At 38.8% G+C, this 144,179-nt stretch overlaps 4 protein-coding genes across 4 annotated transcripts in view; 3 read left to right on the top strand and 1 right to left on the bottom strand.

Annotated features, from left to right (window-relative positions):
* Positions 1 to 19,309, top strand: part of LOC139721222 (thrombospondin type-1 domain-containing protein 4-like) — a 32,659-nt gene extending 13,350 nt beyond the window's left edge. Inside the window, exons 4-5 of the mRNA XM_071632546.1 lie at positions 10,947 to 11,100; positions 18,682 to 19,309. Of these exons, the coding sequence (XP_071488647.1) occupies positions 10,947 to 11,100; positions 18,682 to 18,797 (270 nt within the window). The 3' untranslated portion in view covers positions 18,798 to 19,309. The remainder of the gene's footprint in view (positions 1 to 10,946; positions 11,101 to 18,681) is intronic.
* Positions 19,310 to 26,252: 6,943 nt separating this feature from the next.
* On the bottom strand, positions 26,253 to 74,527 carry LOC139721212 (laminin subunit alpha-1-like). Its single transcript, XM_071632538.1, has 49 exons — positions 73,772 to 74,527; positions 72,756 to 72,986; positions 72,050 to 72,163; positions 71,102 to 71,318; positions 70,752 to 70,883; positions 69,971 to 70,149; positions 69,446 to 69,551; positions 68,397 to 68,658; positions 67,257 to 67,386; positions 66,169 to 66,471; positions 64,599 to 64,708; positions 63,857 to 64,077; positions 63,213 to 63,349; positions 62,429 to 62,644; positions 61,738 to 61,878; positions 60,436 to 60,726; positions 59,339 to 59,544; positions 58,284 to 58,410; positions 57,528 to 57,669; positions 56,961 to 57,141; positions 56,393 to 56,586; positions 55,347 to 55,634; positions 53,706 to 53,858; positions 52,915 to 53,171; positions 52,361 to 52,681; positions 51,625 to 51,774; positions 50,532 to 50,628; positions 49,131 to 49,371; positions 48,418 to 48,662; positions 47,583 to 47,708; positions 46,853 to 47,041; positions 45,806 to 46,238; positions 44,785 to 44,935; positions 40,909 to 41,100; positions 38,972 to 39,089; positions 38,539 to 38,645; positions 37,581 to 37,759; positions 36,535 to 36,679; positions 35,380 to 35,523; positions 34,798 to 34,946; positions 34,113 to 34,301; positions 33,291 to 33,557; positions 31,726 to 31,924; positions 30,815 to 30,992; positions 30,120 to 30,192; positions 29,460 to 29,554; positions 28,638 to 28,768; positions 27,413 to 27,641; positions 26,253 to 26,618 (listed from the first exon to the last, which is right to left on the bottom strand). Exons 1-49 carry the CDS (start codon positions 74,171 to 74,173, stop codon positions 26,467 to 26,469), a joined length of 9,240 nt encoding a protein of 3,079 aa, XP_071488639.1. The 5' UTR covers positions 74,174 to 74,527; the 3' UTR covers positions 26,253 to 26,466.
* Positions 74,528 to 91,209: 16,682 nt separating this feature from the next.
* On the top strand, positions 91,210 to 99,820 carry LOC139721241 (protein AF-9-like). The gene is made up of 4 exons (XM_071632562.1): positions 91,210 to 91,221; positions 97,188 to 97,374; positions 98,828 to 99,054; positions 99,785 to 99,820. The coding sequence occupies exons 1-4, from the start codon at positions 91,210 to 91,212 to the stop codon at positions 99,818 to 99,820; spliced, it is 462 nt and encodes a 153-aa protein (XP_071488663.1).
* Positions 99,821 to 117,531: 17,711 nt separating this feature from the next.
* On the top strand, positions 117,532 to 137,436 carry LOC139721211 (uncharacterized). The gene is made up of 5 exons (XM_071632537.1): positions 117,532 to 117,626; positions 122,673 to 122,850; positions 133,335 to 133,561; positions 133,853 to 134,068; positions 135,453 to 137,436. Exons 1-5 carry the CDS (start codon positions 117,615 to 117,617, stop codon positions 136,761 to 136,763), a joined length of 1,944 nt encoding a protein of 647 aa, XP_071488638.1. The 5' UTR covers positions 117,532 to 117,614; the 3' UTR covers positions 136,764 to 137,436.
* The last annotated feature ends 6,743 nt before the right edge of the window (positions 137,437 to 144,179 follow it).

The raw sequence follows: 144,179 nt of genomic DNA, 5'->3' as shown, positions 1-144,179 counted from the left end.
TGCAAAAATCAAGTAAACAAACAGAAAAAGATAAAGAAATAAAGGAAACAAAAAACTGCTTCTTTGCTCATAGCATGACAATAATTGAAAAATCTGTCAAACTGTCTCCATGTTTTGTAACGAGAAATACAATTTTCCCTGTATGTTAGTCTTCATTTTTTTTTTATCCAGCTAAAAATGAATCTCTATTTCAAAATTGTTGCTTATAAAACCAAACAATGCTTCCTTTGATTCTTGGAAGTAACAGGAGTAGGGGGAAATAATATCAAAAAATGTAGAAGTATCGACAAGAGATTTGGCCCCTCGTGGCAAGAGTAGCTCCAGCGTGCCATGACATCCATGCCACCGTAGCAGAGGCAGTGATGCGTCGCCAATAGCGATGAAACCAGCCATGTCCTCCAGTCTCCCAGGAGTGGTGAGAAAATCAGAACCACTTGAAGATCTATGGTCTAACTACTTGCTACGTCCCCGCCCCCATCCAACTTCTTCACTCTGGAATTCTTCATCCAAACTGCAAGTGATTAAAAGACTCGCCGAAGTTCAGCTTTTTGACCGAACCAGTCTGAAGCATGTTCAGAATGACTGGTTGTGCGGTTGACATTAATCCCCTTAGTTGCAGAATGTAGTAAATCAGCCATGGTAGATAAACAAATCTTCTGACGCATTCTGCAAACTCAGGGCAACTTTTTGGGTTGGGTCTTACAAAACTGTTGAAGGGACAAGAACATCTCTGTCTCCATACCTGACAGTTTGGTGGGGGGGGGGGGGGGGGGGAGGGGAAAGGTGAGATGAGGGACAGGAATGTATCATCATCAGAAGTTAATTAGGGAAGGGTTATTCTTTTTTGTGTGATATATAACATTTCTCTTCCCTCCAGCTTTTTGCCCAACTCATGATAATATGCAAAGCTTGTAGGTATGAGATATGCACCAACATGCACTCCTTAAGATAAAATTCCCCACCATGTTCAAATCGGCTTTGATGAATGGAGTGAAATCTAATAGAAAAGAATGGTAGCACTTTCATTGGAATCAGACTTGTGAAATTGAGGATTGGGAGAGAGCTAGAGGGAGAGAGAGAGGGGGGAGGAATAAAAGGAAGACTTGGACTTATACATTTAACCCTTTTTGTGTTATCAGTGCCAATTGGCACAAAAAATGCCATAGCATTGTAAACACTGTCCAAAGTCCGTGGCATAGAAAGGGTTCAGGAGGCACAACCTTGATGGAAGGCTCCCAGAGTGCAGGGCATATCATGACCAGAAATCTCCTGGCAGCCCGAGACCATGCAACGTCCATTACAAGTATCTGCTAATTTCCCCATGGATGAAAGCTGTGTGTGGCAACCGTGTTGTTTTGTGGGGCAACTTTCAAACTCAATCTGGCGACACGGCTTAATATGATTCCTGTTCAGAACTTCAGCTAAGACCGGGAGAGGGGAAGAAGAACAACTTCTAGTTGGTTTCTTGATTAGGGGAAGCATTGAGGGTGATTTTTTTATTCCAAGATCAATTTCATTTGTTGTCATCAGAGCAAAGTAAGTCTTCCGGGGCAGCCTTGTTAGGGGGGAAAAAAGTAATGAAATATTAAGTATGGACATGCAATGTGATTTTGAGAAGAGGTATGTGTTTGATACCCAATTTCCCATCAAATTGCAAAACATATTTGCATTATTCCTCTTAGTAATAGTTTGCTTTACCTCTGTGGCCACATCCTGACAAACCAGGAGAATTAAGGGGAAAAAGGGAAAATCAGTTTAGTATATATTCCCTGTTTGATTTTGAGACTTTGATATGATGTGCATTATGATGTGATGCTATACTAACTTGTTGTAGCACTTTCCACTCATGGAACTTAATCCCATCTACTTCATCCAACTAGTACATGATACCAAGGAGGCGTGTGATACCTCCTTGACCACTGACCGCTGACCCCTCGTGATTCACCCTGAGGTAGTCATTAATGGTCAGCCAACGCCAACAGAATGCATCTCTCAGGCACATCGTATACTGTCTTACGTCAGTATACGTTCCCTTACAAAACCTCTGCCAACTAAAAGGATCTCAGTATCTAGAATCAAGCAGAGATTGTTGCCAAGAAAGATGAATGTGTTCAATATGTGGAAGAGTATCTGTGACTCTTTAAAAGGATTTTTTTTTAAATCTTAAAATCCAAACAAGACCAAAAAAAATGCCTGTAAGATTTTGACGAATAAGTGTCATAATCCCGTAATAGCAAAACAAAAACATGATAGCCATTAGGAATTTCACTTCAAAAAAAAAAAGGCAACGCTACTAAAACAATGCAAAACTTTCAAAGTACTCTTGGTTGGAGGATAATTTTGTTCGACGATGCAGTCATCGGACGTGATCGGTGCTTGATGTTGAAACCTCTTCCGCTTCCAGGAATGAGGATGCACTTGAGGGATAGGAATCTAGCACTCTGTCATTGCTGTCAAATTTGATTCCAAATCAAATGATCATCCAATCACTCTCCCCCATGGCAGGGCCCAGACCAGAAATTGACCTCAGCGCATTTTAGTTTATATCTTTGCCTCCTGATGGCATGTGCAGATCCACGTGGGCTTGCTCTCCACAGCAGAGCTCCATTGCTGATGCCCAAAACCTGAGATGAACCCCCCCCCCCTCCCAAGATAATGTTTCAAAGTTTTCATGCTGCGTCACATGTCTCTTAAGTTAAAGTGAACACCATGTGTGACCACTTGCCACGCATTTCCCACAAAGTTAGTCTGATAACATCTCACTTTCTTCCTAAATACCTGAGCTTTATCAACTTAAATAGATGAATACTGTTTGTGGGCTTTATTACATGTTCAGCTTGGAGCTCTCTAGACTGCTTTATCCTTTTGAAGACTAGTCCCGAGTATACTCGGCAGGTATCTGTGGGAAATGCTTGTTATGAATATAGCAAAATCAGTTCGTCTCAATGGGTTAATTATAGAGATTAACTACTCACCTAACAAACTTGACTACTTTGTGTCTGAATTCACTGAGAAGCTTTCTACCATTCTATGTTTTACTTTACTCTGATGTCAAAAATACACGGTGAACATGAACCACTAAAGCTGAGGAAAGATTAAAAGGGATGGACGATAAGCATTAGATTTCTCATCCTTCAATTCCAACTCAGCGCTCTATAACGAGAATGTAACATCCGATTCTGTCTCAACATTCCTCTTTCTGTGAACTGTATTCTCCCTTCCATGCCAAAAGCTGGCCCAGCATTGCCAACTAAGATTGTCTCAATTCAGCATTTATCATCAAAATCACATGGTGTTAGGCAGAAAGCAAAAACAAACAAAACAAAAAACAAACAAACAAGAGCGATGTTGGCATGGACAACATAATCTGCAAGTAGAACAGTTTCCATTTTCTATTAGCTTCATTTTTTTTTTCATTGTTGCTGTTCTTTTTGTTAACAGGAAAAATTAGTAACTTACAGAAAAACAAAATGCAACCAAGCAAAAAAAAAAAAAGCACCACACACTGATCATATTTTTTCTGACTCAATAACATCCTCTGAGACTTTGTAGTTGTTGTTGTTGTGAGCACACACAGTAATGCTTTGTGATATAATGTTTGAAAGCAAGTTTCTGATATTTGGATCTAACAATTATTGATTAATGTACAGAGAGACAAAGAATCTATTGATGTCTTTTTCTCTACTACCCAAATTTGACAACTTGCAAAGTGCAAAGCATTCTGTATCATTAAAGTTTACGAAGTTTTATGCTTGTAGTTGGTAAAAAGCAACCAACCAAACACACACACACATTATACACACTTCCCTGGGGATGTGGTATACAATTTGATATGCTGAATCATTTACAAGAAAGTTCAGGGACTTACATTCAAGTATGCATCATAAGCAAGATATTTGACCTTGACTTGTGCATCAGAGTTTGTTGTCTGTTGTTTGTATAGTTTTGTTGTTATTGTTTTTGTTTTGTTCTTGTTTTTGTTCTTGTTTTTTCTTTGTTTCCACTCTATACTCAGTCCTGCTTAGTCTCCCTGATTCTGTGGAAGGCTTCTTGAAAAATGTCATTTTTCTGCATGATTGTACTGATAAAAGAATATAACAGCCTCCTGGCTTTGGGAATCATCATTGCCTATTAAAATGCATGGAGCACTCCTGTTTCTACAAGATTCCTTCTTTAAATCTATGTGATTTTCATATTGGAATGTGTGCACAGGTATAATAATTTTAGCCTGCATATTTCATTGCTTGCAATTTTTTGTTTGCCATATAAGAGGAGAGACATTCTTGATTCAAAACTGATGTTATGATATTGATTCGAAACTGATGCTACTGATGCTCTGAAATATGCACCTAATACTGCATGAGCTGATATTTTTGCAAGGCTTTGATTTTTACGAATTTTGTGAATCACTTGTGGCACCCAAAAATTTTGCGAATGGACAGGCATAGGGCACTTTGAATATGATAGCGGGGATGTCAGATAGTGAAAACAACATCTCGCAAAAATGTCTGCGGCTTCCAAATTTCTTTATGTGAAAATAACAGCTTTTACAGTGGGCTGGACGGGGCAGACACCAAAAGTGTGGAGAGCTAGACTACAGTGATGTGTCACCCACCAGGGGCAGGAGTTAGACCCCTCCATCTCACCAGAGGGGATCGGCTATTACCCCATTTAAAGGGGGAAGTGTCTCCAGACATGCACCCCTGGAAACGCAGCATGGGGGTTGTCCATGATCCTGACAGGTCATTTTTTACTTCCTTTTGCTTCATCTTCTTCTTCATCTTTTTCTTCGTCTTTGGGTTGTGGTTGGGGTGATTCCATCGGACATGCACTTGGTCATCCTGATCGTCAGAACTACATGAGAGCATGCTGAGTCAACGTCACAGCTGTTTGGGGGGGGGGGAGAGTGTTTGAAATGCTTCCTGTCAATTTCAACACCCAATTACACATCAATATTCCCCCCTAAAGAGGGTCAGTTAGGCGATGAGACCAGGCGAGTGGTTGTCATGACTACCACAGCGGCTTTTCACATTTTGTGTCAGCTGCCTGCTGTCAGCATCAATACTCTGTTGTTTTTGACAGCAGAAATCGAAAAAAAAAGGCTCATCAACACTTCATGTCATACCTGCATAATAAATGCTTAATCTGTGCTTTCTGTAATATGTATATTTTTATAAATGACAGTGCTGCAGTACATGACAGAGGAATTTGTTGTACATAGAACTCTACTCTATGTAATGGGTGAAAACTATTTTATGCAAATTTCAATATAGTTCCAGTTACATTAGCATCAGAGAGTACCTAATCACTCCTCAATTCCTGAACATTCCTGAACTCTTTCTGTACGTAATGTGTGTATGCATACCTTCTATTCAAATCCTCTTACTTATTTACACGGATGTACATCATCTCAAAATCTAGAATGTATCTTGGCAAACAGTTTAGCAGTGTGCAAAATCCAAATCCTTAGACTGAAACAGAACCGTCTCAGAAATTCCCCACTCCCCAGTGAAACCTGTTCTTTCCTCCTACTCTCTGCCCTCTTCCAAGTGCTCATGTCAATAAGACCCCGTTTACAGTGCGGGGCTGGGCCGAGCCACGGCCGAGCCCAGCCTCAATTGCGGGGCCGAGCCTCGCAATATAGTCCATTTACACTGCCGGGCTCAGCTGCGCTTTTAATTCAAACCTTTCGATATTTTGTCGTAGTGGCACTCTGCTTGTAAACAAACGCAATGTGGTATAGTCTGGTTTTCAGACCCTTTGCCAACTGGATTCCGTGGCGACGAAGTCGCCGTTCGGGCAAAGGCCTTTGCCGAAGGAAAAATCCTTTGCAGGACAAAACCACCTTAAACTATACTAGTTTTCGACGTTGAGGGGGTTAATATCCCAAATAGCGAAATAGTACAAGCAGAGGGTTTGGAAGCCAGACTAAATTGGAGGCACATTTGGCCCAGTTTGCATTTACACCGAGAAGAGGCCGGGCCACCTCCAGAGCCTTTTGCGTGTTTCACTGAAATGAAGGCGGGCTTGGCGGCGGTCGAGCCTCGCACTGTAAACGGGGCCCATCTTCCTACCATGATTTACACTTACGATGATATCTGCAAGCACCATTGTTTGTCAATTTCAAATTATGCATGTTGCAATTTCAAATATTTGCAATTAGAAGTAGCACTAACAGATTGTGAAATATGTTGTGGCAAAGGTGGGGGGGGGGATGAATGAAAGATATGTCATTGTATTCAATGACAGATGGCTGATGCATGAGTGAGTAGAAGATGAATTGAGACAGAGCCCAAGTAATAATAAGAGTTTGAATTGCTTGTATGCATACTGATGTAAAGCGCCATCCAGTACTGCCATTTGCCACCTCAAATTGGCAACCCATATTGCCAAATGTTATGCTCATGTGACATTGATTGATGGGTGTTCTCCCACAGAATTTTATCAAAGATGGCACAGATCAAAATGTTCCTCATTTCATCATCCCCCAAACAGAGCAACAAAAAAAAGACAAATCATCTGTACATTTAAAAGTTTGTTGGAAAAAAAGACAATTTTAGCAAAGAAAAGAGAGCTGACGAAAGAAAGGTAGAATGCATTTTAAAAAAGCCATTCCAAATTTCTACATAATTTCAAGAATTTTGTATTGCTCTTCTTACTCATACATGTTAGTGTCAGCAGATGGATTACCCAAATCTCCTAAAATGTGTTAAATATGAACATTTCGATTTCTTATTTAAACAGTAAGGAAACACTTATTTTAGTGATTCCGTCTGTGTGCGTGACTCAAATTCTGCCTGGCTTGTAACAAATTTTCGTTGTACAAAACAAAACAAAACAAAATTTGGTGATGAGTCAAGAAGTCGTCAATATTTCCATCCTCCTGAAATTGAATGTTTCACCAGAGAGAATTTTGGCACAGGCATACTCACTTCTAATTATAAACATAATAAAAAAGAATTAGGAAGTACGAGTGAATGATGTGTTAAACTCTCCAACTCTACGGATGCACCCTGACAAATTCACCTGTGATAGTCAAAGCTGTTAATCCCCTAAATGCACCACACTCAGTATGTGGAGAGAACTGTATTTTGTCTGCATTGTGCATTTCATTTGAATATTTAATCTTTTAACAATGCTTGACAGAATACATAATAACTCCCCCTAAACATGATAAATAGATTTTCATTGAGAGTTCTTTCATGTCAGTGTTGGAGAAGTTAGTGTAGATTTCTGATTTCCTGTGACGTGCACGCAACTCATTCATTGCTACCAGAACATTTCCGTCATGGAAGATATGTCACTGATTGCAATCCTAACATTCCCCCCTCCCGGAGTGATGACATCACAGTTAAGAATCACAGATGTTGCTGGTGATGAACATGCTCAATCTGTATCTAGTAAGGTTCTTGAGTTACGTGCATCTCTTTGATTCTTACCCCTGATTCTTATCTGGAAACAGGATTGGTCCCATGCTGTGCAAAGTCTGTGTGAATTCTGGCAGCTTGCCCCAAATTAATCACTCATGTTCTTAGGTTCTTTAGAGGATATGAGTGGTATTAAAAGGCATATTATCTTCAGGGGTTAAGGAGATATATTTCTTTATGAAGAGCAGGGGTTGTAGTAGAGGAAAATGTCTTACTAGTCTTCTTCTAGTCCTGTCAGACTTTGTATATTATAATGATAATACATACCAAGGTCTCTTTATCCAGGGTAGCCTCGTCAGTGTTGCCACTGCTTTACCAGAGGGCCCTGCCATTTCTATTACCCTAGCATTGCCAGGTACCCATTTATACACCTGGGTCGAGAGGGACGTGGTGGGTAAAACATCTCGTCCAAGGACGTAAGCACTGGACGGGAATTGAACTCAGACCCTCTGGTTGGGAGTCTGGAGTTTTATCCACTATGCCACAGTACCCCCCATAAATGAATATATGTTTTTGAGAAGTGCCACTTTTGTGTGTGGTATGAAGTGATTCTTTGCAGACATGATTTAGCAAAGTAGGCCTATTTATCTTTTTCACCAATATTTCTTTTAATGTAAATATCATTGCACATTCTTTTTCATTGCAATTCAATTAAAAATATTCTGTAAACTTATCTTTTAATATGTATTATGATGTAATTTATGTATTCAATTTCCGTAAGATATTCGTATGTTTCTGTTGAAAATGGAAAAAATAAATGAATGAATGAATGAATGAATGAATGAATTTCATAGATTCTGTAACATTTGCTTCTTTAAAAGTGCATGCAAATCAGATACATAAATACAATCAAACCATTATTTCTATTTGATATAACATAAAGATGGAATCATTTGGTGTGTGAGTGTGTGGTTATGGGGGGGGGGGGTACTCCCAAAGCCATTGAGATATCGATGGGTTGGTTTTTTTTCGGTTATACTACAAATGGCCAAGTCAATTTTGGTTTGATGTGTTTTTATTGTCGTATGTTAAAGTTTTAAAATTAACAATAACTAAGCAATCATCACAGTTAATAAACAAATCAATCATGAAGTATTGTACAGCACAAAGTTTAGGACACTGCTGCACAAAGTTTAGGGGGAACAAATAAGAGAGGGAGAAGAAAGAAAAACAGGGTGGGCCGTATCGGGGGAAAGGATCTCGACCGGCTTTGCGGGTGGCTGCAGAAAATGAGACATGATGTGTCTTACAAGGGAAAACATCTTGATTTCATCTCACAGATTGCCCCAAGATTTGCAACTTCAATTCCTCTCCAAACTTCCCTCCCAACGAAGAAATCAGTTGTCCCCTTTTTCTGTCCGCCTCAACTCCAGCATCACCACCCCCATACAATTTGTGACTGTGCACCTCAAAACGAACATAAAGTCGCACACACTGATTTTGCGTGAGGACTGAAAATAAGTGAAATGGGTCAACCTAGCCGAACTTGACTTTTTCATATTTTCTGAAAGAGCGGGTCTTCTTTTACATTATGCAAAAATTTGGTATCATAAAACGGGCAGGAAAATGTGTTTTTTTAGCAGTTTATCTCGAACATTTTTGGTAGAATAGTGTGATTATGTGTGTCTTTAGAATCCTTTTTTCATTTCTGAAAAACTTTGTCCACACTCTTCACTTTCAACTCTAGTAACCTTTGAAAGGATAGTGCTACTGCTTTGAAAGTTGGCATTGATTATGGACAGAATGTTTTAATGAGGCATGCTTAATTTCAGTTTAATCTGATAATCCCTTCATTGTTGTTACTCTGGTGGTTTACTTCCTGTTTATTGCCCCATTCATCGCACAGCCAGCATGGTTTAGTAAAGATTAAGCGCTTGAATAGACACTGTACTTCAGAGCCTCTTTTCTCAGTTCACACTTTTCCTGAGTTTGTGCTTTCTTTCCAATATTTAGATAGGTTAGGAGAGTCCATTTGATTTGATTTATACATCATTTCAAAGGTTAAAGTCTGCTATTTCAGAACATGGACTTAACTAAAAATTCATGTCTGGCGACTTTTTGTTCGTTTTGAGGTGCACTGTCACATTTTGTCTTGATGTAGATAGCATCTTTTTGAGCCATTTTTATCTTTGCCCTTGTTCTTGTCATTGCTGTTGTTGTTTGCTACTGCTCATGCATTTCTTTGTTACAGTGGGGGCGTTTTTCAGGCAAGCCACTTGCCTGTTCGTAGCGCTCCCAGGATACTCTCTCATCTTCACTTTCCCCGAGAAGCTTTTGTCTTTTTGGAATGGGGTTAAAATGAATCTGTCATCAACAATTGTTGACAGATTGGGCCATTAAGCCCAGTTTCTGCAATAAAGGCCAATGTTTCTTTTGTGTGTGCATTTTTTTCTAAAGCCTGCATCTATTGCATCATTGCAAACTCATTGGTCGTCATGTTGAGTTTTCCTCCCGCATGTCACGAACGCATCCTGTCGTAAATTGATCTTTGTTGCGAGAGTTTAATGGCCTGTTTGTGAATCATGGCTTACCCTCATTCACCCTCGTTGGTATGTTGCTGCTGCTGTGCGCCCGCCCACAGTTGTGCGTGTATTGTGGCAATCAATTTTAACACATTTTGATGGATTAAACCCAGAACCTGTCAGCTCCTGTCAGGCTTGTTTATTTTGTGACATACACTTAAACAAACAATTGTTTCAGCAAAAATACACATGGAATTACATATTGTCCTTTTTCGTAACCTGTTGTAGACGAGTCTCGAGTATACTTGGGCAGGTGTCTATGTGAAATGCGTGTTATAGCAAAATCAGCCCATTCTCAATGGGTTAAGCTTAAAAAGCCTAAAAGTGCCATGAGCATCTCCTTGATGGATTAAGATTGTTGCACAATAGAAGTGTGCACTATCATTATTTTGTTTGCAGAAATTGAGAAACAGCTAAAGTTTTCAGAAGATTCTTGCAGCAATTCAACAAACTGAATTTCAAATCAAGAAAAGAATTATGGTCAAAGAGCGAGAAATATTGCTACAGAGAAGTATGTTACTTTTTGTGTTTTTGTGTTTGCTAACAGTGTAGTTAAATGTAAACCCACACATTAATCAGCTTCCATCATATTTACTCTCCAATGGAATTCCCAGGACAACCACTGATTGACAGTTGTTGCAGCCACACCCCTCCCTTGCACGACCACTCATGCTCCTTGCCAAGTTATTCCTGCCACTAGAGGGCTCACTTGTCACAATTAACCCCACAAGTCTATAAAGTGGAGTGTTGACAGATGAGGTGAAAAAAAAAAATAATCCAACTTTTCCGCTCATCTTATCTTCTTCTAAGCCCAATAGTTTTTTCATGGATTGATACCACAGGGTAAAACCATAAAGTTCCTTCCTATCATGTTACAGGTTTGGTTTGTCAATGTCTGTCCACTTACTCGGACCAGGTAAGATATACGTTATTTGTCTTTGTCTTTGTCCACTTCCATTTCCACTCATCTCCCTCCTTCTCTTTGCATTGCACTCAGTGTTCAAGGAGCTGCGGCGGCGGTCATCGGACGAGGCACGTGAAGTGCTTGGACGGAGCCAGGCGGCCCAGTTCGGACTGCGAGCGGGACTCCAAACCCAGCCACAGGCAGACGTGCAACATACAGCAGTGTGTGACAATACCACAAGAACCAGGTACATTCAGTGTGAACACATCTAACTGCTTATTTTGTTTGGTGGGGGGGGGGGGCGGTATGGGAACTAGAGAAAAGAGAAGATAAATAGCAGAAAGCTCACTTAAATCTGTTTCATTCGTTCATGTGACGTTAAACAGCGACAGCTGGAATACGTGGCTTCCCATTGCAATGAACGTGTTGCCCTACCATTTCTTTGGCAAAAGGAAGCAAGTGACAAGATGGTAGAGTCTGAGATAGTGATGTTTTAGGAATGGACTTTGTATGTGCTCCTCGCATGTCAAGTTTTGAGGGAGAACGCTCTATGGCGAGATTCCACAACATAAAGAAAATTTATCAAAACATGGTACAGAATAAGAGATGATTTGCATAAATGTAATTTGAAGAGAAAAAATGGACTTACAAATGATGTCATATAAATGAATTGACATAAAAAAAAATTAACCATCTTATCTTCAGAAGTCTTTAACATCTTGAAATCAACAGAGGAAATCTCTGTTTAGAACTAGAACAGCATTAATACAGAACGTGGCTCTTGGAGCAGAGAGCCTTTTGGTTCACTTGTGATGAATGTATAGGTATCCTCACTTTTTCACAGTGGGGAGAAGTTGATCTCAGAGTTGGCAAATGCTTTTTGGAGAGGTCAAATGCCATTTAGAATTAAAAATATGCCACTCATGAGCAAAGGCATGCAAAACAAGCCAACTGCAATATGGATATTACAGAAATCCATTCAGGCTTGAAAATAAATTCCCCAAAATGAGAATATAATTTACTGCCCATTTGCTGTATATCAGCAAATGGAATGAGCAAGGTGTGTCATTTTCTCCTAGATATCCTTTTTTTAATGATATTGGGAGAAGTTGGACTACTTATGAACTCCAAGTTGTTTGACTATTCTGTAAATTTTCATTGCCATAGTCTGGATTTGGCTGATACCTAGTTATAAGGTGATCCGTCGGACAACCGGACACGCTCGCTATAGAAACAGGTGACATCCAGTCGTGTTAGGTGCAGGGACATCTTTTTTGGCATTTCATCTCATCGCATTTCATGCAATACTTATTCATCAAGGGCACGGTGTGGCTCACTATGATTCTTGAGTCAGAAATGATGGTTCTTCTTTCGTTAAAGGGATCATACAGTTTTGGTTGAGACCTATTTTCATTTTTCTAACATTTTTTTGTTTAATGAGAAACTTTCTTATGAAATATGAAAGAGCATGTAATTCTATGAGGAATTCAACGTTTATTTGATGAAAATTGGTTTTGAAATGGCTGAGATATCCAAAAAAGAGCGATTCTAATAAAGTGTGGGACCCACACTTTATTACGATCGCTTTGTTTTTCTTTGTTTTTTGATGTTTCAGTCATTCAAAACCTGATTTTCATCAAATAAACTTTCAATTCCTCTTAAAATGGTATGCTCTGTACTATTTCATAAGTGTTTTCTTGGTATCTCGCAAAAAGTTCAAAGCCCAATTCTCATCCCCACCAATACTGTACCATCCCTTTAACCTTTGCAGAATTCGTGCCTTTCTAGTCTTTGAAACTCTCTTGTGCAATGACAGCTCTTGATAACCCTCTTAATTTTGATTTATGGATATTTGCCAGCCCAGCAGCAGTCCCACACCCCCCCCCCCCATAAAAAAGAAAAAATGAGTGAAATTTTCAGAAATGTACCACGCCATGCCGAATTTGGCTCGTAACCTAAAATCCTAAAGAAGTTTGATATATTTCCTAGCTCTCAGATTATGTAATGCCTTAATTTGGGAGACATGAACAGGGCCACTCCTCCCCATTCATTGCCCCTCTAGGACATGCTGTTGCTGGGTGCTTCTGCGAGTTTCTTTATGATGATGACAGACTCTACGTCAATGATTGTGTAAATGAGTCAACCTTAAAGGTTACACTTACCGAACAAAGTGGGGGGGGGGGGGGAACCAAACCTTGGATTCATTGTGTGCGGTGCTGACTCAGTGGAGAACTTCACACCCCTAGCCGGGTGCAAAAAGGGGGTTTCAGATGGCAAGATATACCTCATTTGAAATAACATTTCCTAAGTATGTTTCTAATTATGGTTAGAGTTGGGAGTTGTTCAGGCACCAAAATGGGTCTCCTTTAGGAACTAATTGCAATCTCAGAAGGCAATCCATACAACAGTTGCATCACAAATTCCATTGTCTATCAACTGGACATGCAGATTCAGATGTGCTAACGGAAACCTTATGCATGTATGTTTGTGCACCATCCCAGAAGTTAATACAAGATCAAGCTTAGCTCTCCATTATTCAGTTGTGTTTTTAAATTGCGCTGATCAGATTCAAGCAAAATTTTTATGCCATACACCTCCAGACTTGGGTTTGAATTTGAGAAACATCTTGGAGAACATTCTGCTCTCAGATATGCTTGAAAACTTGACTGGCATGAAACGTGTTTCTAGTGTAAATGCTTTTACCAACAAGTTCTTTTGATAGTCTGAAACAACCCCACAAGGGAAAAGTAGAAGGATGAGTCGGAGGAGGAGGAGTATGGAGGTGATGGGAGGGGTAGTCTGGAATGGGGCAGATTGGGTCATGGTGGCATACGTCAGAAAGGGCCTGTTCCTGTCCCGTCCCTGAATTGAGTTGTCTGTCACACTCCTGCTCCTGGGGAGAAATGAAAGGCTCGTTGACGATGCCCAAGGGGCACTTGAACCTCATTCGACAGACCACACCATCGTCATCATCGTATCTTTCGAGGGATGCCATGGGTGACAACAGACAATATCAATTTGCATTTCAAAGTGACAAAGAGTGTACAAGCTACTTATTCCTCCCCTAGAACCACACAGGAATTGATGGGATTGCTTACAAGCTAGTTTGTATAGGGGGTGGTAGCTGTCATGCAGGCATGCTAAGGAAAAGTCTTTTGAGACCAATGTCATGTTTCCAAAACATTTTACAGGCCTTTAATTGTTTCTTCGAGGTTAAGATAAATTGTGTCATAAGGATTTGTATTCATAAATGAAAGGGAAACATAGCAGTGATGTCACTGTTATAATCATGACATGCACAGCCATTCCAACTCGCCCAATGGGATTTCATATTTAGTGACTCATTAAAATGAAAAAGGTGTAACTTGAGATTGCTCAAAATTTTACTGAAATTCTCATGAATCAGTTACTAGTTGTCGTGTGCCTGGCAGTATGGCACGAACGCACACAATTCAAGGAAGGTGCGCCTGGCAGAACGACACGAGCACATGCGAAGCGTGCGGTCTACTTACGCGCATCGCATAACGTTTGTGTCGTTCTGCCGGGCACACGATGTAGTGTCTGTCTATTCTTTAAGAGATCAAGCTCTCATTGGCATTAGTTTTCCTCTTTAAGAGTTCATCTGCGGTCAATGTGAGGCCGATGTTCCCAGTAGATGGTGGCTTTGTGCCTTTTCCAAAGTGTGACACAATGTTCGCAGTTTAGTCACCGCACCCTTGCCCGTGGCACGATAGGATCTACGGATAATTTATTTGGTTATGACAGTGAATGACAGAAGATGATGACTGATCGCTGTCTGGTGAAATTGGATACGACCCTTTCTCAAACCTTGCCCATGATTTCTTTGATTTTTTGTTTGTCTTCTTTCTTGGAGGGTGGAGTTGGGGGAAATTTCCAAAATGCTCTTTGATGTCCTCTTTCAGGAAAATGCTGCAAAAATGGATATTGAGATGGCAATGTCCTACAGATGTCCTTTACATGTGGGACTGATACCATGAATGTCCCATCTATGTTTGTATAAACTGATCAGGAAGATGAAGTACAAGCTAGATTTTATGGCACATGTCACATTCATAAGTGTTACTCTTGGAGTAGGTCATGCTGTGTAATGGACAGGAATCATATATATCAGATGTCTGTTCATTATAGAAACTAACTCTTCTATCCCTGGCAAATGTCCACTAGGATAGATCTTGTCAAAAGCCGTTAAGAACCAACTGTAAAGTGCTTCCTAGAATTCTGCCTGCAATATTCTCTTCTTTTTTCTTTTTGATGAATTCACCTCATAGAGCTTGAGCCTTGCTGGCCATCACAGATGGCATAAAACTGTCGGAATTTGATCAGTAATTGTTGCTCACTTTGTCTCACCTCGGAACTATATCACCTTAGCCTCCCGGCAATGTCCCAGTTACCCTGCCAACTGTCTGGCAGAATTAGACATGTTGATAAGAAATACTCGGCCAGAGCAGGAAGAGGGCAGATGATAATAGACTTTTTTCCATTGGCTTAAAAAAAAGAAAGAAAAAAGACTTTCTTACAACATATTCTTTGTAAGTTTTAATTGGATATTGAATATTTGACATTAGAGGCTGTAGAAATGAATACTTCTTAAATGTATTTTTCCAGGGTTCTTAGTTTCAGTGAAGATAGCATCCTGACTTTATTTATCATTTCCACTTTTTTGAGATGAAATCCAAAATTTTGATGGGCAATACGCAAAGGTAGTGAAATTACAGCAGAAATTGAACCCTAGAAGGATTTTTTGCTGTTACTCCCTGCAATAAACTTTCCATGGGCCTATTCTTATCATCATCTTAAATCATAACTGGTCCTCACTGTCATAGGAATGATAGGAATAGATGAAGTGATTTAACCCATTGAAGACGAGTCCTGAGTATACTCGGGCTGAGGTATATGTGACCGTGCATCACAAAACGAACAAAAAGTCGCACCCCTTGATTTTACGTGAGGACTCAAAAAAGGTGAAATTGGTCCACGGAGTCAACCTTGAGTTGTTCATAATTTGTGGAAGAGCTATTCTTCTTCTACATTATTCTGTACTTCAGGATCATAACATGAATGGGAAAGTGTGTTTGCAGCATTTTTTCTACAACCCTTTTTTGGAGGAGAGTAGAATGATGAGGTATATCTTAGAGGCGACTTTTCCTTTCTTGAAATCCTTTGCACACTCTTCACTTTCAAGTCTAATAACTTTTGAAGGAATAATGCTACTGCTTTGAAAGTTGGCATTAATCATGGAAAGAATGTGTTGATAGAACATGCTTAATTTCAGCTTAATCTGATAATCTCTTCTTTGTTGTTGCTCTGGTGGTTTACATCCTGTGTTTTGTCCCTTTCATTGCGCAGCTAGCACAGCTTGGTAAAGATTAACAGGGTTCATACAGGCCATGGAAAACCTGGAAAGTCATGGAATTTGGCTTAGTCTTTTTCCAGGCCTTGAAAGTTATGAAAAACTGATATTTCCACCAAAAGGTCATGGAAAGTCATGGGATTGCAAAAATTATAGAAGTTTATCTGTTGTTTGTGTAAGATGTGTATGTATTCCCTTTGCTTTGCTTTGATTTGAGATAAAATTTGAAGTTTATTGTGTTAAAAAAAGAATTGTGTAAAAGTCATGGAAATGTCATGGAATTCTGGCTAAAATGGTCATGGAAAGTCATGGAATTTAATTCATGAGAAAGAGTATGAACCCTGATTAACTGCCTGAATAGACCCTGCACTTCAGAGCCTCTTTTCTCAGTTCACACTTTTCCAGAGTGTGTGCTTTCTTTCCAGTATTTAGGTAGGTTATGGGAGTCCATTTGAATTGAGTTATAATGTCATTTTAAAGCTTAGAGTCTGCTCTTTCAGAATCTGCCCTTAACTAAAAATCCATGTCTGGTGACTTTTTGTTGGTTTTGTGATGCAGGGTCACATATGGGAAATGTGAATTGTACAAAAATCAGCTGATCTTCAATGGGTTAAGATACAAGATATGAAATGAAAAAAATGTAATGCAGTATGTTAGAGTCAACAGAAATAACAAAATATGTGGACTCATGTCCCCAAACTGCAGAGGACAACTCATGTTATGTGAAATCACAAGGTGGGGGGAGGGGGGGGGGGGGGAGACAAAAGAAAAGATTTATGCAACTACAATCTAATTTGCCATACCCAGATATGATATCAAGGCCATTGGGCATATCAGTTACCCGGAGCTTCATGTTGCATCTCATTTAAGATGGGTACTCTGGTTTATATGCAAAGAATTGACATATGATACCATATGGGTTGGGTTCTTTATGATCATATTCATATTTTACTGCAAATAATGCTTCATTTGACTGCTTAATAAATCAGATGTTCAACACAAGAGTAATTCATAAATATCTATTTTTATGATTGATATTTTGATTATGCAAGTAGAGTTATACACTCCTTTGCAAGAATTTGCTGGTGTATTATTCACATTTTGATTTGATTTGATTTGATTTGATTTGATTTGATTTGATTTGATTTGATTTGATTTGATTTCTGCATTTTTCACAAATGCTAATATCCAATTGCTAATTTCTGGGGAAGATATTTTCAAGTAGCGAACATCACCATTGAACAGTCATTACTACTGTAAAACGAGGAATGTTCGCGTACATTTTAATTTCGCGAATTTCGCGAGCGCCAAGATTCGCGAAATTAAAATGCACGCGAAATTTCTTATCTACACTATATGCATTGAACGCAAGTGGCTATTCGCGAAAATTTCTTGTCACAAAAAAAGGCCGTCGGCTCCAATTCGTGAAAATTTCGTGCTGCAAATATATCACGTTTTACAGTTTATCATTCCAGGGTTGCAGGGATAGATTAAGTTATATTTTCAAACCAACCACGAGTGTGTGGGTGATTTATGCTGTTATAAGCCTGCAGTCAAAGGTCACAAGAAACCAATGAGATTGTCTAGCCATCATCATCGGAGAGAATCTAATGCTATGGCCACTTGTACTCTGCATTTCAAATGTCATATATTTGCATATGTACATTGCAGCAGGTGGATTTAGTGTGATGGCGCAAGTAGATACTGGATATTAGATATACTCAGGGGCTCCTTTCAAGTTTGTGATTTTCACCTGTCTCTCTCTGCTGATCTATACCTCCAAGGGGGGGGGGGGGTACCTCCTTGGTATTTCAAACAAGTTTACAGAATGTGCACAAAAAGAAAGCTGAATTAATGGTTTGTGCTTGTGTTCAGATCAGGAGCGCTAGGTTGCTGAGTTAAAAGAGCCTTTACTCTCAACTGATGGGAAGTTTTAAAGAGAAAATTGCTATCTCAACATGGGATCATTTTGAGTATTTGTTCTCACATGTTTTTCTTTTATGTGTCTTCAAACTGTTATTTATGTGATGCTTATGTTCCCAAATATAAACCACCAATTGTAAGCAATGTTGAACAGCCCAGTAGAGGCTTGAGCAATAAAAGAATAGTACAACAGACATCTGACTATAATCAAGACCATAATGATAATCAAGACCAAAATAAAACCAGTAACTCCAAAGACTTCATGTAGAAATGGTTTCCCAATCGTCAGCAGTTAAGGTTGGTATGTTTTGAGTTGCTCTGTCTGTTCAGATAGAGGTTGCACTGACAAAGTACAGATACAGAATAAGTAGAAAATCACCATGCGAATTCTTACTCATATGTAAATGTAATATAAGCACAAGTATGACCACAAGGGCATTCAATTTACATATGCTTTCATTTGTAGTACAATAAGAAGTCAGTTTATTCATTTGATTCATTTATCTTCCTCTTGATTCCTCGTTGCCATTACAGAGGACCCCCTGTGCACGGATAAGTTCTCCTACTGCGACATGATCCTCCAGGCGAGGCTGTGCCTCTACAGCTACTACCGCCAGCGATGCTGCCACTCTTGTCGCTCCCAGCAGTAGAGAGGAGGTGCCTCCCGTCTCTATGGGGTGGCCTCCCCCCTCTATGGGGCGGCCTCCCCCACACACCCTGCAGTGTGATGCCTGCGGTGCAGTGACATATTTTCATCTGCAAGTAGTTTTGTCGGAGTATTCACCTTAATAATGCTTACATTGTTGTGCTTTGTTGTTGTAAGTGTCCGATGAGGGGAAGGGGGGGGGGATGGGAGTGTTTGTTGTTTTTACTTGAGTGAAAACAATCTGGTATTTTTGCCATAGAGATAGGAACAAAAACAGAAGTGGCCCCCATTATTAGGAGAGTGTACTCAGAAAAGTGAGTATGATAGTCCAAGGATGGTGTGTGTGTTTCAGGGTGTATGGTGTCCGGAGAATGGTTGCATTCTGTGGACGGGTATATGACCATCCGTTGGATTACATCATGCTGATGGCATTGTATGTCGTTGGGCATAATGAGTGCTTGCAATGATCTGATGGGGGAAAAAATATGGTTATACCTGAACTTTTGCCATGTCATTTTCAATAAGCATCCATCAACATGTAAAGTTTTGGCATCATTTATGAGCACTGATGAATAAAGATGATACCAAACCACTTTGTGAAATTGCATGAGCAGACATGACTCCGTATCTGATATCATAATCCATGGAACTCCACACTTTTGAAGGTGAAAAGCAGTTGCTCTGTGTCAACGAGGAATTGTAGAAGGCGCAAGTCAGTCCCGTGTGTTAACAGTTTAGAGAGACCAAAATGATTCTTTCTATGCATGATTTTGAAAATATGACACACCCATGCAGCTGTTCCACTTCAAGAGGCATCCTCAGTGTTGAAATACCAGTTCTTGTAATATCACAGGGAAACTTGATTCAAAAATTAATGATTAGTCAAATGTACGAACTAATGTTTTTATTATGATTGCACAAGACAAACTTGTCTTCCACACACATACAAATATGCAAGATGTCTTGTGGCTTGTGTGCGCGTGTTGAGATGGAAGTGTTTTTCATGTTCCAAAGGAATGTTTCTGCACCAAGTAAAGTGGACCTTAACTGTGATTATCCATGAAGGGCCGGATCTATAGTAAGGATGAAATATTTGCCGTCAAGTCAAATGTGAAATTAGTTGGTGAGTGGCGCAGTAAGTTAAGTGCAGAAAATACAAAAACGAAAACAAATTGGTGCTTTTCTTACACGACATATCAGCATTCATGTCAAGTGAATACTAAATAAATTGACTCTATATTTCATGTCATTCTTTTATCATGGTTAGCTATTTATATGTACTCGTTACCTTACCTTGACTACCATTGTATTGATAATGATATTAATGTTATTGTGCTCGAAGAAGATGCAACGTTGTTGGTCCTTATGTGTTAATATCTTCTTATGGTGCTGCTTTTGGTCGCAGCGCTAGACTTTGTGTTCACATTACCGTGACGACCAACTACATTTTGAGCAATTTCATGCTATGAGGAATAATTGGTTTTAGGTCTCTGGGAATCTTCATCTTCAGCCAGTCTACTTTTGCAATGGTATGTTCCGGCTGTAGTGAAGGTTATGAGAGATTTAAAGCACATGTGTATATTTATCTGGCCTTGTAACAAAACATGCATTTGGATATATAGACCGCATGAATGGAGAAACACTTGCTGCCTAGAGCTTCTCTTTCTCTGTGTTTATATAACAAATATTGAACAGATTCTTGCTTCAGGTTGTGACACATTTGATGCATCAATGCTTATTTATTTATTTGACACATATGCAGCTTTCGGGACATGCTTGATTTGTTGTCACTAAAAAATAGTTATTTTCGCATGAAAAGGGACCTTTTTGCGGGCTACATGCTGCATTACAAGAGGCAAGTTGACTATTTCTGTCCCTTTGTTTAATTTCTTTGCTTGTATAAATGATACACTGTACGCCAATGTAAGGTTATACAATATGCTAAGTTCTTAATGACTGATGTATACAATGTACGCACATGCATTTCAACTCAATTCACCCATATGAATGTATATGATACTTTCCCCCAACGAAAATATGATGGATTGAGTTAAAGCTGTACGTGAGTTCATCACAGATCAATTTCCTTCATATTGGATTTTTTTCTTTTTTGTTGTTTTTGTTGGAGAGAAATTTTTCCCCTTGATTTCTCCTTCAGAGGGATTAGCTATAGAACACAGCAAATGGCCATCAACAGAAAAAAAAAAATATTAGATTTTAACTAAAAAGCAACCATTCAAAAGCTTTCGGTGAATAAGGTAAATGTTGCTAGTAGTTAAGAGAAGTTTGCAAACTTTTCATTAAAAAGCAATATTAATAAGGAAGGGTAAGGTTGAAGCATACCTCCAACATTTCATTTATTCACAGTAACATTATTCGGTCAGGACTTACAAAGTCCCAATCCCATATTGCCAGTACCATTCAAACTGTACCGCAGCAACAATATTGATACTCACAACAAGAATATACGTTTGCTCTCACTTAATAGAAAGTGTCTTGCATGTGGCAAGATCATATAGGGAAAACTTTATTAGTATACAATTTTTCAACAATATCATGCATCCAGAGCCTCATCAGTCTATGGAACCCCTAGGTAATTTTGATTCATTTCATTCAATTCACTTTTGTGAAACAAAATGCTGTAGTGGCACAAATTCTTCTGCCGACGTGATAAATTGTGTGTAGCCTTGCAGGATAATAGTGAGGTTGATGTTGGAAGGTTGGAGGTATATCTCATATTTGTCACTTCTCTGAAACATTTTATCAAACATTGCACGAGAATTTGTGGTATTTACTCAGAGATTTTGGTGGACTTTGAGTAAAAATGTGACAGTCATCATCAATGAAACAAAAATTTATTACTTCTTGTGCTATATTTGTATGTTGTCTTCTTCGCAGCCATGTACATGTAAGATTTATGCAACTCCTGTATTTTTTACAAACGTCTTGTTTCTACGTTTTATGCCCAGCAACGTGAACGAGTATTGAATTGTGTGTTTTTAACATTGTATAACATTGTATTAAATTGATCGTATGATTTGATGCTGTACTTTAACCATTTTACTATGTTGCTGCCTAGTTGTGAAATTTTTGTTTTGCATTATTGTAGTGTTTTATGCAATTCCTCGTTTTAAAAATTCTGTCTATTCATGCATGTAGCTCTACAAAAAATAGGAACCATTTCCCTAGTGTGCCACATTTTAGAAGTTAAAAAAAAAATCATGTACATTGTATGCAATATGATGCTTTGATTTGTATTGAGAAATAGTTTATTTATATGTGTGTTTATGGTTCAAATAGATATCATATGCAGCTTTTCTGTCTTTGGTTAGTTAATGCCATTGCAAAACTTTTGACTTTAGATTTTACTGATGGCTCCTGTAGCATGTAGTAATCTTGAAGGGTGATATTCATGTCTACATGTAAATTGCTTCATACGTGTATTTAAAAAGATTGTACAGTAATTGTCTGCGATCTCTAAATCACTTTCATATTCCTCCGGTAAGTAGTTGGAGTGATTAAAAGTGATATACAAATGAGCAGTTCCGGTGCTTGTCATGTGTTACAAGTGATTCTGAATGTTAAGACACATGAATTTTACTGTAGTTATGAATCATTGATGATAGATTACAATGTCTTTTTGATGTATTTTAGTTTGATGCATGATTCGACAGCTTGAACAAAATTGAATGACTGTCCAATTTAAAATCTGTTTCTTGTTTTAAAATCATTGGTACCAACCAGGTTCCCAAATAGGTTAATTGCAACTCAAACATGATTGTTGTAATTTTGTTAAGCTCTTTATACAAATGCAGAGCTGACCTTTTTTTTTTAAATCCTCAAAATATTCCTCCCATCTTTCCTTGGTTCCTTTAAATCTATAACTGTACTAAAAGACATTCTATAAGAAGTCTGTGATAATCTGCTTGTTGATAATGTATAGCCGCGTAATGAGACTTGATGAAGATTTTATGGCAGACAAAAGCATATATGATGGTGATAGTGGTATTTCAGTTTTATGCTGTGTGTATTATTGTATAGCTGGTTACTGTGACCATTAAATTGTATATTACATTGTACAATACCCTGAATTTCAATTGTGTTTAATTTCCAGTCTGAAAATGCAGAAAATGCTAAAAAAAACACTCATTATTTTTAGTTATTTTCTTGGGAATTCAGAAAAATAAAACTTGAGCAGGGCATCAACATTGAAAGGTTATTGATTTGTGCAAGATTTACCAACATTTACCAACATAAAGATGACATTTCCTGCATTCAAATTGACCTGCATTTAAACAAGAAAAATTCTGCAAATCTGTGTAAATTACACATACACAATGTGTGCAGTGGTGCTTAAGCATGACCAACACTGTTCCAATTACTGTGAACACAGAAATCTTTGTGGTACATCAATTTTCACATATTTCGTTCAACTTTTGGCTAGCATGAATTCCTAAACCCATGAAAATATCTTCACAGTTTTATCTGCACATTTTGAAAGGGTTAACAATTGCACAGCCCAAATTCAAGAGCAAAAGCACAAAAAAATCAGTTGTGTGAAAATACCAACATTTACAGTAACCTGTGCTGACATGTATTTAGCACAAAAAATTATTTAAAAACTTGATAAAGATTAATGTATTCATTTGCTGCATGTACCTTCAAAATAAAACTCATGACAGAAAATGAAAATATTTTTTCTTTCTCTCTGATAAAAACAATTTATTGCGCAGAAAATAGAAGATTGACTTTTTTTTCACAGCAGACATTTTCACACTCTACGTGCACATACTGCACAGTCAAATATAACACTTTTCTTCAACTAACAGTTGAAAGACACACAGTTATCAAGGTGAACTGTAATTCATCAAGGTTTTGAAATATCAAGGTGTGGCAAAGGTGGAAGAGACAGATTGACAGAAAGAAAGACAGACAAACAACATACAAACAGACAGACAGATGGGATAGAAATAGGAGGGAAGCATAACATGTATGTAAGCCATGAGAGCAGCTGCACTACACTTGTCTGTATTGCTGAGTTTACCCTACCATGGCCTGTCACTACCTATGCATCAGTCTTAATAGATCTCTATCTTTATTGCCTTAAGACAAACACAATAGGCGTTTTCACATCAGCCTGATGTTTCAAAATAGCGCGCTTTTTTCTGACTTGGGAAATTAACCCGATCACGAAATAATGTGAACACAAATTAGCGTGCTAATTGTATCGCTCTGGTCGAGAAAATTTCTTGAGTCCAACTCGGGAAATTTCTGAAATAGCGGGATAATTGGCGAACTAGCGCGCTATTTGATAATGTGAAAACGCCTCGAGAAATTAGCGCGATGCATCCCATCATGCCTAGCGTGTGTGACCCGATCGATCGAGGCAAACTGCACACAAAGCATGAGAAATTTTTGAAAGTGCACACATTACTGATGCTGTTTGCACATGCTTAGCTGTCGACTTAGCTCAAAATAAATTTCGGGCTAATTCTCTTTGGGCTGACGTGAATAAGAAATGAAATAGCACGCTAGTTCACAATTGCGAAAAATATCTCGAGCTTGGATTTTTATCGGGCTGATGTGAAAACGCCCACTGAGTTCCATTAACAAATTGACAAACATTCGATCAAAGTCTACTGTCATCTCAAAGAGAACAAATGTTTATGAGCCACTATGCACTTGCTACGTTTATATATTCAGTGTACATATGTGGATTTCATCCAAAGGTAACAGTCACTATGTTAATTGATATGAAAAATGTGACATCTTTGCTGATACCTTAACACACCATTACAATGAGACTAAATTTCTAAACATGATTTGCTTGTATTCAGGTCTTGACACAAAGTAATCCTATCCAAAATAATAGCAATGCACTTGTTGAACTCTCAATGAATACACCTTTAACAAGGCGAAAAGAAAGTGCATTAATCCCACCACTTTGCATGATTCTGTAGGATCTTTGACAAAGCGACCTTTGAAGAAACGATCTGTTTGAAAGCACTACACATGGCATGTATTTAGGTCTCTAGGTCAAAATAGCCATATCAAAAAACAATTATTATTTCAGAAGTTCACTTGTTCACTCCCAAATGAATTCATCCAAATGAGGTAAAGAGTACACTAATCACATCACTTTGCATGATTCTGTAGGATGTTTGAAGAAATGACCTGCTTTAAAGTACTAACATGACTGCCATGTATGCAGGTCTGGAAACAAAATAAAGACATAAAAAATAATGATTTCAGAAGTTCATAGGTCGAATACTCAATGACAACACATTTAACAAGGCAAGAAAGAAAGAACATTAATCACATCACTTTGTATGATTCTGTAGGATGGTTTTGAGGAAACAACCTGCCTTAAATTACTAAATGTGATGGGCATGTATGCAGGTATTGAAACAAAATACCATGGTAGTCATTAAAAAAAAAATATGATAACAATTTCACAGGCTTACTTGTCCATTATTGAATGACAATAAAAGGCAAAAAGAGAGGGCATTAATGACATACTTTGTATGATTCTGTAGGATGATTGAGGAAACAACTTGCTTTAGATTTTCAGCCATAAAAGCAATCAGTCATTTTATTTCTCTCTGACAGACTACTCGTTGATAGATAGATCAACTAGACATATTGATACAGAGCCATAAATATAATGTAATGGTATTTTCTGACAAAGACTTAGCATATAGTCATTCATATTTATCTTTGCAGTCTAGCAATAAAAAGAGAGCAGGTAATCTAGTAACCTACTATATTTTTAAAGACATTTTTTTTTCTGGTATTTAATCTCACTGGTCATATTTAGAAAGAATTGTGAAAGACATGTGAACAACATACTCTATATTTCAATGACACTTAAGAGAAATGTCACAGGTTTCTTGAGGCTACATGACATGTGTATATGTGCATTTTGCCCGCATCTCACACGATATGTAGTATCAAACAGGTACAAGGGCTTATAATGAAGTCCTGTGCAAAATTCTGACAGATGTTTGTAGCAAGTCAAAAGCCCAAACAGAGAAATTCAGCCTTTCAAAATCCATTTCAGCCAGATTTGATCAGCAAGCAAAGATAGTGACATTCAGGAATACATGGCAGAGTGAATGAGGTAAAATACAATAATAATGTCATATTAGTAAGCTCACAGCATCAAATGCCAAATGCACAAATGCATTGCAGACATGTTATGGACCAAAATATGTGGGCTATCTGTCTGGTTCATGCATGTTGCAATCCTCAAAGTGGCAACATACCATTCTTGAGTTTAGCAGAGTGAATAATCAACTTGATGTTTACTAGAGATGGAAAGTTATGGTTACTACTACCAAGGACGAAATGGACCATTCAGGGATATGGCAAAAGTGTGCATTTCCTACTTATTCTGAGTGGCATCAGAGCAACATCATGACAGGTCGAACTAAACTAAGACCTCTCTTTAGTGGGACAGGTGTTTTTGATCAAACTTGGCATCAAAGTGGAACAAGCCAAGTCCAATCTGGAATTAATTCACTAAGTCAGAGGTGGATGTGACGCTGTATCACTTTTGCTCCCTTGTGACTGAAAGTACATAATGTAAAAGTAGAACAAAGAACTGACAAAGAGGAGGATGATCAAGGTGATGATGAGCCAGAGGATGATGAGGGAGATGTCTCCCCTCTCTTTTAAGGTATGGGCCTTGGACATCCCAGTATGAAGCCACTGCTGGCCTCTGCGTCGTAGAGGTCATAGCTGGTGTCCCCGATGGTCAGCGACTCCATGCAGCCAAAGAAGGGCGTGGTGATGATTCCCGTTACCAAGGGAACGTTGGCATCACCTGGATGTGGTGGAGGGAGCAGAAAGAGAGAAATACTAGTTGACACAGACATTGTCAGAGTGTTGAGATTCTGATGAATATTCATATCTCAATGCAAGGAATTTATTCATTTCCTGCAGTATTGGCAGCTATGCACAGTCACACATGTCCCAATTCACTTATCAGCATTTCTGAGTACGCTTAGAAACGTCAGTATGAAGCGCCATATAAATGCAATTATTATTATTATTATTTATCATTATTATTTCAGTGGGAGTGGCAGGTATTGTGGTACAACAACTCAACATCTTTATACCACTCTTCTGATCCATCTCTTCATTACGGATTAGAAGTTTTGGGTCAATGTATCTCCTTTCTTGCACTTGACTTCGTCCAGATGATACTATCGCTGATTATAATGTGCCCATCACAATCCTGAAACATTTATATTGTAATTTACACTGCCTCAACCTTCACCAGTGCAAGAAAAGAAAAGAAAAGAAAAAAGTTTATGAAATAGGAATATTATGTCCCCACTTTTCTGTGACAAATTTCAATGGTATATTCAACTAAACTGTCTTTGGAAGAGTACTGGTCTTTAAGTTGCTCTGATCGTTCCAACATTGCTAATCTTTCACGTAAGCTTTGTCGGAGATAACCGCATGGACAAATGTAGATTGTTTAATGATATAATATATAAAGTCCTAAGAGCATGAGATGTGATAGAATGAGTGCTACATATATGTTCTTATCACCGTCAACAATATTGCCATCATCTTTGCTATCAATCATAATCATCACACAGTCAGACTTACTTGGAACACCTCCGATGTAGAGTGGGCTGTTAGAGATAGACACGGATGACTGGCCACTGATCTGCAGCGATTCAGTGCCGGTGTCGTCGACGGTCAATTCAATCAGGCCCGGTTGGATGGACAGGAGTATGGTGTGGGGCTGACCATCGCAGAGGTCGTAGCCAGAGTCCATCTGGCTTGACCGCAGGATGAGGGATGTCGGGGAGCCCACACCGACCACCGTTCTGACCTGGGAACAGAGAGGACCAAATAATAGTGTGCATTAACTTACGCAACCACCGTCTCAGGATATTCTTATTTCCCTTCAATGCACTGACAAGCCATTAGCTCGACGTATTAATTCAAAAGTCAGAATTTCTGTAAAAATATTAAATCACTATGATGTCATTGTCATCTTCATGATCATGATTATCAACACCATCATTATGTATGTCTTTATTGGTAACATCATTATCATCATTATCATATACATTGAAATATATACCTCCCCCTCCCCATAGTTTCTGGAGGCAAAACTAATTGTCTGTTATAGCACTTTTCCATTCTCTTTGGTTCAATGTAGACTGCAGTCATAACGACGTTAACTTGAACTAACAGAAAAGAAGAAAAGTGTCCAGAAATGGATCATGTGGCATGATTGTACGATCCAATAATCACAGTTGCCAAAGCAGCGAAGAGAAATCCCATCCATCCATAAATACTACACTGATCAAAGCCTGAGGGTCGAAGTTAACTTTTCAAGCTTGCTCTCTCGCTCTCTCTCTCTCTCTCATCTCTCCCTTTCTCTGAGATTTCTCCTTCATGATAGAGGGTGCTGATTAAATGTTACAAACATTTGCACCAGAGTGTTTATTTAGTGACTCTTGAAATTTGGTATGACTTTGCTTTCTGGACAACTTACAGAGAAGAAATGTCTGATTTCAGTATGTTGATCTTTGACAGTTTAGTACGGTCTCCTCATATCTTTTCCTATAATCCTTTCAGTTGATATAGACTGATATTTTGAAACATTTTAAACAATGGACTGGAACTCTTCTGTGATGTTATTTACTTCACTCTACTCAGTTTTTTTTTTTAAGTTCGAATTCTTTTTAAAAGCACAGCATAGAAACATCGAAGCTTTTCTCAGAATGTGTATGGGCAGGTCATCTCAGAGCATACAACTTAAGTAACAAAAGGAGCATGTAAAGTTGTGTGTATGTGGGTTTTTGTTTTTTTTTCTCACCGTGCCATCTGCGATTTCGAGTGTGACGAAATTCTGGGTGTCCTCTGGGATGACCAGCAGCAGAGCCTCTCGATCCGTGGTACTGATGGTCATCGACAATGACCACTGGCTGGACACAGAGTACTGGGACTCTGCAAATTGAGAGATAGAGGATTAAACAATCAATACAGAAAGCATAGATTTATTATCACTACGACACAATTTCAGTCAGTAATGTGTCACACCTGTGGAAGACGTACCTTTATGTGTGCCATGAGGTAGACATACCCCTTCAGAACCAAAATCTATTACAATACAGGTGATGTTGACACTCATATCCGAGTACCGTGTATATGGGTGAGGCAAAAACAAGTTCTCCATCATTTGATAATAATAATAATGAAGGATATTAATATTGCAAAGGTACTATGATAATATACTCTACTGCACACAACAGAATAATAGCCATGACATGCATAATTCAAACCTAGGTAGCATTGTCAAAAAGATGAGTTTTTAACCTGAGTTTTTAATCACTGGAGTAAAATTCACCTTTAGGCAAGATTTACGTGTACAAACAGCTGAACACACATTTAGTTTGGTTGTTTGTCGTTTTCCACCACACAGCAATAAAAGTGGCATCTTGATATCAAAGTTACACACTCTTAACAAATTGATTTGTATATAAGAAGTAATCCATGAATGAAACTAAGACCAGTGCTAATATAACGACCATCTTGTTTATTTCTTAACTTCTGTACTTCATATTATAATTGTGTAACTTTGGGAGTAGCTTCCCGCTATAAAAAAAAAAAAAAAAAAAAAAAAATCCCAAGTCCTTACCTAGTAAGAGCCAGCCACTGCCGTCAAAATGGCCGCCAAGGCTGACTGGGTTCTGCCGACATGTTGTGATGTTCTTGGAGTCCTCATTTGCTGGACTAGAGTTTGAGACAAATAGAAATAAGAAAAAGAAAACTTTTATTTCTAATAAATGATGCTGTGTCTTTGGGTGAAGCAATGTATCCTGATTTTGTGGCAAATATTAGTTTGCTGACTTTGTGTTTCGAGTGCTGTTTACACTATGAATTTATCTTTGCAAGCAAAAAAGAAATTGAGGCTTGGGGAAGAAAAAAAAAATGTGTCACTGTATAATTTCAAGCAATACAGATTGAGAGAATGATTTATCCAGATCAGATCACAATTTAAAGTAGTCTCACAGAGAGTTACTCGCAAGGCTTGAATTTATCTTGTCTTGAAGAAAAAAAACACAAGGATCCACTCGTTAAATTTCAATCTGCAACCCAGCCATCACAGTTGGTTTCAAAAACAATACAGTGTACCACAGCTTATAAAATTATGGTATTCTTACAGTCAAAACTTCCCAGATCGTTGTCCAACTTTGCTCAACCTTTTGCCCATCGATCACATTTACTTCACTGACTTTGCTCGCAATCATTTTCTCCATGGGGGCAAAATTCTCCTTGCAAGGGTTCTGCCACTTACTCTAGCGAAATGGGAATGTTGGTCTCCGTCTCCGTGCTTATCGTCATGCTCCTGATGCAGCCGTTGAAAGTATCTCGGCTCTGTGAGGGATTTGAATAGCACAAGGCAACGGTTAATTGGTCATCAACATTTGAAAGGAATGGCACCTAGTGATGCACCTAATTCCAGTCGGATACAACCCATAGCTGATTTGTGAGACAAGCCCCCAATGGACTGGGTTTCTATTTTCTCCCAGCTCAGAGCTCTGAGTGCTGATTTAAGTTTGATGACGCCAAAGAAGTTTTGCACACACTTCAGACCGGTTGGCCCAGACAAGATCTAAAATACCTAACACATCTTTAGATCTTTAACTATCAAGGTAACAAGCTCTCAACATTTTACTCACAATTCCAAGCACATTGTTTGACAATGAAGCCACTAGTATCTGACATAACATGCACACACATACAGATACAAAAATTATGCATCAAAAAATCAAACTGCCTGATTTTAAAGGTGAAGTCCTTCCCACATCAATAGCAATAGTTGCTTTCAAAGCATTGCTTGACAATAAGAATTATGTATAGACATAAAAAATGCATTGCTGCAGCAATCACAGGAATGACATTGTTCTGAATTGTAATCTAACCATCTCTTTTTAAAAAAAAAGAAAAACACTGGTGTAAAAGTCCGCGCCACTATGGTCATTGACTGACTCACATTGACGATGACCTGTCCAGCCAAGACCCGGGGTCCCAGACCTCCCACGTAGAGGTCAGTGTCCACCTCGAGGAAGGCAGACGCATCCCCGATCATGTCGCTGTTCTCCCGCACGTAGTCCTTGGTCTCCGACACCAGGAGAACGACGAAGCCGTTGATCTTCAGAATGGTCAACTGTGGGGTGGGAATATTTGGATACTCAAAAACAGTGCAAGAACTAGCTGTAACCATGCATTCTGCAAGCTGGGGAAACCTATCCTCTGTCCAAAAATTTGCTCAACGCCAGCAGCATGATTGCTAGCGTAGAATGACAGAAGCTATTGAAGCGTGAAAGGAACGTCAGAATATCTGGGCACAAGTAGAGCACTGCAGGAAAACATCTACCTGGCACCAATTTTACTTCGCTATCACAGTACTTCACTTCATTTCATACAGCACGCTGAGCACTCTACTACAACATACCGTACTGTACCATATCGATGCCAGAGAAGCGCTTGAACGCTCAAGTGTACCGTACGGTAACTATACTACGCCAAAAGTACACCACTTCCCGATATGTTCCAAAAGCATACCATAACCATACCAGTGGTTGGCATAGAATGCATGTAATACGCACATACATCATAATGTAAAGAGTCAATTCTCCTTGTTCGGAACATTTGTAAGTACTAAGCGTGCCAGGTGAATGACCCTGTTGCTACAAAAATGTGTGACCCCCCTCTAAAAATAATTTATGAGGTATGCTTTCTCCACTGAGCACTCAAACACTCCAATCCTGGCATGGTATGGTACAGTATGTATTCGATTGGTTTGCTTTGGTTCACGTCTGAGCATTCAAACGTGGCCATAGACACCATTTGTAAATGTATTTTGGGGATGCTGCTGTGTAATGATGATGGACACTCACCGTTCTCCACTGAGCGTCGTTGTACTTGAAGGCCGTCCTGGCCATGGTCAGCTGCCTTGACCCGTCCAGTATGAAGAGGTTGAGAAAGCCCCCCTCCATGATGAGGGACATGAACTGCGTCGGACTCTCGTAGCCGTTGGCTAGGTACAGCATGATGCCGTCGGGCGAGAGTGCACGGAACTCAAAAGAGAGAACAAAGCTGAGAGAGAGATTAGAAAGTGGACAAAAAGAAAATGGTATTCAATTAATCCAGTCTAAAATAAGACTCGGCGATATGAGATAGTATTTGTAGCTCCATGAGCAGTATGGTATGCAACCACTACACTCTAAAACACAATATTTTCACCCGTGAAATTTTCATGAATTGGAGCCGACGGCCTTTTTAGCGGCATGAAATTTTCGCGAGTTGCCTCTTACATTCAATGCGTATAGTGTAGACAAGAACTTTCATGTGCATTTCAATTTCGCGATTCTTGGCTCTTGCGAAATTTGCGAAATTAAAATGCACACAAACATTTCTTGTTTTGCAGCATGCTGTAGTGGTATTTTGTTTTTATCTAAATATAAATATATTATTTAAATTCATGAAATTCTTCCGTCGAGATGCGTTCATTGCAATTGATTGACAAATTGCCCTGCATCATCGATGCAGGACAATTTGTCAATCAATTGCAATGAACGCATCTCGACGGAAGAATTTCATGAATTTAAATAATTACACAGTACCCGCTGCATGCTATAAGGATTAGAACCAACACTTGCTGTCGGGCGAAAGCTCGGTGGTCTAGTGGAGATGACGCCTGTCCAGTGATCAGGAGGTCATGGGTTCGAATCCCGCTCGAGTATGTACGCCCATGATTTTTTATCATGGCTACTACTAAAACACTGATCAATTCAGTGCTTATTTACGTCGATGCAGGGCAATTTGTCAATCAATTGCTATAAATATATTTGTTCTTTTCGTTGCTTTTGATGTTTTTGTCATTTCTTTTTACTGATTTGCCTCTGCATTTGAGATCATTTATGTCATGCCAATTTAGTCTTTCAATCTGGAGGACTGTTGTGGACCACAGACCTTGAGTGGAGTCCTCTGGTGATGGTGCCAACAACAGACAAGGCACTTCTGTTTTCATCACTTAGTCCTTCAGAAGGGACTAAACCTGGAAGTGTTCCAGCGCTTCCATTGTAGCCATACAAAATAAATCTGAACCCAAAATCATACTCAGACTCAATGTGCCTTTCCATGCTTCTGCTTCCTCTACCATTCATATCTCTTCTTCACCCCATTTGTCTGAATTTCGGCAATCAGGGGGGCAGATTTTCTGAACTATTGAGGATGGGGGATTACTTGATTCTTCTCATCTCATATTTTAATCGCACCAGTCTTTTCATTGGTCTGTCACATTTCTCATCCATGAGAGATTCCATTTCTTAATACATTAAGTTTCAACATTTTGGATTTAACTAAATGTTTATGAAATAGCTCAGTAAGCTTAGGCCAAGTATGCCAGCAACACAACAGGTGAACACTACAACCACATTGTGTCCGCTGGACCAAGACTCACGTGGTCGAAAAGTATTTCTTCTCCTGGCTGTTGAGACCGACGGCCAGGTAGCTGTCCCGAGTCAGGCCAAACCTGACCACCCCCTGGTCAGCTGGGTACGGGAATACCTGGACAGGAGCCGCGCAGGACTCTGGGATGCCGGAACCGGTGGGAGGGGGAGGGGTGACAAAGGGAAGGGGAGGAAGGGAAGTGACCGCCGGTGGCACCCCGGTTAAATCGACTCCCTGTGTTCCAACAGCAGTGTTGGGGTCATTCAGCTTGGGTGATCTGCATGACAGAAAAATCAGAGGAAAATTTAACTTAAAATGTTGAACATTAGGAATTCAAAAACATCACTAGATGCCTTTCAACAACTCATAAACCTCACCTGCAATGTCACAAAGCATTATAGGGCATGTAAAACAATTAAACAATAACAGTTCAGAATTGCCAATTTGATGAGAATATAATGATAAAAATCTTCAGCAAAATTATATTCCAGAAGTCAACAGGTTAGAGGTGCAAAACTAGCACAGGAGATATATGTGAGCATCACTTGATATTCAAGCAGAGTACTAATAACAAATCAGCATTACAAAGAATGCACCATTTTGAACACTGGTATATGTCTAATAAGGCATTTATGGGAGGTGGTGGAATTTCATCACTTCATAAATTTACATAAAACACACAAAATGTACAAAGAAAAAAAAAACAAGTTAATAAAAGTGTTACTGTCAAGTTTTTATAAGCTAAGACTGGAAAATGCAAATAATTATCAAAAGTACACATAATCATTGTACGTAACGCTGTCTGATTTTACAAACAGGAGAAACGACTTACATCTGGTTTACAGCAAAGTCGGCAACATCGCCCTCTAGAGACTGTCGGATGGGGTAGTCGCCTCCGATGAGGACCGGTATGGTCGACTGCACCCCGCCTAGGAAGAGTGCCCCCTGGATGGCGATGCCCGTGGAGCTCAGCTGGGATGCACCATAGATCGTGGATTCACTGTTCACCTGCAGGGAGGCCCTGTTAGGGATCACAAAAAGTTTTTGTATCAGTTTTACTTCACCACCAAAATATCAACTATCACAGATTTTTACACTTAAACTACACATGTTGAAAAGAAGATGCCATTGTTACGATTATGAACGCAGAGATTAGAAAGAAAATGGCTTGAATAACACACAATTTTTACTGCTGTACAGGTGTAATAACAGGGAACAAACACCAGTCTAGTTATATTATTTTTCTTCGTATATGCCAAAGAACTATATCGATGTACACCTCATATTCAGAAAGCAACTGCATTATTAGAAGTACGTGATTGTATGAAATTTGAAGGAGTAAAATGAATAAGGATGAATATGTGATGCAAAATGAGATGCAAATGAGACCATGAATAAATATGAATACAAATGAGACATTAAAGATAAGATCTACTGCACGTTGAGGGGGCCATGGCTTTAAGAACTGATTCCAGGTGACGTGGGGACAGCCGTAGCTTTGAAAGAATTTGACCTACGTGAGTCCATTGAAGGCGAGCCTGACCGACTGCCACTGGCCGGTATTGAGTTTCAGCCCTCTGGTCTGAAGCGGGTCGGAGAGACCGTCCCCGAGGTTGTACTGGACGAAGATGTTGCCGTGGTACAGGGTCACATACAGCAGCTTGTTCTGGGAGAATGAGACAGGACCAGTAGAAGGTGGACATTAATTCAATAAATATGGAAATTTGTTTCCTGATGCACTGACTTAATTATTTGTGTCTGAGTAGAATTCTGCAAGAATCCACCTTGTCCCTGTCGCATGGCGATTTCAGACAATTGCAAGATACTGCAGTACTTTCACAGATGTGATTTTGTACATACGTACAAGATTTTAAGTCCATCACAGCAGAAATAGCAGTGACGCTGTTTCACAATCTCCAAGGGACGTCACATTCGATTAAATCAACAACATAAAAATATTTATTGTCATCAGCCTGAATAACTGCGGCTCAAATATTCTCTTTGCTCTTTGAACATCATCCCTTTTCTTTTATCTTTTTTTAGGTGGTACTGATTGCATCATGGGCTGTGCCAAAACGGCAATTGTGGTGGCCACTTACAAATGTTGTGGTGTCGTAGCTGTAGACCAGGATTCCATGGGGTTCTGTGGTCTTGAAGCGGAAATCCACCGTCTCGATGGCGTCGTCACCGATGTTGAGCGATGCGTACGCAAATTCGCCAGAGAAGCCGATGCCTGAAACGACCTGCCAAATGGAAGAACAAACATAGCTTTCCATAGTGGCCCAAGTAAAAAGATACTGCATAGACTTGGGGAACTTGAATGATTATCATGGAGCAGATCCAATTCTTCCTTTCACTACGCAGCAACAAGACACAGGTGAACACATGTATGTATATTTTACTACTGAGTTATGACTGACTTCAAACTTCCATGTGAAAAAGGAAGTTACTATTTAAGACAATCATATACCTGACACATTGAGTCCATTCGACTATGCAGATCAAGAAAATACAAAGCGAACGCAAGTCATGGAGAAATGCACAATCAAATGTTTGCCAAGATGTTGAACTCTTTGTACCCATCACTTCCTGAAAATCTTATAGTGACCCCTATTTTTCGACTGTCTCTGATCTTGTCTCGGATGCAGTCACATCTTTCAAATGAGATTGAGTGCAGTTGCACATCTACTGTAAGCACTGACAATCCTCAGTTCAAATCGCAGCAATGCCTTATCAACGTCACATACTGAATGAAGAGCATGCCTCTCTCATTAAAAAATACAAACAAAAAAAATCAAGTTACTCTTGTTCGTTAGATACGACTCTAAGAGCCCCATGTGCTGAAGAACAAAAGCTCATTGATGTGTTTCAAAATTTCTCTAAGCTTCTAATGAAGAGAATAAAAGCAAAATGAGGGAGCAAAACATTTTAAAAAGCAGCCTCTGCAATGGATATTGTAAAAGTGGAAATTTTCACAGTGTTGAAATTTTTGCGCATTTCGCACAACCAGAAGCTAACCCGAAAATAAAAGCACACAAATATTTTTGCATGCCATAAGTTTCTGTGGTCGATGTCTTGATTCTGCAGAATTAAAAACAAGTGAAACTCATCTTACCCAGCCGAGCGTGAAAAATTACTCACGCAAAAATATTCATTTTTACAGTAGCTGATACAAATTCCCCGCGGAATGATGAGAGCAATTAGTAGTACCTGCCAAAGGTTTAACAGAAGGAGAAGATTGCTGAAATGTTTACCTCTTCCAGGATGGGTGAGAAGGACACACCCTCATACGGGAGACTGGATGTGTTGGTGATCTCTCTTGGGGTGAGGTCCAAAGAGTCGTTTGAGAGGGCCAAGTTTCTTATGCTGCCTGCAAAGCCGAGGTTGGTCGGGCCACGCCTGAAATCACACAGTAAACATAAAATGCCCCAATGTCTCCGATGATGAAACGGCAAAAAAACAAAAACAAACAAACAAACATACAAACAAATAAACAAACATGAAAGCAAACACACAGTCGAATACCTGATGGATTTCCTGTCATTTTCTGACAGAAATGAACTGTGACTCGCTTAAGTGCTACACAAAATGCTGCAAGACTCAGTGCACAGTGTTTTATCTCTGCAGCTTCATATGACAAGAGTGACTTGAAGCTGATAAAAGGAATGCAGGAGAATATATCACCAGATTTAAAGAATGCCATGCCGGTCATTCGCATCCAGCTACAGTACATCTTCTCCAGGTGCCATGTGGCATCCATGCATTCAGTGTTTTAACATCTAGGGCTTTTAAAAGGTGTAGACATATACACGTACTGTGCCATTCAGTAATTCTACTGTTATGTATCTTATATTATAACACGTAATAGCAAAACTGACAAAGAACTTTATGTCATTGGTCAAAATATGAATTCAGTGACTGGCACTGTAAGACTTTTTTAAATGAACATATCACAATGTTCATTCATTGATAGGATGAATATTCCTACAAGAAATTCACATTACTCCATTTTATTTAAAATACATGGAAGATGCTAACCATACAGACACATATGTAATGCCTTGTTGTTGAAGTATCTCATATTCTTTTTAAATAAACATCTCGGCATTTGTACATAAGTAGAATGTAATTGAAGTCGATATGAAATGAACTGAAATGACTTGTATAAAAAAGACTAAAACTGAATTGAATGGAACTAATCACACCAAATTTATTCAACTGAAGCACACTGAACTGAAAAATGGTATGGACTGAGCAGAACATCTGGGCAGCTATGGATGAAATACTCAGGTTTACTCACACCACAGTTCTGGATATGCTGGGGTCGGCTCCCCCGAGGAGAAGCTTGGGGGAGAACTGCAAATTGAAGAAGACGACTGGGGCTAAGGTTCTCCTTGTGGAGGATTCCAGGACGTCGCTGGAGTCGTTGGCAAAGCGTGTCTCCAGACTGTAGTGGGTTCCGTTGAAGCTGGCAGTCACCTACAAACGTTGCGGAAGGTGGGCAGAAAAGATACGTTTGATCACAACATTGTGCATACAAGAATGAATAAACTAATGTAAAGTTTCTGTACATCTTAGGATTTTGTTTTGAAGATTGTTCAAGATCCCATCCAAGACAGTTTCTTTTCAATGATATCTACAAAGAGTGTGTGATGTATTCATTGTGGGTGGTAACAAAAATGACGTTGTATCTTGCCGTCAATAGTCAACTGCTGCTTTTTAATTCTCAATTGTATCCACATTTTCCATTCAGGAGTTCTCTACAGTCACCGCATACACCAGCCACTATCAAGAGTCTTCCTCATTTCTGGAACTGCGGCGCGTGCAAGACAACCAGAAGCGACAATGGCACCAAGGAATCCCACAGTGCATCTGTGACAGGACTCTTTAGGGTGCGCAGAAGTTTTCTGCGCATTGGCGATACCGAGAATTAACAAGTCCACGGGTAACACTTGCCCTCTGAGCACTGGAATACTTTCAGTAAATCAACACCCATGCACAAAAGCTTGGTAAGCATGAAATAGGGGTTATTGTAGCCAATGCATTGCACGTCCTCATATCATCAAGCATACTTTGTTGTTAGCTAAACTATACGTCCTATCATCCATGGTAAGCACTGTGTGAACGTAACTTGTCGCTAGCGGCTAATTTGATAGACATCTGTGATGACAGCATGACTGAGTAAACATAGTTAATGCATGTAGCTGGTCATGACAGAACATAAATCTTTTTGTCACTTTACTACAGCATTTGCTCACCTGATACCAGTGTCCGTCATCGTACGTTCTTAAAGTGGGTACTGAGTACCTCGCATTACCGGCAGTGTTCATCTCAAAGGTCACGCGCCCATCCACCATGAAGATACCTATTCCATGGGTCAGAAAAGTTTTTGCAACATTCAGACATGGAGACATTGAACAGTAAATCTTTTGAATCAGTTGGACTGATGGTTTGCAAGAACAATAAATTTCATACTGGTTAATCCTTGGATACCATTTGTAATTTACTCTTACAGAGCACACATTTCAAATAAATTTTTGCCAAATCTAAAAGAATATAAGCACCAAGATGGCATCAAACACACTGTGTCATAGCACTAGCAAAAAGGGAAATGGATAAAACTTGATTTGCTATACATCATGAATTAAAAAGGGAAGAAGATGTCCAATGAAAAGGGGCAGCCGAACGTACCAATGTATGAGATGAGATCTGGCCGCGTGACGATGAAGAGAACACCGTCCCTCAGCACCGTGCGGAACTCCAGAGAAATCCTGGCTTGATCCCGCACATCAAAGTCACCCTTTGCAACCTGGGAAAATCATGCAAACATGAAGAACAGCATGCATGGCACATTTCATAACAGCATTTGGGGAAGGCTTTGTAATGTGGATATATCATTACATCTTGTATGATGTGAAACTGAATAGAAAGGAAAGACACAAAAGTGTCTTGTTTATTCGATTTTGTTCACATGAATTTACACTACTGCTAAATATATTGACAGTCAGTGAACTCAAAAACACAAAAAATTCATCTTAGATGACCAAGCATAACAGATCAACTGCACAAAAAACCTTTTTTTTCTAGTATACACAATTACATAACACTCTTGTAAAATGGACCAAAACAAAACCCAATAAAACAAGGAAAAGTAGAAATTACGCGGTGCGTAATATATGTCCCCGCCGAAGTAGCATTTAGTAGCAAAATGTACAATATAGGTAAATAGATCAAGGTCAAAGGTCAAAGAAGTCAAAGGTCAAAATTCTATGTAGAAGTTTTGAAGCCCTCACCTAGTGCCATCACATAAAGCAAACGGAATCGAAATCGGGTTAGAAATGGCGAAGGAGTAGCATTTTGTAGCCAATGTACAATAAAGGTAAAAAATCAAGGTCAGAGGTCAAAGAAGTCAAAGGTCAAAATTCTGTGTAGAAGTTTTGAAGCCCTCACCTAGTGCCATCACTTAAAGCAAACGGAATTGAAATCGGGTTACAAATGGCGAAGGAGTAGCATTTTGTAGCAAAATGTACAATATAGGTCAAAAATCAAGGTCAAAGGTCAAAGAAGTCAAAGGTCAAAATTCTGTGTAGAAGTTTTGAAGCCCTCACCTAGTGCCATCACATATAGCAAACGGAATCAAAATCGGGTTAGAAATGGCGAAGGAGTAGCATTTTGAAGCAAAATGTACAATATAGGTCAAAGGTCAAGGTCAAAGGTCACAACTGAAATTCTGTATAGAAGTTTCAAAGCTCCCATGTAGTGCTATCATATAAAGCAAACAGAATCAAAATCGGGTTAGAAATGGCGAAGGAGTAGCATTTTGAACATTTTGATCACACACGGACGCACAGACGGACGGACAGACAGACGGACAGACAGACGGACACACGGACACACACACGTACGGAGCCCGTTTCATAGTCCCCTGCTCGAACTCGTTCGGCGGGGACAAAAAGATGACATGAACATAATAACATAATCTTAGGTTTTACATCCAGCAAAGCATTCATACAACTTCCCCTGTTTTTTTTTTCTTCCATTTATTTTTTTTAGAAAAGAAGCCATTTCAATATCTTTCCTTTAAATATACATAGAGTGAAAATTTAAAAATTCCCGTCTACTCAATTTCTCAACAAGATGGTTGCTATCAGAGTAGTTAGTTGAAAGAACATAGTAACATTTGTTGAGAATACAGACAGATGGATGCCAACAACAAGCGTCAACAGTAAAAGAGTATCACGAAACAGTATTGTAAAGAAAGCAATAAAGGATGGTCTTTACAGAACAAAGGAAGCAGTACAGGTGTATGTGGAAACTATCAAATATGCAATTCTTGACATCCTTAAGTAGCATAATGTATTGTATATGTCACACATTTCACAAATTAATTATTTTGCAAATGGGAAAATTGCCAGACAATCTTTCAAGTGGTTCAATTTGTCATTGCAGACCTCGACGAATGCAAAGAAAGAATTTATCAAGAGAGAAGATAATGTTCTCCAATCTTTGAGACGATATATTTCACTTCTGTTACGGGAGAAAATGTTTCCATAAATAGCCTATCAGTTGACTCACAAAATCTACCCAATATGCAGCAAATTCAATATACTTCATAATCCATAACAAACCTGGTAGTAACCGAACCCATCAAAGCTGACACCAGGAACATAGCTTGGCATTGGCTCCTCGGGAATCACTGGGGTGGGACAACAGGAGGCAGACCCTTCCTGGGCATCAGGCCGCCAGAGGTCCAGCTCTTGACCGTCAAAGGTCACTCCCGAAATGCAACCTTCAAAGTCTCGACTCAAAATCTTATCAGTCTGTGCAAAGATAGATGGAAGGAGATCACTCATAAATGATGTGTATCACGGTAAAGAAATAAAAAGGGGGTAAAGTTTGGAAATATCTGGCAGAATGACAGAGTTTTGAGCTACACATCTGCATTTGCTCCATGCTGGTTGATGGTGATATGCATAATATCACGATACTAAATATGAGTGGAGGAAACAATATGAAGGTGTAAAAGCTTACTGGCAGAATCAAAATCGATACTAATTTGAAGATGTACAAATGGGAGAGCAACCTTGTTTGAATCAAATTTATAAGTGTCTGTCTCATGAATAAAGAAATTAAAAAGATTACTTCAATAACTTTTGCACTTATTTGTATTGAATACATTTTCGAAATATTCTATTGTACATGTATCTGAACCTTTGGTAGCTCACATGCAAATTTAATTGCATAACCATTCATGACTTTGCTGGTAGGCAGTTCTTATCTATCTGCAGATTTTGCTTATGTACTTTAGCTTATGCATGCGATGAATCCATTTTTCGATGATGGAAGGAAATATTTTCATAAGATGTATAAAAGGATAAGGTGTTATTTCATGAATACACGTCACTGTCTATATTTTGTCAGTGATGAAATTTACAATCATGGTCTTTCTTCAAAATAACCACCTAAAATGGGACTCAAAAGGAATTGTCTCATGATGTTCTCAATCAATTGCTTTGATTTCAGTTCCCCCACAGACTGTCAAGAGTTGAACATTGTGGTGAAAGAAACGTCATTTCAAAGTGCACATCAAAAATAAATAAACTAGCTAATTTATAAGGGAAAATCATATTCTTTCTTCATGAGTCACAGGGGATGGGACAGACATTTCAAGGTTGCTACAGCTATGAACTTTATCTTGAATGTCTGCTTCTACATTGACAATAAAAATCATTTACAACCTCACACAGCAACCTCATGAAAATATCTGGTTCTCCTCTAAATGGATTGAAAGTGGGACAAGTAGTCTACGCACAAAATAAAACATGCAGCTAAAACTAATATATGGAAACTATGCCTTCATCAAAATTCTGCAATATAAACTATACATATTTGTTATTACCTGCTGGAATATATAACATATTCTATTGCAAGTTTCTAAATTCTTTACTGGGTTCTTAACATACCAAAAAAAAAATATGTTGCTGAAATATGTGAATTTATAAACAGCTTCTTTAGAAGTGAATTTTGCCAAATTTTCTGTATTCTACCACCGAAATGCAGAGCTGGGATACTTTGAGGGTGAATCTAAATGAGAGTTGAAAGGGGTCAAGTGTGTGGGAGTGGGTTAACAGATTCAAAGGGGAAGTAACTTGAATGATGCAAGAAATGTATGGAAACATTGACAGAATGTCCGCTACTTTAGATACCTCAATTGCTTCAGCATCCTGGCAAACAAAATTTGAATAACAGCAACAAGCATAGAGAGAAACCATAAAAATTAATATGTAAGCAAATAATATTTTAATATCACAGAATATGAAATTAAACACAGGAACAATTTTAAAACTCTGATTACCATATATAGCAACTCAAATAAATCACACAAATTTAAAAGAAGCCTTCGGTGTGAGGCAGTAATAAATTGCATATTCTAAAATACATATTTCTATATTTCTATTTAAGCACACAGTCTCAGTCACTCTTGCGTATTGAGCTCAGTATGATATATGTACATTTAATCATACACAGCTTTACAGGGGATCTATACATTTCACATTCACATACATGTACATTTGCATCATTTTTCAGCAGAACAAATATATAAACTAGAACATCAAATCCAGAGAGAAGGAACTATTGCAATAATTACTAATCCAACTTGTAACTGCATCTGGGAGAAACCGACAATCACAACTTAAGTGCTTCTTTGCAGCTTCAACAAATACTTCACAAGATTTGCACAAGCTAGAAGGCATTTAGATATTGATCACATCGCTGTTGATTCTACAATTTGAAGATTTGAAGAGAATACACACAGAAAATATTTCTTCTTTATTCCAAGCTCTTGCTGCTGTTTTGCAAACAGTGTAACTCAAAAGACAGAATTTCACTATCTACTTTTTTGCAATTGTTTGGAAGAGCGTAAAGACAGTGAGAGAGAGATAGTATCTCGAAAAATTAACTCTATACCATATCATGTCAAATTTGAGGGGCTGGTTGAATTTTTCAATCAGAGGTACAGATTGAAATACAAGAGGGCACTAACAGTTCTGACTGCCATTGCTTTGAAAAATACAACAGCTATCATAAGCTTTGATTGCTTTTGCAGTAGAAAAATGCTATTAAATACAAACAGCTTGGAGTGAATAAGAATACCAACCAGCTTATACAGTCTGCAATACTGTAAAAGTGAATATTTTCGCGCGACTAATTTTTCACGCTCGGCCCGGTAAGAAGAGTTTCGCATGTTTTTAATTCCGCGGAATCAAGACAGTATATACAGGAACATATGGCAAGCAAAACTATTCGCATGCTTTTATTTTCGCGCTAGTTTCTAGTTGCGCAAAATGCACGAAAATTTCAACACTGCGAAAATTTCCACTTTTACAGTACATATAATATATATATATATATATATATATATATATATATATATATATATATATATATTATATATATCTTTTTTTTTCACAAAATAAAGTCATATCTCCTGAAGGGAGTCTGGATGTGCTAAGATTACAATCATAATTTGAATGCAATTACTGTCCAAAAAAAAATCAATCCAAAAATGCCTTTGGTTGAGTAACCTAATGACATTAAAACAATGTAAATAAGAATTTGAATACAACTCAGCCAGAACTGCAAATTGGAGAAGACAATATCTAGGGTGCTATACAAGAATACAGAAACTTTGGTACCTCGCTGAGAAGATCACGGGCAGTGCCAGGCTAGATTAGATGGGACAAAGGTTAAACACACAACATGCAATGAGGATTGTGCATCAGATTTCAAAACTTTGTTGTTATGGAAAGGATTTTGGGAACATAACAATACTGTAGTAAATGAATTAGTCACAAACCTATATACACACAGTTATGATTACTTAAAAGAGTGTCCAGGGTTAAGATGGAATATGGCACATACATCGTAATGTTAAAAGAATGTGATCGCAGTGTGGTACAATGCATGAAAGACATATTAGTATCATAGCCCTTCTTCTCTGCTGTAACATATCAAATGAATAATGTGAGTGTCTGTTTTACTGATAATTACATAGTGGTTACTCATGGGACTGCGTGGTGCATGGATGGATGGTAAAACACTAACACAGACAATAATACACAGCAAAGGGTAGACATTGTAGTTCAGAGTTAGAATCCACCAAAAATAAACTGATGGTCCTTGATAGCTGATGAATATATATCCTGCCAATCAGGGTGTGTTTGGCTTTCTTTCTTTTCTTTTTTGTATTTTACCTTGTCTATTTTACTGGAAATATTTTCAAGTGTAAATTATATGTACATGAAATACAACATTTCCTCAAAATGGGTGCATGCAGACCATTAAAGTGCTTCAACACAAATTAAGATAAAACACAAGCTGTGTAAGAAATGGTGCACTTCCTTAAACTGGACTGATCTACATTCACTTTTCATTTTAAGCTTCATCTTCAATCTTTGTCACCTGAAGAAAAAAAAAAGAAAAAAAATAATTATTTTCTTTACCTCATAGTCACTTGGTATGCCCCCTACATAGAAGGTAGTGTCTGACTGGAACTGCATGAATCTCTCGTAAACTGAGAAGCTTCTTTCATAGTTGCTGGATGAGCCACCGGTGGACAGGAGGGTCACTGTCAGTTCTCCTCCATCTGCGTATCTGTTTCGGAAAATGACAAACATGATGATGCAGTCAGGTAAAAGTGTCGTGATCCAGTGGACTAGGTACTGCCCTTTCAATGAGAAGGTTCACGGTTCAAGTCTTGCCTTTCCATTGTGTCTTAGCATAAGATACTTTTAGCCACCATGGTCATCTCTGTCGTGAAAACTGTAAGGTTAATAAGACATTGGATGTTAAAGGACAAGTCCACCTTCATTTACATAAGGATTGAGAGAATGCAGCAATATTAGTAGAACACATCAGTGAAAGTTTGAGGAAAATTGGACAATCCGTTCAAAAGTTATGAAAATTTTAAGTATCTGCGCAGTCACTGCTGGAAGAGAAGACTACTACAGTGTATGATGTCACATGCGTACAACTATATAAGGAAAATAAAAAGAGAATTTCACAAAACTTTACTTTTTGAATAAAGTGCACAGTTCTTCGACTTGCTACTGACATATGTTAAGGGTAATATTATTCCCCCTGCCTTCTGAAAGAGAGAAGCCGAGTGTTCTTTTGTTATGCGAGAAAAATGGAAATATGTTGAATTTTCTTTATTCTTTCTTTATATCGTTGTACTCATGTGACATCACAAGCCATAGTAGTCTTTTCATCCAGCCGTGACTGAGCAGAAACTTCAAAAATTCATAACTTTTTAACGTATTGTCCGATTTTGCTCAAACTCTCACTGATGTGTTCGACTAATATTGCTGCATTCACTCAACCCACATGTCTATGAAGGTGAACTTGTCCTTTAATATGCATGGATGGGTACACAGTACACAAAGCGACTACATTCATCAGATCATGAGAACGTTGCTGAACAAATTTCCTGGAATAATCAGGGAAATGCACGTGGATACATACCGTGTGGCCAGAACGTGATACCAGTCACCACAGCACACATCAATGGGGCTGGCGACGGTCACCACGTCTTGGCTGACGCTGAACCGAAAGTTGATGCGGCTGGCGATGATCTCGATGCTCATGAAGGACTCTCCAGCCGGATTCTCCATGAAGAAGACGAGACCGTCCCGCTGGTCTGGCCTGACGTCCAGCTCAATGGCATTGTAGAGGGCCAGCGTGTCCACCGACTGGACGATGGACAGCGAGCTCTGGCCGGCAAACCGCACGGGCTGGCTGGAATCGGCAATGGAGTTCTGGGCGAGGCGCAGCTTCTCGCGAAGTCCGGCGATCTTGTCGTTGATGTCCGAGCGGAGGGTAGCGGTCACATTCTGCAACTCGGTCAGCGTATCAACACTCGTGCTCAGAGTTTGGATGTTGGTTTCAACTTGGGTGACTATACAAAAGTGATCACAAGCACATTGAGAGCTTCAAACCCTGAACCATAACTTCACTATCTGATACTGAAAGATTAAATACCAGTAACCTTCACAATACATATTGTACATTCATAAATAAACCAATTTATATTATAACGTCCTCCTTTGGGATATGAAGTAGATGAGCATATCTTTAATGCAGCAAGAAAAGTGCATATACAGTGTATGATGTATGTGAAATTTTTGTTCATTTGTGGCACAAATTGTACTGATTTTATTTGAATATCTTTCTATCAGCCTAAAACTTGCACTCTTATGTTTCTCTAGTGTAGTTGCCTTACACCATTTTCTACTCCAGCAAATGTTATTTTGTAATTGCTTTCATTATCATTTTACTCATGTCTACAAGATCTGAATCTTTCTTCAGCTCATGATTTCTGTTAAATCCAGCAAAGGTTCATACATGCATGTCCTGCACATAAGAACTTTCCTTGGCAAGCAATTACTTCATTATTCCAGAAATGTATATGTGTCGAAATTTATCACAGTTCAAACAAACCAAGCAAAAGATTCAAGCATCACGACTTCAAGTATAAAGAAACATATTTATGGAATTAACCACTAGATTTACCCTGGTCTGGTAGGTTGGCAAGGATTGTGGTTGCATTGTCGACGCTGTCTTGAACAAAGATGATGCCTCTCTCATCCCGGTCAAGACTCTGCTGAAGTAAGGTGGCAGCTGCCAGGATCTCTGCCGCATTCTCTAAGGTTTGGTTAGCCTCCTCCATCCCAGCATCTATGACGGGCTGAATGCCTGGATCTAAAATGAAGGAGAAAATAAAAATATCATAAGCCATCATTCACAAACTTTGCACTTAATACTTTGAAGTCACAAAAACATGTGTAGCAGCCCCAACTGGTGATAAAATGCATATTAAGGGGTTGTTTCACACCAATTGCTTAACCCTACCTAAAATGACAGCTTTACTGGCATAAACGCAGCGAAAATCTAAATGATGCCACCATGTAACATCGATACATAGATAAATTTGACTCCATCAAGCACCCGCAATGGGAGATTTTGTGGAGAAGAAACCACTTCCTGCAGTATATCAGACCAGTAGACAATTGCTTTGCAAAGGTTTTAAGTTGAACAAAAGTATTTGGCCATCCAGTGCCAGTTGACCATAGTTTCTTGACACCATGTATTTTCATGTGTCACAAGGTCACCTTCAATAGGATCAATTTCATCAATATGAACAATATGACAAATTTGACCAATCTAATCTACAAAACTGTGTAACTTTATGATAAAAGTGAGAACATAAGAATATTCACAAGAGGTGAGAGTCTGCTCTGACCTTGAGCTACGGTGTAAAGCGCATTGACCTCTGTGACCAGACTTCTGACCTGGTCGCGGACGCCATCCCACGCTCCGATGGCATCCTGAAGCGTTTCGCTGGATGAATTGAGCTGGCTCAGAAGACCTATACATCCAGGGAATATATAGACGATGGGAACAGAAATTAAAACTTTGTCTCATCTTACTTTTCAGGAACTTGCTGGATTGATATCATATAGAAAAGTCATCAAATTGTATCTCTTTAGCCGTTAAAATATCATTCAGAATACACAAAGGAGCAAAATGATCAAAATCACATTGTACAATGTATGCAATTTGAAGCAATACGACAATCAACTACCCAGACATAGACATACAGAGAACTTGCAAAACTGTAGAATCTCATTTCAATAGGGCCTGTATCTATTAAACATCTATCGTGTCCTATATCTTATTAACCCGAGGGGTGGGGGGGGGGGGAGGGGGGGAGGGGGGGAGTAGGACAGCAAGCTTGCTTTTTTAAACATCTGGCACATGTACTAGTACTTTAGAATACTGAGAAATATTCTATGATGGGTCAATACGAATTTACTTCTTGTCAAATATTTGATTTTAAGATAAACATTGAATCACAGTTTTGTGACTTTTTCCACCTTCTACACTATCAAAGCCATGATGCTTGTTTCATGTTTTCGAATTAAGATATTTTCCAATTTATTATGACTCTATTAGAAGCATTCTAACAGCACCAGGATCATAGTGATTTTGAATACAAATAGGGGGAAAAGACTAGAAGTGAATCAACGTTCTCTAATGTGCATTCGTCATTACGCCTCAGAGTCGCACATATTTACCTTGCGTATCCACCGCACTGCCCTCTATTGTTGCAAGTAGGTCAGTGCTAGCCTGTCTGGATGACTGAGCATCCGCGGTGAGTGCGGCCAGACCGCGGCTGGACAGACTCTCCTGGGCGGCGGTCAGTGTGCTGCTGGCATTCTGGACAGTGGAGCGGGCCTCGTCGACGGTGTCGACAACATCACGATAGTTCTGGACGGCAGCTACGGCCAGGCGGCCGACCGGTTGGGCACTCTCAAAAATACTGGAGGAAGGGTAAAGTGGAGACAACAAGTAGAATTGAATCAAGATGTGCATGAAAATACGGTTGACCTTATGGCCTAGGAATGTACACTAAAAGTTTAAATAATGCTAAGGTATGTTAACATATGTACATAGTACTGCTGAAACTACAGCTTAAGATGCATGCCTCCTGCATTTTTTCTTTAATCAATAGCAATTACTTCAATCCTCTAATTTTTTCACGATTATAAAGGTATATACTTCATTGGTTTATTGATATAAAATGTTATGATTGTACAAGATTACACTCCCCTTCATTCAATTTCTATTTATCAAAGCATATTATCATACATTTTGATGTTTTGTTTGCAGGCAAAATGCAGACATCATATCAGATCGAATAACATCAAACCCAAATCAGTTTTCGCATCATAAGTTGATTTTTACCAATTTCCCATCCAATCAAGAATGACACCATCCTTGATCTTACCTGATCGACTGCTGAGCCTGGTCAGACAGGGCTATCACCCTCAGCTCGGCCGTCGTGACGGTCAGCTCCAAGTTAGCCTGGAGGGCTTGGACATCACCCAGGCGACCCGTGACCCGCAGGCTGCCGGCCACCCAGCCATTCACGCCCCGCTGGTCAATCCCATCGTCCAGTGGGAGGGCTGCATTACCCTGGGAGCTTCCAAGGTAGATCAGGTTGGCTTCCTGAAGGGTTTGGTCAGCATCTGGCACAAGAAAACAAAGCAATGTATTGATCAAGTGAGTTCCACCTGTAAAGTAAACTTCTGAGTGACATAATATAATTTTTTTCAAAAGTTCTGTGTACTGACATTCTTGACATGGCGAGTGGTTCACTGAGCACCCTGTGTCTGTATATCTGACATTTCAAATCGGACTTGAGTTCTCTGTCACATCATTTGATACATTAATGACACATTACAATTATTAACCCATTAAAGACTAGTCCTGAGTATACTCGGGCAGGTGTCTATGTGAAATGCCTGTTGTAGCAAAATCAGCCCGTCCAAAACCATATGTCATACGTATTATGATTATTTTTGACATTGCGACTCTTGATTGAAATATGCATTATGGCATACATTTCAAGGGTTATCCCTGAAATAATACGTCATGCTATGAATATCATCATCTATGATCGAATGTGTTGAAGAGAATCCTTCCTCTTTGAGGGGATAGGGGGGGCAGTTGGTTGTTGTCTTCTTCAGTGATCACTACCACCACACCCAAGCAACACTGAAAACATCTCTTGCCTTGTTATTAAGACCATCCCGGTACCAATATCCATAAGGGGGTTTACAGTGACTAAAAGTGGCCGTAATCACAATTATTGTAGTAATGACTCAAATATTCATATATCTCAATTGACTGCTGCATAGTTGCTTTCACTTGGTCACTGACATTAACATTGAGGCTACTTACAATCAGCATAACAGCTGCTGTCCAGGTCTTAAATGATGCACCATTGAGGCACGAAAGGGTAGACCAGGGGATAATTCACTGGTTGGTCTCAAGAAACATTTTGAAGTCACTTACAGCGGTAAAATGGAAGGAGTTTCTCAAGACCAAATGCATAAAAGTAATCAACCCTTCTTTTCCCTGCAGATTCTCCAGAGTGCATGCACAACATGGCACACATTTTGATCAGTTTCTCATAGTTTGTTTTGACTTATGCTTGTGTTTGCATAATATGATAGTGGCAAATGGTAATGATAATGATGATAATGACAGAGATAACAAAAATTGTGATATAACAAGAGGAATGATAATTAGAATACAGGAATAAGAAGAAGAAGAGAAAGAGCAGTTTTAACAATAAAGATCAAAGTAATCATTTATGATAATGCAAAAATAGCAAGATCCTCACCAGTAATGGCTTGTACACTTTGGGCCAAAGAAAGGACGACTCCATTCAAAAAGGCCTCTGCCTCCGAGAGCAGCCTATTGCTGTATGCTTGGTCAGTCTGGTAGATATCGCATAAAACGAGAAATACAGAGTTATTAATATACAGAGATTATCCAAAACAAATTAAACACCTTTGTGTGCCTTCAAATATTCTAATGTCACAAATTGATAAATGGCTAATGTCACAGATCTGATTTCCAGGTTTATCCACCGCAACTGTGTTGTGTATACCTGCTCATTACTGTCTGCATCTTAAGTCTTCATTTATCAGTTCTTAATTAGCTGGTTTGTTTATCATTATTCACCCTTTTCATTAGCCAAAAAAAAAAAGAGAGAGAAAAAGAAAAAAGAAGTGAATGTGTAATGCTGAAAACAGCTTATAACATGTCAAGCAGCCTATGCTGACAAAAATATGATGCAAGAATTGATATAGCATTCCCCTACAGACATAATAATTGAAAGTAAATTGTCTCCAAATGTGTAATCTGTACCAAAATCTTTGCAATGATCCCCCTCCCCCAAAAAGAAAACTTCCTAATTCATTTTCTCTTCGCATTTGTAATGACAAACAATAATCTAGCTATGAACAGAGACTCCAACCCCAAGAACCTTCTGATCTGGAGATTCTCCCGCCTGAAACCCCTAGCGAACGGGAGACTCTAACTTGACTGTGCGCGAAGCGCAAAGTTGTAGGGTTCTGGATGCTCTCTCGTGCTATCTAAGGCTTATTTTTCAACATACGTTGACACTAAGTAAGAAATCATTTCAAGCGGGAGACACAGAGCCAGGGTGGGAGAAATTAAATCTCAAGCGGGAGAACAGGAAATTTTGCAAAGATGGGCTTTCGGCGGGAGATCTCCCGTCGAAAGCGGGAGAGTTGTAGTCTCTGTATGAACAAATAATTCTGATATAGACAGTTTATCACTACTGTATCATAACCTTGACATTTACATGATTCTAATCTCTGTGTGTTAAAAAAAAAGGAAAACACAAAGCAAAAAGAAAAAATGGGAACATACAAAACGTGGTGAGACAGAAGAACTCTCATACAGACCCTAGAAAGATTCATGAAAGACTCTGCCTCTTCCAAGGTGGCTTCAACTGAGTCTAGTGCATTCTGGGTAAGCGTTACAAGCTGTCTAGTGGACTGGAACTGAGCTTCTGCAGACAGCACAAGGGCAACCAGCCGATTCAATTCCAGAGCCTTACGAAACAAGCAAACAAACAAACAAAGACATTCGGTAAAAAAAAAACATCATTTGCACCATCTCCAAACAGGAAAATTACCCATCAAGCTATGCATGATAGTATTCATATAAACTATGAGTCTTGGCTACCGATGTAAGGTGAAATAAATACATCAGAAGCGGATGTGTGGGTGTAATCTATGAAACTGGAACTGCAAATGTCAATCAGCTTTCCGTGATGGATTAGTCCACATGACTTTCATATTAATTTGAGGTTGACATATACACGTTTTTCTATCTAAATTGTACAGTGAAAGGCAGTTTTTGGTCTCAAGAAGTGAGAAAATGTCAATATCTAATGACCAAAATCTGAGATGAGGTCTCCTCATGAGATGTTACCCTCACTTGACTACAAAAAGGTCATATGAGATTACAACTGGATGCCATTTTACATGACAGAAACCTTTTAGCATGGACACAATTTTCCATCTACTACTAATCTATTTCTAAGCATTCCATTTGATTCATGACTAGTTTTTTTGGGTAAGTTCTCTCTGTAATGTGATAGAATAAGCTCAAGTTGATGAAAGAAGATGGCCTTACTTGAGTCATGACCATAGCGAGGAGTGCATCCGCATCGAGGGAGACATTTCTGATCCGACCCAGCTCCGTCTGAATGACCCTTCTCTGCTCCACCACCGAGAGCTCGGACACGTTCTCCCCGATAGCCACAGCGTCCTCCACTAGCAAGGCCGCCGTGTCGTTCCACGTCCCAAGGGTGTCCACGAACCGCTGGACGGTGGCATTGGCCGACAGGACGTTGTCCCGAGTCTGCTGGGCAGCTGCGTACAGGGCGGTCACCTGGTCCCTCCGGACGGCAGACTGCCCCTCAAGAGCTTCTGCTGTTGCTGAAAGGGTGGTTGCCTGCAAGGACAAATACTCTCTAACGTGAAGGAAACCGATCTTGTTCAGCTCAATCCATTCTTTTTCAGTGTTACAATTTATTCTAGCTGGGAAGTAAATTTAGGTTAAATTCAATCACACGATTTACAAGGAACACGATTATGAGGAATATGAGCAAGACCCCCAGAACACACAAAGGACTATCTATAAAGAGCATCAAGGGCAAAATCTGAGGTCTATACAGTTTTTCTTACCAATTCAGCCAGCAGTGTGACATTCCTCTCATAGGACACGCTGTTAATCGCCGCCACTTCCATCCCAAGACGCGCAAAGTCGTCCCTCAGGACTGTCAGGGCGTCGCTTGTCGTCATGACGATGGGATCCAGGGTGCGCAGCTCAGCATCTTTCTCCTGCAGATTCTGGATGGAGCTTCCCAGGGCCTGGAGACTGGTGTGGAGGGACTCCAGACTCCCGGTAGAGTTGTACAGAGTGTCCACACACTGGTCACACTCTGAGAAATAGGGATTGAGAGGGGGAAATCACTACATTTAACTTTCTTACATGTTGTTGTATGCTTCCTCGCATCCCGGCAAAGACAGAATAACACAAATTTAAAATCAAGCCCTCCAATAGTTTCTCTACACATCTGAATTACTTCATCAATCCACATAACCGGTTGATTGCTTTCACTAATTGGTTTGGTTTGGTTTTATTTCTGCATTTTTTCAGCATTTCAGTACCAAATAGCATCACTGATAATTATTTTTCACCATTACTGAAAACAATACAATGTAAATGAAATTTCCAAACTGTTATCACTGATGACTAATAAACAGCATATAAAAAGGAATATTCAAGAAGGGAAAAATTCAGCAGGCGGCACATATATCATAAACCTTTGCCTCATATAACATTGGTCTGATAATGGGGCATTGAAGAATAAATCCACTTCAGAATAAATCCACTTTAGAAAAAACAAAACAAAACAAAACAAAGAAACAGACAGACTTAGACCAACTTTACCGTAAGTAGGTAGATGACTTACTGGTGCATCCGTTGGAGCTGAAGTTGATGAAACCTGGCAGGCATTCGTCACACACCCTTCCCGTGACACCAACCTTACAGGGGCACTGACCCGTGTAGACATCACACACTGCCTGTGCCCCGCCCTCACTCCCAAGACCATTGCAGCTGCAGGCTGGATTAACACAACAGTAAAATGGTTGTAGATAGCAGCGATTTTCTTGATATTACCTAAAATACTCATTTGAGATGCTTGGTATTAACCCTTTAACTGCACACTGAGTTTTCAGTCTGTGCAAAGATTACATCTGTACAAAGATGCTAATCCTCCAGTACCAGATATATTATTCAAAGGTTTAGAAAATCACCACAATTTTTTCTCTATCTGCAGTGCTAGTTATGAGGAAGCAAGTAAATAAAACTTCCATTGTGTGGGGACTACCTAAACTACTGAATTAGTAATGCATATGTGACCCGCTACAACAAAATGATCCTAAAGTCGGGTGAGGTCGATTATTTGAAAATTGCATGACAAAATTCCCTAATCTTTCTGCTTTAAATTGATATATAACAATAATTATAAAAATAATCGGCTGCGGAGATATCGATGTTTAAAAGAGAGCATGTCGAGACGTATGGGAAATCACTGTTTCGAGAAAAGCGCCCTAAAAGTTTTCCTTGCGACGCAATCGCGATCAAGGGACACGCTAGTCAATTTTCACCTCCGGACAATAGAAGGTAAACCCTAGCAACCCCTGAAATGCTCATTCAAGCACAGCGTCGGCGGTCTCCTCACCGACCAATCAGTGACCAGGATGCCAGGAGAAGCGGTTGGGCATAGCGCACCCCGCCCGCACGCACCAGTCGACTTGGCAGTGTGCGAGCTTCACGCTTCAGTTAGCGGCAAGCAGCAAACTGACCAATGAGATCACTCCGGTCGTTGTTATGGGCGGAGCCTATCTGTGGCGCTCAATCCAAATTTTCGAACCGGTTTCTGCTTCGTTGAAACGCCAAAAACGTGGCCCAGAAAAACGCTATTTTTTGTACTTTCCTTTCATCATTTTGCTTTAAAATTTCGACAGATGATAGAAGACATGTCAGACTCCAATAATATGTCAAAATCAGAAAATCGTAAGTTTTGACAAATTATGATGCACTGACTTCAAACTATATTTTCACGGCTTCGACCGTGCGCGACTTTAGGACCTTTTTGTTGTAGCGGGTCACATATAACACAAGCCACCAAGCTCAAGAGGTATAGACACTGTCTGTATGCCTATATACTGCATAAAAACATGAATGTGGCTTTAATGAACATGAATGAGACATATTATAGTTTCCGGCTCTCTGCCTTCAGAAGGAATACATCTTCCAATAATGCAATACACAACATGAAATTGGATAATTGGAAGTGTGCAGATTTGCAAAATCAACCAAAAATTACATTTTGTTGTACAACGTGAGATTTAATGGTGAGCAACTACATGTATGATAAATGTGCACTTTATATCAATAATCAATCTGGACACGATGAACATTGAGGAATATCATCTCTGATCACAAAAAAAAAAGAAGCAACATTTTCCATTTCTGGCACCATATTGAAAATTGCGGTTTACTAGTACTTCATCAGGTCATTACACTTTATGGCAGGTAGACTCACCAAGGCATGGCTGGTCTGGAAGCCCGTAGCTCCCATCCTCACATCTGTCACACTTGGTCCCTTGCACTCCAGCCAGGCAGCTACAGGTCCCCACGGCGTCACACTGCAGGGCCAGGGATCCAAACTCATTACAGCCGCACTCCCTGCAGCCGACGGACGCGCCGAAGCCGAAGTAGTTCGGCAGGCAGCTGTCGCACCGCCGACCTGTGACCCCCGGCAGACAGGGGCACTGGCCCATCTCGGAATCGCACAGGAGGTCTGTCGACCCCTGAGGGCTACAGTTGCATCCTGAATGAAAAGACAGTTCCAACAAATGTAAGATTACGACAGTCTTGAATTAACTTGGCTGACCAGCATGAAATATCATCAAAAGGGAATACTGTACTGCCAGCTTACATTTTCAGAAGCCACTCAATAATAGAACAATCATTGTCATATACACATCGAAGAATTTGAGATTCGACTCATCTAAATATGTAAGCATACCTTTTCAACAAAATTTGAAAAACACAACATTATTTGCTGCTGAAATACAGATACAATTTAGTACATACCAATATATATTATGTAGGCTAGAGCCCTTGAATATTATACATGGTGTATACTTACTGTATATATATATATAAATATATATATATATAATTTTTTTTAAACAGTCTTATGACTCGTGTACATGTTTGATTTTTAATTCTTGCCTGTATGTTGTGTCAGTATTTGATTGGAAATTTAGATTTTTTTTTTATGACAAGGAGTCTTTAAGGATATGAACCTTGATTACTAATTGTGCTACTTTAAGGTTTCCACTAACTAACTGCATGTAATTCTGAAATAATTGTATGTTATGCTCAATAAGTTTCATAGGATATTTGATTTGTTTTTGATGTATACACAAACTTTTATTGTATTCTCAAGTTAGTGGTCACAGAGCTTGAACTGCTGACAACTTGGAGCTATGAGTGTACAAAGGCCTACATCATACATGTACTTTTGAACCTCTGAATCTCAGGTGCAATACATCCATAGCATTAAACCTGCACCAATCTCACCTTGACAATTTGGCACACTTGCATTGCCATAGGTAAAGTTCTGACACCGCTCGCAGTTGAAGCCCGTGGTGCTAAACCCGCAGTTTAAGCATTCGCCCGTCACACCATCGCAAGAGTTTGTGTTTCCGTTACAATCACACATCTGGCAGAATCCATTGGGGAGTTCGGGCTGCCCGTAGTAAAAGTCAGCACACCTGAGATGCACAAGCAGAATTTTGAACAGATTTCAGTCCTCATAACAATTGATTTATGTCATCAATATTTCATCATTAGTCTAAACACAAAGAAACAGATATGAAACAGCAAACGTACCTAAACTTAAAGTCCATGACTTGGGGAAGATACAGAAACGTTCACTGAGCAAGCAATTCAAACTCATCACTGCCACAGTATGTGAACACTCAAATATCTTATATATATCGACACATATGTTAATACAAAAATTAAAAGAACGAACAAACTGAACAAAATATTTACATATGTTTCTAGACAGGCAGGCTTCACGCAACCTGAAATGCACATAACACAAAGAAGACACAAAGACATAATCCACATTCATATTACTTACATATCACACAGTGGTCCGAGGTGTCCAGGTGCACACTCCAGACAGGTGACCACTTGAGCGAGCTGGACACAGCGGTTTGAGAGGGCAGTGGGGGGTCCACAAGGGCAGGGCTGACAGTCCTCGGATGTCCCACGGGTGGCATCACCATAGTAACCATCCAGACAAACCTCACAGTTAAAACCTGATGGAATTATAAAAAGTTCTTGCGGATTCAAAAAGAGTCTACATGTGAGTTAATATCCATTAAATTGTTGTATCGCATAAACCACAAACATACACAAAGCATGATCTAAACACAGGAAGAATGTATGAGCACTTCAAAATGATACCACAAGTTGGATGTCAAACCCAGTTGAAAGTTTGCTAACTCATGAATTTTACCTTCCTTTAAGCATTTAGAGCTCCACATTCAACCATAATTTTGTCACAGCTTCCTTTTTACAAGATATCCGACATGCCAGTAGCATGTTCCACCATGCAGCTCAGAGTATTCAAACTGAAAACATAATAAACAGACACAAGGATTATAGATTATATCACAATGTTCCTTGACTTAAAAGAACTTGCCTCCAGTGTTGTCTTGGCAGTCCAGACACTGCCCAGTAGTTGGATCACACGCAGAGCTGTGCCCATTACAGTCACATGCCACACACGTTCCGAAGAAGTCATGTGACGTAACATTCTCTCTGCGATAGCCTTCAGCACACTCCTGTACAAGGTAAACCATATGAATGAATTATGGTTACAATGACATAGTGATTTTACCATGGCAACAAATCCACAATAATGATTTGATAACTGATGTACTTAGTATACATAAAAAGGCATCTTTGGAAGTTTTTATGTGAGGACAAGATATCGTCATGGGGAAAAAATTACAATAATCCACAGACCATTATGCAAAATCTTGATCAAAAATAGGAGTGAGAATTTGGGACAAACAAACAAAAAAGGAAAAGGAGAGAAAAAATGGCATGTATCTTATCACAGAAACAGTGAGTCCACTCCTGGCAGACTTATCTTTTTTCTTCACTTCATTCATGCTCTATACATTAGTCTACACATACGATCATGAACACTTCGAGATCTTTGCATTTTGTGATGGGCCATATCATACTACATGACGCTTGAAAGTTCCTTTTCCCACCATTTTAAAGCCTCGTGTTTCAGACTGGTATGTCAGCTTCACTTTTTCCTCAATCTGGGAAGTCTGCCATACTCAAAATAAATTAATGCCCCACGTGTGTGCTGCTCCTTTCACGAGCTGACTTTGATTTCCGTTCATGAGGACTTGCCCTACATGGGCTCTACTTTCTGACCTACCTCACACGAGAGCCCCTGATATTCAGGACCACACTGGCACTCCTCAACGGCCAGAGCTCTGGGGGCAGAGGCATCGTAGTTTGGAGAGTCAGGTGATGTGGCCTTGTAGTAAGAAAAATCGCCGATACTGGAGAGAGAGAAAGAAAGAATGTTGTGCCATGTAAATTAAAAACAGAACTCTCAGAGGAAAAGTTCAATAAATGTATTCAACTCTGTGGATGAGCCATGGAATGAGCCATATAATGTCCCTGCTCCCACCAATACATGTCAATTCTTGAGAATCTAAAGGGTGAATAGTTGTTGTTGTTGTTGCGATGTCATGTGAAAACCTCAGGCAAGCGGTTTGCATGTCTGGGACAACCAATGTTGAACAAAGTGCATAAAATTTCAGTTCATTAGTAACCAGTCCAATTGTGTTGAATCATCTCAGCCATTCATTGCAATGCACTGGGGATATTAATACTCAAATAAAAGCTTTAAGTCATATCAAAGAAAGACAACAAAAAATATTAAATTGACTTTATTATTCAAAGGCTTAGTCACCTTTCCTAAATATGATCATGTTTAAGAGGGATTAAACAACCTGCAGGAGAAGTTATTATTAGTTATTATAAACAGACTTTCCTCCTCCTGCAACCATTCAGGAAACACAAGGTGCATAATTCTGCCACTTGTAAGTAAATGAGACAGTTTAAAACTATTATTGGGGTTTTTTTTTCCCTAAAAATTGATGACCACTTGATTACTAAACAAAACATCATGAGATGAATGCATGAAACAAGCAGCCTGTCAAACCTTGAAATCGTAAACTGAATGCTGTATACCCTATTCATCTTCACCCGTGTAATATTTCACAAAATGGGATGTTTACGAGTGTTAGAAATTGTGATCAAGAACCACAAGTGTTATCACTATTCATGAAAAAACTTAGCAATTCCAACCCAAGATACAATAAACAGTGCACTTGTGTTACAGGAGGAAATAGTTTTGAGATATACAATATATGTTTCAACAGAGTTTGTTTCCAAAGATGGAAGACTGTCAAATGCGCGTACCTTGTGACATGACCCACAGTACTGAGTGAAGCGGTCACAAAGATGCTGGTAACGTCAGTGAGGATGGTCAAGAACTCCGCTCGGGTGGGCGCTAGACCAGTCGTCTGGACAACCCATCCCGATCTCTCACTGACTTCCACAAACTTGGGAGATTGATCACCCGGCTCCAGTGTTCCTAAGGAGTACACTAGAGCTTCACTTCCACTCTAGAAATATAAAGGGGGGGGGGGGTAAATTCAAGTTAATTTAACATTGAACATTTAACATTAAACATACTTTCACAAAAAAAAAACATGCATGAGAGTATATATATGTGCAAATTTTGTTAAACTAACCAAACAATGTCATTCACACTTCAATGGGTGTTAAGCATATTCAGTCACCTCAACTGTTTATGATGCAAGATGACAATTCTGTCGAAGGAAAATTATTGCAAAGAGGGATCACCCTAATAAGCAGAAATCAAAAATTAATATACCATGCAATAGCTTTGACTGTAACTGTAGGTACATAGGCCTACTGAATTTGATTTTACAGAATACTTTAATTCTTAGAAACAAGAAAGACATATAAACTCCATCCATCACATAATTTTCACTAAATAAAAGTAATATTAAAGATTAAACTGTTCAAAAGGTTAACAGTGGTAAAATGCTCTTTTCCACTTTTAAAACAACATGCAATTCCTTGGGTTTGATAACATAAACTCATTTGTGTTTTGTATTATTGTACCATCACAAATAATACTCCATCACTAAAGTAACAGGACCTATACACAGTAAGTTACAAATTAACCCATGGTAAGTTATAGACATGATGACCAAATATATTTCTGCTTGCACAGATTTATAGGTATATCATTTCATAGTTAAAAACTAGTCTGAAGGCAGTGTTTGTCTGTATTTTGTCAGTTTTCAAGAAATGATAAAGAATGATATATCAGATATAATGAAAAGTTAGCCACAGAAGGTAAATGATGCAGCTACCATACGACCAAGCTCTGTAATTTCAATCTCAGGAAAATCAAATTCCTCAGCATAGAACACAGACTTACATTCAAAAGCTATACACTGTAGTCCAAATAGCTGGAAACTAACCTGAATAGTAACCATGGCCTCCAAAGCTACAGCACCAGCCGAGGTCCCAGATGCATCGTAATAATACACAAGGTCAAAGGTCAAGAGCTGGTTGTAGATCCCCAGGAGGTTTCCGACAAAGTCCGAGGGAGGAAGTCTCCACATTCCCTGAATGCCAGCATCCAGGACCACAGACACATACTCCGTATCATCAATGGTGGTTGCCGTGACGTTAGGGAGGGGCTCCAGAGTGCTGGTGGTGATGAACACCTCCCACATATCTACCGCCCCTTCGTTGGTTGGTACCACGTACTGGATACATACACGTGACATAACAGAGTGCAGGAAACCAAAACACATGTACACTGTATTTACTCACTGAAAGGTCAGAGGTTACATATGGCACTTGTCAGCCTAGAAACTACACGATGGAACTCAAATGATAGGTTAGATTTGATACCACTGTTGCTTCAAAGAAAATAAACATCTATATTACTTATAGGGATCATATAGTTTTGGTTGAGATCTAACTTCAGGTTTCTAACATTTGTTGGTGAGATAATGAGAAATCTCCTATGAAATATGAAAGAGCACGTGATTCAAAGATGAATTCAACATTTATTGGATGAAAATTGGTTTTGAAATGGTTATCCCAAACAGAGCATTTGTATATTACGATCACTTTCTTTTACTTTGTTTTTGGATGTCTCAGCCATTCCAAACCTGATTTTCATCTAATAAACTTTGAATTCCTCTTAGAATGGTACGCTCTGTACTATTTCATAACCGGTTTCATGGCATCTCGCGAAAAGTTAAAAGCCCAATCCTCATCTCCAACAATGCTATACCAGCCCTTTAAACCCATATCAAGCAAACAGACTTCCCTCGTAAAATCACTCACAAATGGCAAAATATGGGGATGGGATATGTAGAGATTAATAAATACAAGCATCACACAGTCTCCCAAAAAAATCATAAAAGATTTTTCAGTGGCTTGAGGCAAATTTATACATAGAATGCCACCATTCACACATTGATTTCTCCTCCTACTTTTGTCACATTGATTACAAATGCATCTAGTCCTGGGCTGACGATTAATATCTTAGTTCATTCAGAAAATTAAAGGTAGCCAGTTTGTAATTTCACATCTTGGGACATCTCACATATTGACAATACAATGAAATCACTATTGTTACTGACTTAATCACTATATGTATTCTCCTAAAACAATTGCATTTTGGGTAGTTTTTCCATATGGTCTAAACAAGGGTAAGAATTGATTTGTCCGCTGATAGCATCAAGAGAATCTGTTTGAGCGTTTACCTGCACACTCCTCCACTGTGTGCTGTCACACTGGCTGGTGATTCCCATACATACACAATCCAGGCAGCCCTGGGGGTGCCCCTCGCTGTTGTAAAATGTACCTGCCATACAGGTGTCGCACAGCAGACCCTCTGTGTTGTTCTGCATAGAGGGGAAATAGTAGAGCATTGGAAGATCTAACAACAACAACAACAACAACAACATCAACAACAGTAGCAGCAGCAGCAGCAGCAACAACAACAACAACAACAACAACAAAACCGTCTTATTTACCAAGGGTAGCCTCTTCAGTGTTGCCACTGCTCTCCGAGAGGGCCCTGCTACCAGAGGGCCCTTTCAATCAATAATTGATGTAGTTTTTTTGTTCTTTTGGGGTTTTTTTCAAAATCTGTATAATCTATTTGATGTATGCAGACTTCTCTTCGTGGGGAATTGACACAATTTACACACAATGGATCAAATGTAAATTTGCTAATATTTCACGGAAATGCATGAGTGATGTCCTGTCCAGATCCTAGCTGTCTTACCCCAAAAATGAAGCCACCACGGCATTTCAAAGGAATGGCTCTCCCATTTTTGATATAGTCATTTGGCAGCCATGTCTTTTTGCTCTCCTGAACATGTGACATTTTGTAGATACGAGGTCTTGTCACCCCAGTGATGATGGACCACTGAGTGAGTAGAGGCTCACCTTGCATGGGCATTGACCCGTGATGGGATTGCAAACCGAGCTCAGACTGCCGTCCACATCGCAGTCGCAGCGGGCACAGCCCTCCGTGGTCAGCTCCTTGTAGCCGTCCAGACAGCGGGAGCAGTCACGGCCACCGACGCCCGGCTGGCACTGGCACTGACCGGTGGTCTGGTCGCACTGCAGACTGACCGATCCAGTGGGATTACAGTCACATGGCTGTTTGCATATGACAAAAGCAAAACACAACAATTTGTTTGACATATTCTTGCTACATATTCTTTTTTTTCCATCTTGAAAAAGTAACTCCAGGATGATTTAAATAGGGTTTGACCAGTATTATACCATCATTTCATTTTCAAAGACTGTAATTCTATACATGTTTGCATGACAGGGCCAGTACTATTTGGCTTTCATAAACTGTTTCATAGATTCTGTTCAACTGATTTTGATTTGATTTATTTTGATACGTCTGTATGATCGTACACTGGACTCCCATTATAACAAAGTCCTTGGGACCGGCAGTTTTCTTTCATTATATTGAAATTTTGTTATAACCGAACAAATAAAAAATAAAAAACAAAGAGCAGGTAATGTTGCGGACTCAATTTTTACTTCGTTGTAACTGGAATTTTGTTATAACCGTGTTCGTTATAACGGGAGTGCACTGTAGAGCAGAAACTTGAATGATACAGATTTACTTAACTATGATCTCATTGAAACTAAACATATATATCGATATACAATGGAGTTCCTGCAATCAATTTGATGAGTGATGATGCATTACCTGACAGCCTGTCGTACTGTTCAGCCCCCAGGTGAAGGTCACACATCGGTCACATCGACGTCCAGCGGTGTTGGGTGGACACGTGCACTGACCGGTGGTCACATCGCACACTTTGTCATCACCAAAGCAATCACAAGCTGTAAGAGACAAGGAAAGGTGATTTATACTGAACAAATGCACACTTTCTAAGCGTGTTTCATTCAAGGTCAGTAATTTGGTCTTCCAGCAAAATCACATAGCATCTTTATATATTATTGATTGGTCTACAATTGTTAAGAAGAATTATTTGTTTTACCCTTATAAGTGCACTGAATATCTACATACAATACGACAATCCTTGGAACTGCTACGAACAACTTTTCCCTCTCCCCCTATGTTGGTAGCTATACAGTGTACTCACAAAATCACTACAGTACAGTACACAACTCTGTACAACTTCCAATGCAGATGCTTTCATTACATGTGTATGGAAGACATTGACCGTAGATCATATATCATCTACACATGTATCACCACAGAATGAAAGATGGAGGTCATCAATTATGATCGTTTATCTTTTATCTTATGCTCGAGAAATCTTTATCCTTACCTTAAGAAAACAAAACATGTGAAAGTGTGAGGTCTTGCTAAGGAGATATACTCACAGGTACACCCCGTGGCTCTGAAAGAGAAGTACTCCGGCAGACAAAAGTCACAGGTGCGCCCCCCGACGCCGTTCTTGCAGTCGCACTGGCCCCCGTAGGCATCGCACATCATGCCGACACTTCCCGTGATGTCACAGTCACATGACATGGCTCCGTCAAAGTAGAAGGTGGTCAGTGAGAAGACACTGCCAAGGCACAGGGCTTCATCCGACGTGCCCAGTCTTGAGTATTAAATACAGATACACACTAATGAGAGATTTTCCTTTCTTTATTGACAGTTACCAATGACTAAGTTCTACTACCACTACACAAAATGCAGATGTGTTTGACAGCATAGATGGATTACCAAGTGGTCATGAATATGCACAATTGCAAATATCTTGCAAAGGTACACAATATATGTAGAGCGAGTTGGGTGATATTTTGTTTCCACCCTTTCTGTCTGAACAAGTCATATAAGCTTGCTGAAAATATGAAAGAATTTCAGACATTTTCATTTCAGAAATAACATCTCTACAAAAACAAAATAGTTTTTGACACAAACTTAGCAAATTCTTTTTTCTTTCTTTTTTCTTTTTTTGTGGCAAGGCCCAAAAGTGAAACATTTAATGCCTTTTATCATAGTTACATATAGTTACTAACAAGGTATGTCTAGATAGATTATAGGTAAACTAGAACACTTAGAAAATTGAAGAAAAAAATTGATGAGAAATACAGAATAAAACAAATAATACATACTTACCTCATGTCATTAGTCTGTATATTACATACATCTGTGAAATTTTCAGCCCTCTGTAGCCCTAGTAATGGTGTTGGATCACTGTATTCGGTGGGGATAGCAACTACCTGGTCCTGAAATTACAATGCCAAAATGGAAAACAGCTTTGATCAGACACTCGATCTAATCATATAAAATCATATGAATAGTCCACTGTTTGACAACACTGCATGAGGAAGATCACCAAAAGGGCTGAGACTGATGAAAATAAGAGTGTTAATCCTAATCCTTACAAATTTTCTGACATCTAATTGAGGTATTTAACTCATATCTTTATTTAAATTATCTTCCTTTGGGCTATGATTTAATAAGTGTCCTTTCTTTGGGCGATGCAGTGAACAGAGCAGCACTGCCAACGCAATAATCTCTTTAACAACCTAATATCATAAATCTATGATGAGCCATGATTGATCATGGGTCAGTCATCTAAGGGCTGATTTCTCAAACAAAAATTATTCTTTTGCTGGCTTTGACAGGCATCCTTACATTGTATGTAACATTGATATAACACCTGATGATTTGCTCATTTGAAATGGATGGGGTAGAGCTGTTGGATGTGAAAGGATCCCTAGATTTAATTCCCCATTATTTGAATGCAAGAAGAAGCCATATCTCACAATAATGTACAATTCTACACGGCTGGAGAAAAGGTCTAAAATACTGTAAAGACTCTACAAGACTTGAATGTATAAATACACAAATTCAAATTCATAAATGCATGTAAACACATCACAACTCTTTCAGAACTTTTGTGAAGGAAAAATCAATGGCTTTCTTCACATTTGCTAGGGTGACAGAATGTTGACTCTCTGTGCACAGAAATGGATCACTTTCACTTGTTGCTTACTTTAGATGAGGAGTACATATTGACAAAATCTCCTGTCATACCAGCTGGCATGACACAAGACAGGCACATATAAGAAAACTCTCTCAATTTGCCCACTGCACGCACTGTAAACACTGTCTGCCTCCATACCATTACTGCATTGATTGCAGTTGCCATGGAGACAGCAGTTGGGGGAGGGGATTTGTTTACCTTGTTGCAACAGCTGCAAATGTTGGTCACGCAGACGAATTTGAATGCAAGTTGAATCAATAATGGTAGCAGTGATTTGTATAAAAACCATGCATGCCCTCTTCACCGACTAAGCCTCAGTTCCTGGTGCTATAGATTATCATGGCCTTAAAGATGAGAAATACACTGAGGTACTAAAAGTTTGATTTTTCACTTTTAAAATTGAAATGGCTTTCAAGAAGTTCATTGTTCATTTGTCCTGCTATCTTGTGAGGTTACCAGCTAATATTGAACAGAAAATGCATGCCTACCGGTCGTTGATGTGGCAAATAAGAGTATCCAACATGACTCAGATGGCAGGCCACAGTTTAAGAATTGAAAGATATATAGATCACTGCAACTTTCATGCCAAAATTCATAAATACCAAACACTAATTTTGGATATGTGATATCTTATCAAAGACCATAGGACTATTGAATTCCTTTATTGCATGTGAAAGATGATAAAAAAAAACTTACGAGCAACACTCTGCCACCTCCTTGTGTATTCACACCAACTGTGATTTCCCAGTCTCCTGGGTTCAGCTGAAATCTGTCTTCCAAAAGGGGGTCAACGTTGTCGGCCACTCCATCATAGCACCATTCCTCCAGGCAGATGGGTAAATCAGCAGTGCCCCTCTGCACTGCTGCCTGCTGCTCACCCCCCGCAGGTCTAATGGTGACGCTCACAGTGGTGGCGCCTTCAGTAATTGCCCTGAGCACGATGTGGAACCCACCACTTAGTTGAGAGGGGGGTACAGACAGGATGGTACTTGCATTCATCTGCAGACAGGCAAAATTGGATTGAAATAAAATCAAAGGTTCACAGCTACTCTACAGCCCTATTACAATGGAGGAACTTCAGAAACATTTAAATGATATGCTCAAAACTTGTTATCCCACTGTCAATGCAAGTTTCACTAACAAATTGTGTAAAAGAAAGGTGCAAATGTGACAGCTTGTCTACAGCTTGCATTCTCTTGATTAGTGGAAAATTGATGAAAACAAAGCAGAACAGAAGTTCAGATATTTCCTGGCACAGCTGTCAGTCAGTCACCTAACCAGCCTTCAGTGTGCACTTGAAAATAATGACATCAGTCAATGGCGACCGCGAAGTTAGCTGCGTGGTACCTTTTTCTCCAATCAATGTCATCAGTACATTCTATTTTCTCAAAACAAAACAAACCGCTTTGTAGTTTTACTATTAATGCATTAGATTACTACCGGTGGTCCTTAACAAAACGAAAGGTGATTCCTTCTTACAGAGTTAAAAAAGTACAGTCAAACAGCTTGCTAAACTTCTTCACTCTCTTGGTTTCCATAAATTATCAATTTTTCGGTGAGATGAATACAGCTTCTTTAAGAAAATACTTTGAAATTTTGTCACTGTTACGATTTAATGCATCAAGTCAGAAAGTGCCCGTCCCTACTTCTGCTGCATACACCATGATGATGTAATTTTTAAATATTGACAGTTCATATGACGTGTTGCTGCAGCATGATCTCCAACAAAACAACCTCGAGAGTATCATTCATTTCATAGGGCCTCTTCGCTCTTAATCTCTTACCATGCCAGAGAGTTCCACATAGCCGATGCCGAAGTAGTCATCGACGTCCCGTCTCCAGAAGGGGCTGTCAGAGGTCTCAAACTCAGAGCTGATGGAGTGCAGGGTGGGATAAAATGCATCTTGGGCCACTCTGGAAGACACACGAAATGGAGAGAAAACCAGAGAATGATCGGAATATCAGTGATTTTATCAATTATGTGCATGAGCTTGAAAGACTATGTGAACTTCACTGACCATGTTTGTGTACGACTGAACAGCTCCTTGAGGAAACTGATGGCAGTAGATGACATCTCATACAAGTATCAAACACCAGGGGCAGATCCAGGAATTCCGTAAAGGGGAGGCGCCTTTACAAAATTAAAGGGGGTGCACGCCCCCTCCCATTTTCTCTTTCGCACAACACGCCCCGTGCGCCCCCTCTGGATCCGCCAATGAACACTGTGGTGTGGCAGATGCTGTGTATCTATGACAGAGATAAGACAGCTGCCAAAAACTGTCAAAGTCTCGTCAGAATGGATACTGATGTATGCATAATTTGGAAAGCAATGCTCTTTCTCTCTGCCTTAACATCCTTCCCAAGCATTAAAGAAAAAAGTATTACAAAAATGACCACACACAAAGATAGATAAACTTGTACGCTACTGTAAGTTTCTGAATTAAGATATGAAATATCTCATAACATCATGTATTTACTCTCATCTTAGTTAATTTAGGGCGTTGGGGGCATACTGGTGTTTCTTGGCTTGTTAAGAGCTTGTATTAACCTAGAAACAGCTAAATCTGTCACTTCCCTTAATTGTAACACTGATTCATTTGTTTCTTTGTTCTGTGTCCCCAGCCCTCCCCTGACTGTTCTTCTTGTGTGTAGTCCTTAAATGTGATTGCTTTCCCTGCCTGTTTGTCATTTTGCCTCTGACAAAGATTCTGCTATGCTCAAAAGCTCAGGCCCCTTTTGACTCCATAAAAAATTTAAGATATGTTTTTTTTTTTTTTAAGTACAACGTCACTGCATCTGTTCTGTCAAAAGTGCATTAAACATTCACATGGTGGATCCTCTTTAAAAGGTGACTATGCAAAAAAACAATGGCATGGTCAAGATTGAACTGAAGCAATAGCTTTGAAGAAGTAAGGGTCACTCACCCATCACACTGTTGACCAACGACCAAGGGTCTACAGGAGCATTCCCCGCTGGCTTTGTTGCACACCGGACTCTCCGCCCCACCAACATCACAAGCACAGGCCAAGCAGCCATTTTCGTTTTCTGCGGTCAGGCCATGGTAGCCGTCCTGGCAAACGTCACATCGGCGTCCCCCTACATTGGCCTTGCACGGACACTGACCAGAGGAGTCCTTGCTGCAGATGTTGGAACCATTCATGGTACCATCAAGGAAACAGTCACACCCTGAATGGGGACACAACATCACAAGGAGATAAATTAGATGAAATCAAAAGAGACCAATGAGTAGGGCAAGCACATACACCCGACCTGAAGTATTGTATGTATGAAGATGTTTTCTAATCTATGCAGTCATATACAAGAAAAGACCCCCCCCCCAAAAAAAAAAAAAAAAACACCCAAAATGGATGTCATATGCAAAACAGAGGTTCAAGCACAACTGATGTGGTTTATGAATGTGCTGAATATTTTCACCAGTTATAGGCAGGGTTCAAACTAGAGCTGGAAAAAGAAAATTTAATGATGCCTGAAGTCTGAATTTACGACACATGTCACACACATTAGGTTATTCAAACCATGGCTACAATGTAACACTATGCTAGTGATAGCTCTTTGTTCCTTTTTTCGTTACCCCTAGGATGTCGGCCACATGCACGCAAAGAAAAAAAAAAGAGACAGAGATAATCCTATGGAACACATTTACTTCCCTCTTTCAAGCCTCAATGTACTGCATTTTGAGTTCAGTTCTGGTGCATATCAGTCTTATACAAACAGTTAATCCTAAGAAGTTTGGTAAGAATGGTGTACACTCGTAAAAGACAGCCACTACATTAGAGATTCAATAGCTGTATCATCTACTTTTCATCATTATACATGTAGTTAATGAATGAATCAGTTCAACAGCAATATCAGATTGAACCACACAATATCATAATAGTTTAGCTTATTTCTTCTTCTTCCACCACCTGCTGTGTGAAATGAAAACCTGACTGCCACTTGGACAGAGACTTACCAAGGCATCCGTTGGTATTGGCATCGGTCAGGTCATAGAAGCCGTCTCTGCACTCATTGCACTTTGACCCCTGCACGTTGACCTTACAGTGGCAGTCACCAGGAGCCTGCATAAATCACACATACTTGCACGTTGTTGTAAGTCCTTAGGTTTACAGCCTCACTCTGTAGCACTTCAAATGCTTCAGGTGGAACATTCTCTATGTTCCCCCCTAGTCATCAATATGCATAATGTATCTAAAGGTGCTTTACAAATCACTCAATACTACAGCATCACTGTGAATATACGACATACAACATTGCAGATCAGCATCTAATAAACCTGTCTGGATACTCTAATCTATCACATGCAAATCCCGCATTGATGATCGAAAGAGAAATTGCGGATATAAAATGTTGTAGAACAAACTCCATTTTCATCTTTTTCCATGAACTACTACACAAGCAGAGCATGTACACATACAATACATATCCAAACCAATGTTCGAACTCGGAAAGAGAGATAATAGTTTCTTAGGTGCCATACCATTCCTGCTGGATTTGGTACATCATCGTTCATCACGCATTCTCCTTTAACCAGCCCAGTGAGGGCGTCCTCCCTGGTGCCGGCGAGGAAGCAATTACATGGCTGGCAGGCATCTTCATCAGACTGGGACTTGGTGAGCGGTCGGAAGTAAAACTGCAAGCACAGCTGACAGTTGATACCTATCCAGAGAAATATATTCATGGAAGTGAGAGAAAATGATTAAATATCATTCCTTTGTTCTTTGAAACAAAAAGATGACACCTCATAACAGTATACAAACCATTTATGCCACCCAGATCTAGGCAAAATTATTAGAATTCTAGGAGATACACCTGTAGGAGCAATTTTCACCAACTCTGTAGGACTTCAGTTTCAGAGATGATGATCGTCACAAAATGGGGGCCACTCTGTGTCTAACATAGATACTCGATGAAAGTATAAAAAGAACATATTATGAAATGAAATAATACTATCTAGTATGTCACAACTTTCGACACAAGAATCAGAAGTATACACTACATAACATATATTTATATTTCTTTTATGCTCAATGGCAGTATAAAAAGAACATATCATGAAATGGAATGTCTATAATACTATCTAGTATGTCACAACTTACGACACAAAATAAGAAGCATACATTACATAACATATGTTTCATTCTAATAAATGATCTAATGGTCAGAAAATCACATCACATCCTGAGGATTAGTGTTTCTTCTCACAGTGCAATGCAGTAGACATTTCACTTCTTCATAAGAAAGAACAGACTTGCCGTTACCTGCTGTGAAATTCTGACAATCCTGGCACACGCCCCCACCGACGAAGTTTCCGTTGACGTTCAAGCTGCTGCCAGATGCTGCAACAGCCTCATCATAAACACAGACTTCACTGTGATTGAAGCAGTTACACTCTGCAAATACAAAATGTAGCAAACAAAAAAAAAATCATAATTTACACATATATTGGTATGCTCTGTTCAAATTTACTCCAAATTTACCGTGCCTAAATTTTTCAATGACATTTCCTATATGTATTTGCTATAAATGTATGTCTGATATATGAATAGATTGGAAATTTACATCCATAGCACTCACCACAGAGAAAGGGAAGAAATGAAAAAAATCTTACGTTCACAGACGAAGCCATTAGTGCCTGGTTGGTACGGCAACTGGTTGTAGAACGGAAGGCATTCGTTGCACGTTTGACCCTGCGTGTTGTCCCCACACACACACTGGTAGGTCTCCAGATCCGGGTCAGAGGTCAAAGGTTGCAGGGTGCAGCCTATGTTGTGGTCATTACACTCACAAGGTGCCATCACCTCCAGATTACGCACTGTGTAGTGGTGCTGTGTAGAAGGGTCCAAAACATTCATCAGTTTAAAATCAACCACTCCAAATATATGTAAACATATAAAAATCAAGCAAGCTATACATGTACTTCAAATACTCTCTTTGAAGCTCAGTCTCTTACTCTGTCAACCTTTTAACCTGGTTCTATGCAACTATGATCACTTTGCGCACAAAACTGATTCTATTTCGGGTAGCACACGTATCAATCAAGAGAACCAAAAATGCATCTACAGCAACATAGATGCCTATGCCTCTTTTGAAAACAGTAGCATCAAGGCTTTATATCTCACCTCACAACCATGAACATATTGTACATGCTAAAAGCATTCATCAACGACTAAAAACATCTGGGAACCGTTTCATGAAACTTTTTGTGAGTGATTTACACTGACAACTGTTAAAAGCTACTGAAATCCTTGAGTCTGATTGGCTGATAGCAAATTTGTCGGTGAAAACCTCAGACGAACTCGTTGATGAAACGCCCCCCTGTTCTTAAGCACCAAGAGCATTGATTTTAGATATGGTATAATGAAGGCTTTTCCTAAAAAAGAAAATTGGCTACATGGTCATTCTCTCAATGTAAACTAATTTTTTTGTGGGTAAAAACTGATACTACATGGCACAGAATAAACTAACCTCTACAGACTTTGCAACAATGGAAAGCCAACACACTCTGTAATAAATAACAAACTGTATCAACTATCACTGGGAGAGGAATTGTACTCACATATTCATTCGAGATGAAACCAAAGCTACGCGGCATATTGTAAAAATTGATCTTGATGAAGCGAGCTCGCTGCCAATCCTGATATGCATTCGGAGTGGACCAGCTGAACATGATCTGAGCATGAGGAGACAGATCAAATGCAGTATGTCATCAAAACAATTAAAATTGTGACTATTAGATTACACTTTCATGTTGATGTACTGAAAAAGATGAAAATGAAGCTCTTTACAAATTGAGCAAATTACAGTCTGAAATTGACTTCAGTTTATTCAATGAAGTGAAGTACATTACTGCTACTAAAAATCCAGTGGTCAAAATGGAACATGGGTTGATTTCATCTCACACTAATGAAATTAGAAGGAATTACAGAAGTTTTACAGAATCTTCCCACCATTATACACAGTAAAATATAACTACATTAATTGCCCATGGGAGACAAATTAAGTGGCTGCAAGCCACACAAGACATTTGGCTGCTATATTTAAGGTCTTTGATACATAATGTCTCTCTGAGAGAGACTCCAATGGCCACATGAAACAGACTGCCAAGTACAAACACTTGACCACTATAGAAAGGTGCCTGCTATGATAGGTTTGACTGTATACCCTACAGTACATGTAAGTACAACTAGGATACAGTTCCTTCAAGTTCGGGCCCATCCTCAATTCTTGATGATTCTGCCTCAATTATCTCTTCTTTTTCTCACCATTTCATTGCGTGGCTGCTCGCTGAACAAGAACGTGGTGCACAGGACAGTGTTGGAGTCTATGACAGCTGTCACAGGTGGCACGTTAAAAAGAGAGGTGCACTCTCCCAGGCTTGAGACTTGGTAGAGCCACTGAGTGTATGTCTGACCATCCTCGGATTTCTCAACACCCATCTGGCCAGACCTGACAGAGTCGCCCATCTGGATGGTGATGGACTCCACTGAGTGTACCTTGGACAAAAAAAAAATGTTTCAAAATGACTGAAAGTTTAATAGCATGCAATGTTTTCACAACATTAAAATCAATCAATGTGAAAACTAATTCTTATCTATTATTGTAATTAGACGGAACAAGAGGGGAACAAAATTTTATTCATGAACTGAGATGTTCACTCTTTTTTTTTTTATACTGGCTTTACAAGGTGTGAGCTGCGAGTGACTTTTTATCCTTTTGTTACAGTTAATCTTTGCTTACAATAACTCAAGATGTGCTAGCTGTGGACTGAACACATCTGCCTCTATGGGGCTATTAGTATACTCTCAATGCGAAGTATAGCATCCTTACAGGTACTGCTTAATGGATCACTACAAATTGTTTATTTTGGAAAGACTTCCTTATATCCCCCCTAGGTCCCCACTTATTTTGCCATAGATCTACCACTCTGCAGTACCATACTCTTGTTAACTTACGCATGGATGTACAGTACATGTAAACTGTCCACATCACTTTCAAAATATGTGTCCTGTGACCCTGCGTTCATCCATGCATTAGCTATTGCAAGAGTAGGGTAGTGTAGAGTGTTATGTGGCAAAATTAGTGGGGGTCATAAGGAAGTCTTTTCAACTTGTTGAATTTGCTGGTTTCTCATTCTTGTTCTGTTTTGTACTACATAACACTGGAAATTACAAGTACAGTAAGTTTACGGCAAATTTAAATTATTGCAACACTGTCACTGAATCCATTAAGTTTTACTAGTTATTCTTACAGAACACAGATTTACTATCCTGACAAGTACCTCTTGCAAGTCAAGTATTATTTCAGAATCTGGACTGCTGAATCCTGCTTCAATCAACCTGAGTCTGGATGTGCTTTGCCACCATGTGTAGCTCTCTCCAGTTGTTGGGTCCAAGTCCACCATGTATCGCGGAGGATGGGCTAGAGACGATACATTGGCATCACAAGTAGATTCGATCCGGTCTTGCGGGGACTTACTGCTCTCTGTATGGGCTAGAAACGTTTCAGCAGGACTTCCACACGTTATGTTTGCTGCGATGGGCTTGTTCAGGGCAACGTTGACGGTCTGGGCGACTGTCGACGAACGAGTTGACAAAATCAGAAGCAATGCAATGCCCAATAGAAGCCTACGCTTAAAAGACATGCGTGGGACTAAGAATGCAAAGTCTTGCGTGCAGGACATGATTTCATCGGTAAATAACTCCACTTTGCTTCAGAAAGTAAAGCTTTCGCAGCATCAACACATTGCTGATGTTCAAAAATGTCCAGACTTGTCAAATCAGTCGCATTTACAACACGCTCATACCCGTTTTACTTCGTGATCCACACCCGTTCGCTTCGTTTCTAACGGACGCTACTCTCGCAGATGCCAGAGTATTTGCATAATTAATTGATTATTTGCGACAGCGGTGGTGACAGCTGTATTTAAACTGTGGACTGCGAACAGGTGTAACGTTACATTGATGAGTAATCAGGGCAGAAACGTATACTACACACAATAATCAGGGAGGTGTTCGACGTGAATATAAACCCTTGTCTAGATCTCCAAATGCTCGATATGACTCATGAGAACGCCGGTCGTTGTTATCGCAGTTTAAATGCCAACGCTTTATGTTGCTATGGAATTTAAAGATCTCGGATAACGCTCGCGCTATCCGTTGATCGGTTTGCGCAACAACGTCGGTATTGTGGATCGCATTCCGCATTTCAAGGAGAGCAATAATATGGATGGTATATGTCCCAATGTCAAATTATGAAATATCAGCGGAAATGCATGAGGAACGTGAAACAGAGGAAGAAAATAGTCGTACCAACCCATTAGTCATACAAACATATGGACACACACAATACTAGTAGGTTAGGTTAATATATATTTCTCTCCCTCCCTCTCCCTCTCCCTCTCTTTCATGGATCGATACCATTATGCAGTTTTATTGCAAAGAGGACCGCCAGAAGGGGGAAAAAAATAATATGAAACATAATAGTCCGGCACCAACCGGGTAACATAGATCATCCCTGACTGTTACTTTCTGCGTGGCTGTTGTGATTTTTTTTTTTTAATCGCGCTGCCGATGCTGTAAAGTCAGTCTTGGAAACGTGAGAAAATTGTCATTAATTGCAAGTTGCATACCTTGCACTGCTCGTAATTTAAACATTGTAAACGCCCTCTGCTGGTTGGTTTATGCCTCACTGTTACCGTGGTTGTCGCAACTTTAACATTGCTGCATGTTTGGAACTTGTTCTTCTCTCCTTCTCCTTCTTCTTCTTCTTCTTCTTCTCCTTCTCCTTCTCCTTCTCCTTCTCCTTCTCCTTCTCCTTCTCCTTCTCCTTCTCCGTCTCCTCCTCCTCCTCCTCCTCTTCCTCCTCTTCCTCCTCCTCCTACATCTTCTAATTCTTTTTCTTCATCATTATCTTCTTCTTCTGCTGCTGCTGCTTTCGTCTTCTTCTTTTGGAACCTTAATGGAATAGGGACCAAGTGCATCGGTATCAACAGTGCTTCAAGAGACGAGGCTTTTACTAATGGTTGAATCTATGTGTTGCCATGTTTAGATTGGAACTGTGCCATAGTCTTTATAGTGGATCGATGTGAAGAATTCTAGGCCCTACTCTGTGATATAACAGGAACTTCATTAAATTAAGTTCTACACATTCCCCTGAACTGACAGTGCCAACATTATTCTCGATGTCTTTTTTGGAGGAGCTTTATTAGTCATTGCAAACAGAAAACAAGTATCCTTCTTTAAACTCCTCTTATTTTCTTTCGTTCCACTATATGCTTACGTCATAAATACTACTGTAAAGTTCCCATGCGTGTTTGGGGTGGGTGTGTTTATCTGTCACTGTCCTAGAAAACAAGAATCAGAACTACTTTCAGAAGCGGATCTAGAGGGGGTGGGGGAGGTTGCAACCCCCCCCCCAAAAAAAAAAAAAAAAAAAGAAAATCCGGGGACCATTTTTTTTTAATCTTATCTTTTTTTTTAACTTTTAATTTTTTTTTTCTATTTATGTATTTATTCTATTTTTTATTACTATTCTGCCAGTCCATCACAGTCGACTGAGATTTGCCAGTGAGTATCAGTGACAAGCTGTTCATAATAAAAGTACTAGGCTGACAGTGCTTATTCCAAGGTCCCCAATTCTTTGTATCTGTGTTGTCAACTGGCCTTACATTGCAGGAAAATGCAACTAAATTTTACAAATTTTCATGGGGGGTAATTTGGCAATGACCTCTATACCAAAAATAGTGGTGTTTTAGATGCAAGAAAACGCCATTTTCACACACAGATTTCAAAAATTCTCCCTACTGTGGGAGGGGGGACACCCCCCTCCCACACCCTCCCCCCCCCCCCCCCCCCTCGCCTCGCTCGGGATCGGTCGCTACGCTCCCTCGCATACCGCCCCAACCCCCCCCCCCTTTATTTCATTTCATTTCATTTCATTTCAATTTATTTTCATAGTTCTCACATATATCACAATATAAAATAAATTGATACGAAATCTATACAGAACATAATTCAAAATAGAACTTCACCGGAATGTTCAAAAGTTTGTCTTGGTATACACAAGGTCTGTATACATGCGAGTTAAACTGAGATCATAATGCGAAAAAAATATGATGGGGCCTGCGTAAAAGCAAGCTTGTATAGAGCCGCAGGTCCCGTGGTAAAATCAGATTAGGGGAAGCATAAGTACAGATATTTTTAGACCATACTATAATTGGGGGATCCGATTAAAACGAACAAGATCAAATCAAATGTTGCTATATAAAATACAGAATAAAACACTGAAAGGTCACATGTTGCAACTATAACCTACTACAAGTAAGGACATTGAGAGAACAACGACTGAGATTGTAAGGATTTAAGTGGGTGTGGAGGTATAGATGATGACGTAACAATTGGCATAAATACATAAATGGAAGGTGGGCTAAAAGAATTTTGTCGTGAATATAAAATATGCACACAAGGACAATGGAGCTCAGGTGTCAAATTCCAGCGGGGTCCTAAACCATGCAGGCCGTGTGACCATGGTAACAGACAGCTGCCACGCGCAAGAATTCCAACAATCGAGTGTAACAATAAAAACTTAGAGAGCGCAACAGGCAGACTGATCGAAGAATAATAATGTACATGGTTAGGATCCCGTCGGACCATTACTAGAAGATAAATGAGATAGACAAGGGAGGAAATACTGAGCAACAAGTACTATATAATATGCATGCCGTAGCTGCTCAAAAGATATTGTTTTAATTTTCGTTTGAATGAGGTTAAAGTGGTGCAGCTTGTAAGTTCCGTAGGGAGTTCATTCCAGTACTTAGGTCCAGTGAACATGATAGTTTTTTTCGCAAAAATTGTTCGGGTACGTGGAAGGTGATACGCATAACGTTGGCGGATTGGATAATCATGAACTGTATAGTTTCTTGTGAACATTTTGGAAAATGCATCTGGTAATTGGCCAGTTGAGAATTGAAACATAAACAGGCAAACGTTGTACGAAAATAACTCAGGAATTTTCAAAATTTTATTGCTTATAAAAAGTTCATTCGTATGCGATAAGTATCCAGCGTGGTTTACAATTCTAATAGCGCGTTTTTGCACAATAAATAACAAATCGATAAGATTTTTAGAAGCATTTCCCCACGCCAGAATCCCATAATTAAGATAGGGAGATATCAAAGTTGAATATATACTCTGTAGAATATTACATGGAAAATAATAACTAAGTTTGTTTAGAACCCCTGTATTTCTAGCAATAATTCTACTTACATAACCAACATGGGTTCTCCAAGATAAATCACTATCAATGTAAAGACCCAAGAATTTTGTGCTGTTGACCTGTGACAAATCAATGTTGTTGATCTTGACAGAAATAGGTAGTACAGGTGGGGAATTACTAAACAAAATATAATGAGTTTTTTCAAGGTTTAAGGAAAGTTTGTTTGCAAAAATCCAAGATTGAACAGAAACAAGTTCTTCATTTATTATGTTTATAAGTTCATCAGGATTTGGATGAGAAAAGAACAAATTTGTATCGTCTGCAAAACAAACGAAGGAAAGGATCTTAGATGAGTTCTGAATATCGTTGATATACAAAATGAAAAGAAGTGGACCTAACAGGGAACCCTGAGGAACCCCGCAAGAAATTAACTTAGGTTGGGAATCGTGACCGTGGATACTTACAAATTGTTTTCTATTTGTCAGATAATCAGAAAACCATTCTAGCGCCTTACCCCGAATTCCGTAATGATTTAATTTATAAAGTAAAATATCATGATCTATTGTATCAAACGCCTTTGAAAAGTCAAGAAAAACACCAACAGTATGAGATACATCATCTATAGCATGAGCTATCTTATCAATAAACTTGAGTAATGCGTGAGTTGTACTATGTTTTTTGCGAAATCCAAATTGAGAATCAGTAAATATTTTTGACTGAAGAAGAAAATTAAGGGTACGTTTATACACAAGTCTTTCGAGTATCTTTGAAAAGGAAGTTAAAAGGGAAATAGGACGATAATTACTAACAAAATCTTTTCGCCCTTTTTTAAAAATGGGAACAACTCTGGCTACTTTCATTTTACAAGGAACTTTACCACTAGATAAGGATTGATTCAAAACAAAAGTAAGGGGTGAAATTATTTCATAAAACACGTTCTTTACCAAAAAATTTGTGATTCCATCGTATCCCGAACGTTTTTTGTTATTTAATCTATCAACAATCTTTATTATTTCATCTTCAACAATCGGTACAAAAAATAAAGATGCCACATTCCTATTATCCAGAAAAGAGTGAAATTCCTGGTGCGCTGAAGGGATTTTGTCAGCCAGATTTGGGCCAATGTGTACAAAGTAATCATTAAAAACTTCAGCTATGTCTATGGGGTCGTCAATACGAACATCATCCTCTTGAACATAACTAGGAGCATTATTGTCAGTATTACATTTCAACGCCTGATTTATCACCCTCCACGTACCCTTCACATCATATTTGCATTTATCGAATTGATTCATGAAATACATCCGTTTGGCTAACCGTAATGAAGAAGTAAGGATATTACGATACCGAGTATATCGGGACTTATTCATAACAGTGGGTACTTTACGATATTTACGAAACAGTTTATTTTTCTTATTAATGGATTTTAAAAGTGATTTAGTAACCCATGGCTGCCGAGGTACTTTTTTATGATTTGATTTAAAACATTTACGACAAGGGATAACAGTATTGAGCTGAGTAATGAAAATATCTATGAAAATATCAAATGATAAGTTTACGTCATTTTGATTATAAACAATCGACCAATCAACGAGTTTTAACTTTTCTCTAAGCCTGTTAATATTTGAGTCTGACATCACACGAAAACCGGAAGTGTTGTGCACACTTTCTGTCAGAGTGTCAACGTTACCAATAAGTGCATACACAGGAAAATGATCAGAGATATCAGTAACCACAATACCAGGTGAAATAGGAGAAGATAACTTGTTAACAAATATATTATCGATTAAAGTAGAAGAAATATCAGTGATTCTTGTAGGTTTTCTTATAAGAGGAATGAAAGACTTAGACAGCATTTGATTGAGAAATTCTTGACAATTATGGTTATCGTAGTTTAAAAGATTTAAATTAAAATCACCCATAAGAAAACATGATTTATTTCTGAAATACTGGTTCAACAAAATGCCATCGAGTAATTCAACGAACTCAGTTAAATTCGAATTTGGTGGCCTGTAAATTTCCCCGACAATTACATTTCCTTTATTTGGTACTTTTATCTCGATGAAAATACTTTCAAAAAATTCTGTCATAAAACTGAACTCCTCTAATAACCGATGGTTTAAATTTTCTGTGACATAAAAACCAACTCCACCTCCTTTCTTACATAATCTATTGTTTGTTATAAGTTTAAATTGATCAATGTGAAACAAGGAGGAAGGTGACTTCTCCTGTAACCATGTTTCACTGAGGCCGATGACACCATGAGTAAATCGTAGTTCATCAATGAATAGAAGAAATTGATCAAAATGTTGGTTTAAACTCCTTATATTAAAATGAGAAATGAAAAGTTGATTTGGGTCAGAATGGGATGATGAAATGAGATCTTTTTCTGAGCAGTAATTTGCAGAAAACATATATGCTGGAATGTCATTTAGATCAAAATCTAGTTTTAATTCATCAGATTCTGTAGTTAAGAACATTTTAGAAGCAAAATTATCATCGTTCTCATTATTTGTAGTGGTTACGGAACTTCCACCTTCCGATAACTGAACATCTGCAAGAGTATCATTCATATTCATTGGGATAAAACTCTATGCAAATCATCCTATTTTCCACAGTATTTTCGTTGAGAAATGTGACAAAATGAGCAGGAATACTAAGCATGACATATTGCCATTGACCAAGATACATGGTGGTAAAAGACACGGTATAATATTTGTCCTGGGGACATGTATGCACCTGAGTATAGCTATTGCCGACATTGGGAAAACATGTTTACGTAAGAACGGGGAAAAATACACCAGCATCAACGCATGGAATTCGGAAGTGCAAATAGCGAGTGAGCGAATAAAAAGTACTTATAAGTACTTTATAAAAAGCTAGATCCGCCCCTGACTTTTCTCTTACTTTCTATCGTTTCACTAGGCTTACATCATGAATTACTGTAAAGTTCTTATGTGTGTGGGGTTGGGGGAATTTCTCTCTTCAAATTTTTGGGGTATCACTATGCCCCCTTGACCTTATACAAAGACAAACACTAAAAGTACGTACAAACAAATTCTAAATGAATGCATTTTAATAACGTCAAGCGAAGCGAATGATAAAGAAAGAAGAGTAAATACACACAAAAAAGACAAGGACGGAGAGAGGACAAAATTTCAATCTCAAGGAGAGTTCTATGACAATAACTTACAGTAATTACAATTTGATTTGGATTTTTTTTTCATTATTATTACTAACATCCAAACTGAATGCAACACGGTTATACGCCATATCATTATACCAATTATTATGTATGTTTGCACATTGTTATTTTGATCCTGAATTATGTTTGGACTGAACTGTTGCCTCGTACCTGCCCCTGTCCTTGTGGGGATAGCAATTTACCTTGATGATATCTTGACGACCATGCATTTCTTAAAGCTCTATCATAACAGTTTCGGGGTAAGAGTGCCGAACGTAACGAAAATAAAGGCCCTATCATTTCGCTTTGCGTAATTAGTCAGCTTTTTTTCATTGTAAAATCATCAAGTCATCGGATGATAGTCAGCATGAAACCGACATAAATGAAAGGCGGTACCATACAGGCTTTAATGAATTTAACTTGTTCTATCCAGTTTTCTCCAAAACAATATATGAAGCGAAATTCAATCAAGTTGTGCCAATTTGATAATGAAAAAAAAAAAATTCTGCATCAAAATTCTGCCAAGACTCGATGGTTTCAACATTTCGGTAGGGAAAACGGTCATGTGACTAGCTTGCCATCGACACAGCGCGATGAACAGTGACACAGTCACAGCAACATCAACAACAGCAATTGCGCCCTCTCTACATCACTGCGCTCACAATAACAGACCTTATTGGCCCCTACATAGACACGTATTGTTATTTTTATGGCAACTATATAAGGAATATTGTTCCCGTTTCATGACATGATGAAGCGTGAGTCTATTATAATATGCGCACCGATTCACGTCACGTAGACAGCCGAAGTGTAGATAGGGGAGAGTGTAGAGAGCAGGTGAGAGATAGACATACAGATAGACTGACAGAGCAGAAGAGAGATGGAGAAATTTAAAGAAAAAACACAAACAAACATAATATATCCTCAGTGGATACAAGGAAAGAACAGCTGACTACGGAAGAGAAGGCATGAAAACGTATTAAAAAGACTAAATTGTGACCAAACAACTTACATCTCCGGGTAAGTAAAAATAGACGACAAAATACTTCAAGAGCACAAAGACGGTGCAACGTTGAGAGTTCAAAGAATGTTTGGAAAAGAAAAAAAGTATGGGGGAGGGCAGGGACCGTATCCGGGCACTTACCCCCTGGGCAACTACCCTCCGGATAACTACCATCCGGATAATTACCCCCCAGGTCTATTCCCCCTTAGGGCAACTACCCCCCGGACAACTACCCTCCCAGGGCAATCACCCTCCAGGGCCATTACCCCCTAGGAAAACTACCACCCGGTCATCTACCCTCCTAGGGCAACTACCCCCAAGGGCAATTACCCCTAGGACATCTACCCCCCGGATAACTACCCCCTGGGTAACTACCCCCTGGATGACTACCCCCCGGATAACTACCCCCCAGATAACTACCACCCGGATAACTACCCCCTGGATAACTACCCCCGGATAACTACCCCCTGGATAACTACCCCCCGGAGAACTACCCCCTGGGTAACTACCCCCCGGAGAACTACCCCCCGGATAACTACCCCCCGGATAACTACCCCCCGGATAACTACCCCCCGGATAACTACCCCCAGGATAACTACCACCCGGATAATTACTCCCCGGATAACTACCCCCAGGATAACTACCACCCGGATTACTACCCCCCCCCCCCCCCATTAACAATACCCCGAACCCCCCCCCCCCCCCCCCGCCCCCTCCTGATACTTACCTACTGGACAACCCTCCCTCCCCGCCCCCCCGAAAGTTACCACCCGTCGTATATTTTCCATAAGTTCATAACACCATATCAGAAGATGCACCTTTCTCTTACACTGCCATCACTCTTTTGGCTTGTCATTTATTTTCTACCGTTATAACACATGATAGACGATAAACATAAGAAAAGGAGAGTTGATTTCACTGCAATTCATATTCCCTTAACATTAGCGAGGGACTCTTCGATATAAAGCCATAATTTCTGATAGGATCCGGGCACGGTTTTATGAAAGTTATCAGTCCTGACAAGCTGTCAGTTCCACACAATTACCAATCGTTGTAGGTCGATCAAAGCAGGTCCATGGTAACAAGTCAGTGACTCGAGCTTATCAATCAAGCAGAACTCATGGTTTTATTGAAATTATTAGATACTAACAAGATGTCATAACTGGCAACTTTTATCAAAAGGTGCCCTAATCTGTCATGAGAGTAAAATTACAGCTTGTTTTACATACAAGTAGAATTGTGCTAGTTTTCAAATTAAATGTTCTCGACACTTTAAGAGGAAATCCAGTTCAAATATAAGTTAGTCTCATTAGAAAGAGTAAAATATTACGAGTTTAACGGTATTTTTTTTTTTTTTTTTTTTTTTTTTTTTACAAAACACCCCTAGTTGTTAACGAAGTCTTTTGTCCTGCACCCTCTTTTTGAATAGATCTAGGGAGAGTTGTAGTTGACAGAATCCTTTTTACATTATAGGGCTGCTCTGTTTTATCCCGGCCATTTCAAGAGTATTTTTTTTTCTCAAAAAATTGAATCCTTCTTGGAATAACATGCTCTTTAATATTTCGTAAGGGATTTCTAATTATCTCACCCAAAAGATGTTTAAAACCTGAAGTTAGGTCTCGACCAAAACCAGACGATATGAAAAAATGTTGGGTTTTTTTTTTTTCAATTCAAATAGCTAATGTGTTCGACAATAACAATGAGAGACGTAATTTTCTGGGGGAGAGTTATTGTAAGAGGGGTGATTGTTTGGAGCCTAATTTTAATAAGGAGTAATTGTCAAGGGAGGTAATGTTCTGCAGTGATCACACCAAGGAGGTGACAATCTCTTCCCACATCCTTGATATACTAGTTGTTAATATGCCCAATAATGCAGTAGGGCAATTCTGAAATGAGCGTTAACGGTATAACAGTAAAATAGTTACAAAATTGATGAAACAATGCAAAGAAAGCAAATTAAGACAGAGACGAAGTACACAAATAAAGATACAGTGCACTCCCGTTACAACGAACACGGTTATAACGAAATTTCGTTATAACGAAGCAAAACTTCTGGTCCCAAAATTATCGCCATTAAAGTCTATGGTACAAAATTCGCTTATAACGAAGACGGTTATAACAAAATTTTCGTTATCACGAAGTCTTTTCTGAGCGCCACTGACAAAGAAAAACAAAAGAAATGCGCTCCGTTATAACGAAATGCGGATCGCATTCGAAAATGCGTAGCGGAACAAGCATTATTAAAGCGTCTCTGCATGAGCGAACGCATCATTAAATGTTCACTCCGTGTATCACGCACAGTTTCCGAGGGGAACTTGCGTTGTTGTAATAAAATAATTTGAATTCAGATAAGGTTTGTTTCATTGTTCCGAAGTCCTTTAATACAAAACACACAGATTCTGATACAACTAAATGTCCGTTAGTTCGGAAATGAAAGAGGGTTTGTTATTAAGCACATTTTGGCGTTATTCCAAAGGTTCGTTAATTCGATAATAAAATATGGTCCTTATTCTTATTCTTATACGGTTCGTTAGTCCGAAAATGATAGGAATTCAAAACGTTCGTTAATCGGAACATTACAAAAAGTATCGTTAATCCATGGTGGAAAAAGGAGAGTACACTAACAAAACTTAAGAATTGCAATCTTTATAATCGTCTTAAGATAAATAAATCTTCGAAATAACTAACCTTTCTCATCTTTTTTTTCATTAACAAAATTTCTTCGGAATAACGAACCTTATTTCATTTTCGGATGAAAAAGCCTTCGGAACAACGGACTTTCTGACTAGTGAACCTTTTTCTCTTTTTTTTTGATTTATAAACCTTCAGAATGACGAACCTCATTTCATTTTCAGATCAACGAACCTTCGGAAAATGAACAATATATTATTTTGATCTAGATTATGAACTTTCGGAATGATGATTCTGCGGAAATGCGAACCTTCACATAAACAAACCATCGGAATCCCGGGAATGGCGAAACTTCGGAATAAGGAGTCTTCGGAGTAACGTACTTTAGTAAGAAAAGAACCTTTGGAATAGCGAACTGTAACCAAATCCTACACCGTCATTTTCTACACATGTGTGACAACACAAACAACTTTATGCTCTTTTTAAAATGTAATATTTAAACGAAATTAAAAAGGTATTCTCCCATTTCACATAGCTTTCCAGCGTATGATGAGGATTCAACAAACAAAAATTTTTATGCGTGGTTTCCTTCTTTTCGTTATACATTGCATATTATATTTGTTCGGTTACAACGAAATTTCGTTAAAACGAAAAAAAAAACTGCCGGTCCTGAGCATTTCGTTTTAACGGGAGTGCACTGCACATGAACACACACGAGATAAATCCCTTGTAATGAGAGAAAGAGGAAAGGTGAGTTATGAATGACAGGAATAGACTACCTTCACAGTGGACAGAGAAAAGCGAGAGGGAAGAGGAAGATGATGGGTCAAAACCAGGGCACGTGAGGCATGAGATATAAGCTCCTCAAAATAAAGAAGTGTTACATGGAGTTGTGGTAAACGATAGACAATTGTGGTTAAAAAATATTGCAAAAAGTTTAACTCATTCTGAAGTGTAACATTTCTTCAAAATATCTTTAGTTCAATGGTAAAGGCATTCAAACTTAAAACTTCTTTTATACTATACTATCAAGAGAAATCCGAAATTTCGGAACAGTAAAAGAAAATACAGATTTAACGAAAATAGTTTGGTTAAAGGCATTGACATTTACTGGATTACCGGGTAGGATATGAAGGGACAGTTTCGTTTTTTATGAACATAGAGTCAAAATACAGAGGGAGAAATTAAGCTTTTACATAAATTGTCCTAAGTGCAAACGATACAAATCGTAAATCTTTAAGATGTTGTTTTCATAAAATGATGTATCAGTATGGCATCTCCTTGATTCCTGGCAAATAATACAAAGAACTTCGTTTCCTGTAGTAATGATATTCTTTTTATTACAGGTAAGATGGGGGGGGGGCAATGACCCGGGAGGTAGTTACCCAGGGGGTAATTGGCGTGGTGCACTGTCCTGGGGTAATTTTCGTCTTGATAGTTATAGGGGAGGGGGAGTTGTAGGCTTGCTTATCCGGGGTAATCATCCTCGGGAAGTTATCGGAGGGTGTAGTTATCGGGTGGAAGTTATCTGGGGTCTAGTTATCGGAGGAGGGGGTAATTAACCTGGGGATAATTATCCTGGTGGTAATTATCGGGGGGGGGGGGGTAGTTATCCGGAGGGTAATTATCCGGGGGGGGGGGGGTGATTATCCGGGGGGTAATTATCCGGGGGGTAATTATCCGAGGGGTAATTATCCGGGGGGTAGTTATCCGGGGGGTAGTTATCCGGGGGGTAGTTATCCGGGGGGTAGTTATCCGGGGGGTAGTTATCCGGGGGGTAGTTATCCTGGGGGTAGTTACCCAGGGGGTAGTTCTCCGGGGGGTAGTTGCCCAGGGGGTAGTTCTCCGGGGGGTAGTTATCCAGGGGGTAGTTCTCCGGGGGGTAGTTATCCAGGGGGTAGTTATCCGGGTGGTAGTTATCCAGGGGGTAGTTATCCGAGGGGGTAGTTATCCAGGGGTAGTTATCCGAGGGGTAGTTATCCAGGGGGTAGTTTTCCTAAGGGGGAATTGCCCTGGGGGGTGATTGCCCTTGGAGGGTAGTTGTCCGGGGGGTAGTTGTCCTAGGGGGTAATTACCCTGGAGGGTAATTGCCCTTGGAGGGTAGTTGTCCGGGGGGTAGTTGCCCTAGGGGGGAATTGTCCTGGGGGGTAATTATCCGGGTGGTAGTTATCCGGAGGGTGGTTTTCCAGGGGGTACTGTTCCTAGAACCGGCAGGGACATCAGGAAAATACCGCCAAATCATAATAGTACTTGTATACTGGTTTGTATAACATGTTACTTTGTGAGAGAAGTACAACAGTACAACTGTACCCACCAGACTCCTCACCGCCCGACGATGATGGCGCCAGACACAAATGCTGATGAAGACATGACGTCATGAACCTTAGTGACTCTTTGAACGTTAAGTTGGATCCAAAGGGATTGTAGTAAAACATTCTCGTATTCGTTGGATTCCTTTCTTCACCGCAGCGTAATTGTCTTAAAAAGGGAATTCCGTTCACTCCAGCTGTCAGTTTCCTCAAGTTATTGGGAACGATGATACATTCATTAAAGATAAAACCAATGTAAGGATATGTTACACACATTTCAGTGAAACAGCTTTAATCGGTCACGGTCCCATAATTGCATCAAAACTTTTCTTTTGCTTTAAACATGAAAAGGCTGTGTTGTTTGTTTTTTTTTTTAGATATTTGGGTATCTAATTTAGCAGCCATTACACCTTCATAAGCATATTTATTATGAATTAGTAGAAACAGACGACTCTTTTTTAATTCACGAATTAATTAAAAAAGAGGAATTTAGTTAAGATTTATATGGACCAGTTTTATATATGATTACCAATTCCGCACGAGATTAAAACGTGTAAGAGTAATAGAATGGTTTCACATGTTTTCACAAATCAATATTGGTCACAATCACGTATGATAATTGGGCGATATGAATATAATCATATGTCATTGCTTAAACAAGACTTTAACATTTATGCACAATTCAATCTTTTAACTAAACGTCATATATTCCTTGACATGAATACTGCGTGTCAGAAAAAAATAATATCCCTCGAATCAGATTGCTCTATGATAGAGCGAAAACGATCTTAATTGATTTTTTGGCCTTACACAGGGAGAGGCCTAGTTGCTGAATTATTCACAAAAATAATGATTTGGATTGTCATGCTCGCTCAAGCCGAATTCACTTTTAGAGACATTCATTTCCAGATTTCACGTATCATAACAAAAAAAAGAAAGAAAGGTAACAAATGAGTTTGCAATGAAGCAAAATTTATTGTAGTTTCAATTCAATTCAATTCAATTCAATTCAATTCAATTCAATTCAATTCAATTTTATTGTCCGTTTCTAGAAATTTGTTTTGTTTGCATGCATATCCGGTTACATCATACATTATACATAATACAAAGCACAGGTGTACATTGTGATAGACATGATAGACATACAAAAGATATACAGCGATACAATATCACTATCATTGTCATAAATATATAACATCAAAGAAGTATTTATCTGTATGAGTCAACATTGTATTGGATGTGGTGTGCATATAATATATACGGGTGTATAAATTTGTGTCAATTGATAATAACTATGTAAGAAATTTAAACAATACAAATGAATGCAAGTTTATATGAAAATAAATGATTGTATTAAAATCTTGAAGGTTATAATTATACGTGTGTGTGTGACTTTGTGTGTGTGTGTGTGTGTGGGTGTGTGTGCATGTGTGTGAAGGTACAAAAATGTGAATCTATGTGTTTTTGACAAAAAATAAACATATATCACACCACGGTCATAATCATTCATACTCCTGAATTAATATTTTCACTTGACTTTAACCTTTGGCCTTTGACCAAATAGCCCAGAACTTGCCCTGCAAAATCTTTGTCGAATGAATTTGAACACAATACGAGCAAACAAACCAACATTGGGGCAATTGATAAACACAGCTTCATCCACTCATACATAATAATGATATATATCTGATGTTTCATATAATACGGATTTGATGATTATAATACAAAACTTTACTACAAAAACAAAATATTACAATATGAGCAATGTCCCTCCGTTCAACATCCTAATCGAGCTAGGCACAAAGGAGTCCAGGAACCTACTTGTTCTACATCGAAGCGATCTCAGCCTGTTCCCTGACCTCAACACTACACAGTTATCATTCAGAGGATAAAGCCCATTATCCATAATTGATTTGGCTTTTTCAACAATTCTACTCCTACAAAGATCTTCAAAATGTAGTTGTACCCCTAGAATCTTCTCCGCCTGTCTGACTATTTTTTTTTTTTAATCAAAGAGTGATCTGTCTTTCGGCAGGCGGTGAACCAAACCACACAGTCATGTACAAAAATACTCTCTATGACAGCTTTATAGAACAAGTGCATGATGGAGCAATCGACGTGAAAAGAGTTCAATTTGCGAAGAAAATACAATATCTGCTTACCTTTCCTGTATAATTAACTCCCTACAACCAAGATGAAGAATGTGAAAATGAGCAATTGCGATGAAGTGCCAACTGCAGAGTTAAAGGAGAATGAAACCTTAATTTGCATTGAGTAAATGCACAAATATTAGTAGAATACATCACAGAAGTTTGAGGAAAATCAAACAGTCCGTTCAAAAGGTTATTTTTTTCTGTAAGTTTCAGTACTGCATACAGCAATTCGTGATGTCACAGTTGGACAACAATTTACCATGCTACAGAAAATAATAAGAGAATTCAAAATATTTTCATTTTTCTCACATAGCATAATGAAAGACCACTTGGCTTACTTCTTTCAGAATGCATGAAAAATATTATTACCCTCGTAATGACATGTCAGTGATTACAAGTGGAAGGAATATATACTTTTCAGGAAAAATGAAATTTTTTATCGAGTTTTCTTTACATTTCCTTATCCGTCGTCCAACTGTAACATCACGACTAAAAAGTTCAATTGAATTCAATTCAATTCACTTTATTGATAATCAAAAAATAGAAATACATACAGAGTAAAATGTGTCGGGGAGTTAACAAAGAAAGCCAAAGGCTTGAGACAAGTGATCCCCTTTGTAGAGTTGGATACATATATAAGAATATATATGCAAATGCAGATTCAGAGTTACATTCAGAGTACTTAATGACAGTTACAGATAACATAGACAAATAGAATGAAATAAAAGACATATGCTACTACATTACACAAATAAAACAAACAGGCAGAACAAGACTAACAAAGATGGACTGATACAATTCAATAGGCATTTAAAAGATATTTTTTATATCTAGACTTAAAAGCACTTTGAGTGGATACATTCTTAAAAATTAAATCCAAATCATTCCAGAACTTAGAACCTTTATATAAAATACAATTTTATTTATTTTTTTTTTTGGGGGGGGGGTTATGCATAAGCGAGAAAATGGCAACACAATAATTATCCTTATTTCGAGTTCAATGTTGTGTAATGCACGATTCAGTGTAAAACAACCATCAAAAATATCAGGTAAAATTGCATTCGAATATTTATACATAAAAAGACCAAGTTTGACTGAGACACTGTCAGACAGTGTGAGAGTATTCAATTTTTTAAAAAGTGAAGCGGCGTGGTCAAGAGGGTTGGCGTTTGAACAAATTCGAATTGCTTTTTTCTTTAACACAAATAAACGACGCAAATTACTGTAAAACGAGGAATTTTCGCGTGCACTTTAATTTCGCGAATTTCGCGAGCGCCAAGATTCGCGAAATCAAAATGCACGCGAAAGTCCTTGTTCACAGTAACACTACACTGTATATGCATTGAACGCCAGTGGCACTTCGCGAAAATTTCATGCCACGAAAAAGGCTGTCGGCTCCAATTCGCGAAAAATTCATGCCGCGAATATATCATGTTTTACAGAGTAGTTAAACTGGTTCCAGACCATACAAGACTACAGTAATCAAAATGAGGCAAGATAAAAAAAGTCTTATCGGCAAGACTTCCATATGTACCCCCCGCTATGCATCATGATTCATTATAAGTAATGTCATCAATCGCTAACATGAATAAGTTTAGGTGGCTTTGGGATTAGGATTAGATAGAGTTTACTCAGTTTAGGATTTATAGGGTTAGGGTTAGAGTTAGGGTTAGGGTTAGGGTTAGGGTTAGGGTTAGAGTTAGGGTATAGTCATTGATCTCGGTGTCCTAGGGAAATGCGGACTTTAGAGGAAGCTCATAGAACAATGTACAGTGCAGGTGTATATATAGTGGGGGTACATATGGAAGTCTTTCCGTCTTATCTTTAATTGACAATTATTGTGAAGGGATATACAGCTGTAGTTATTTGGGTGCATTTTGACGTAAAACCATCATTGCACAGAAAAAATATAAATGATTAATATCGTACTTATCAAAGAAAAAGAAAGAAACAACTAACCTCCCTGACAAACAAGCGCAAAATATGGGCGGCGGTACAAAAGGTCAAGTTCATTTTCAACACAGGGTCGAGTTGTTCATATCTTCGAGGCCGTGTGTTTGGGGCGATTATCCATTTGTCTTATCCGTATACTAGTACATGAGTATTCTAATGAAGGGAGAGCTGGCCGAAGGTGGCGGAGCGGAGATTCTATTCTTGTGGCTCGGTATCAATCTTCGGTATCATCCTATTCTGGGAGTAAAAAGGCCGTGATTTGCGGTAAAAATGACCACACAGGTGAGACGTTGCAAAATTTAAGCAATTTCTCGCCGTCTGTGTGGATAAATGTCACATTATGTTCACAACTGACGTTATATTATCGCATTTCCATGGTGGGTCATTAAGTGTATCATACCCTGCTGCTTAGTCCCATATATAGATAATTTGTGTGGTTATGGTAGTGCGTAGAGTAGTGTGACATAGATATGGGAAGCAGTCCTAAATAAAACGAATGAACTGAAAAGAAGGCATGAATATGCCTATGCATTATGTATTATCTGCCTACCTAGATGTGCGGTATGTAGCTGCAGAGTTCTCTCTCATTTGTTCTTTCACTGTGCATGGTTCAAAAGAATAAACAAAGCTCTGCTCATCGACTGCACTGCCTGGAGACAGTCTGTGTAGATCTAGCTAGTAGGGTTGGGGGTACCACGTATCGACACCCTAAGGATCTGTAGCTTGTTTATTCTAAAAATATAATACAAATCCGCCTAATTCTTACCTCAAATATGCCATAAATACTGCAGTTTTGAATGTCGTGACCGTCTCGTTGATTATGAATCTCCGTTTTAAAATAGCGCAATTTTAGTGCGTGCGTTCCGTTTTCTTCGCGCAGCTAAAAAGGGAACCTTGCTATCGACACCCCCTCTCCTCCATAGGTATACACGTGAATTTCACAGCATAGGTATACACGTGAATTTCACAGGCCATAGGTAATACACGTGAATTTCACAGCCATGCGTCGTTACTGATCGGATGTGTAATTTTTAGCTTGGTTTGTTTGAGTTTGATTTTCGTTTCTTCGTTTTTATTGTTTTTATAGCTAATGACACTTAATCCCGCGCGTACTTTTTTGTTCTATACGCAAACAGCCATGATACGCAGGGTGTCGATGGGAAGGTGCCCTGTCGATAGGTGGTGCCCCAACCATACTAGTAGTATTTAGTCTAGTCTGTGGCCTGAGCACCATTCCAGTGACAGAAATTAGGAATAGAAGTAGAACGAAAGATCATGCGGTCTGTATTTATCGTCAGCAGGGATATGGTATGCAGAGCAGAGACTCCATCTGGCTTCACAGAATCCCTCTCCTTATACCATGATACAGACTGAAAGGCTAGCTCTCATACCCAATATTGTAGGGGGATGCTCGAGTACGGCGGAAACCAATTCAGTTATTACCAAAGAGTAATTCATACACTCTACAAACTACAAGCGCTTGCAGTGCAGTGGCAGTGCAGTGTGTGCACTTCTCTTTCATCTTTGATTATCACCTTGTACAAGTGTTGTAAGCGTGTAATTAGCATGTCGACGAGCTGGTAGTTGCGTTTTTTCCATGAAAACTCCACCAAGATCTTTGATATTTCAAACAGTTGGTGGGCACACTGTATTTATGTCTAAATTTGTGAGATGTGAATTTTACCGTTTATGTTTAAATTTACCGAACTAGGACTGTGAATGAGACGTAAGCCAAGAGGGTGAGGTACATTGTACCATAAGTGCATAAGTACAATGGTCAAGCATTCCCCACAGCAATACATATTACAGGATTCTGTTGGCCTCCAGAAGAGAACTGTAAAAGTAAAAAAGAATAAAAAGTAATAATGATATTTAAATACCTTGGGACAGACAGATTTTTCTGTCTGCACCTGTATGTAACATTCACAAACAACACTGTCACTAAAGCCACCCTATCAACTTTGCTCTTTATTTTGGTCTGATACTACTAGATTTATTGGAGTAGTAGAATAAGACTCAGAAAGAGGAAGTACACTTGTATTTCCTAAGACCAAGAGACACCCAAATGAAATTTACTTTGTCTCAAGTATTGATCAGGATCTATGATGTGTCACATGAGTAATAAGAGGGTTAAGAACTCTAGACTGTAGAGATACTGTATATGTTATTGTGCAGTGTCCCTTTCCCTTTCATATTTCTTCCCTCATCCCGAGGGAAGGAGATTCAATATAACGTACTACAAAATGCAGTCATAGGTTTATTGAAAGAAGTATACGAAAATAGAGAAACAAAAGACTTAACTTACAAAGCGTGGAAATTACAGGTGCTATTTTAATGGAATGTCGGTGATATTCAACTACAAGTGTGCTATTGTGCAAGATGCAGTGTGATGTCTGTGATGGAATGTATCGGACTTCCTGTAGTATTTGGATGAATTTCGGATCTCTCTTGCATGGGATAATAACTTAATTTGGACAGTTACTTAATTGGGATGAAGACCTTACTTTAAAGTTATAGCTGTATGCTAGTATTCAAATTTCATGAATACCCTTAGAACAAAGGTTGTGCCTGACAACGCTCCAGAGCCTCATTACTCAGACGAGACAATTTAGGATACGGTATGAAATTCATAGGCGTGATATTTGACATCTTATACACTTCCATAGGCCCATACAACAACGTACAATTATACTATTAGTAGTTGTTCACTGTTTGAGTGTAGGATGCCATAAGTTTTCCTGTAGCCTTATTGCTTTCCTTATGCAAAGAATTGACTTGACTTTGATCAGTGGTTGGTGTGTGTGTTTCACCCATCCAAGGGTCTGCAATCTTTTTTGTTTTTGTTTCCAACTAGAACTTTTCTTTATAGTTTCTCTCTCTTTCTGTCCCGTCTCCATCTATCCTCATCTTATTTATCTTTCTCTCTCTCTCTCTGTGTTTCCGTCTGTCTGTGTCTCCTTGTCTTTTCTACTCCCTCGTACTCTATCTTTACCTATTTTTATCCCTTTTTGCCCTTCTTTAAATACTACATTTTCATATGTCAAGTTTTCATACCATCCCCTCCCCTTTCTTTACAGTACAGTATGTCCAGCTGTCTATATGTTGCCATATGTTTTTCATTTTTCTTTACACAACATTTACATCTTCTTACTGTATAGTAGAAAATGGGAAAGCAATGTACATGTACAATGAACAAAACACATGTGCCTGTGAAATTTAATTCAACAGTATTCTGATTTCGCTCACATTCTATAATTACCTTTTTGACAGCGTCAGAATGATAGTGGTATTTTGAGTGCATATTTAACTTCACATGAGTCAAAGTCCTAGGGACTGAAGAAAGTGCTTTAACTCAAGTGTTATTTGACTCTTACAAGAGTCAAAGTTTTTGAACTCGTATGCTTTTCAATTTCTTTGGCCTTTTCACTCCATAATCAAATATATCGTATGTAAACATACATGTACATGTGAGTAGTAGTAGTAGTAGTAGTAGTAGTAGTAGTAGTAGTAGTAGCAGTAGTAGTAGTAGTAACAATAATAGTGGGCAAGTTCAAGATAAGGTCCCCTCAGAAGGCAAAATTTCATCTTTGCTCAGTATTGACATGTTTGGTTTCATTTTGAAGCTTATGAGTTGAAGTTTCAAATTCCATGAAGAAGAAGAAGAAGTAGTAGTAGTAGTAGTAGTAGTAGTAGTAGTAGTAGTAGTAATGTTTGTTCTTTTGAGCTTGTTTGACTATGGGGGGAATTATGACTGTTATTCAAAACTCTAGATTAACAGTTAGTATTCTTTTTCACAGCTTTGCTCCATAGAGTAGCAAAAAGGAAAGCAACACATTTTTTATCACAAATTATGAAGTCATACAAAAACGAATTACTTTCCCTTCACTTCCTGTCTTCTGAAATAATAATAATAATAGTAATAATAATAATAATAATAATAATAATAAAAATGCTACTAATAATAATGATAGTAATAGTAATAGTAATAATAATAATAAATTAATAATAATAATAATAATAATGATCATAATGAATGAATGAATGAATGAATGAATGAATGATTTATTGATCATCAAACTTTGCAGCCGAATGGCTGAATTGCATCTGATTTACATCGATAAAAATACAGTGAGACAAAGTAAAAACACGAACAAAATACAATCATTACGATGACAACAACAACAAATCATCAGTACATCAGTAGTGGCAATACATTTAGTATATAAAGCATATTACAACAAAAGCAGAGTTGAGGGAAAAAAATCAAACCCAGTTTACGTATTATGTATCTTATATCCTCCATTATTGACATATCACAACCCTTTCAGCTAATAAAGAAGGCATAGAAGAAGAGAGGAAGCGTCTGCATGGAATGAGGAATGTTGGGAGATAGGGAATGCTACATGGAGTGTGAGGCTGAGACAGGAACAGAGTGAGGGGGAGAGGAGAAAAAAAGAAATAAAGGCTGGGGGAGAAGAAAAGGGAGGCACAAAGGGAGAGTGGGAGAAATGTAAGGAGAAATAATAATAATAATACAGTACTCTCCGCATAATCGGGTAGGCTCGGGCAGAGCGTCTCTTACCCGATTAAGCGGAGTACCCGATTAACAGAAGAACACGTCTCATTCACAATTGACACACACAATGTGTATTTACATGCATTGTACATTGCACCAAACACCTACACTGTATGCTTAACACGCGTGTTTGCACGGCACATTATACATCCCTTTTGTGTGGCAAGTCGGTGCGTGTACATGTGTTTTCATGTTTAATCACTCCCCAAATGATGGATCTTCTTTGCAAATTAAGCAGGGAATGCGATTAGCCGTGGAATATTTGACATGCATGATTTCTTACAGTGTTATATCTGTGATAAAATGTGGGTAGAAATTAGATTAGAAGAAAATTATTTACCCATTTATGCGGAGAGGCAACCCGATTATCAGGTGATTATAATGTGCATTGGAACTGACTCTAACATTACTACCCAATTAAACGGAGTACCCATTTAAGCGATACCCGATTATGCGGAGAGTACTGTAATAATAATAATAATAATAATAATGATAATAATAATAATAATAATAATAATAATAATAATAATAATAATAGAAGATATTGGAGAGAAAGAAGCTAGACATTCTGTGCAGTTCGTCTTCAAAATATTTACCATAATTATGTACCATTTTGAAAAAAAGAAATTGTACCTTTGTCACTGAATGATTATTGTATATTACACACACACACACACACAAAATAACAAATCTTTTCATTCTCTCAAGCTATCTATGTACATGACTAATAAGACTTCTTTAGAAATGCATTGTACTAGTGCTAATCTCTGTACACATGACTAATCAGACTTCTCAGAAACACTTGGTAATACTATGTACAGTCTTCCACCAACTTCCTGCATAAGAGGAAAAATAACATGCAGGTTCACAGCTGACTAGTAGTGGTGTCACCAAGTAATTTTCACAGTAGATGTGTAACTTGATACATTTCTTGTGAATACAATATACAATGTATACCATTGCTGTAGAAGTAGACATGAGTGACTAATTTTTCGCACTCAGCTGGGTAAGAAGAGTTTCACATGTTTTTAATTTTGCAGAATCAAGACATGAGTTACTGGAACATATAGCAAGCAAAATTGTTCGCTTGCTTTTATTTTCGCACTCATTTCTGGGTGCATGAAAATTCCCATTTTTACAGTGCTTCATATGAAATTTTGAAATACTAGGAACAGTTTGCAGGCCAATACAAAGTAAGCGGTGATGTACTGATGAAACAAGACAGTACATTGTATTTAGATCATTCATCTTTTCAAAAATTGGGTTTAAAAACAAGGTAGGGAAAGTAGACTAGTGTATGACATATAAACAGTAAAATGACAACATAAATGAGCTGATATGTGAGTTTGGTACTAATCTTTAGTAGATCAAATTGTCATCCCTTCTTATAAGATTGATTCCTGCTGAGTTTGGTGAAAGTTTATGCAAAGTCAATTTGTGGGCCCCTCTCTAACTTGTTACTCCCCACCCCCCCCCCTTATTTGTATGCTCATACACCATTGCATCTACTTCTGTTAATAGTGTCTGTAATGTGATTCATATTTTGATGAATTTTTTCTCATATTATTTTGTCCAGTGATATGTATTGTATTTTGTAGCAAAATATGAGAAATAAAATTTAATTCAATTTTGATTTTCAAATTAAAATCAAAATTTTAATTGTATTTGATAGGATGTACAGGGCGTGCAGGTCAAGCTAGAGCTGGGCCACAGGGCCACCATCAGGGCCAAGCCCATCCAGGAGGGGTTCACTCACGACTGGACCATGTTCGTGCGTGGGCCAGAGGGGAGCAGCATAGAGCACTTTGTTGACAAGGTGGTGTTCCAGATGCATGAAAGCTTTCCAAGGCCCAAGAGAGGTTAGAATCGACAGGAGGAAAAAATTTCAGTTTGCCACCATGTTTACTGCTTGCTGTATTCATTCATAGACATCCTGAAGTCAAGAAATTGTCAACATGTTTTGATCATCACAAATTGCACAAAAACTCAGAGACAAAACAGGAGTCACCGCTTGGGCATTATGTGTCTTTTTTACATACCGGTAGATATTTACAGTTTATGTGAAGTGATCAGTGGTGCATCCAGAGGGGGGCGCAAGAGGCGCACGCCCCCCCCCCCCCCCTTTTATCTATCGTTAAAAACAAAAGAAATTATAAGAAAAAAATGAAATCAAACCCGGAAGTGTCACCAGAAATATTAGTTGCGCCCCCCCCCCCCCTTTACAGAATTCCTGGATCCACCCCTGGTGATGATTCACATTTAGATCAGGATGAAATGATGATTACAAATATTCATAGGTCTGTGCCATTTTACATACTGAAGACTGTGTTAAAAAATCTACATTCAAACTTTGTGATTCAATGTTCTAGATTCGACTCCAGCAGTTTTCTTGAATTTTCACAAAAGATTGCTGTGTAAAATGGCATTTGCCATACTTACCTGTACTGCGAAGCCTAATTCTGTGATGTTGTAATATTGGTAAGTCAGATGTGGAACATGATCAGAGAGTAGATGAAAGAGAACTAACCCAGAATAAAGTGATGATGCAGCAGTCTTGTCACGATTGTTTCACCCTTATTGTGCTTCGTTTGCCATTTGGCACATACATGTATATTAAAGTGCATTCTTTGCCTATATGAAACAGATGTGTAGAAACTGATTTTCATTTGATTAGAGATTACCCACAATGTATTAAAAATCTCCCTAACCCCTATTTTGTCACTTTGGCCTTCTTTCTGGGCTGAGGCGCATTGCTGCACCTGAGTAGGCTTGCTAACTTTACAACTAGGTTTATTAAAGTTTGGAGGAATTATTAAATGCCGATGAAAAAGTTTGACATATTCACCGCCTATGTGCCTGGCATATACAGGGTAAACCTTGTCAGTATCATAGGCAATTGGTTTGAGCACACTGCCAATGGCTTTTTCAGGTGGTGGATCTGGAAGGGTTAGGGTAATCTCAGTACTAACACTTGTAGAAGACTGACAGGTGTGGTAGCTCCTCGCTTTCAGTAGGATTCCCAACATCGTAAACTTCTGAAGTTTCTGCTTCTCAGGAATTGCAAAGTTTGCGAGTGACATCACTGTGTCCATTCCAGGTTTGGCATTCTTTCGTTCACTGATAGGTATCAGTGCCAAAGGATTCTGGCGATGAAACTCTTGTTAATTACAAAGGTGTCTTGACCTGGCTGTACTAAATTTGCTGTCCCTACCCATCCCCACCCGCTTTTTTTTTTCTCTCAGCTTATTGTCGTCATTGGTTTGTGTGTTGTTGTTTCTTTTATACTTTCCTTTTTTGTCATTCCGCCTCTAGTTGTCAAAGAGCCACCTTTTGAGATATCCGAATCGGGGTACGCCAGTTTTGAGATGGCAATAGACGTCTATTTCCAAAACAAGGAGGAGCCCAAGAAGGTTCGCTTCCAGTACGACCTGTTCCTCCACATGCCCAAGCAGCCACCAGTCAACCACATCCGCTGCGAGAAACTGACATTCTGGAACCCAACGGAGGACTTCCGCTGCAAGTTGCTGAAAGCTGGAGGGGTAAAATCGTTTTTGCTCTCCCCACCCCCTATCAGTTCAGTCTTGATTTCCACTTACGTAGCAGTAATTTCTAATCACCCTGGATTTGGCAGTACACAGAACTAATTTCTACTCTGATCTATAAAACTGCCTTCGAAACCATATTAAGTAACACACAAAGTGCCAGTGGCAGTTCATGAAAGTTTCATGCCACAAAAAAAAAAAAAGGCTATCACCTCCACATCAGAAATGTTTCTGGTTTTATATTACATTGATGTAATAAAGTTTTTCTTTAATGTGTGTGCGCCACAGGATCTTTGCTCATTTTGAAATCAAGTCTGAACTTGTACATCTTCAAAAATCACTAGGAAGGGCTATTGTTCATGATGAACTCTAAACCTATAAGTTTACTGTATAAGCTGTTTTTTTTGCGAGGGTTTAATTTTCGCAAATTCCGCAAATCTCAGTTGGATTGCGAATTTAACAACACACTTAAATGTCTCCATGCGCTAGGGTAATAGCGCATTTACTTTTTCGTCGGTCTCAGATCGCGAAAACAACATCTTGTGAAAATGTGTATGACCTCCTCATTCGCGAAAATATCTGTACGCCAAAATAACAGGGTATACAGTAGTACTCATTTTTGGCCTTGCAAAATTGTTTCAGATACAAACTGGGCTCGAAAGCATTCTCACTGTGTTTTTTTTTTATTGTTTTGTAATTTCTGCAACCTTTTTTTTTTCCATCACAGGTGGGCGTCATTGATCTGGAAATACCACAACGTTGAAGCTGAATGCCAGCTGTTGAATTTTTGTTGAATTTTTAGCTCAGCTGAGCCAAAGGCTCAAGTGAGCTATTGCGATCGCTCTTCGTCCGGCGTTCGTCGTGGGTAAACTTCATACATTTTCATCTTCTTGAGAACCCACTGACCGATTTTCACCAAACTTGGCAAGTAGCATAAGGGGATAGGATCTCAATTTGTTCAAATGGGCACCATGCCCCACCTGGAGCCCCCAGAGGGGTCCAAAGTTAAGGAATCTTAAAAAAATCTTCTTCTCTAGAACCAGAAGTGATAGAGCTGAGTTAATACTATGAGTTGGTACATTGATGACTGTAGTTTTAAGTTTGTTCGTGGTGGAATCAGGGGTGCCCCCCTTGGGACACAAGGGAAGGGGGATGGGGAGGGGTCATAATAAGGCCCAAATTGTACATTTTCATCTTTTTCTTGAAAATGCCGTGATGAATTTTCTCCAAACTTGACAGGTAGCATCCCTAGGGGGATAAAAAATCAATCCCATCATATGGGCACCTTGCTCCACCTGGGGGGGGGGGGGGGGGGGGGGCCTGGATTGTGACCAAATTGTAAATTTTCATCTTTTTCTTGAAAATCCCATAATGAATTTTCACAAAACTTGGCAGGTAGCATCCCTAGGGGGATAGAATCTCAATCCCATCATATGGGCACCATGCTCCACCTGGGTGCCCCAGGGGGCCTAGATTGGGGCCAAATTGTAAATGAACGGCATAAAATTTCATCTTTTTGTTGAAAATCTCATGATGAATTTTCACCAAACTTGGCAAGTAGCATCCCTAGGGGGATAGAATCTCAATTCCATCAAATGGGCACCATGCCCCATCTGGGGGTCCCCCAGGGGGCCCAAACCACCCCCAGTAAGAAATCTTTAAAGATTTTCTCTAGAACCAGAAGTGATTGAGCCGCGTTAATACAATAAATCAGTATAGATTATTGATGACTGTTGTTTCAAGTTTGTTCATAGCAGAATCAGGGGTGCCCCCCCCCCCCCCCCCCCCCCCCGGAACCCAATGGGATGGGTCCAAATGGGGACTTAAATTACACACGAGGCCCCTAGGGAACCCAGTATCCCTAAATACATGCACACTGTATTTACTATTCTTCCTCTCTAGAACCAGAAGTGATAGAGCTTTAACCATAACTAGGCCGGGGGGGGGGGGGGGGGGGGGGGGGGGGGGGGGGGGGGGGGGGGCCTCCGAGGCCCCCCCCTCGACGTTCTGCACGATGTATCGCAATCGCAAAAAGCTATCGCCGCAACGTTTCACGACTTTTTTCTTTCAAGTCTCCCGCATCTTTTGACACCAAATTTGCGACGCCCGGGCGAGCGGTTCCGAAGTTACGCATAAATATGGTGTACATGCATGTCAGACCAAAAATTGCTCAAAAACGTTAATTCGTGTACAATTTCAATGCAAACTGTGCTTACTGGCAAATTTCATAAAAGCATGATTATTTTGGTGTTTTATTGATTAAAATCAATGAATAACATATTTTCTTGTTCGGAGCGATGTCGCGGACAAATTTCATCGAAAAAACAATGAAAAACATAAAGTCGAAAAAACAATAAAATACTTGAGAATTTTTTCTGATATCACAATTTTTTTTAATCACATTTGCTAAGGACACTAAAAAGAATATTTACACAAAAAATGTGCCTGTTTTGAGCTTTATTTTGTGATTTATACCAAATAGTCTGATTTTATGCATCATCATGCATAAATTAGCATAATTTAACATAAATGATGATTTTTTTGAAAAATTAACTTCATGGTATATTAGATTACATCATAGGCAATGTGTGTGCCAATTTTCGTCACGATCGCGCGGTCGACGGCCGAGATCTGGAGGGGGGGCCTGGGAGGCCCCCCCGGCTCTATCAACTACCTAAATAGCCCGGCCTAGTTAGGGTTAAGGTTGTTTTTTTTTTTCAAACTGCATAGTCCAATATTCTATAAAGTAGAGTGTACTTGGCAGATATCTTTTCCAGTGTGAAGGAATATGCAAATGGACACCATGCCCCCAGGTCTCAAAGCTATCCCCCATGACAAGTTTCAAATGTTCTCAGGTAAGAGTCTACTAGAATGCATGGAAGGTGAACTTGCGATACTCAGGTGAGCGCGAGACCCCTGGGTCTCTTGTTATTTTTCAGATGATATCTATAATAGTATGTTTTATTTTATTATAAGAGTTTGTTTCAAAGATATATGCAGGGGACGGCGGGTGCGCGGGTGGGTTGTGATTGTGTGTGTGTGTGTGTGTGTGTGTGTGTAGGCATAGGTTAGGGTAGTTAAGAGGGGATGTGCAGTGTTCATTTTACATTAATCTGTTATCTATAGTTTTGAGTGTGTTTTTTGTGTTTATTAGATATCATTTCAGTAATTTTGTGTTTTATCCTATTGTATTTTATTAAGTACTTATTTTAAGATATTCATAGGTCTTAATGGAAATGTAATTTTATTTCTTGTAAATTGGTAGTCTTGCCTATTTTGTGTCTTGCCTATTTTGTGTCTTGCCTATGATATATGTAAATTGATTTGTGTACTTGTGTGTAGTTTTTTATTTGCTTTGTGTCTATGATGATGTATCATGTTATGAATACTTATTTGTATTGCACGGACTAACTGAAAAACAACCGTGGCTGATGTTAGCACCGTGATTAGATAGAATGAAGGAATGAATGAATGAATGAATGAATGTGAAAGGGTCCCTAGGTTTACCAGTAATTCCACATTATTCAAATGCCCAAAAAGAAGACATGTCTCACCGTAATGTAAGATTTTACATGGCTGGGAAAATGTCTCAAATGCTGCAAAATACTCTGTGAGACAGTCCTGCATACACAAATTTAAATCCATAAATCCCATATGTGAATGCATTTTTACTATTCATTTCATTTTCATTTCATTTCATTTATTTGCACATTAAAAACAACCATTACATTTTCAAGTCATATTTAAAACATATTCATTGTGGGGGACCAATTAAAGCCTTCCAGGCTTGTTGGGAATAGGACCCAAAATAAATACAAGACTTTCTCGACTTAAAATATATAGGTACATATACATAGAACGCAAATGGTACACAATCAAAGCAGGCTGATGAAGGAAAAAACATAAAAAGTAAAATGCTGGCAGAATATACAAAACTATGTATGTTCTCATCTTTCAAGTAACTATACACTGTACTACACGTATGTTGCTATCAAATACGGAAAGTGCGTATGAAGTTGTTTTGGAACTGCTGTAACGATTTGCAGTTTTTTAGTTTCTTTGGTAAAGTATTCCACAAAATGGGACCTTGATAAAAAAATGTTGACTTGGCTAATTCCGTTCGGTTAAGGGGAGGATGAAAATTTTGTTGGTTTCTTGTATTATAAGAATGAATACTGCTGTTGAGATGAAAAATTGTTGTAACAGGGCTGGTAATGCACCAAATGAATATTGTTTCATAAAATTCCTGTTTGGAACAGATTATACCTTGAATTGGTAATATATTAATTTTTTGAAATAATGCAAAAGTTTGCAACTAATATGGTGAGTCGGTTATAATATGAATAGCTTTCTTTTGCAATAAATGAATATGTTTCACAATCTTTTTAGTGAAATGGCCCCAGACGATAGTACAATAACTCAAATGAGATGAAATGAAAGAATAATATAATATCAACACATGTTCGGGTAAAAATTTCAGTTTTTGCAATATACAGTACCAATATTTCTCGACAGTGTGTTGCAAAGCATATTAACATGACTATTCCAAGACAGTCTATTATCCAACATAACATCCAAAAACTTTATATATGTATTTGTTACACGTTTATCATATCACTATTGTAATATAGAACAAAATTATCAGTACACTCATGAGTCCCAAATATCATAAAATTAGTCTTTCCTGTGTAGCGGCTCAATTAGCCGCTCATTAATTTGTGTGTAGCAGCCCTGTTTGGCCAGTTTAATTTGCCATTGATTCAGTTTTGAATATCAGCAAGATTTCCCCCAGCCTCACATAGCTAGTGGAAATTTCCACGCATAGTTGTTTGACCTTAAATTCTGGTTCAGATCGGTTCACGGTCATGTCATGTCGCAGTAATGTAGCACACGTTTCATAGATTTATTATTCATCATATAGTGTTAATCCAATCACTGTAGACTTAAAGGGGATGGCTAGTAACTGATCAGTGGGAATCAGTGGGAATGCTGAGGGATGATTGTTCCAATCCTTGTGGGATCTATTTATTGAAGAGTACATCATATATCTACTGTTATGTGAAAATTATTTGCTTCAGAACGGTCTCATATTCAAGTAATGTGCAGATTAATGCCCCGTCACTGACCAGGGACGCTTACCTGGAAACATTAAACTGCACATTACTTGAATATGAGACCATTCTGAAGCAAATAATTTTCACACAACAATAGATATATAGTGTACTCTTAAATGAATCCCACAAGGATTGGAACAATCACCCTCCAGCATTCCCACTGATTCCCACTGATCAGTTACTAGCCATCCCCTTTAAGGAAAAATCCTTTGCAGGACAAAACCACCTTAAACTAGTTTTCTAGTTTTCGACGTTATGGGGGGTTAATATCCTGAATAACGAAATAGTACGGGCAGAGGGTTTGGAAGCCAGACTAAAATTGGCCGCGCATTTGGCCCAGTTTGCGTTTACACTGAGAAAAGGCCGGGCTCGGCCGCGGCCCGAGACCACCTCCAGAGCGTGGCCAAATGCGGGGCCAATTTTGGCCCCGCATTTGGCCTTTTGCGCGTTTACACTGAATTGAAGGCGGGCTCGGCCGCGGCCAAGCCTCACACTGTAAACAGGGTCTAATAGACCGTGGACTGTGCACACTTAATTCGCCAAACATTTGCTTTGACCTCAATCTGTCTTTCATTAGTTGGTATGTCCTCATTTCGTATTGTACACTGTATTCTGTAGCGCTACATTCTACATTCTACGTGTTACATTTATTTAACCCTCCATATTTTGAGTGTCTTACCAATGTCAGTTTAATATTACACTCTTCTCACGTTCAATTTGTAACTGGTGCAATATTTCAATTCGAGCTATTTTTATAATAAATACAGAAAAGGGAATATTTTGACTCATCTTAATTATTTGTGTGAACTTTTTTCCAGGTAAATCATAAAGTTAAAGAGGGAGATTGATTGTGTGAACACGCAATTTGCTTGTGTGATTGAAGATGTGATTTTATGTTACCATTCTAGAATCTAGTAATTTGAAAACAACACTCTAATTACCAACATCCTGAAATCAATTTTCCCACACCTGCATTCAAAATTAACTTATTTGCCTGCATCCATACATCTAATTTCTTCAATTGTATATTCATATTGTAAAATAATAATGATAGATCATTGTTACGCGTAGAAATACTTGTATCATCAGCAAACAATATATCATGTAACTGAGACTTCTATATTCATATTGTCAAAATAATAATTGTTACGCATAGAAATATCCATTGTATCATCAGCAAACAATATACATGTACAATTTATAATGTAACAACCGAGAACAATTTGGTAAATCATTTAGGCCTATGTAAATCAAAAACCAGAAGATCGGAGGGCAAAGAATGGAACCTGGAGGGACTCCACATTTTACCACCTTATAATCTAATTCTGATACATGTATTCCAGAACGTCTGGGAAAAAAAAAATCAATGGCTTTCTTCACATTTGCTAGTGTGATAAAAATTCTGAGTCTCTGCACAGAGAAATTGAGCAGTTTCATCATTTGCTTACTTTAGACGAGGAGTACATATTGACCGAAATTTCCCATCATACCAGTTGGCCTGACACAAGACAGTTACCCGGTACATAAAGAAAAGTCTCTCCATTTGCCCGCTGCATGCACTGTACACACTGTCGGCCTCCTGTCGGTCTCGCCACATGAGCCTTTATTGTGTAGTGTCGGTCTCGTGGACTTTCTTGTGAGCCTTTTGTGCGTAGTGTCGAGACCCCTGCACGTTGACCTTACAGTAGCAGTCACCGGGAGCCTGCATGACTACGTTTGATACGTGGATGTGGTTACAAGTCCTTGGGTTTACAGCCACACTCTATTGTACTTCAGTGTTTCAGGTGGATCATTCTCTATGCTCAAAACCTAGTCATCTATGCATAATCTCAAGGTGCTTCACAAATCACCAAGACTCAATACTACATGATTGTGTCATAATAAATGTGCAACATTATGATGCAACACTATAGTAGATCATGCAGAGTCTCATTATGATAAAGCACTTTGCTGTTTGGCAAATCTCATCTATCACCTGAAAACCCCATATTGATGATTGAGATAGAAATTGTGGATATCAACAGTAGTGGAACAAACTGTTTTCATCTTCTTCCATTAACTAGTGCGCAGGCAGTACAGAAACATACACAATACATGTACACGAACTCGTATACGTTGCTAGAGTGAGGTTTGCGGTGACACCATCGAAGTCCCCGGATCGTTGCTTGGCAGAAGAAGAGCCTAGAAAGAAGAAGGAAGCAACATATGGGGGTTGTAAGGAGGGCAAAAAGTGAAGAGTGGGGGACAGTAATGGGCTTGAAGTCATAAATGTGTGACATTGTGCGGAGAACAATATGGACTATAGTCCACATTGTTCTCCGACTTCGTGGCATAGTCGTGATTTCTTGAATCTTTACTTCTCTCTCCTATATCTCCACGACTTTCGAACCTTCAACTCCTCCCTCTCCCTCCCATTTCATCTTTCTCCTAACGATGTCCGAGCATCTTACTTGATTCTCACTCTATTCTTCCTTACCACTCTCTGTTCCTCTTTCTACCGTCTACACTAGTGCAATTTCAACTTCTAGTCCATTACTTTTCCAGACAATAAATCATACAGTGTGTACATCCGAACATAACTGAGATATACGTGTACAGATTGAAGAAAAGAATAAAAGAACACATCAATATTGGGAACCACTCGGGATAAAGTGAATCAAATGATCTGACTGAATTATGGCGCATGTATTGGGAGTGTGATGCAGAAGACTGTCTCTAATAAGCATATAGCTTGAAGACACGACAGTCTTGAAAGAGAAGAAAAAAAATGGGCAAAACATACATCATGTATACTTATCAAAAAGAAAAGAAGAGAAAAAAAACAGAGTCATTCTGGCATCACATTGCGACAACAAAAGTTGTACAGACACTGTATACAGAGAGTGAGGTGAGTGCTGGTGCAAGTGGAAGAGCCCAGCAGGCGCGCGGAAGGCTACTAGGTGCCTTTTAAGATTGTTTGATGTAAGAAGACTGGGGTGGGGTGGAGTTATCAAAACATTATGAATTAATCTATTTTGTTTTTGGTTCCAACAGCCAGATATCAGCTAATCCCCATAATTTTATATAATGTGCTTTTTTATGTTTGCTTTAAAAGAAAAAAGTCTTCTTCTTCTTCTTTTTCTCCTTCTTTTTCTCCTTCTTCTTCTCCTCCTCCTCCTTCATCTTCCGATTCTTTTCTTCATAATTTCCTCCTCCCCTCCTCCTCCTCCTCCTTCTTCTTCTATACTCCTACATTTTCTTCTTCTTTTGGAATCCTCATGGAATAGGGACCACGTGCATCAGTATCAACAAAGCTTCAAGAGAGGAGGCTTTCACTAACATGGCCGGCAGAACCGGGGAGCCAGGGGGGCTCCCCCCCCCCCCAACTATTTGATACATAAGGTGTCATCACTTTGCCCCCCCCCCCCACTTTTTTTTAAAACCGGAATTACGTAAGTGCACTAAATAGAAATAGATAGAGATCTTGAAGTGCGAGCGCGGTATAAGGTTATGTTTTTGCGCTAAAGACTAATGCTTGTCGGCTGAAGAAACCCGGAAGTGGAAGGAGAAAGATGAGCTGAAGACTGAAGACTTTTTTTTTTTCTCATGAAACCCCGAAGTGTGCCCCCCCCCCCCCCCCCAACACACACACACTTTTGAAAAAGCGCCGCCGGGCCTGACTAATGGTTAAAATCTATAGGCGATGCTGTGTTTAGGTTGGATCTGTGCCATGGAGTAGGGTATACCTAGTGGATCGATATGAATAAGTCTAGACCCTACTCTGTGATATAACAGGAACTTCATAAAATTTTGTTTCTTAAGAAAAGCTCACATTCCCCTGACCTGATACTAGCGACAGCATTCTCAGTGTTCATTGGAGGAGCTTTATTGGTCACTGTCAATAGAAAACAAGTTAAGTAGGTCTATCTTTCTCTGAATTAATTCCTCTTACTTTCTATTGTTCCACCATAGGCTTACATCACGTAACGAATTACTGAAAAGTTCACATATGTGTGCGTATGTGTGTGTGTGTGGGGGGGGGGGGGTTATTAGTCACTGTCCTACAAAACAAGGATTTTTTTTTTAATTCTGTTTATCTATCGTTCCACTAGTCTTACATCACGAATTACTGTAAAGTTCCCATTATGCGTGTTTGGGATTGAGGTGAGAGAATTTCCCTCTTTAAATTTGGATATGCCCACATGACCTTACACAAAGACAAACACTAAAAGTACATAAATGTATTTCAATAAAAAAAAGAAGAAGAAATGAAAATACAAAAAAAAAAGACAGGGAACGCAAAAAGACACAGCTTCTGTCTCACGAAGAGTTCTAAAACAATGACAGTAATTACAATTTACATTGGTTTCTATATTATTTTTGTTTTATTAACATCCAAACCAAAATCAGCTTGGTTATTCGCTGTGACATTATACTCATACATCTCTTTGGATATTATCATTCTGATCCGGAATTATCGTGGACTGATCCATTGCCTCATAGCTCCCCCTATAGTCTCTGTAATGATGTCATCGTTTGATGTGGTCTTAGCGGTTACAGCTCGTTATTCCGAAGGTTCGTTATTCCGAAGGCTCTTTAGTCCGAAGATTCGTTATTCCGAAGGTTCGTTATTCCGAATTTCATTTTCGGATTAACAAATCTCCGGAATAACGAACCTTCGGAATAACGCCACAAATGTTCGGATTAACGAACCCTTTTTCATTTTCGGATAAACGAACCCCTAGGTACAGGGAATTTGTGTGTTTCGGATTAACGAATCTTCGGAACAACGAGCAGCACGTCTGGTTACAGCTCGTTATTCCGAAGGTTCGTTATTCCGAAGGTTTTTTAGTCCGAAGATTCATAATTCCGAAGGTTCGTTATTCCGAATTTCATTTTCGGATTAACGAATCTCCGGAATAACGAACCTTCGGAATAACGCCACAAATGTTCGGATTAACGAATCCGTTTTCATTTTCGGATAAACGAAGGTTGACTGTGTCTTAAAGCTCTACAGTCTCGGGGTAAGAGTGCCGAACGTATCGAAAATATAGGTCATATCATTTCTCTTTGCGTTGTTAAGTCATCGGGTCATCGGGTGACAGTCAGCATAAAACCGACAAATGAACGGCGGTACACCAGACAGATTTTAATTAATTCAACTGGTTCTATCCGATTTTCTCCACCCACTGTAAGATATGAAGTGAAATTCAGGTCGTGCCAATTTGATAATGACAAAATTGTAATTTCTGCATCAAAATACTGCCAGGACTCGATGGGTTCATGGACCTACAGTCCATGATGGGTTCAGCATCTCCGGAATCGAAAATGATCATGTACAACGAGCTTGCCAGCGACACAGCGCGATGCACACAGTCACAGCAACATCAACAACAGCAATATTGCACCCGTTCTCACTGCGCTCACAAAAGACAGTCATTTGGCCCCTATATACTATAGATACGTATAAATTGTTATTTTTAGGGCAGCTACATAAATAAGGGTCATTTTTCCCATCTCATGACATGATGAAGCATGCCGGTGTATTATATTAATATGCCACTCCAGCAGAAGTGTAGGTACAAGGTAGAGGAGAGTGTAGAGATATGTAGAGAGCAAGTGAGAGATAGACAGACAGACATACGACAGACGGACAGACAGACAGAGAAGGAGAGGGATGGAGAAAATTAAAGAAAAAATACAAACAAACATACTATTCACTGTGGATACAACGAAGGAACAGACTATAGAAGAGAGGACGTGAAAGTGTATCATAGACTGAATTGTGGCAAAACAACATACATCTAGGTAAAACACAACAGACAAGAAATACTAAAAACCTTCATCGGTTGGGGATGACAATAAATTTAAATGTTTAAGCTTCTACCAACCTTTAAATAACTGTAGTAGGCTAGCTTTCGTCCTGCTCCTGAGGACTTTCTCAAGCCTTATGCAGTGAGGTGTTGTCTTGCTGCCGTTGCCTGTCTTTGTTCATCACTGGTCTGGACCATAGATGGGTGAGAGGGTATAGCCAGAGTCTCTATTGAGAGCTGGATTAATCCTTCTGATCCAAAGTGATTCCTTTATTTTTCTTTTCAACCAGTTGCTTTCGAAGTCAATGATAAGAGTCTCATCCCATTCAATGTTATGTCCTGTATTGCAGGCGTGTTCAGATATCGCCGAGTGTGATGGGTTGTTGAGAAAGACGAGAAATACATGCTTCAAGAGCAAAACGACGCGACGGTGCAAAAATGGATAGGTTAAAGAATGTATGGAAAAGAGAAGAAAGTATGGAGCGGGACAGGGACATCGGAAAAGTACCGCCAAATATAATAGCATCTCTCACATGTTGCAGCTCTGTGAGAGAAGTATACACAGTACTGGGCTCACACCTGTAAATAAAATGGAATGTCCCAGACCCCTTCGCAAATTCGTACAAAGATACCAAAATAAATGGAAGAAAAAAATTAATTAAAAAAAAAATCAATAATGCAATTTGGAAAAAAAAAGAGCTGCAGATATTGAGTATGAATTTCTCTACAAACTGCATTTGGTTGAAAGATGAAAGCTCCTCTCATGGAATTTGAAGGGACTATATTTCATTGGGGGCATGTACACAAAATGGGTGATGTTTTGAGTGAAAAGAACACGTAGTCTGGCTTTGCGGACCCTTGGACAGAGTTTGAGCTGAAGAACCCTCCTTGGAAATTTGATGGACGAAAGGGTATATCTCACTTATCCAGGTTAGAGAAGATGAAACACCTCATTTCTCCCAGCTATATTACAAAATTTTTTTAATTTTGAATGTTAACACACCTCTCTATGGGGAATTATTTTTTACCCGTGCGAGACGACAGCAACACCCGACGATGATGGCGCCAGACAGAAATGCTGATTTAAGTGACTCTTTGAATGATAAGTTGGATCCAAAAGGGATTGTAGTAAAACATTTCCATTCGAATGGATTCCTTCCTAATCTTCACCACAGCGTAACTCAGTGTCTTAAAAAGGGAATTCCGTCCACTCCAGCTGTCAGTTTCCTCAAGTTATTGGGAACGATAATAGATTCATTAAAGATATAACCAATGTCAGGATATGTTAAACACATTTCAGTGAAACAGCTTTATCGGTCACAGTCCCATACTTTTCTTTTACTTAAAACATGAAAATTCTTTTTTTTTTTTTTTTTTTTAGATATTCGGGTATCTAATTAAGCAGCCATTACTCCTCCATAAGCATATTTGATATGAATTAATAGATACAGACGATGTCTTTTTATTTTTTTAAATCACGAATTAATTCAAAGAGAAAAATTTAGTTAAGATTTGTGTGGACCAGCTTTATATACATAATTACCAATATCGCACGAGATTAAAACGTATAAAAGTACTGAAATGGTTTTACATGTTTTAACAGATCAATAGGCCTATTGGTCACAATCACGTATGATAATAATTGGATGATATGAATATAATCATACATCATGGTTTAAACAAGTCTCTAAACAATTCAGTCTTTTAACTAAACGTCCTATATTTCTTGACATACAGAAAGAAATCATATCCCTCAAATCAGATTGCTCTATAATAGAACGACAACGATCTTAATTTGTGTCCTAACCATGGGCGTAAATCCCGGGGGGGGGGATGGGGGATATATCCCCCCCCCCCAGAAATGGAGGAGGGGGGGTGGCCTGTACAATCATCCCCCCTGAATTTTGAGGGGGAAAAATGGATGAAGCAGAAATGTGATTGTTTCAATTTTGGCATATTGCATGACGTTTGTACGCCGGCCTTCAGACAGGTAACAGAGCTGAACAGTATTCTATCTTGTAGGAAAAGGTATACATAATTTTCTCAAGCGCTCGCTCGCTTCGCTCGCTCGCGAAGAATTAAGTAACATCGACATACACTGTAAAGTATGGCTCAGACGTTGACAACGTCAAATAGTGTAGGCCTACATGTAAACATGCTATGACGCGAGTAACTGTGAACCTTCTGCAAAATATGTACGAAAACAAACAAACAAACAATAACAAAAACTATATCGCCATAATTGAACCCCCTCCATTTCCTGAATCATTCCTGAGAAACGACAGTGACTGATGACTCAGTCAGGATACATTTATGGGCATACCGGCCAGGGAAGATCAGGGGCGTCGAATCTATTTGGGTGTGTGTGTGTGGGGGGGGGGGGGGGGGGGCAAAGATGCATTTGCCCCTCCCCTACGGAAGTGTTTAGGCAGACAAATCATTTATTACCCAAGCAATTCCCGAGATGAGGACAAATCTCAAACTTTCTTAATGGAAAATTGTCCAAATAACGCCAGAACTATGCACCAGATCGTTGTATTGCAATCATAAACCTGCAAAAGCTCCACTATACAAGATCGCTTTCGATAAACTTTGTACACTTTTGACATTGACGTATATTTCCCTTATCAAAGAGTGTGCAGTAGATCTTTCACTTAACAAAAGCACCCTCATGTGCAGAGGCGTCGATGGGGGGGGGGGGGGTGGTTCCCCATAAAAGTGGGACAAACAAAAGCGAAAAATATAGCTACAAACGGGAGTTTTTGGAGTGTAAAATGTCAAAATTTTGAAGCTCGCTCGCTCCGCTCCCTCGCATTATTTTAACCGCTATGCCATTCATCCTGACGTTGCCAGTGACTGACAGCAGTTGCGCCCGGTGCGCCCCCTTAATTTCCAAAGCGAAAAATGTAGCTACAAACGGCAGTTTGGGGACTGTAAAATGTCAAAATTTTGAAGCTCGCTCGCTTCACTCGCTCGCATTTAATCATTATAACATTCTCCTGATGTTGGTGCAAGTAATTGCCAACAGTTTTCGCACGGTGCGCCTCCTTTAATTTCCAAAGCGAAAAACATAGCTACAAACGGCAGTTTTGGGACTGTAAAATGTCAAAATTTTGAAGCTCGCTCGCTTCGCTCGCTCGCATTTAATTAATGCCATTCTCCTGATGTTGCTGCCAGTAATTGCCAGCAGTTTTCGCCCGGTGCGCCCCCTTAATTTCCAAAGCGAAAATATACAGCCACAAACGACAATTTTCAAGCTCACTCGCTTCGCTCCCTCGCATTTAATCGTTATGCCATTCTCCTGATGTTGCTGCCAGTTATTGCCGGCAGTTGCGCCCGGTGCGCCCCCTAACTTCCAAAGCAAAAAATATAGCTACAAACGGCAGTTTTTGGACTGTAAAATGTCAAAATTTTGAAGCTCGCTCGCTTCGCTCGCTCGCATTCAACCATTATTCCATTCTCTTGATGTTGCTGCCAGTAATTGCCAGCAGTTTTCGCCCGGTGCGCCCCCCTTAATTTCCAAAGCTAAAAATATAGCTATTATACAAACGGCAGTTTTTAGACTGTAAAAAGTCAAAATTTTGAAGCTCGTTCGCTTCGCTCGCTCGCATAATTAATCATTATGCCATTCTCCAGATGTTGCTGCTAGTAATTGCCAGCAGTTTTCGCCCGGTGCGCCCCCTCAATTTCCAAAGCGAAGAAATACAGCCACAAACGACAGTTTTGGGGACTGTAATGTCAAAATTTTGAAGCTCACTCGCTTCGCTCGCTCACATTTAATCATTATGCCATTCTCCTGATGTTGCTGCCAGTAATTGCCGGCAGTTGCGCCCGGTGCGCCCCCTTTAATTTCCAGAGCGAAAAATATAGCTACAAACGGCAGTTTTGGGACTGTAAGATGTCAAAATTTTGAAGCTCACTCGCTTCGCTCGCTCGCATTTAATCATTATTCCATTCTCCTGATGTTGCTGCCAGTAATTGCCAGCAGTTTTCGCCCGGTGCGCCCCCCTTAATTTCCAAAGCGAAAAATATAGCTACAAACGGCAGTTTTTAGACTGTAAATTGTCAAAATTTTCAAGCTCATGACGCAAATCTCTCGTTTGAAGAGGCTACACCCCAGTAAATAATGCCAGTGCATATCTTGGCAATCAATGACTTAAAGTCAAAGATATAAAACACCTGTTTCTTGACCCTGGCCTAATCTAAGCATCAGTCATCGCCACAGCGCCACAGGAGGGGGGGGGGGGCACCGCGAGAGGAGGAGATTGTTTTGGTTTTGGCATGGGCCATGTAGCTCCATGGTGCGTGTGTGTGTGTGTACGTGTGTGTGTGTGAGTGTAGACATTCAGCGTATGCAGACAGAGCATGCCTGTACTGTAGTGACCGGAACTATTCATTCCATTTTGCTCTCCCCTTCTCCCTCCCCCATCTCTCCCCCCTCTCCCTCCCTCTCTCCCCCTCGCTCTCCCCCCCCCCCCCCCTCTCTCTCTCTCCCTCTCTCTCTCTTTCTCAATGATCCAGTCAGCAGGCTGATTGTAACCAGGGAGGTAGTCTCACCTCCCCGTTGTAACTCACTGCCAAATAGCACATTGTCAGCACCGGCAAACGGGCAATGCTCTCCTTCTTATTCCTGTATTTTCGTTATTTACGGGTCGATTTTTTTCGTTCGAAATGTAAAATGGATGACCATAGAATTTCTCAATAGAATATAAAATTGAAAACTTTAGAAAGGATAGAGAAAATTGAGTTCACTTTGAATGGTCTGCCACAGGCAGATATCCTTATCATGCTCTTACGTAATACGACAGCTGCTTTCTCAATGATCCAGTCAGCAGGCTGATTGTAACCAGGGAGGTAGTCTCACCTCCCCGTTGTAACTCACTGCCAAATAGCACATTGTCAGCACCGGCAAACTAGCAATGCTCTCCTTCTTATTCCTGTATTTTCGTTATTTACGGGTCAATTTTTTTCGTTCGAAATGTAAAATGGATGACCATAGAATTTCTCAATAGAATATAAAATTGAAAACTTTAGAAAGGATAGAGAAAATTGAGTTCACTTTGAATGGTCTGCCACAGGCAGATATCCTTATCATGCTCTTACGTAATACAACAGCTGCTGGAGTCATCAAACCCTGGCTTGGCCTCCAGGTTTGTCACGCCTGAGCAGAAAGTTTATTTGCAATGGACAAGTCCTTCGACTCCCAACTCCCAAACGACAAATATACGCACCCCACTTTGGGTATGCCCCAGTTGGGGACTCGCCTCAAACGAGGGATTGACGGCATGTCACTCGCTTCGCTCGCTCGCATTTAATCATTGTGCCATTCTCCTTATGTTGCTGCCAGTAATTGCCAGCAGTTTTCGCCTGGTGCGCCCCTTAATTTCCATAGCGAAAAATACAGCCACAAACGACAGTTTTTGGGACTGTAAAATGTGAAAATTTTCAAGCTCACTCTCTTCGCTCCCTCGCATTTAATCATTATTCCATTCTCATGATGTTGCTGCCAGTAATTTCCGGCAGTTGCGCCCGGTGCGCCCCTCTTAATTTCCAGAGCGAAAAATACAGACACAAACGGCAGTCTTTGGACCGTAAAATGTCAAAATTTCCAAGCTCGCTCGCTCCGCTCGCTAGCATTTAACCGCTATGCCATTCTCTTGATCTTGCTGCCAGTGATTGACAGCAGTTGCGCCCGGTGCGGCCCTCCTTAATTTCCAAAGCGAAAAAAGACATAGCTACAAACGGCACTTTTTAGACTGTAAAATGTCAAAATTTTCAAGCTCGCTCGCATTTAATCGCATGCCATTTTCCTGATGTTGCTGCCAGTGATTGACAGCAGTGCGCCCGGTGTGCCCCCCCCCCCCCTTAATTTCCAAAGCGAAAAATATAGCTACAAACGGCAGTTTTTGGACTGCAAAATGCAAAAAGATTTCACCGTGGGAGGGGAATACCCCCCTATATCTCACATATCCCTCTCTTTAGTAGGCCTTCACAGTGATGTCGCACAGGCGGAGCAATTAGAGCTGAAATACCACGATTTAGTCATTCAATAATATATTGTGAATATTTCATTTTCTTGCTGTTTTTTCAAAGAAAAGAAAAGAAAATTTCACCAAAAGTGTGCACCAGCTCGCTGAATTTCAGGTCTGAAAATGCAAAATCTTCCTCGTGTGAGAGTGGGATCAACCCCCCCCCCCCATAATACACACCCTCCCCCCGTTCGGTCGTTCCGCTCCCTCTCACAGATATTTCAAAAGCAAAAACAAAAGTTTTCATACTTTTAAGGTCTGATTTTCCGCCGAAATTCATCTGAGAAGGAACAAAAAAGCAACAAGAACTAAAAGTCTTCATATTTTTGCTGCCACTTTCCTCCCACTTTATATTTCATGCAAAAGAGTGGGACATCAGATCCCTGTAAAGTGTGTGTGTGTGGGGGGGGGGGGGTCACCAAGCTTCTCCCCCCCCCCCCCTCCACATGCAAAAGAGTGGGACATCCGATCCCTGTAAAGTGTGTGTGTGTGTGGGGGGGGGGGGGTCACCAAGCTCCCCCCCCCCCCCAAGGCTGCGCCGGTCCGGTTATGGGCTTGTAATCGTGGTGATGGTGACCATCCCCCCCCCCCCACTCCTCAGTACGGATTTGCGCCGTTGGTCCTAACACAGGGGAGAGGCCTATGGTTGCTGAATTATTCACAAAAATAATGATTGGATTGTCATGTTCGCTCAAGCCGAATTCACTCTTTGGGATATTCATTTCCAGATTGCACATAACACACACAAAAAAAGAGAGATAACAAAAGAGTTTGCAATGAAGCAAAATTTATTTCACGGAATGTAGTTTCAACCAAGATGAAGAACGTGAAAATAAGCAATTATGATGAATAGTGCCAACTGCAGAGTTAAAGGAGCATGAAATATTAACAGAATACATCACAGAAGTTTGAGGAAATCAAACAGTCCGTTCAAAAGGTTATTTTGGTGTAAGTTTCAGTGCTGCATACAGCAATTCGGGATGTCATAGTTGGACAACAATTTACCATGCTAAAGAAAATAATAAGAAAATTCAACATATTTCATTTTTCTATATAGCATAATCAAAGACCACTTGGCTTACTTCTTTCAGAATGCATGAAAAATATCATTACCCTCATATCAGTGATTGCAAGTGGAAGGAGTGTATCCTTTGCAGGCAAAAAAAAAAATGGAAAAAATTGTGGAGTTGTCTTTACATTTTCATTATACCGTCGTCCAACTGTAACTTCACTAATAAAAAGTCTTATCTTTAATTGACAATTGTGATGGGATATAGTTATTGGGTGCATTTTGATGTAAAACCATCAGATATTATTGTACAGAAAAAATATAAATGATCAATATCGCACTTATTAAAGAAAAAGATTATAACCTCCCTATCAAACAAGCGCAAGATATGAGCGACGGTGCAAAAGGTCAAGTTCATTTTCAATACAGGGTCGAGTTGTTCATATCTTTGAGGCCGTGTGTTTGGGGCGATTTGTCTTTTACGTGTATTCTAATGAAGGGAAGAGCTGGCCGAAGGTGGCGGAGCGGAGATTCTATCATACCCATTGATTGGCTCGCCAATCGTCGGTATCATCCTATTCTGGGAGTAAAAAGGCCGTGATTTGCGGTCAAAATGACCACACAGGTAAGACATTGCAAAATTTAAGCATTTTTTCGCCGTTTGTGTGGATAAATGTTACATTATGTTTACAACTAACGTTATATTATCGCATTTCCATGGTGGGTCATTAAGTGTATCATACCCTGCAGCTTAGTCCCATATATGCGTAATTTGTGTGGTTATGGTATTGCGTACATGTAGAGTAATGTGACATGGGAAGCAGTCCTAAATAAAAACGAATGAACTGAAACGAATTACACGAAGGCATGAATGTGTATGCCCACGCATTATGTGTTATCTTCCTAGTTAGATGTGCCGTATGTAGCTGCAGAGTTCTGTCTCATATGTCCTTTCACTGTGCATGGTTCAAATGAACAATGAATGAATAAACAAAGCTCCGCTCCTCGACTGCATGCTGCACTGCCTGGCTGGAGTCTGTAGCTCGGGACGGTAGTCTAGTCTCGACTGTGAGAAATTAGAAGTAGAACGAAAGATCATGCAGTCTGTATTTATCATCAAGGATATGGTATGCAGAGTGGAGACTCCATCTGGCTTCACAGAATCCCTCTCCTATACAGACTGAAAGGCTCTCATACCCAATATTGTACTATTTGTAGGGGGGATGCTCGAGTACAGAAACCAATTCACTTATTATTAAGTTTACCAAAGTCAAAGAGTAATTTATACACTCTAGTCTCGACAAACTACAAGCGCATGCAGTGCAGTGGCAGTGCAGTGTGTGCGCTTCTCATTCATCTATGATTATCCCCTTGTAAGTATGTAATTAGCATGTTGACGAGCTGGTACTTGTAGTTGTGTCTTTTTCCATGAAAACTCCACCCAGATCTTTGATATTTCAAACAGTTGGTGTGGGCACACTGTATTTATGTCTAAATTTATTTAAGATGTTAATTTTACCATTTTAGTTTAAATTTGCCGATCTAGTAGGTCTGAATTAGATGTAAGCAAGGACTCGATGAAAATCATACAAATGACATTGGCTGTGTCTCAAATATTAATGAGGATCTATGATGTGTCTCATGAGTAAGAGGGCTAAGAACTCTATGTAGACTCTAGAGATATCTGTTATTGTGCAATGTTCCTTTCCTTTTCATTTTTCTTCCCTCTTCCTTGGGGGAAGGAGATTCAATACAACATACTACAATACAAAAGGCAGTCATAGGTTTTATTGAAAGAAGTAGATATAGAGAAACAAAAAGACTTAGATCTATACTATCAGGCATGGGAACTACAAGTGCAATTTCAATGGAATGTCAGTGATGTTCAACTACAAGTGTGCTATTGTGCAAGATGCTGTGTGATGTGTTTGATGTCCTTTTATTGGACTTCCTTTAGTATTTGGATGAATTTCTGATCTCTCTTACATGGGACAATAACTTAATTTGGACAGTTATTTAATTGGGATGAAGATCTTTTAAGGTTATAACTGTATGCTACAATATGTAGTATTCAAATCTTATGCATACCCTTAGAACAGAGGTTGTGCCCAACAACCCTGAATTCTCCTAGAGCCTCATTACTCATTACTCAGACGAGACAATTTAGGATAAAGTATGAAATTTATAAGCTTGATATTTGACATCGTATACACTTCCATAGGTCCATACATCAACATACAATTATACTATTACTGTAGTAGTTGTTCACTGTTTGAGTGTAGTATGCCATAAGTTTTCCTGTAGCCTTATTGCTTTCCTTATGCAAAGAATTGACTTTGATCAATTGTTGGTATGTGTGTTTCGCCCATCCAAGGGTCTGCAGTCTTTTTCGTTTTTGTTTCTAACTAGAACCTATGGTTTCTCTCTCTTTCTGTCCCGTCTCCATCTATCCTCATCTTATTTATCTTTCTCTCTCTCTCTCTCTGTCCGTCTGTCTGTGTCTCCTTGTCTTTTCTACTCCCTCGTACTCGTATCTTTACCTATTTTTATCCCTTTTTGCCCTTCTTTAAATACTACATTTGATTTTCATATGTCAAGTTTTCATACCATCCCCTCCCTTCTCTTTACAGTACGGTATGTCCAGCTGTCTATATGTTGCTATATATGTTTTTCATTTTTCTTTACACAACATTTACATCTTCTTACTGTATAGTAGAAAATGAGAAAGCAATGTACAATGTACATGTACAATGAACAAAACACATGTGCCTGTGAAATTTAATTCAACAGTATTCTGATTTTGTTCACATTCTATAATTACCTTTTTGACAGCGTCAGAATGATAGTGGTATTTTGAGTGCATATTTAACTTCACATGAGTCAAAGTCCTAGGGACTGAAGAAAGTGCTTTAACTCAAGTGTTATTTGACTCTTGCAAGAGTCAAAGTTTTCTAACTTGTATGCTTTTCAATTTCTTTGGCCTGTTCACTCCATAATCAAATAGATTGTATGTAAATATGTATGTATGTCAGTAGTAGTAGTAGTAGTAGTAGTAGTAATGATAATAACAATAATAGTGGGCAAGTCCAAGATAAGGTCCCCTCAGAACTCATCAGAAGGCAAAATTTCATATTTGCTCAATATTGACATGTTTGGTATCATTTTGAAGCTTATGAGTTGAAGTTTCAAATTTTGTGAAGTAGTAGTAGTAGTAGCAGTAGTACTTATATTAATAATGATAATAATAAGTATTCACATAATATACATGTATTGATAGAAGTTTAGGCATGTTTCTGTTATATGTTGCTGTTAACTTAGCAAGGATTTTGTCAATTGATTTGTAGACACTTCCCATTATGTTATATGGATCAGACATTACTCAGAAATAGAGAGCAAGTGCACTACAAAATAAGAGCTATTCACACTTATGAATTCATGCATTAATCTGTGTATGGGCATGAGTATGCCATCCCATTTTCATTGCGGATCAGTGCTGTTTCGATAGCCAATGTTCGGTTTTGACAGCGGGGCTATACACATGTAGCTAGTCAAAATCCACCAGCGGTCCCCACAATAATCTAATCTTCATTGCTCGCAATTAAAATCAAAGAATTACGCATGCTGATACCAGAGGAAAATACACTCCAGTTGTTATGCTATTGCTTTATCTATGAACCCCACTTATTTATTTCGTGGTGCATGAATGCACATCGACAAAAATGAGGACTCACTTGTCATTCAATTAGGACCCACTGGTTATTTTGGGTTAAAACAGACACATGCACTTGTATAATATATATGTACAAATGTAGAAAACAAGGTCAATGCACTGGAGTTGTATGTACAACTTGTAGCACTTGCTGTCATCTGATGCAAGTTTGCCTTGCGAGATTTATGTGAAGAATTGGCTACTTTGACTAATGCAAAGTAAAGTTCTTGTGTATTTCAGGTGAAAGAGACTGAATTTTCCTTTGATCCAATATTTGACTTTACTGAAAGCAAATTCTCTTTTTTGTGTGTGTGAACATTATGAATTTATATCTTCTGTACCTGTTCTTCTTCCTCTACAGGGGGTTCAAGTGTGTGACCATAATATTTGTTCTTTTGAGCTTGTTTGACTATGGAGGAGGGGGTGGGGGAGGGAAATATGAATGTTTTTCAAAACTCTTGATTAACAGCAATATTCTTTTTGATGGCTTTACTGCATAGCATAGCAAAAAGGAGAGCAACACATTTTTATCATCAAATTATGAAGTCATAGAAAAAAATGACTTTCCCTTCACTTCCTGTCTTAAATGCTAATAATAATAATGATGATAATAGTAATAATAATGATAATAATGATAATAGTATTAATAATAATAATAATAATAATAATAATAATGATAATAATAATAGTAATAATAATCATCATCATCATCATCATCATCATCATCATCAGAGAAGACATTGGAGAGAAAGAAACTAGACATGCATTCTGTACAGTTCTTGTTCAACATATTTTGTTTCAGTTGTTAGAGCTGCCAAATAACCATAATGTACCATTTTGAAAAAAATGATAAGAGATTGTACCTTCATCACTGAATGTTTAGTACCAATTCTATATCACACACACACACACACACACACACACACACACACACACACACACACACACACACACACACACACAAAATGACAAATCTGATCGTTCTCTCAAGCTACACAATGTACATGACTAATCAGACTTCTCACAAATACTAGTGCTACAGTATCTCTGTACACATGACTAATCAGACCTCTCAGAAACACTTGGTAATACCATATACAGTCTTCCGCCAACTTCCTGCATAGGAGGAAAAAACATGCAGGTTCACAGCTGACTAGTAGTGGTGACACCAAGTGATTTTCACAGTAGAGCTGTAACTTGATACATTTCTTGTGAATACAATAACTATGTACCGGTACTGTTGCTATAAAAGTGGATATGAGTGACTAATTTTTTGTACTCGGCTGGGTAAGATGAGTTTCGCATGTTTTTAATTTCGCGGAATCAAGACATGAACTACTGGAACATATAGCAAGCAAAAATATTCGCTTGCGTTTATTTTCTTGCTAGTTTCTGGTTGCATGGAATGCATAAAAATTCCCATTTTTACAGTGCTTCGTATGAAATTTTGGTACTAGTAACAGTTTGCAGGCCAATACAAAGTAAGCAGTGATGTACTGATGAAACAAAACAGTATTTAGATCATTCATCTTTCTAAATATCATTTGGGTTTAAAAACAAGCTACGGAAAGTGGACTAGTATATGACATATAAACAGTAAAATGACAACATTAATGAACTAATATGTGAGTTTGGTACTAATCTTTAGTAGATAACATTGTCATCCCTACTTGTAAAATTTATTCCTGCTGAGTTTGGTGAAAGTTTATGCAAAGTCAATTCAATTTGTGGGCCCCTCTATAACTTGTTACCCCCCCCCCCTTATTTGTATGCTCGTAATACCCATGCATCTACTTCTGTAACTAGTGTCTGTAATTTGATTCATATTTTGACAATTTTTTCATGTCATTTTGTCCAGTGATATGTATTATATTTTGTTGCAAAATATCAGAAATTAATTTGAATTCAATTTTGATTTTCAAATTAAAATCAAATTGTAATTGTATGTGATTGAACGTACAGTGCGTGCAGGTCAAGCTAGAGCTGGGCCACAGGGCCACCATCAGGGCGAAACCCACACAGGAGGGGTTCACTCACGACTGGACCATGTTCGTGCGTGGGCCGGAGGGGAGCAGCATAGAACACTTTGTGGACAAGGTGGTGTTCCAGCTGCATGAGAGCTTTCAGAGGCCCAAGAGAGGTGAGAATCGACAGGAGGAAAAAATCTCAGTTTGCCACCATGTCTACTGCATGCTGTATTCATTCATACATACGTAAACGTCCGGAAGTCAAGAAATTGTCAATGTTTCTCAATTATCACAAATTGCTTTAAAAATCAGAGACAGAACAGTAGTACCACTTGGACATTATGTGTCCCTTTTGCATAGATATTTACAGTATGTGCAAAGTAATGATTTACCTTAAAATTAGACAAAAAGATGATTACAAATATCCATAATTCTGTGCCACTTTACTTTCTGAAGACCGTGCAGATGAAAGCTAAATCCAAAATTTTATGATTAAATGTTCAAGATTCAACTCCAGCAGTTTTCTTGTATTTTCACACATGCCTGCTGTGTAAAGTGGAGTTTGACATGAATACCTTTGCTACAAAGCCTAATCATGTGATGTTGTAATATTGGCAAGTCTTATGTGGAACATGATTAGAGAATATTATATATGAACAAAAACTCACCAGAAAATAAGTGATGATGCATCAGTCTTTTGAGGATTGTTTTAACCTTAAGTACAGTATTGGTGGAGATGAGAATTGGGCTTTTAACTTTTTGCGAGATACCTAAAAAAAACACACACTTATGATATAGTACAGAACATACCATTTTTATTAAGAGGAATTCAAAGTTTATGTGATGAAAATCAGGTTTGGAATAACTGAAACATCCAAAAACAAAGTAAAACAAAGCGATCGTAATAAAGTGTGGGTCCCACACTTTATTAAAATCACTCTTTTTTGGATATCTCGGCCATTTTAAAACCAATTTTCATCAAATAAACGTTGAATTCCTCATAGAATTACATGCTCTTTCCTATTTCATAAGAGGTTTCTCCTTATCTCACCCAAAAATGTAAGAAACGTGAAATTAGGTCTCAACCAAAACTATACGAATTACGATCCCTTTAATTGTGCTTTATTCGACAAGTGGCATGCATACTGGAGTGCTTTCTTTGCCGATTGACACAGATGTGTAGAAACTGATTTCTGTTGAATAGAGATTAGCTACAATGCAAATCAAAAATCCCCTAATCCCTATGCTGTCAGTTTAACCTTCTCACTGGGTTGAAGCACATTGCTACACCTGAGTGGCTTTGCTAACTTAACAACTAAGCTCAGTTTGGAGGGATTGTTGAATGCTATAAATAAAAAAGCTTTGTGCCTGGCACATACAGGGTTAACCTTGTCAGTATTCATTCATTCATTCATTTATTTTTCATTTCCAACAAAAACATATAAATATATTACAAAAATTGAATACAGTGCATAAATTTCATCATACAAAGTAAAGGATAAATTTACAGAAAACTTGTAGGTATAGGAAAATGTTGGAAATGGGGAGGAATGCTAAAAAGCTGAGCTTGTAGGCTGCATTCCCCCCACACGTAATACAAGAAATTATATGATCGATAGACTGATAAGCATTGAAAATGGATGAAACAAAGAAACTAAGACAAAAAGACCTATAACCTAACTTATCCGAAACAAAAACCCTGAACAAATCCCTACACTACACTAAGTCGCTGTCATGCCGGAAAAGAGAGGAGAGAAACAAAATAGTATGTGTGTGTGTGTGTGTGTGTGTGTGTGAGTGTGTGTGTGTGTGTATGAGAGAGAGGGGGGGAGAAAGCAGCTTAATGCGTGGTGTGAAGATAAGAGACAAAAAAAAAATAGGACACGAGAGGTAGTGGATGGATGGAGCCGCTTAGCTGTAATTCCAATAGAATATAAGGTTGGATTTTACACTTCTTTGCAACCAATAAAGAATCAACAATTCTTATAACTGTTCAAAATATTTTTCTTCAGATTACTCTTAAAGGAACTTAAACTTGGAGATGTCCTCAAACTGTTAGAAAGGTTGTTCCAATATTTAGGTCCAGCAAATGTAAATATAGAATGTGTAAACACTGTTCTAGTTAAAGGCAGATGGAATTCATCTGAGTGACGAGTTGGATATTTATGGAACGAGCGGTTTCTCGCAAACATGCTTGTGAAGACAGACGGCAACAAATTATTAGAAAGTTTATACATAAATTGGCCAAGACAATAATAATAAATATCAGTTATCTTTAAAATTTTGTTTTCAGAAAATAAAACATCGGTGTGGGCTCTCCAAGAAACATGACAAATTATTCGAAGAGCTTTTTTCTGGAGACGGGACAGTCTGTCGAGATATGATGGATGTGTGTTCCCCCAAGCTATGATGCCATAATTCAAATAAGGTAAAATCAAAGCTGAATATAACATTAAAAGGGTGGGAATAGAAAAATAATATTTGACTCTATTAATAACACCAATATTTCGAGATATTGTGTGACAAATACTATCAATATGTGACTTCCATGAAAGTTTATTGTCAATAACCAAACCTAAAAACTTCATTGATGCAACTTCATCTATAACTATATCATCTATTTTTATATTATTAGGAAGATTATTTAAAGTATTACTAAATAATATACATTTAGTTTTAAGAAGATTTATAGACAACTTATTTGACCTTATCCAACATAACAATCTCTTTAATTCAGAATTTAACAAATCCACCAAAATATGAGGATCTGAATGAGAAAGAAAAACATTAGAGTCATCAGCAAAAAGTACAAAAGATAAAATATTAGAAGCATTTATTATATCATTTATATACAAAATAAATAAAAGAGGTCCCAGTAAACTACCCTGAGGTACACCACAGGTGACAGATTGGTTGCAGGAGTTTTGACCAGATAGAAAAACATACTGTTTACGATCAGAGAGGTAACTCCTGAACCACTCCAAGGCCTTGCCACGTATACCATAGTGACATAATTTATGAAGTAATATTTTATGATCAATGGTATCGAAGGCCTTGGAGAGGTCCAGGAAGACACCCACTGTGTGATGAGCCCTATCTACTGCTTTGGCTACTTTTTCAATAAAGGAGAGAATTGCTTGAGAAGTGCTATGTCCTTTGCGGAAACCAAATTGTGAATCAGAAATGATATCATAAAAATCAAGAAATTTAAGGAGTCTAGAATAAACAACTTTTTCTAACAGTTTTGAAAACGATGACAACAATGAAATTGGTCTATAATTACTAATATCTTCCTTATTACCTTTCTTATAAATTGGGATTACTTTAGCAATTTTCATTCGTAGCGGAACAACACCACTGCTTAATGACAAATTAAAAATGTAAGTTAAAGGTTCAACAATATTCTCAGCTATATTTTTCAAAATAACGTTATCAATACAATCAGGTCCCGAGCTTCTTTTACTTTCCAAACTCATAATGATATCTTTTACTTCATAACTAATAATCGGATCAAAAAAGAATGAATTTGAGTTGGGTAATTTAAGAAATTCATAGAAATTTTTTTGACAAGCAGGAGTTTTATTAGCAAGATCATGTCCAATCTGCGAAAAGTAAAGGTTAAATGCATCTGCAATCATCACAGGGTCTGTTATTTCCTTGTCACCAGAAACAACTCTTGTAACACAAAACTTATCATTTTCTTTATTTATAGCACTGTTTATTATTTTCCAAGTTTTACTCATGTCATGCTTACAAAAGGATATCTGATCCGCGTAATACTTCTTTTTTTCATAACGCAATATTCTTGTAAGAGTGTTTTTATACATAATATATTTACGATGAGATTGTTCAGTACGTTTAATTTTGTCTGCATAATACAAATTGTTTTTCCGGTTTATAGATCGTAGAAGAGATTTTGTTATCCATGGTGATCTAGGATACTTTTTGTAATCACGTTTAACTTCTACCAAAGGAACATATTTCTCTAAATGAGAATTCAAAATATTCATAAAAACATCAAATGATAAATCCGTATCATGAGTGCTATATACTTCTCTCCAAGTTTCTTCATTCAGACTATTCTTCAAATTCTGTAAGTTATCCGGTGTGACTTTTCTAAATACTTCTCTAGTGGGACTAATTGGTTTCGTGGTGACTGGGATGGATGTGAAAATTGGAAAGTGGTCCGATATATCTGCTAAAATGATATTCGATTTAGGAGTAGGCGTAATATTACAAAATATATTATCAATAAGTGAAGCTGTATTATCTGTCACTCGGGTGGGTTTAGTAATAAGTGGTAAAAAAGAAGCTGAAAACATACTATCAAGTAAATTCTGAGAGGCATTTACTGTGTGGCATTTCAATATATCTATATTGAAATCGCCCATAACAAAGCATTTTTTATTAACAAAAATTGGGTTATGGATGAGATCCTGTAAGGCTTCTAGAAATAATGCACTGCTGGAGTTTGGAGGTCTATATATCAATGTAATCAAAATATTCCTAGACATTGGGATATTTATTTCAACAACCAAAGATTCTAAAATTTCATTCATGGAGTTAAGTTCGGTGTGTACAAAATAATCAAAATGTTGTTTAATATATAATGCAACCCCTCCTCCTACCTTGTTAGTTCTATTATTCGTAATAAAATCATAACCAGGAAATGCAAAAGAATTAGGGGAATATTTAGTAAGCCACGTCTCAGTGAGCCCAATAACAGAAAATGAATTCTGGGTAGGATTTTCTAGTAAAGATTGTAAATGTTCGAAGTTGCTATTTAAACTTCGGACATTTAGATGCATCAATGAAAAACTATCATTCGATATCTCTAAAGACTGAAATTGATTAATCGTTAGATAATCAGAACCTTGATGTAATATATTTTCCTCATTCACATTCAAATTATCGAAGATAGAATTAATGGTATCTGCTGCACGGTATTCATATCTAAATGGGTTATTTTCACTTTGTTGATCCTTTTGATTGATTCCAAAAAGGTTAATCAAATCTTCATTCCCTAGAGAATGAAAAGCAAAACTATCTATCTGCGCCATCATTAACAACCAAAATTAAGTATTAGATATGGAGCGTAAGCTCCTAATTGGAGAATAGCAAACTTTACATAAGCCGAGCGGGACCCAACCATGGATTGGAAATAGATTAACAGCTGATTGTGAACACGAGAGATAGCATGACAAGCGACAACATAAACAAGTAAACATAAACAACAAAACATAAACAAAACAACAAAAGCACACATATTGCTCAGAACATAACTAAACCTGATAGACATCAAGCAAGGCGGAGCTCCCGGCGTGCTTGAAAACACACGAGTAAAAAAAAAAAAAAAAAACCACTCATGAATGGTATAGATCTATGGCTTACGTATAAGATAGACCAACAACGCCATAGTAATCGCAGACAACTGCGGTTAAACCAGCTAATAATCAACATCAGTTTAGATCTCAGTTTTATGTATTATAAGAGACAATATTACCAAAAAAAAAAATGGAATGCCGTGTGGAGAGAGCAGTGGATAATAACAATGAACAGGACATTGAAAGATGCTAAACTGTCACTGAATACATTCAAAATGTACAGTATAGCGTCATACTCGACGGACCCTGCACACATTTTCCAATACACATTAATTAAACCCATATATTACAACACTTTTGGTACTTCATGATAATAATATCACAAAAAAATAATTCATGTCGGGTTACTTTTTTTTTTACAGTGATACACAGAAAAAGAAATAAGATGGTTAATACACTTTTCCTCTTCCTCTTGCTATCGTCCTTCTTGACACAAATTAGAGAGTATCAATTTTGACATATCGGTGCATGACATTTCTATGATTATACAAAAGAGGGGGAAATTGATACTGCAGAAATAAATGCAAAAGGAAAAAAAAAAAGATCGTATTGACCTATTGGAAATAAATGAATGATTCGGCAACCATGGCAACGTCGATTGTTAGTGATGCTGCAAATGACGGGTATGTGAACGGATAAAAGTGAAAAATGGCTTAATACATCAAATAGCATCGTTCTATAATGTTGCCATAGTGTCATGACCAGTGCAGCGGTCTTATAAAATTGCATACCATAATTATCAAAAGTAAAGATGCAGCGAGGTAAATTTGATAAATCAGATTGAAGACCAGCTGCTGAAATACATTATTAACCAGGATTAGGTCACAGTGTCCATCGGTTTAACAGTTTGACTTGGTATTCAATTACATAAGAGAGGAACAAAGTGACGACAAGAAAAAAAAAGAAGAAGAAAGAAAATAGCGAATTACAAAAAGGTCCCATATCATTCCTGGAAAAGCTAACAAAAAACCAGGATCAAATTTCTACTCGTATAGTTACTCTAGCAACAATTAAGTTGCTTTGGGTCATACACCGCAGCCGTTCATCATGATAAGCAGATGACTCCGACAAGAACACAACAATAAGAAAAAACAAGCCCAGGTTCATCATTCAACCACGTTGCGGTTGACCCTCAGCCGCCAAGTTCATTCACAGAGAAAAAGACAAAAATCGGGTTACACAAAACTTGTTTGTGCACACCTTATTGGTATATGGTTATCTGGTACAAGGCATAACTTAGATATCGCGTGTACTGTGTGAGGGTAGAGAGGAACAAAAGGACCAAGGAATAAACATCTGAATTTGGGTTCACGTGACGCCTCAGCGTACATCTTCCATACATTTATGGTACACTTTCCACAAACCCTTGTCATTTACAACACTGTATCATTTGTACTCCCGAAACAAATAATACAAACTCTTTTCTTATTTGGGGAAAACAAGAGCATTCAACCGGCGGCTTATCATTAAGGAACTTGTAGTTACTCCAGCGGCAAATAATCAGCTTTCAGTAAGTTGCTTTAAGTAAAACGCCGCAGCCCCATCATGATAAGCTGATGACGCCACCAAAAAAATAACATAATATAACAAACAGGGTTCATCATTCGTACATGCTGCGGTTGATCCTCAGCCCCCAAGTTCATTTACAGGAGGAAAAAAAAAAACGAAAATCGGGTTACATAATACTTGTTTGTGCACATCATTAACGAACTCATAGTTATTCCAGCGAGAAATAATCAGCTGTCAGTAAGTTACTTTGAGTAGAACACCGCAGCTCCATCATGATAAGCTGATGACGCCACCGCAAACAGAACAATAACATAAAAAACAGGCAATGACGGGTTTCATCATTCGTACATGCTGCGGTTGATCCTCAGCCGCCAAGTTCATTTACAGAGAAAAAAAAACGAAAATCGGGTTACATAATACTTGTTTGTGCACATATTCGGGATGGTTGCCTGGTAACAGGCATAACTCAGATACCGCGTGCACTGTGTGACAGTAGAGAGGAACAAAAAAGAGTATCATAGGGGCAATTCCACGGTATGTAGGACACAGATGCCGAAAATTCAAAATGATATTTGTTTCAAACATCATACATTTTCAGACAATACTTGAGTTGAAGTTTTAAGAATCATTATGTTTATCAGTAAAAGCGGCCATTTTGATTTTCAAAATGGCTGCCACAATATGCCTATAACTCAATAGTAAGAAAGAGTGTATTGTCACATAATTTACCCTCTGTATATCCACTTTACTAGTACTCTAAACAACAATCTTTTATATGTAAGAAGTTACCAGACAAGTCTTTTACCACATGATAGAAAGAAAAAGCTGGTTGCTTTAAAGAATTTGATAAAAACTTTTAATTAGTTTGACAATGACGGATGTAACGTCAGTTACCAAAAACAAGGAATTTTTAACTTTATTCATGAAAGAAAGTGAGCTGTATGATGTAATTTAGGATTTCTAATGTATGCCCATATGCCTTCCTTTCAATACCAGAAAATAAGGATACTTGGCATACTGGAGAGTCAAATGAAGACATCAAAATGTGTAACGTCAGTTACCGAAAATTAATATACCAGTATGTAACATCAGTTACCATGACAGTAATTATAACTTAGGCAAATTTTTTGACTTTAAACCATTTCAATACATCTGGAAGTCAAAGGTTATCAACAAAGGGCAGCAATCCCTTTGATAGGGAATGATGTCATCACCATGGTGCACTGTATGTCCATGGATACATTTTTTTTTTTCATTTTATCTTATTTATTTATTTATCATATTTTTTTTGGTGGAGGGGGCTTGAGCTTCTGATTTTCGGTTCAGCACAAGTTTAAGGTTAAATCATCTGGAAGTTTAGGTTTACCACATGCAATATATAATGCACTCAAATTACTATACAGTACATTCACAGTCCTACGGGATGATAAAGCTACCAAATTTGTAGGCCTAATCAATGATGTGGTTGCATGGTAACCACCATTTTCTATTAAAAAGCTTATGTACAGCTGTATACCAACAGTTTTATAATCTTTACTAATGACTACTTTTGCTAGCATTTTTCTTTTTTTCTGGAAGCTTCGTGAAGTTTCTACCTCACGGCAAATGCAGGAACAGATATATTTCTTTGCTTGCACTTAAATGTGTGATTAAGTTAATATGGCACATCTTGAAATGGTACATAAGCAGGCCTGACATAAGGCATGTACTGTCATTACTGTTTGAAACTAACACTGATGTTGCTCAACGTTTAACACTGATGTTGCTCAAAGTGAGAGGTGATTCTAGGGTAAAATAAAAAACTGTCCATATTTGTTGATTACTTTATTTCATTCATGCAGGGAAATTTTTGTAATACATGATAATTATGAACAGGAAGATTCGTTTATATTGATCTTAGAATTCTTTCGTTGCAAAGTCCTATTTCTTGGTATCTGGGATGTATTTGCAAGCCTTGATATACCAGTGAAAAGGAAAAGAAAAACAATTACATTCCTTCAAGCAAGGAATAAACAAATAATGCCCTTTTGACCAAAAAAGCATGTTTCTTCTTCACAGAAAAAATATCAAAAGTGTAACACTATTCATTTAAATCATTATTGATAATGGAGATCATTTTTTTTTTTATTTGTGGCCCTAACAATGCCTTGAGGGAGAAGGAGTAATATAAAGAAAAGAAGAAAGAATATATCACAGTAGATTTCATACATATATATTAGTATTTTTATTTGTATGTGTTTTTTCCCCATGACCTGAAAGATTTTTTTTTTCACACACAAAAACATATGTGTTTTGTGTAGTACTGCAGGGCATTATGGGTGGGGTACTCTAGATAGAAACTTTCCTGTTCATTAAAAAACAGACAAACAAAAAAAAAACCTTTAGTTATGTCAATATTCATACTTGGAACTGCTGAATCTAAATGGCTTTGTGTAATCATAACTGTTAAGTAAGCATCCTAAGTCTTAAGACAAATGTCAAGAAATATCCTCTGGTGCATTTACATTATTTTTGCTCAACTGTGCTATGGCATGGGAGGGGGGAGCTTGCCCTCTAAGGGCCCCACTCCATTTGTGTCTTTAGATTTTGTTTTAATTTGTTGCTAGGTAAATGCCTGGGATTGTTACTGGTATACTGCAGCAGTATAATAACCTGTTAAATAAATTAGTTCTTTGTAAACCCCATAGCAAAAGTATGTGTAACGTCAGTTACGTAACGTCAGTTACTGACGTGTTTCCCTTTAAGTTTTAATTAAACACAAAGAAAATGGACTAATGTTTCATTTCATTTGGGTATTTGTAATTGATGAACCAAGGTATGATTCCATATCAAACAAATCACTCTGAAAGGTCAGAATTATAAAATATCACAAAAATATTCCTAATCATGATTTTCCATGTGTAAACCCTATGGCAAATGTAAGCGTAACGTCAGTTACGTAACGTCAGTTACCGTCATGCCTTCACTGAAATTGGCATGGTGCTGAAAGGAAAATCTAAAGTGCACATTATTTTGCACACCTGTTCCTAAGAACCTAGGTATATTTCCATATAAAACACATAAAGTTTAGAAGTCAGGGACATGAGATATTTCCATTTAAATCTACACCATAATTTCCTATGTCCTTTTTCCATAACGTCAGTTACCAACACATTTTCACTTGCTATGTGATAAGAAATGCAGTTTGAGAGAAAAACTTTCCACCTATTTCTTCATTCTCATGAACTCATTCATCAAAGCTAATTACAAGCCCCAGGTGCTTTCATTCACAAAACTACAACATAAACAATTTCATGAAAATCCTTACGCGTAACGTCAGTTACCGTGGAATTGCCCATAGGCAATTAGTTTGAGCACACTGCTAATGGCTTTTTCAGGTGGTGGGTCTGGAAGGGTTAGGGTAATCTCAGTAGTAACAGTTGTAGAAGACTGACAGGTGTGGTAGCTTCTCGCTTTCAGTAGGATTCCCAACATCATTAGCTTCTGAAGTTTCTGCTTCTCAGGAATTGCAAAGTTTGCAAGTGACATCACTGTGCCCATTCCAACTTTGGCATTCATTCGTTCACTGATAGGTATCAGTGCCAAACGATTCTGACGATGAAACTCTTTTTAATGAGAAAAGTGTCTTGAGCTCATTGTACCAAATTCGCTATCCCTACTCATCCCTTCCCCCTTTTCTTCCCTCAGCTTATTGTCATTATTGGCTTGTGTGTTGTTGTTTCTTTTATACTTTCCTTGTCTGTCGTTCCGCCCGTACAATGTAGTTGTCAAAGAGCCACCGTTTGAGATATCTCAGTCGGGTTACGCCGGCTTTGAGATGGCAATAGACGTCTATTTCCGCAACAAGGAGGAGCCCAAGAAGGTTCGCTTCCAGTACGACCTGTTCCTCCACATGCCCAAGCAGCCACCAGTCAACCACATCCGCTGTGAGAAGCTTACATTCAGGAACCCAACGGAAGACTTCCGCCGCAAGTTGCTGAAAGCTGGAGGGGTAGATATTTCTTTTGCTCCTCCCCCATCGATGTAATAAAATTGTTTGTTTTTTTATGTGTGTGCACCTAAGGATCATCGTTCATTTTGACATCAAGTCTGAACTTGCACATCTTCAAAATCACGAAGAAGGGCTCATATTCATGATGAACTGTAATTGTTTGATTTATACTCGTTCTTGGCTTAGCAAAATTGTTCAAGTTATGAACTGGGCTTTTCAAATGCATTCTCATTGTGTCTTGTTTTGTTTTATAACTTCTGCAACCCTTTTTTTTTTTTTTTTCCATCGTAGGTGGGCGTCATTGATCTGGAAATTCCTACCACAACCTTGAAGCTGAATGCCAGCACAGGGGGCAAGCCGAGCGCCCCCTCATCAGTCACGCCCAGCACAGACCCCTCTGCCTTTACCAAGGGCAAGCCTCGCTCTGGTCTCATCTCGTCTGGTCTCCAGGGGTCCAAGAAACCCAAATCCATTGGGTCGACTTCATCCTCATCAACAACATCAAAGGTCATTCATCATGTTTGTACTTTGTCACTTTGTTGCCCCATATTTTCTAGGCATAACATGTTTTATGTGAGGTATTGCATGCCAAAATTACACAGTGCAAGGTGGGCTTAAAGGGACTGTACAGTATTGGTTGAGGTGAGAATTCAGCTTTTAACGTTTTGCGAGATATTTAGAAACCACTCTGAAATGTTAAAGAGCATACATTTCTTAGGGGAATCAAAAGTTTATTTGATGAAAATCGGTTTTGAAATGACTGAGATATCTAAAAACAAGGTAAAACAAAGAGATCGTACTAACAATTGTGTCCTGTCAATTTTATTAGGATCCCTTTTTTTCGATATCTCAGCCATTTCAAGGACAATTTTCATCAAATAAATGTTAAATCCTTCTTGAAATTACATGCTCTTTCATGTTTCAATTGAGGTTTCTCATGATTTCACCGAAAAATGTTATAAACCTGAATCCTCACCTCAACCAGTACTGTACAGTCCCTTTAAGGACCCGGTAACATGGGTTTACCTTGGAGTGGGAAGGCTGGCCTGGCTCAGATATATTTGAGAATCCCAGTAACGAACTGTGTACAGCTTTATGACTGATCTCTATGTAAGTACACACACAGCCGAAGAGTGTCGACTGGAGTTGACTGTTACTGATAAGTGTACGCTTCAATGCACATATTCGCTAACCTGTGCTATTTACGGTTCTCAAATGTACCTCAGTGTGCAGCGATTGCATCAGACCATTCATGAATCCTCACACTACCAGATCTTTCAGATAGGGCCCCTGTTTCAAAACCAATGAAATTTGTTGCAATATAGGAATAGAAATAACTTGCTTTCTTCGTGTCAAACTATTGCAGTGTGTAGATTACCCAGTAACTATGACTTCTACGGTTGTAGCAGGTCTGGGGTTATAGTTCATGAGTTACTGACTATACATAATTTTCAAGCATTTTTGCATAAAACAGAGTTGTGAAATGATGACATGCTCCCTACCTCACTTCTCTTCTCCACTTTCCTCTTTCTAGAGTTCTCCTTTGCCAAGCAACAGTCTTTTCAAGGACTACATACACATGGTGTATGCAGTCCCTGAGGAAGACAAACCTGTCTTCCTCATTTACATCACCATGCAAGCTCTAAAACCATTCTCTGAAGTCCTGTTTTACACAGAGTGGTACTGCATTTTAAGAGGAGCTAAAGCTCCCCCATCCCCCCCCCCCCCCCCCAAAAAAAAAAAAAAAAAAATGTTTTTGATAACTCCTGCTGTACAGGCTTGTTTCTCCTTTTCACTTGGTCTATAACCATATAGAATTAATTTCTGAATTCTATATGTAGTCATGAAACATGTATGCTGATCTCTCTCGTTTCTTTTCTTCTCTATTTAGGATGTCAGCAAAAGCAGCAACCCAAAGCCAAAGGAGTTCAAAGATAGTGGAAAACAAAAGGCAGGCAGTAAGGACATCAAAACCACTTCTAAAGACGGCAAAGGTACGGCCAAAGAGTCTAAGCCAGTCTCCAAAGACCCAAAGCAGCAGGCACCCAGAGAGCCAAAGCCTAGTCCCCGTGAGCCCAAGGCTAGCCCCAGGGAACCGAAGCCCAGTCCCAAAGACTCTAAAGTCAGCCAGAAAGTGAGCTCCAAAGACATAAAGAGCAGCAGTGAGAACAAGCCCGCGTCAAGCAAGGAGGGCAAGGATAGCAAGCCAAGCAGCAAGGGCAGCGCCAAAGAAAGTGGGAAGCAGGCCCCGAAGAGGTCGCTGTCAGAGCAGTCTCCCGCGGGGTCGGCGACGCCAGCCAAGAAGAGGAAACAGAGCACGTCGACAAAGGAGGAAAAGCAGAAAGAAGACACGCACCTCGAGGGCAGGAGCTCAGCGGGCGGAAAGCAGTCGACGAAATCGAAAACTGACAAGACCCCGTCGGGCGAAAAGGGACAGTCGGCCACGGCAGACAAAGGGGGTAAAAGTAAAGACAAGGCCACGAAGGTGAAAAAGAGTTCTGCCGCTAGTGCTGCCAAGGTCGCGGCCGATCAGATGCTTTTCGCTCCTGAGATCACCAAGACAAAACCAAAGCCCAAGGCTAAGAAGGAGCCAAAGAAGGAGTTGCCACAGTTTGAGGCGGAGCTAAGCACGGAGGAGGCAGAGAACGAGGCGCACAGCCCCAGCTCTAGTATCTCTTCCTTAACCATCCGGGGAGGTGGAGGGGGCACTGGCACGCTCAACATGCTCATGAAGGACTTATTAGATGAAGACGATGACCCCGATATGGGGAGAACATTTCACCCCAGCTCCCTCTCCCCGGGCCACTACTCCATATCCAGCAACAGTAACCTCAGTGGCAACAGTCGCAACAGTTCGCCGTCACCGGAAATTGAAAAGCCCAAGCCCACCCCTCCGGCCAAGTCAGTGTCGAGCAAGAAATCGAGCACGACCAGCAAGAAAGGCGCAAAGACAGAGAAGAAGCCAAAAAATGCTGAGAGCAAACAGAAGTCGCATAACAGTAACATTGACTACCTGTATGAACTTGTGGAGTTGCACAAGCGACTGATGAAGCTCACGGACAGGGATAAGCTTCAACAGGTTGTTGACTTGATAGGGGAAACGGGGTCATTCAAGGTCACTGACAAGACATTTGACTTTGACCTGTGTTCTCTGGACAAGACCACCATCAAAAAGCTGCAGGAGTATGTACCATCGCTGTAGCTTGTAGCTTGGCCAGAGTACATTCAGACATTGCCATTCTGCCAGGTTTGTTTCACTGCGTTGCACATAATGTCCAGCAGCACAGGAGGGTCAAGCTTCGTTTTTGGACTGACCCATCGAAATGCACAAATCACTACTGAACAATGGTATGCCCCTTAGCCACTCTCGATGCGTTAAGCCTCTTGTAAATACTTGTACAGCCGTTTATAATCGTTTGTATATTTCTCACTGTGTACATACCCAAAGAGGTCTTTGGTCTGTGTGCTATTTCACAACACAGAATGAAGTAGAGAGAGAAGGTAAAGAATTCCATCTTCAATTCAGAAGAAAAAAAAAAACAGGAGCACGTGATAACTCCTACCAAGTTTGGGGTGCATCGAGTGCAAAACGCCCCCCGTGGTCTGACGTTATGCAATGCCCATCACAGATCAGAGAAGTACACACAACCAGTGACAAGATTTTGTAGGCGATTCACTTTATACAGATATAAGGCCTCTTTTTTTTCTTTTTTTTTAAATGGAAAGTGGTCTTCCTCCAGAGTCCTGAAATACTTGCAGAGTAATGTTGATACGTTAGACTTAATCCTTTCACCTTTCTCTATTGACCACTTTCAAAGCAAGCTGTCTTTAAAAAGTATTTCGGTACTCGTCATGCATGTATCTGCTTATTTATGGATGGAAGGTAAAGATGTGTAGCTCATGTTTTTGAATGGCATTTCTGTATCATAAAAAAAGAAATTAGTACCTTATCTAAAGATCAAACTTCTTCATGCAAGTTTCAGAAGACACCAATCATGATAAGAAATGGAATGCAGAATTGATTCAGGGTCAGTAATCATGTGAAGCATTTCTATGTTTAGGTTATCAATCCAATAATCCATTGTCTGGTTAGTTTTGCTTGAGCTTTTATCTTTTTTATCTTTTATTTTTTGACTAATCTGGGAGATATAGTAAACAGTTTAAAGGTACACAAGCCCAGTATTGAGGGCACTGTTGATAAGGCCAGTAGACCATTAAACAAAGTACATCATGTTTTTGCCAGTACATGCAATTTTTCATGGCTAAGCTATCAAGCAGACTTTGTCTTTGAAGGATCTGTAGGTAATATGCAGAACCAGCCAGGAAGGACGGTTGACTCAAGAGATGAACTAAGATTGGCATTATTTTGACCATTTTCACCATACTCACAGTACAAATTGGCTTTATTTGGACCTATGGAATATGGCAGATGTTCAAACCTGGGTCTATGCAACATTATCCTCTTGAGTCATAATGCAGTATACCTTTAAGTTCCAATTAGAGGGTGATAATTTTATCAGGGAATCTACCTTCAATTTGCATTTGGATTCAAGTTATGCAAAAAAATGAATAGATAAATAAGAAATAAGAAAAAACGTATGAGTGAGGTTTGAATAAGTTTAAGCAATCGATTCATAAGTTATGAATTTGTCAAGTTTAGATTGAAATAATGTGTCTTCATTGCTGGATTAGAGGGCTGCGGAAATTAATGATGTCACAGTAGTTTGAATGATATTTAGAAAATTAAAGAGAAAATTCAAAATGTTCTAATCTACATAGAATAATGGAAGAGCATACTTACCATCATCAGAAGTCAGGGGAAATAATGTTACCCTCATATATCAGTAACAAGGCAAAGGAATATGTACTTATCATTAAGAGTAAAATTATGTGGAATTTTCTATAGACATTATTTGGCATATCAATTATTTGATTAAGAATGCATTGGAGCTGTGATGATAAGCTGTTTTGAACCATGTCATTGCCATGTTTTTCTTTCAAAAATATATTTCTTCCAAAAATTAAATAGTTTTCATTTTGACACCAAATGATCTCTATGGGAATCATGCAATTGATTTGACAAATGTCAATTGTAATTTGTCCTCGCTTTGCCCAAGAAAGACACATGACAATGTAGGTAAAACAATACATGTATGTGTGTGTTGGGAAGTGAATGTTATGTCTAAATTGAACACAATTTGATTTTTCTTTTAGGCAGGGCTAGACACTAACTTTTTTGTTTGGTGGCCCGATGGGGCCACCAAAATCCTCAATTTCAAATTTTCGGTGGCCCGAAAGAAAAATTTGGTGGCCCCGAAAAAAAAAAACAATAAAAAAACATTAAAAGTCCTGTTTTTTTTTAATGAGTCAAATATCTAAGTTTTATCCAGTCATAGTAAGAATTGGAAGTTGGACATACATCTACTCATAAATAAACCTCAACAAACTCGCAACATTCACTCTCAGGCACTCATTCAGTCCTTTTCATCCATCCTCTAAACAAATATAACTGCTAATTTCCGGCGCAAAAAGTTACGAATTAATTGACATACTTTTCAAAAAATTTTGGTGGCCCGAGGCGGGCCACCAAATTTGCCCTTTTTTTAAATTTGGTGGCCCGACTTTCAATTTTGGTGGCCCCGGGCCACCGGGCCACCGTTAGTGTCGAGCCCTGTTTTAGGGATGGCAATTGGATCATAATTGAAATTTGTTCTTGTTACCCCTTGAGTTGATTATAGTGTCCTGATTTTAAATCTGAGAAGGGATGATGAATCTCATCTAAAGAATGATGACATCTATCCTTGCTGCTTGCTGTACCCACATGCAACAAAACACTGACCATCCGATTTCAGCCTGGGCATTAATTCATAACCAGATGGAGAATGTCAAAGCCTCAAAATTTGTTCGAGAATATTCCAGTACTTTTGATTTTGATTTTTTTTTGTTTTTTATTAGGTGCAAAATAAAGTGGAATTTTATGTCCAAATTGTTTTCTGAGGGTAGACTGATTTCTACATAACATATCTGTAGACAAGTCCACGAACATACTTTTTACGGGAAGATTGCATTTTTGGTGCATCTGTGCATGTTTCAGTCTAATCATGAAATGCTGTACCTATTGTTTGTTCAGTATTACTTATTTCATTCCTACAGTATGGAGTATTATTATCATTATTATTATTATTAAAAGATGGTGTCTGCAACTTTATAAGAGGACATTGATATAACTTTCTTTCTTGTGAATGTCAGTAGCCACTTAACAAGGATGACAGACAGTTGATCGGATGAGGAATCAATATAAATGCTTACAATCTGTGAAGACTTGAGGTCTAGACTTCTGATAGGGATGAATTCTGAAATATTTATTTTTATAAAGACACTTTGGATTATCATGTAATGATTGAAAGTTTAATGTGAATGGTACCAGGTGCATGAATTCTATGAATTCGTTGGTATCTTTCCCCACTGTGCATCATGACAGTGAAGTGCACAAAGAAATCATTCTGAATGACTTCGGTTAAGAAGGCAAGAAAGGCAAGGCAAGTTATGAAAGGCAAAGAGAGATCTCCAGTTTTATCTTCCTTTCTTTTTCTCTGTGATATTTAAATCCCATGTCCTGTGCTCCAGGACAAATTAACTGGATGGGTATCAGTGATGCTTGTTGGAAAAGTCACAAGAGTTTGCCAGATGCATTGAGCATTAAGCAATTATGTGAAGTGATTTTTATTTCTGTTATAATGTTACATGTGAATTAATGGAAGTCTTTATGGTAGCTTCAAGAGAGAGAGAGGAATAGGAGATAAACCTGTTGCCATGGAGATGAAGCAACTCCCCAACAGATTTCACCACGTGGTGCTCTTGCTGACCACACAGCAATATGGGTCAATTTGCAAGTGGGAACCAACAATGTGAGGATAAGCTCCTTGTGGGGAAAATATGTTTTTTCTTAAACAGTTTTTAAAACAGCCTGGATTAGAACATTTCAGAATTAGTTTAGGCTCGTCTTGATGTGAAGGGATGATGTCAGTTTTCAGAAATGTATATTTTGTTTAAGATTGAGGGATATGATAAGAAGGTCACACTTATGGAATTGTTAAATGATGCATTAATTAGAGGGGTTCCCCCACCCCTGTTTCCTAATCTCAAGGTACTGAAGGTATCCTCACTTTTGTGTGCAGGCGGAGCAGTTCTTTCTTTCTATGTCGACAGTGGTAAAGTAATTTTCAAATGCCTGTCTCACATTCAAACGGTCTCGTATGTCATCAGAGTGTACATATATTTTTCAAAACTTGTGATATTTACTCTGTCATTTTTTTACTGGGCAAGGAAGATGAGTGTAGACACTACACATGTTCTCCTTGTGGTCTCATTGTTGATACACACATAACAGTATTTCTGTACAGCTGCTGATTATATATCTTTGCGGATGATTGCGGAATACGAGCTAAAATCTAGCAAATGCTGTTGTCACTCGCATGTGAAACATATTTTCATATTATTCATTTTTCCTCGTAGTGTCTTTTTCTCTCTCTCTCTCTCTTTCTCTTTCTCTTTCCCTTGTTTTGCCTTATTTATTTACCCCCCCCCCCCCCCACCTCCTTATTTATTCCTAATTCTGCTTTCTCTTCTTTTCATCATACACTGTAAAACCGGAAATATTCGCGGCATGAAGTTTTTGTGAATCGACGCCGACGGCCTTTGTCGCGGCATTAAATTTTCACTAATCGCCACTGGCATTCAATGCATACAGTGTAGACAAGAACTTTTGCATGCATTTTGATTTCGCAAATCGTGGCTCTCGCGAAATTCATGAAATTAAGATGCACGCAAAAATGTCTGGTTTTACGGTATATCAATCAGTGCTTACATTGTGTTCCAAGCTGTTCTAGTCTGTACTTCTTTGTTTGCGTCCCGTCTTCTGTCCCTTGAAAACCGTACTTCTATAATCGTGACCCCCGCGCTTTCATTTCTGTAATCTTTCCCTTATTTTTTTCTCCCATGCCTTCTTACTTCTTTCTGGCATTTCTCCTGCTTAAATTTCTGATGCGAAATGGACCGTCCAATCTTCTCCGCAAAAACGTTTGTACATATTTTACAAATAGGCATGTATACTGAAGTGTGCATTGTAAGTAGGACATACAATTATATTTACATGTGTTGATTTTTGTCGGTTTTTCAGCGGACAGCTGGTATTAAGGTGAGCGACCAACTCTGCTCAACTCACTGCCAGAGTTTTGTGCAAAGAAAACCTGTATATTTGCCATGAAGAGAATATGTACAGTTTGCTAAGGAAGTTTTTGGATATGAGCTACATACGTAGGTGGTGTAAATTCATCATCCAAAATGATAATCTCATTTTTACTTCACTGGTTGTACCTAGCTTCACACGTATACAGTATCTTTAATCATAGTATCAATGTACTACTGCTGTGTAGATTTTTTTTCCTGCCAACTTTTTTTTTTCACTTTTTCTTGTGGCTGAAAGCAAGCTGTGTATGATCGACACTGATATTGTAAATCTCTATGGGTCACTTTGCGCACATGGTCATCCAATAGTTTATTGTCTGCTCTGCGTTTTCCATATTCCGTTGCAATGATGCCGTGTTAGAGCTGTACAAAGATTGGAAAAAAAAAAAACCAACAGGTTGCTGCAATTTGTCATGCCGGTGATACTTGCATTTTGTAATGCCCTTTTTCCAGCAGTGTGCTACAGTGTTGTGGTAGGGTTCTTGAGTTACAACTCATCAGTCAAACTTGTTTCAGCATTTCTGTTGTGTGTACTTGATTCTGGCATTTAAAAAAAAAATGATGACTGCATTACACAAAATAAATGACCACTCTATGTTGACACTCATGATGTGATCAACTTGATATTTTTCTTGTCCCTTGCAGAAACAGCATAAGGTTTCAAAATCTTGTAAACGGGGAAAAAATGTTGGGCAGCATTTGCTTACTTACTTTTAACCAAGGGTGTACTGGAATATACAGTGAGCAGAAAATTTCTTCTTAATACTGCGTTGCTATGAATAGTGCAGATCACTTTTTGCCTCTACAAAGACATTTGACGTTGATACGTTAAGTGTGCTTGATTGTGCATGTAGCTATTGTTTGGTCTCGGAATGAAAGGAGTATCCCAAAATTAAGAGGTAGATTTGCAGATAATGGTTTCTACTGGGAAAAAATACAATACGCCTTTGCGAAGCCTGCATTCAAAGTGAATGTCAGTGTTGAGGTTTGCTGATGAGAAAGAGTAAAAGATTTCTAATAGTTTGCAACTTTGTGAATGACTCGCAGCTCTTGTGAGCCAAAGTTGTGATTGGCTGCAGCTGTAGGAGTCACATGACTGGTGGCAGCTGTAGGAGTCACATGACTGGTGGCAGCTGTATGAGTCACATGACTGGTCGCAGCTGTAGGAGTCACATGACTGGTGGTGGCTGTATGAGTCACATGACTCGTGGCAGCTGGAGGAGTCACATGATTGGTGGCAGCTGTAGTAGTCACATGACCTCATCTTTCAAAGCCAGGCTGCAAAGAGACAGGATCATGCTCATGCTTCATTATCATATTCATTCACTTTTCATTATACAGTTTACAGCATTTGTAAAATTACAGTAAATCCAGTTGCCATGGCTGCCATTAAAACAACAACAACAACAACAACCAACCAACCAATCAAATGTAAGCTGTGAAGTCACTACTGTCGTAAATGTAATTATTGCAACTCAAGATGCAGGTAGTAGCCTGGGTGCAGTTGGTTGTTGAATAAAGTTCAGAGGTCAACTGATACAAGGTTCCTTTCTAGTTGTCGCTTCAAGAATATAAAGTAAGGTACTGTATCTGCCATATATTTTGCTAGGTTTTTGTTTTTGCGAATTTTTCGGAGCCGGATGCTATTCAAGAATTTGACAACACGCAAAATGATTAACTCTGATCTCGACACGAATATGATGCACATGCGTACATTTCTCCTTTTGCTACCTTGCTCCACAATCGCGAATTTAACCACTCGTGAAATTGTTGGGAAGTCTTGATTTGCAGAAAAAATTAGACTTGCTAAATATATGACTTATAGAGTAATATGCGCTGGTCTGTATTTTCTCAGTTGCTATCTCTGCCAGTTTGAATTTAGTATTGATATTTACATGTATGTATCTACATTGTATTTACATAGTCAACCAATGGAAAATGTGTACACCATTTGACTTGATCATTGTATGTACTGAAATAATGTCATTTGAAGCACCTTTCATGCAAGTATATTTGTATGCATCCTTGATGTGCTTGAAGAGGATAAAGGCAGGCGCTCTCTTTAATTCCGTGGATCATGTTGTATGTGGGGTCATTTGAAAAGTTTCCACTTTATGCAAATGGGATAATACGCCTTTCTGCGATACACTGCAAAGCTCCACATGGATGGGCTGTCAGTTTCCACAGAGCTTCAATGAGTATGTGAACAGTGCAGAAGATATCGAGCTGATGTCACTGTCAGTCAGCAAGCTGAATTTCCTGCAATTTTGTCAGCCAGCTGATTGTAACTAATTACATGTGATTATTTTCACATTGATGTTTTGCAAGTTGGAATATTTCTGTGTAATACTTGTGTTGGCTGCTCAGAATG

The sequence above is a fragment of the Diadema antillarum genome, unplaced genomic scaffold, assembly GCF_040938485.1.
Source record: "Diadema antillarum isolate AM-2024a unplaced genomic scaffold, OU_Dant_1.0 scf00000140, whole genome shotgun sequence".
Lineage (NCBI taxonomy): Eukaryota > Metazoa > Echinodermata > Echinoidea > Diadematoida > Diadematidae > Diadema > Diadema antillarum.
Note: the sequence above shows the minus strand (reverse complement) of the source record. Positions and strands in the feature narration are given on the sequence as shown.

What these genes read in the sequence shown, in the direction of transcription:
- LOC139721212 (XM_071632538.1), bottom strand. Translation starts at nt 74,173, where the DNA reads ATGTCCTGCACGCAAGACTTTGCATTCTTAGTCCCACGCATGTCTTTT. An exon ending in TACCAAATCCAGCAGGAATG is followed by an intron (nt 69,552 to 69,970) that starts GTATGGCACCTA and finishes TGATTTATGCAG; the next exon opens with GCTCCTGGTGACTGCCACTG. An exon ending in CTCGGACCACTGTGTGATAT is followed by an intron (nt 56,587 to 56,960) that starts GTAAGTAATATG and finishes TGTGCATCTCAG; the next exon opens with GTGTGCTGACTTTTACTACG.
- LOC139721241 (XM_071632562.1), top strand. An exon ending in CTTTCCAAGGCCCAAGAGAG is followed by an intron (nt 97,375 to 98,827) that starts GTTAGAATCGAC and finishes TTCCGCCTCTAG; the next exon opens with TTGTCAAAGAGCCACCTTTT. An exon ending in AGTTGCTGAAAGCTGGAGGG is followed by an intron (nt 99,055 to 99,784) that starts GTAAAATCGTTT and finishes TTTCCATCACAG; the next exon opens with GTGGGCGTCATTGATCTGGA.
- LOC139721211 (XM_071632537.1), top strand. An exon ending in AGTTGCTGAAAGCTGGAGGG is followed by an intron (nt 133,562 to 133,852) that starts GTAGATATTTCT and finishes TTTCCATCGTAG; the next exon opens with GTGGGCGTCATTGATCTGGA. An exon ending in CCTCATCAACAACATCAAAG is followed by an intron (nt 134,069 to 135,452) that starts GTCATTCATCAT and finishes TTCTCTATTTAG; the next exon opens with GATGTCAGCAAAAGCAGCAA.